Source organism: Opisthocomus hoazin, chromosome 32 (assembly GCF_030867145.1).
Source record: "Opisthocomus hoazin isolate bOpiHoa1 chromosome 32, bOpiHoa1.hap1, whole genome shotgun sequence".
In the NCBI taxonomy this organism is placed as follows: domain Eukaryota; kingdom Metazoa; phylum Chordata; class Aves; order Opisthocomiformes; family Opisthocomidae; genus Opisthocomus; species Opisthocomus hoazin.
Window position 1 is genome coordinate 4,510,595 of NC_134445.1, and position 127,825 is coordinate 4,638,419.

At 70.0% G+C, this 127,825-nt stretch overlaps 13 protein-coding genes and 1 pseudogene across 21 annotated transcripts in view; 8 read left to right on the forward strand and 6 right to left on the reverse strand.

Moving 5' to 3' along the window:
* Window positions 1–660: 660 nt before the first annotated feature.
* On the reverse strand, window positions 661–4,529 carry RDH5 (retinol dehydrogenase 5). Its single transcript, XM_075445686.1, has 5 exons — window positions 4,491–4,529; window positions 2,853–3,173; window positions 1,214–1,472; window positions 979–1,142; window positions 661–886 (listed from the first exon to the last, which is right to left on the reverse strand). Exons 2-5 carry the CDS (start codon window positions 3,163–3,165, stop codon window positions 663–665), a joined length of 960 nt encoding a protein of 319 aa, XP_075301801.1. The 5' UTR covers window positions 3,166–3,173; window positions 4,491–4,529; the 3' UTR covers window positions 661–662.
* Window positions 4,530–4,904: 375 nt separating this feature from the next.
* Window positions 4,905–7,127, reverse strand: BLOC1S1 (biogenesis of lysosomal organelles complex 1 subunit 1). Its single transcript, XM_075445695.1, has 4 exons — window positions 6,982–7,127; window positions 6,640–6,712; window positions 5,393–5,525; window positions 4,905–5,160 (listed from the first exon to the last, which is right to left on the reverse strand). The coding sequence occupies exons 1-4, from the start codon at window positions 7,040–7,042 to the stop codon at window positions 5,050–5,052; spliced, it is 378 nt and encodes a 125-aa protein (XP_075301810.1). The 5' UTR covers window positions 7,043–7,127; the 3' UTR covers window positions 4,905–5,049.
* Window positions 7,128–12,451: 5,324 nt separating this feature from the next.
* ITGA7 (integrin subunit alpha 7) lies at window positions 12,452–26,883 on the forward strand. 6 transcript variants are annotated; one of them, XM_075445598.1, is made up of 26 exons: window positions 12,452–12,657; window positions 14,207–14,334; window positions 14,421–14,500; window positions 14,593–14,848; window positions 16,050–16,181; window positions 16,345–16,464; window positions 18,207–18,414; window positions 18,548–18,741; window positions 18,903–18,991; window positions 19,082–19,209; window positions 19,616–19,711; window positions 19,810–19,871; window positions 19,969–20,138; window positions 20,824–20,994; window positions 21,111–21,223; window positions 21,310–21,508; window positions 22,006–22,089; window positions 22,182–22,261; window positions 22,374–22,451; window positions 22,525–22,627; window positions 22,786–22,962; window positions 23,749–23,841; window positions 23,922–24,035; window positions 24,872–24,970; window positions 25,040–25,165; window positions 26,612–26,883. In XM_075445598.1, the coding sequence occupies exons 1-26, from the start codon at window positions 12,488–12,490 to the stop codon at window positions 26,792–26,794; spliced, it is 3,453 nt and encodes a 1,150-aa protein (XP_075301713.1). In that variant the 5' UTR covers window positions 12,452–12,487; the 3' UTR covers window positions 26,795–26,883. The 6 variants fall into 6 exon arrangements, with proteins under 6 accessions (XP_075301713.1, XP_075301714.1, XP_075301715.1 ...); XM_075445599.1 differs by lacking the exon at window positions 26,612–26,883 and adding an exon at window positions 25,893–26,108; XM_075445600.1 differs by lacking the exon at window positions 16,345–16,464.
* Window positions 26,884–27,533: 650 nt separating this feature from the next.
* Window positions 27,534–31,097, forward strand: MCRS1 (microspherule protein 1). The gene is made up of 14 exons (XM_075445629.1): window positions 27,534–27,690; window positions 28,059–28,188; window positions 28,302–28,440; window positions 28,526–28,684; window positions 28,786–28,895; window positions 28,987–29,095; window positions 29,187–29,325; window positions 29,431–29,506; window positions 29,626–29,654; window positions 29,775–29,867; window positions 30,135–30,217; window positions 30,331–30,418; window positions 30,500–30,627; window positions 30,707–31,097. Exons 1-14 carry the CDS (start codon window positions 27,546–27,548, stop codon window positions 30,791–30,793), a joined length of 1,515 nt encoding a protein of 504 aa, XP_075301744.1. The 5' UTR covers window positions 27,534–27,545; the 3' UTR covers window positions 30,794–31,097.
* Window positions 31,098–31,690: 593 nt separating this feature from the next.
* On the reverse strand, window positions 31,691–60,949 carry SPATS2 (spermatogenesis associated serine rich 2). Of its 3 annotated transcripts, none has more exons than XM_075445628.1 (13): window positions 60,857–60,949; window positions 52,851–53,155; window positions 45,142–45,221; window positions 44,766–44,874; window positions 43,785–43,834; window positions 42,357–42,615; window positions 41,898–42,107; window positions 40,591–40,726; window positions 35,321–35,379; window positions 34,583–34,692; window positions 32,891–32,993; window positions 32,290–32,498; window positions 31,691–32,064 (listed from the first exon to the last, which is right to left on the reverse strand). In XM_075445628.1, the coding sequence occupies exons 2-13, from the start codon at window positions 52,873–52,875 to the stop codon at window positions 31,780–31,782; spliced, it is 1,635 nt and encodes a 544-aa protein (XP_075301743.1). In that variant the 5' UTR covers window positions 52,876–53,155; window positions 60,857–60,949; the 3' UTR covers window positions 31,691–31,779. The 3 variants fall into 3 exon arrangements, with proteins under 3 accessions (XP_075301743.1, XP_075301741.1, XP_075301742.1); XM_075445626.1 differs by having other exon boundaries at window positions 41,898–42,110; XM_075445627.1 differs by lacking the exon at window positions 60,857–60,949 and adding an exon at window positions 59,855–60,010 and having other exon boundaries at window positions 41,898–42,110.
* Window positions 60,950–61,658: 709 nt separating this feature from the next.
* On the reverse strand, window positions 61,659–63,574 carry DNAJC22 (DnaJ heat shock protein family (Hsp40) member C22). The gene is made up of 3 exons (XM_075445733.1): window positions 63,499–63,574; window positions 62,163–63,040; window positions 61,659–61,964 (listed from the first exon to the last, which is right to left on the reverse strand). The coding sequence occupies exons 2-3, from the start codon at window positions 62,949–62,951 to the stop codon at window positions 61,659–61,661; spliced, it is 1,095 nt and encodes a 364-aa protein (XP_075301848.1). The 5' UTR covers window positions 62,952–63,040; window positions 63,499–63,574.
* A 6,147-nt stretch (window positions 63,575–69,721) lies between these two features.
* Window positions 69,722–72,034, forward strand: C1QL4 (complement C1q like 4). Its single transcript, XM_075445780.1, has 2 exons — window positions 69,722–70,243; window positions 71,855–72,034. Exons 1-2 carry the CDS (start codon window positions 69,722–69,724, stop codon window positions 72,032–72,034), a joined length of 702 nt encoding a protein of 233 aa, XP_075301895.1.
* A 1,799-nt stretch (window positions 72,035–73,833) lies between these two features.
* Window positions 73,834–77,406, reverse strand: PRPH (peripherin). Its single transcript, XM_075445734.1, has 9 exons — window positions 77,090–77,406; window positions 76,169–76,229; window positions 75,808–75,903; window positions 75,569–75,730; window positions 75,377–75,502; window positions 74,613–74,833; window positions 74,247–74,296; window positions 74,039–74,103; window positions 73,834–73,945 (listed from the first exon to the last, which is right to left on the reverse strand). Exons 1-9 carry the CDS (start codon window positions 77,404–77,406, stop codon window positions 73,916–73,918), a joined length of 1,128 nt encoding a protein of 375 aa, XP_075301849.1. The 3' UTR covers window positions 73,834–73,915.
* Window positions 77,407–78,676: 1,270 nt separating this feature from the next.
* LOC142365122 (tubulin alpha-1A chain-like) lies at window positions 78,677–80,895 on the reverse strand (annotated as a pseudogene).
* Window positions 80,896–87,048: 6,153 nt separating this feature from the next.
* Window positions 87,049–91,071, forward strand: TUBA1A (tubulin alpha 1a). The gene is made up of 4 exons (XM_075445585.1): window positions 87,049–87,147; window positions 88,786–89,008; window positions 89,093–89,241; window positions 89,910–91,071. Exons 1-4 carry the CDS (start codon window positions 87,145–87,147, stop codon window positions 90,888–90,890), a joined length of 1,356 nt encoding a protein of 451 aa, XP_075301700.1. The 5' UTR covers window positions 87,049–87,144; the 3' UTR covers window positions 90,891–91,071.
* Window positions 91,072–93,163: 2,092 nt separating this feature from the next.
* On the forward strand, window positions 93,164–97,014 carry TUBA1B (tubulin alpha 1b). Its single transcript, XM_075445709.1, has 4 exons — window positions 93,164–93,272; window positions 94,501–94,723; window positions 94,808–94,956; window positions 95,847–97,014. Exons 1-4 carry the CDS (start codon window positions 93,270–93,272, stop codon window positions 96,825–96,827), a joined length of 1,356 nt encoding a protein of 451 aa, XP_075301824.1. The 5' UTR covers window positions 93,164–93,269; the 3' UTR covers window positions 96,828–97,014.
* Window positions 97,015–97,713: 699 nt separating this feature from the next.
* On the forward strand, window positions 97,714–103,365 carry LMBR1L (limb development membrane protein 1 like). Of its 2 annotated transcripts, none has more exons than XM_075445604.1 (17): window positions 97,714–97,785; window positions 99,474–99,558; window positions 99,865–99,901; window positions 100,068–100,207; window positions 100,301–100,404; window positions 100,480–100,606; window positions 100,723–100,791; window positions 100,946–101,010; window positions 101,125–101,200; window positions 101,313–101,396; window positions 101,617–101,693; window positions 101,775–101,852; window positions 101,951–102,024; window positions 102,107–102,197; window positions 102,456–102,522; window positions 102,608–102,769; window positions 102,876–103,365. In XM_075445604.1, exons 1-17 carry the CDS (start codon window positions 97,714–97,716, stop codon window positions 102,932–102,934), a joined length of 1,467 nt encoding a protein of 488 aa, XP_075301719.1. In that variant the 3' UTR covers window positions 102,935–103,365. The 2 variants fall into 2 exon arrangements, with proteins under 2 accessions (XP_075301719.1, XP_075301720.1); XM_075445605.1 differs by having other exon boundaries at window positions 101,319–101,396.
* A 2,113-nt stretch (window positions 103,366–105,478) lies between these two features.
* Window positions 105,479–109,978, forward strand: DHH (desert hedgehog signaling molecule). The gene is given in 6 exon segments (XM_075445607.1): window positions 105,479–105,809; window positions 105,811–105,942; window positions 107,653–107,914; window positions 108,578–108,906; window positions 108,908–108,980; window positions 108,983–109,978. Coding segments are annotated over 6 exon segments (1,239 nt in total). The 5' UTR covers window positions 105,479–105,629; the 3' UTR covers window positions 109,246–109,978.
* Window positions 109,979–111,513: 1,535 nt separating this feature from the next.
* KMT2D (lysine methyltransferase 2D) overlaps window positions 111,514–127,825 on the forward strand; it is a 30,160-nt gene continuing 13,848 nt past the window's right edge. The window contains 38 exon segments of the mRNA XM_075445775.1: window positions 111,514–111,522; window positions 111,637–111,809; window positions 111,899–111,983; window positions 112,076–112,161; window positions 114,998–115,080; window positions 115,162–115,288; window positions 115,380–115,479; window positions 115,481–115,610; window positions 115,709–115,815; window positions 115,898–116,060; window positions 116,164–116,267; window positions 116,269–116,330; window positions 116,426–116,540; window positions 116,634–116,800; window positions 116,937–117,835; window positions 118,116–118,250; window positions 118,333–119,183; window positions 119,433–119,546; window positions 119,950–120,060; window positions 120,158–120,262; window positions 120,465–120,646; window positions 120,740–120,904; window positions 120,989–121,098; window positions 121,193–121,240; window positions 121,790–122,005; window positions 122,086–122,229; window positions 122,318–122,434; window positions 122,603–122,727; window positions 122,805–122,994; window positions 123,348–123,422; window positions 123,837–123,941; window positions 124,094–124,276; window positions 124,597–124,681; window positions 124,801–125,045; window positions 125,346–125,419; window positions 125,499–125,549; window positions 125,699–127,408; window positions 127,689–127,825. The exon segment at window positions 127,689–127,825 is cut by the window's right edge and continues 37 nt beyond it. Of these exon segments, the coding sequence (XP_075301890.1) occupies window positions 111,763–111,809; window positions 111,899–111,983; window positions 112,076–112,161; window positions 114,998–115,080; window positions 115,162–115,288; window positions 115,380–115,479; window positions 115,481–115,610; window positions 115,709–115,815; window positions 115,898–116,060; window positions 116,164–116,267; window positions 116,269–116,330; window positions 116,426–116,540; window positions 116,634–116,800; window positions 116,937–117,835; window positions 118,116–118,250; window positions 118,333–119,183; window positions 119,433–119,546; window positions 119,950–120,060; window positions 120,158–120,262; window positions 120,465–120,646; window positions 120,740–120,904; window positions 120,989–121,098; window positions 121,193–121,240; window positions 121,790–122,005; window positions 122,086–122,229; window positions 122,318–122,434; window positions 122,603–122,727; window positions 122,805–122,994; window positions 123,348–123,422; window positions 123,837–123,941; window positions 124,094–124,276; window positions 124,597–124,681; window positions 124,801–125,045; window positions 125,346–125,419; window positions 125,499–125,549; window positions 125,699–127,408; window positions 127,689–127,825 (7,553 nt within the window). The 5' untranslated portion in view covers window positions 111,514–111,522; window positions 111,637–111,762.

The following is a 127,825-nucleotide window of genomic DNA, read 5'->3' on the forward strand; positions in this document are numbered from 1 at the left end:
TCTTCGCCTGCTGCCTGATGAAGGGCATCCGCAGCGGCTACGAGGTCATGTAGCCCCCCCTGGGCGCCGTGGCCCCCCCCGGAGCTCAGCGTGGCCCCCCCATCGCTCGGGTGGCTGCGGGGGCCAAGGGGGCTGCTCCCGCTCGCTCGCCCTCCGCGAGCTCCTCCGGGGCAGGGCCCCACGTGCCAACCCCCCCCCCCGGGGGTCGCTGCGCTCGGACCCCTCCCCGCGGGCTGCTGGGGGCTGGGGGGGCCCGGGGGGCGTCCCTGGGTTTGGAAATAAAAAGAGAAGCTTCCGTAGAGCTGCGTGTCCCCCTGCGCTGCCGGGCTGGGGGGGTCGGGGTCCCTTGTGGCTGTGGGGGGTCCCCCTGAGGGGGCTGGGGGGGCCCCCAGGTGCTGCCCTGCTCTGTGACTGAGACCTCCCCACCAGTGAGGGACTGGTCCCACTGGGAGCCATGGGAGCCACAGCATCCCCGTGGGTCCCCCCCGGGGGGCCGTGGCCCTGGAAGCCCCCCCCCCCCCCCCCAGCTGCATTGGGCTGGGGTCTCCATGGGCCGTCCCCCCGCCGCAGGGGACGAGCAGCGCGGGCGGCACCGGGACCGAGTGGTTTATTCGCAGCGCTGGGGGGGGGGTCCGGCAGCCCGGGGGGGCCGCGGCGGGGGGCTAGCGGGCGCGGTGGGCCGGCTTGGGCAGGATGGCGGCCAGCGCCATGTCCACCAGGCAGGCGGGCAGGTAGGAGGCCGGCAGCCAGAGCAGCTTGGCGTCCCAGCCGGCGCTGTAGCGGGTGCGCGGGTGCCGGGCGCGCAGCGCGTGCTCCATGCAGCGCGTCACCTTGCTGAGGTCCGCGTCGCAGATGACGCCCATGATGAGCCGCTGCACCTTGAGGTCTGCGGGGTGGCGGTGGGGGGGAGGGGGTCAGCCCGCCCGCAGCAGGGGGGACGCCGAAGCGGCAGGCACCCCCCCCAAAAGCCCCACTCACACTGGTGGAAGAACTCCTCGCCGTAGCTGCGGCGCGTCTCGGGCGGCAGCCGCTCCCAGAGCCGGCGCAGCGACGCCTCGATGCTCGCCAGGTCGGTCACCGCCGTCTTGAAGAAGCCGGGCTCCACGATGCTGACCTTCACCCCGAAGTGGTACATGTCGCGCCTGCGGGACGCGGCGGGGGTCAGGGCGTGGGGTGGGGGGGTCAGCGGGGCGGGCGGGGGGCCGGCACCCACCGCAGGCTGTCGGAGAAGGCCTCGACGCAGTACTTGGAGACGCAGTAGCCGCCGCCGTTGGCGGAGAGGCGGCCGAGGACGCTGGAGGTGTTGACCACGCGGCCGCGCGCCCGCTTCAGCAGCGGCAGGAGCTGCAGCGTCACCTCGATGGCGCCGAAGGCGTTGACGGCCATCACGCGGCGGTAGTCGTCCGTCGCCATCCACTCCGTGGGGCCGATGGGGTCGGCCACCCCCGCGTTGTTCACCAGCCCAAAGAGACCTTGGGGGGGGGGGGGGGGGGGGGGGGGGGGGGGCCGCCGTCCCCTCCTCTGTGTCTCTGCCCCACGGCACCTCCCCGGGACCCCAGTCCTGCCCCGGTGGGACCCTCCCCTCCATCCCGCCCCACAGCCCCTCGCAGGGACCCCCCGCCCGACAGCCCCCCTCCAGGGCTCCCCACAGGACCCCCCGGGCAGGACACACCTTGCCCCACCACCCCACTCCAGACCCCCCCCTCGTCCTTCGCCTGGGGTTGCCCCCCAGGACCCCCCCGTTCTGCCCTGCACCCCCTCTCTGGCGCTCCCCATCTTGCCCTACAGCACCCCTGGCTGGGTCCCATCCTCTTGTCCTACAGCGTCTCTCCAGAGACACCCCCCCCCCTGCTCCTCACCAGGCCCTGGGACACCCCGTCCCAGTCCCCAGCACCCCCTGGGAGCCCATCCCACCTCCCAGCACCTCCCTGAGACCCCATCCCAGCCCCCAGCACCTCTCCTGGGACCCCATCCCACCTCCCAGCACCTCCTGGATCCCATCCCAGCCCCCAGCACCTCTCCTGGGACCCCATCCCACCTCCCAGCCCCTCCCTGAGACCCCATCCCAGCCCCCAGCACCTCTCCTGGGACCCCATCCCACCTCCCAGACCTCGCTGAGACCCCATCCCAGTCCCCAGCACCTCTCCGGATCCTGTCCCATTCCCCAACACCTCTCCTGGGACCCCATCCCACCTCCCAGCACCTCCCTGCTCCCAGATCCCACAGCCCAGCACCTCCCCAGGTCCCATTCCACCCCCCCAGCGCTTCCCGCATCCCAGCCCCCAGCACCTCCTGGATCCCATGCTACCCCCCAGCACCCCCCAGATCCCATCCCAGTCCCCAGCACCACCTGGATCTCATCCCACCTCCCAGCACCTCCTGGATCCAATCCTACCCCCCAACACCTCCCAGTTCCCATTCCAGCACTCAGCACCTTCCCAATCCCAGTCCCCAGCACCCCCCAAATCCCATTCCAGTCCCCAGCACCTCTGGGATCTCATCCCACCTCCCAGCACCTCTCCTGGGATCCCATCCTACCCCCCAACACATCCCAGTTCCCATTCCAGCCAGCAGCACCTTCCCGATCCCAGCCCCCAGCACCCTAGAGACCCCATCCCAGCTCCCAGCACCTCCCTGGGGAGCCCATCCCAGTCCCCAGCACCCCCCAGATCCCATCCCCCTCCCCAGCACCCCCTAGATCCCATCCCCCTCCCCAGCACCTCCCTGGGGAGCCCATCCCACTCCCCAGCACCTCCTGGATCCCATCCCAGTCCCCAGCACCCCCCAGATCCCATCCTGCACCCCCCCAACCTCACGCATCCCACCCCCCCGGGTCCCATCCTGCCCCTCACCTTCCTCGCCCACCTCGGCCCTCACCCACTCGGCGGCGCGGCGGACGCTCTCGGGGCGGGTGACGTCGAGCAGGATGGTGCGGAGGTGCCCGACGCAGCCCCGGCGCAGGCCCTCGGCCCCGCTGGGGGTCAGGCAGGCGGCCAGCACCCGGTAGCCGCGCTGGGCCAGCCGCCGGGCCAGCAGGTTGCCGAAGCCGCTGTCGCAGCCGGTGATGAAGACGTGCTTGTCCTTCACCGAGGGCAGCGTCCGGCGGTCCCGCACCAGCCAGCCCAGCGCCCAGGCCAGCGCCGCCAGCAAGACGTACAGCAACATGGCGGGGCCTGCGGCGGGGGGCACAGGGGGCGAGGGGCAGCCACGCACCCCTCCCCACGCAGGGCGACCTCCGGATCCCCTACGTCATGGGGGTCAGAGCCCCCCGGGGCAGGGTGAGCAATGAGGGTTGAGCCCGGCTTGGGGCAGGACCCCACAGACCCCCCCCAAGTGGAGGGTGGGTAAAGGGGGGGCTGAGGGTTGAGCCCGGCTTGGGGCAGGACCCCACAGACCCCCCCCAAGTGGAGGGTGGGCAGTGGGGGGGCTGAGGGTTGAGCCTGGCTTGGGGCAGGACCCCACAGACCCCCCCCAAGAGGAGGGTGGGCAATGGGGGGGCTGAGGGTTGAACCTGACTTGGGGCAGGACCCCAAAGACCCCTCCCCAGGGGAGGGTGGGCAGTGGGGGGGGCTGAGGGTTGAGCCTGGCTTGGGGCAGGACCCCACAGACCCCCCCCAAGTGGAGGGTGGGCAGTGAGGGGGCTGAGGGATGAGCCTGGCTTGGGGCAGGACCCCACAGACCCCCCCCCAAGTGGAGGGTGGGCAATGGGGGGGCTGAGGGTTGAGCCTGGCTTGGGGCAGGACCTCATAGACCCCCCCCAAGTGGAGGGTGGGTAAAGGGTGGGCTGAGGGATGAGCCTGGCTGGGGCACATGAGCCTCAGGCCGTCCCCAGGCGCCATGGGGCACCCGGGCAGTGGTCGCTGCCCCCCGGGGTGGGGGTGAGCCCCCCCAATGCCCCCCCCCCCGCCGGATGAGGCTCCCAGCTCCCTCCCACTGAGCAGGGCTGGGGTCAATGCCCAAGGTGGGTGGGGGGTTTGGGGGGCATCCCAGCTGACCCCCCCCGGCTTCACCCTGGCCCCCCTGCCCCGTGCGGGGAGGGGGTCATCACTGCTGTTTCAGGGACCCCCCCACCCCGCCTGCCCCCCCCTCCGGTAAGGAAGCCCTGGGGGGGCTGTGTCCCCCTCCCGCAGCCCCCTTTGGGGCCTCTTCGGGGGCATCAGGACTCCCCCATCGCTCCCAGCGGTGGGTGCTGGGACAGGGGGGTACAGGCTGACCCCAGAGGGGTGGCAGCCCCCCCCGCCCCGTCCCTGCCCCCGGGGGCTGGGGGGGGGACCCCTGGCTTCTGCCCTGGGTCCCAGGAGACGCGTAGCAGCCCCCTGCCCAGGAGCCCCCCACCCAGCTCAGATGGCGAGGACCCAGGGGGTACCCAAGACCCCCCCCCATCGCACCCTGCAGCCATGGGGCAGCCCCACGGTGGGGGTTGCTATATCCCCAGCCCCCCCCCCACCAGCCGGCTCGGGGTGTGGGGGAGCCCCCCCCAGCCCCCCTACCTTCGGTGGGGCAGAGGGTCTGGGCGCTGCTGCGGCGACGGCGGCCGAGTCGGTCTGAGCCGGGGGGGGGGGCCGCGGCCGCTCCTCCCCCCGGTCACCGGGCCCACGCAGCCCGGGGTCATGGGCGGCCAAGTCCCCTCGGGTGGGGGCAGCTCGGGGGGGGGGGGGGGGGCCCGGCACGTCGGGGTGTGGGGACCCCCCTCGCTGCCTTGGGGGACCCTCGCCGCGGAGGAGCCCCTGGCCTGAGCCAGGAGGGAGGGAGACCCCCCCCAACCTGCTCCCCCCCCCCCCCCCCCGGTGCAGACCCCCCCGGGGAGGGGGCATTGCCCGGAGCGGGGGGCCGCGCCCCCCCCCGGGGATTAGAGCCCAGAAGGGCCCCTTTGTCCCGGAGAAGAAGGGGCCTCAGAGCCGGGGTTAAGCGGATGAGGGGGCTTAGGAGGGGGCAGCAGGCGGCCGTGCCACCCCCCCCGCACCGCCACGCTTTATTCTGCCCCGGGCCGGGGGTCTCCGCGCTGGCTGCGCAGCCCCCCCGGCGGGGGTGGGGGCCGGGGGTCCCGGCTCAGGGGCCGGGGGGCTGCAGCTGCCCCTTGTAGACGTACTCGAGGGCGGTGGCGATGGTCCGCATGTCCAGCTCGATGCTGCGCGCCCAGTTCTCCACGTCGCCGATCTCCTGCCGGGACGGGGGGTGGGTCGGGGGGGGGGGGGTCTGGGTGGTGGGGACCCCGCGGGGGTGGGGACGCAGCCCTCCCACCCCCCCCACAGAACCCCATCCCTTGGCCAGCACCAGTGACACCGGCGGGTTCCCACGGGACCACCGCCCCGAGGCGGTCCGGGAGGGGAGTCCAGGGGTGGGGGTGACCCCCCTCCCCTGCCCGGGGTGGGGGGGGGGCCGGGACCCCCACCTTGAGGGCCTGGTTGAAGTTCTCCACCATGGTGATCCACTGCCCGGTCTGCTTGGCGAACTGGGCCGCCTGCGCCTGCAGCGTCTTCACCTCGTGGTCCAGCTTCCGCTGGTTGACGTAGGCCTGGGCCACGCTGCGGGGGGGGACGCGGGGGGACACAGGGGGACATGGGGGGGACGCAGGGCATGGGGGGACGCGGGGGACACAGGGGGCGTGAGGGGACATGGGGGGACACAGGGGGACACGGGGGGATGCGGGGCGTGGGGGGATGCACAGGGACGCGGGGGGACACAGGGGGTGTGGGGGGACATGGGGGGACACAGGGGGACATGGGGGGATGCAGGGCGTGGGGGGATGCACAGGGACGAGGGGGACACAGGGTGTGGGGGGACATGGGGGGACACAGGGGGACATGGGGGGATGCGGGGCGTGGGGGGACGCACAGGGACGCGGGGGGACACGGGGGGTGTGGGGGGACATGGGGGGACACGGTGGGACACAGGGCATGGGGGGATGCAGCGGGACATGTGACATGGGGGGACACGGGGGGACACGTGGGGACTTGGTGGGACATGGGGGGACACACAGGGATGCAGGGGGACAGAGGGGGTGTGGGGTGACACGTGGGGGGACACGGGACAAGAGGGGACACAGGGGGACATGGGGGGACAGGGGGCACGGGGGCCCACCCCAACAGCCCCGCGGTGGGGGGGGACCCGGGGAGGGGGGAGCAGCCAAAGCACGGGGGCTGTGGGGGGGCTGGGGGTCCCCGGGGGGAGAAGGGGCCAGGGAGCTGAGAGGGGGTCCCTGGGCGGGGGGTTTGCGGGGGAGGAGACCCTGATCAGGGTTTGGGGGGGGTCCCTGGCTGGGGGTGTGCAGGGGACGGGGCTTGGGGGGGTGCCCAGCCAAGGGGGTGGGGGTGCGGGGGTCCCAGGAAGGGTTTGGGGGGGGGGGGTTTGTGGATGGGGATTTGGGGGGGCAGGGGGCACTGGGCTTGGGGGGGGTCCCTGGCTGGGGGTCTGAGGAAGGGTTTGGGGGTCCCCAGCCGGGGGTGGGGGTGCAGGGGTCCCCCGGCAGGGTTTGGGGGGGGGTCCCTGGATGGGGATTTGGGAGGGCAGAGGGCACTGGGGTTGGGGTGGGCCCTGGCCGGGGCTTCCAGCGGCTGGGGGGGGGGGGGGGGGGGTCCCGGCAGGGTCTGGGGGTCCTGGGCCGGGGGTCCGGTGGGCGGGGGGGGGCCCCGGCCTCACCCCACGTTGAGGTGATCGACCAGGGCCTCGGTCAGGCGCGTGGCCGCCGCGATGGCCTCCCTGCGCCGCCGCTCTGCGTGACGTCACCAGGGAGCCGCGTGACGTCAGCGTGCGGGGCGCTGACGTCACGCGCTACCCTGCCAGTCACCCCCCACCCCACCCCCGCCCCTCACCGCCACGGCACGCCCCACCCCGTCTTGACGGGCAGCCCCGCCGGCCAATGAGGTGCGCGGCCCACCCCCCCCCCTCCCCCGCTGTGAGCGGCAGCTCCCGCCGCCAATCGCACCGCCGCTCCGGGGCGCGGGGCGGGGCCGGCCGCCATTGGGCCGGGGCCGGGCTCACCCTGCAGCTCCCGCCGCTCGCTCTGCCGCGCCTGGTGCTCCTTCAGCAGCCGGGACAGCATGGCGGCCCCGGTACCCCAGTACCCCCCGGTACCCCGGCACCGCCCGGAGCCGCACCCGCCCCGGCCCCGGCCCGGCCCGGCCCGCCCCGCGTCACCTGACCGCCACGTGACCACCGCCCCGCCTCCTGGGGCCTGTAGGGGCCTATAGAGACCGTAGGGGCCGGGCTGGCGGTCTGGGGGGGCTGCAGGGGCTCGTTGGGGCCTACAGAGGCTGTAGGAGCCGGGCTGGTGGTCTCGGGGGGCTGCATGGGCCCGTTGGGGCCTGTAGAGACCATAGGGGCCGGGCTGGCGGTGCTGAGGGAGTGTAGGGACCCATTCGGGGCTATAGAGGCTGGGCTGGCGGTCCGGGGGGGCTGCAGGGACCCACTGGGGGCTATAGGAGCCATAGGAGCCGAGCTGGCGGTCCCGGGGGGCTGCAGGGACCCACTGGGGGCTATAGGAGCCGGGCTGGCGGTTCGGGGGGGCTGCAGGGGCCTATAGGGGCCGGGCTGGTGGTCCGGGGGGCTGCAGGGGCCCGTTGGGGCCTATAGAGGCCTATAGGGGCCGGGCTGGCAGCTCCGGGGGGCTGTAGGATCCCACTAGGGCCTATAGGAGCCGGGCTGGTGGTCCTGGGGGGCTGCAGGGACCCACTGGGGGCTATAGGGGCTATAGGAGCGGGGCTGGCGGTCCCGGGGGCCTGCAGGGGCCCGGGTCTTGGCCTGGACGGGGCACACCCGTAGATGAGGGGTCTATAGGAGCCAGGGTGAGGGCTATGGGAGCCCAGCCGGCAGCCTAAGGGGGCCACAGTGGCCTGTGGGGGGGCTGTAGGTGCCTGAGGGGGCTGTGGGGGTCCGCAGGGGCTATGGGGGTCTGGGTGGTGGCTTGTGAGGGTGGCAGGGGGCTGTCAGGGCTATAGGGAGCTGTTTGGGGGAGTGGGGAGCTGAGGGGGGTACAGGGGCCTGGTTGGGGGTCTGTGGGTGCCGTAGGAGCGTGGCTGGGGGTCCTTGGGTGCCGTAGGAGCATGTCTGGGGGTCCGGGGGTGCCGTAGGAGCATGTCTGGGGGTCCTTGGGTGCCGTAGGAGCCTTGCTGGGGGTCCATAGGTGCCATAGGAGCATGTCCGGGGGTCCTTGGGTGCCATAGGAGCGTGTCTGGGCACCTGTGGGTGCTCTAGGTCCCATCTGGGAGTGCCGTAGGGGTTTGTGCTGGGGGAGGTGTGGGTGCCGTAGGGTCCAGGTGCGGCGGCTCCGTGCGTGACGGCTCCGTGCCAGGTTCCCCGTCGCTCCGCTTCTTCCAGCTGTGCTGGCTGCTGGTCCCAGTACCAGCATGTGGCTCGGCTGCGGGGTGCTGGGGTCCCCCCACTCACAGTCTGGGGGTGCTGGAGGCAGGGGAGCCATCTCGCCTCCTCCCGGTGGCCTGTGATGAGCAGGGCAGTGCTCTGCTCCCGGGCAGGGGGGAAGGAGCTGAGCACGGCGCTGGTGACCCCCGTCTGCCACCCACCCTGCGCTGCCTGGGCATTCCTGGCTCGCCCGATTCCTCGGGCCAGCCCGGATCGGGTCGTCCTCGCCGGCGCGGGCCGGTGTCGGTGCAGCCGCTTAGGCCGTGGCGTGCCAGGACGCGGCTGGCGGGGGCGGGGGGAAGCACCGGCTGCACGCCTGAGGTGCGGCTGCTGCCGGCAAAGCAAAGCGCCGTGGAAATTAAATTGGGCTGCAGAGTGCCGGAAGGGTGAGCTGGCAGCGCGCCGCGATGCGGCTGAGCTCACCGGGCTTCGTCAGCCCCAGGCCCGGCTGAGGCCGGCCGGGAGGAGGAGGAGGGGAGGAAGATCTCGTCACCCCCTCGGGTTGGGTGGGGAAGGGAGTATGAGGAAGGCGAAGAGGAAGGCCGGGGCTGGGGTGGTGGCGAGGGGTGCGCAGGGCTCGGGGTGCCGGTGGCACGGAGTCGTGCCGCGTGTCGGCCGCTGCTTCTCGAGCCGCCTTTGGGGCGGGGGTTGCCCGCTCCCGGCCCCTCCGGGAATGGGAACCGGGCTGGGCTCTGCCCGGGGGCTCCGCTCCGCGGTCCGTCGCCGTCCCCTTGCCTCCGCGCCCCGCGCCGCTGACCCGGGGGAGCTGCCACGGCTGCAGGAACCCGGCCGTAAAATGGGGCTGAGATAACGCAGCGAGGGGGTCAAAATAACCCCGCGCGCTGCCCGCGCGCCCGGCCGGCGCTGGCCCGCTCCGGTCGCGTTCTCGCCCGCAGGAGCCCCTGTGGCCTTGGGGAGGGCGGAGGAATGAATTTCGCTGCGTTCATCGTTAGCTGACGAGCGCGCCGGGCCAACGGGTCCGCTGTGGGGCAGAGCTGGGCCCTGCACCGGGCTTGGCGTGCGGCGGGGCCGGCTGCTCGCCGCCGAGGGTTTTGGGGGTGTCGGGGGGCTGGGGTCTGCGGGGGGAACTGCCGGCAGCTCTGCCGCCCACCGCGGACGAGGCGCCGCTCCCAGAACCGCGCCGGCCCGGTTCCTGCCCTTCCTTCCGCAGGAATGGGGATTGCCGCCCGCGTGGGACCGGTCCCGGCTCCAGCGCTCGCACCTCTCCGCGGCGCGGGGGCTGCTGGGGTGAGGCTGCGGCGAGCGGGGCTCGGAGCGACGCGAAGCCTCCAGCCGCCAAACCCCTGGTGCTCCGCGCCCGTGCCGCCGGGATCGGCGTGCCGCCGTGAGCCGGGCCGCGGGAACGCTCCCCGCAAACCCGGCCGGCGCTGGAAGCCGGCGCTCGCACCGGGGATGGAATTCTCCGGAGATGGCGCAGAGGGGGGTGACGGGGTGCCGCTCGCGCTGCCCGCTCCTCCGGCTCGTGGCGTGCGGCAAAGCCGGCCCCGCCGACACCGACCACCGGTGGCTGGTGCCAGGGTGGGACGAGGCCGGGACCCCGAGGTGGGAAGTGTCCCACTGTCCCTTCCCCAGCCGCTTTGGGGGCTGGAAGTCCCCGTCCCGGGGAGCTGCCGGTGCTGAGCCGGAGCAGCTGGCCTCTCCGGCGCGTTGCCGGGCCCGGCGCGGGGAGCCGTGGCAGCCCCGGGGTCCGTGCCGGCCATGCTCGGGGCGCAGGGTGGGCTCCCCCGCGCCCAGGGCACCCCCGCGCCCAGGGCACCTCCCTTGGGCTGCTGCTCGGGTTCGGGGCTGTTTGGGGGAGATGAGGGGGGCTTGGAGGCTTGGGGGAGGCTGGGGTCGGAGGCTGGAGGAGAGCAGAGCCATCCCGCTGGGATCCCGTCTCCTCTCGCCCTGCTCCTGGGCACCCGGAAGCCTTGATCCCATTTTTTGGGGGTCCCCTCTGTGCAGAGGGGTGGCCCCGCGAGCCCGAGCCGTGTTTTTGCCGGGGTTGGCGGCTGGTCTGGCTGCCCAGCCGGGGCCACCTTCCTCCCGTCTGCCCCCTTCCCCCGGGCAGCGGCGCTGGGTGGGGGGCGGCCGAGGCTGCGCAGCCCCCCGGGACTGAGCAGCCCCCCGGGACGGGGCTGTTCCCGTCCCCCACTCCCGGCGGGGGTCGGTGCTTTCCCACGGCCGGAGCTCGACGGAGGCATTGGGGCTGCGAAAGAGGGGAGACGGCGTGAGCGTGGGGAGGGCTGGGGGGCACGGACCCTCCTGGCCCTGCTCTCGGCCCCCCCAAACGCGCGGGGCGGCCGGCAGCGAGGAGGAGGAGGAGGAGGTCGGGGTGAAGGGCTGTTCCCGCGTCCGGCGTGGGGCCGGAGCCCGTTCACACGCCCGCCGCGGCCCTGCCAGCTCCCAAATATCCTCACAGGCCCTCGGAGAGCGGGAGCGGTTAAAAATAGCCGGTGTGCTGGAAAATATGACAGCCCCCCCGTTCCCCGCCCCCCCAAGCTGCCGTGTGGGGCGCGGGGCCGTGCTCAGGCCACCGCCGCTCCCGTGGGACCCAGCCCCGCTGCTTGGGGGGTCCTGATGTCCCGGCACCGGCCCTGGCATGGAGGGTGGGGGTCCCGCTCCGGCCGGGAGCCGGGTGCTCCTCGCCTTTTGGGGTGCAGGGGGGTGGCTCCTGTCCCAGGCCAGGTTTGGGGGTGGGTGGGGGGCCTGGCGGGAGGCTGGGGGCTGGACTCGGCTGTCCTGCGCCCCTTCCCACCGTCGCGTCCCCGTGAGCGGGGCTGGGGGGCTGCGGGGGTGGCAGATTGCCCCCGCGGGGCGGCCGTGCCGGGGGGGGTCGCTGCGGGTGCCGGGGTGCTGCCGATGCCCGACGCCCTCCGCGCGCCCTCCTCCGCTCCATCCCAGCTCGCGGGGGGCTGCAGGTGGGCGATTGCCCCCCGGCTGCGGACCCCCACTGCCCAGCCCGGGGCTGTGCCCGGTGCCGCGACCCCGTTTCGCCAGTGCTGGAGGGGGGTGGGCAGCGGTTTGGGGCCGGGGAACCCCGGGGGGGGTGACCCGTGCCCCCCAGGGGTGGGGGAGACCCCCCAGCAGCGGGGCTGGGGCTGGGCTGGGGGCTGCGGCGTCGGCATCTGCGTGCGGGTGGGGCTGGGCTGGGCTATGCGGCGTGGGGTGCTGGGGGCCGTGGGGTGCTGGGGGCCGCGATGTGGGGTGCTGGGGGCCGTGGGGTGCTGGGGGCTACCATGTGGGGTGCTGTGGACCGCAATGTGGGGTGCTGGGGGCCACAATGTGGGGTGCTGCGGGCCGTGGGGTGCTGGGGGCTGCCATGTGGGGTGCTGGGGGCTGCGATGTGGGGTGCTGGGGGCCATGATGTGGGGTGCTGCGAGCCGTGGGGTGCTGTGGACTGCCCTGCGGGGTGCTGTGGGGTGCTGTGGGCCATGATGTGGGGTGCTGGGGGCCACAATGTGGGGTGCTGCGGGCCATGGGGTGCTGTGGGCTGCCATGTAGGGTGCTGGGGGCTGCGATGTGGGGTGCTGTGGGCCGTGGGGTGCTGTGGACTGCCCTGTGGGGTGCTGTGGGCCATGATGTGGGGTGCTGTGGACCGCGATGTGGGGTGCTGGGGGCCATGATGTGGGGTGCTGGGGGCCACAATGTGGGGTGCTGCGGGCTGTGGGGTGCTGTGGACCGTGATGTGGGGTGCTGTGGGCTGCGATGTGGGGTGCTGTGGGCTGCGATGTGGGGTGCTGTGAGCCGTGATGTGGGGTGTGCGGTGCCCTGCGATGTGGGGTGCGACGCCCCGTGCCATGGGGTGCGGTACCCAGCGCTCTCGGATGTGATGCCCAGCGCCGTGGGGTGCGGTACCCAAGCACCGTGGGGTGTCATGCCCCGTTCCGTGGGGTGCGGTAGCCAAACACCGTGGGGTGCGGTGCCCCGTGCCGTGGGGTGTCATACCCCGTGCCGTGGGCGCGGTGCCCCGCTGCGGTGCGCTGCCCGCTGCCCCCCCCCCCCCGTGTGCGCCAGCCCTCGGCGGGCGGGGCGGGGGGGGGGGGCGGCCGAGCTTGCCGGGTCCCCGCGCTGCTGCTCGGCGGCCGCAGCCGGGAGCGGGGAGCGGCGGGGGGCGGCGGGGGGCGGCATGGGGGGGCGCGGGGGGCTGTGGCTGCCCTGGCTCGCCCTGCGGTTCCTGGCCGCCGCGGCCTTCAACCTGGACGGCAGCAGCTCGCTGCTGAAGGACGGCGGCAGGGGCAGCCTCTTCGGCGCGGCCGTGGCTCTGCACCGGCAGCTCAGCCCCGAGCCGGCCGGCTGGTGAGTGGGGGGGCGCGGGGGGGCGGCCCGGGGACCCCCGCGGGAGAGCCGGGCTCTGCCCGCTCCCCGAGTCCTCCTCGGGTCTGCGTGTCCCGTCCCCCGTCCCCCCCCCCCCAAGCTGGGCTGGGGAGCGGCAGCCCGGTGTGACACCCCCCTCACCCCCTCCCCGCCCCCCGGGGTGCTGGGGGGGGCCCGATCCTGCGGCTCACGCCGTGGGGGTGCGGGGGCTCCGGCCGGGCTGCGGACCCGAGGGGATGGGGATGGGCGCGGGACCCCCCCACCCTGCGCTGCCCTGCTGCCGCCACGCCTGGGTCACTCAGCGGGAGCCGGGGTGGGGGTTCGGGGGGCGATCGGTGCCCCGAGCGCAGCCGTGGGGTGCTCGGGTGGGTGGACCCCCCCGTGCTGGGCCCCCCGTGCCAGTCCCGCTGCCTCCCCCGTGCCCGCTGAGCTGGCAAACGCCCACCCAGCGCATGCCAGGGCAGCCACTGGCTGCGGCCGCGTCCCCCATGTCCCCCGCGTCCCCTGTGTCACCCATGTCCCCCGCGTCACCCATGTCCCCTGCTTCACCCATGTCCCCCGCAGACCCCAGCCCCTGTGGCCCCGGGGGGCTCGGGCTGCTGGCGGGGGGTCTCCACGGCGGGGAGCTCCCAAGGGACGCTGTCGTCTGCGCCTCCCCACCCGCTCGCCAGGCCCCAGCCGCCGTCCCCGCCGTCCCCGCTCGCTGCCGCCGCCTGTCCCCGTGCCCTCGCCGGGCCGGTGGCACCGGCCGAAGCCCCCCGGCCGCGGCAGCCGCCCTCTCCGTGTCCCCAGCACCGGGGGGGACGGTGCCGCTCCCCGTTTCCCAGCTTTTTGCCGTGCTCCCGGGTGTCGGCGGGGCCGTGGCACCGCGCTGGGCTCTGCCCCGCACCGGGGACCCCCGACCCGTCCCCTCCTCGGCGTCGCCCGGCCCTGGCACCCCAGCAGTGCCCGCTGCCCTGGCGCGGGGTGCGCTCCTCTGCCTCCGCCGGGCTCCCTCCTTTTTTGGGCATGCTGCCGCGGGGTTATTTTGAGTGAATTCCAGTTTATTTTTACCGGCTCTGCCTCCCCGCCGCCCCCCGGGGCTCCCTGGCGTCCTGGGGCCACCGTCCCCCCACGGAGGGGACTGGGGGTGCCGGCGGGGACCCCGCGGCCGCCGAGGAGCCACTGGTGGGCTCGGCACTCATCGGGCGCAGCAGCGAGCCCCGTCCCCTCGGCGAGCCCAGGGTGGGGGGTCTGCTGGGGGTCAGGGTGCCCCCAACCCTCCTGCGCCAGGGGAACTGGGCAGGGGGTGGGCGGGGGGGTGCGGGGGTGCGTCCCCTGCCCACACGTGCACCGAGCTGCGGCTGAGGCCTGGCGACGGCGGCAGCTGCTCGCCCGGGCTGGCCCTGCGCCGGACACGCACCGCGCCGGCACGCGTGACATCGGTGCGGGGGCGCGGGGACAGCTGGGCGGACCCCGCTCGGGCACAGCCGGGGCTGGCGGGGGGGGGGGGCAGCCCCCCACCCTGACGGGGGGCTCCCCGCCGTGCCAGGCTGCTGGTGGGGGCCCCCCAGGCGCCGGCGCTGCCCAGCCAAGGTGCCAACCGGACCGGGGGGCTCTTCGCCTGCCCGCTGACCCCCGAGGTCTCCGACTGCTGGCGGGTGCCCATCGACGAGGGAGGTGAGGCGGGGGTCCGGGGGGGGGCTGGCGCTGTGGGGGCTCCCCACGGGGGTCCCGGTGGGGCTGACGCTGCCCGTCCCCACCAGTGGACCCGCAGCGGGAGAGCAAGGAGGACCAGTGGCTGGGGGTGAGCGTGAAGAGCCAGGGTGCCGGCGGCAAGGTCGTGGTGAGCGCCGGGGCGGGGGGACGGCGGCGACGGCTGCGGGGTGGGGGTGGGGGGTGTCTCCCAGCAGTGTGTGACCCCCTCCCCGCACGCAGACCTGCGCCCACCGGTACGAGGCGCGGCACCGGGTGCGGCAGCCGCTGGAGACGCGGGACGTGATCGGGCGCTGCTTCGTGCTGAGCCAGGACCTGCGGGTGCGCGACGAGCTGGACGGCGGCGAGTGGAAGTTCTGCCAGGGCCGGCCGCAGGGCCACGACCGCTTCGGCGCCTGCCAGCAGGGCCTGGCCGCGGCCTTCAGCCCCGACCACCGCTACATCCTCCTCGGGGCCCCCGGCACCTACAACTGGAAGGGTGAGCGTGGCGAGGGGGGGTGCGGAGGCGGGCGCGGTGGGTGTGCGTGCTGGGGGGGAGGGGGCTGTGGGTGAGCGCACGAGGGTGAACGTGCTGTGGGTGTGAGCACATGGGTGTGAGCGTGCTGTGGGTGTGAGCACAGGAGTGTGAGCGTGCTGTGGGTGAGCACATGAGGGTGAACGTGCTGTGGGTGTGAGCACGTGAGTGTGAGCACGCGGGTGTGACCGTGCTGTGAGTGTGAGCACACAGGTGTGAGTGTGAGCACAGGAGTGTGAGCGCATGGGTGTGAGCGTGCTGTGTGTGTGAGCACACAGGTGTGAACGTGCTGCGAGTGTGAGCACACAGGTGTGAGTGTGAGCACAGGAGTGTGAGTGCATGGGTGTGAGCGTGCTGTGGGTGAGCACATGGGTGTGAGCGTGCTGTGAGTGTGAGCACACGAGTGTGAGCGTGCTGTGGGTGAGCACATGGGTGTGAACGTGCTGGGGGTGTGAGCATGAGTGTGGGTGTGCTGTGAGTGTGAGCACAGGAGTGTGAGCATGCTGTGGGTGTGAGCCCATGGGTGTGAGCGTGCTATGGGTGTGAGCATGTGAGTGTGAGCGTGCTGTGGATGTGAGGACACGGGTGTGAGCGTGCTGTGGGTGAGCACAGGGGTGTGAGCGTGCTGGGGGCGTGAGCACACTGTGGATGTGAGCACACGTGTGTGTGTGTGCTGTGCGGGTGAGCACACGGGTGTGTGTGTGCTGTGGGTGAGCACACGGGTGTGTGTGAGCTGTGGGTGTGAGCACACGGGTGTGTGTGTGCTGTGGGTGTAGAGCACACGGGTGTGTGCTGTGGGTGAGCACACGGGTGTGTGTGTGCTGTGGGGGTGAGCACATGGATGTGTGTGCTGTGGGTGTGAGCACACGGGTGTGTGTGTGCTGTGGGTGAGCACACAGGTGTGAGGACGCTGTGGGGGTGAACACGCGTGTGCGTGGTGCAGGAGTGTGCCTGTGTGGGTGCGTCGTCTGCGTGCCCACAGGCGTGCGCACGTGTGCGCACACGGGGCTGCGTGCTCGGTGCCGCGTACATGCGTGTGCCGGGCTGTGTGCCCACACACGCGTGTGCCGTGGCGCGTGTCCACACGTGTCAGGCTGCCGGCACCGCGCCGTGGGGCAGCGCGGGGGTCCCCAGCGCGGCCCCCTCAGCCCGCTCGCCCCGGCAGGGACCCTGCGCGTGGAGCTGCTCAGCCCCGGCTCCCTGGACCCGCTGCGCTACGACGACGGGCCCTACGAGGCGGGGGGCGAGAAGGACCAGGACCCCTCGCTCATCCCCGTCCCCGCCAACAGCTACTTCGGTACGGGGGCGGCGGAGCCCGGGCACGGCGGGGCACGGCACAGGGGACCCCCGCCCCGCTCTGGGGTCCCCCCCCGGCCCCGCCGCCCGGCTCCAGCCCACCCCCGGCCGCGGAGACCCCCTGACGCCCCTCTCTCTTTCTCTCCCGCCCGGGCGCGGCGCAGGGCTGCTCTTTGTGACAAACGTTGATAGCTCAGACCCCGACCAGGTGGTCTACAAAAGCCCCCAGCCCGGCGAGAAGGTGCCCGGCGCGGTGGGCGACGTGGCCCCCAATAGCTACTTGGGTTCGTACGCGCCGGTGCCGGCGGCGTCCCCGTGTGCCACCCTCCCCGGAGCGTGTCCCGTGGCGTGTCCCCCGTGTCTGTGGCGGGGAGAGGCAAGGAGCGCGCCCGCAGCCCCGTGAGCACGCGTGTGACACGCGTGTCCCCGTGTAGGCACGCACGCACCCAGCACGGCTCCGTCTGCACCCCCTGCGCACGCGGCGTCACCCCCTCCTCGTGCTCGCACGCACCCCTCTCTGTACCCCCACCCCGTGCCCACCCAGCCACGCACGCCGGCGGCTGCAATCCCCCCCCAGGGTGGGGGTCCCAATGCCCCCACCCAAGGCTCCCAGCGGGCAGCGCTGCCTTGTCCTCGGCCCTGTCCTCGTGTCCCCGTCTGTGTCCCCGTGTCCCCATCGCTGTGTCCCCATCACTGTCCCAGTGTCCCTGTGTCCTGCTGTGGCGGGGGCCCCGCCAGGCCAGGGGGGGGGACCAGAGCCCGCGGGCGGGGGGCACAGAGCCTGGCGTGGCCCCCAGCACCCCGCTGTCCGCGTGCTCTTCCCTCCGGAGATGTTTCTGCATGGGGGGGTGCACGGTTCTGGGGGGGGTTCGGGGGGCTGCGTGGCTGGGGGGGGGGGGCAGGCACTGCAACCGCTGCATGTGGGGAAGGGGCTCCCAGCCCCTGCCGTGGAGGGGGCTCTGCCGCTCTCTGCAGCTGGGGGGAGGGGGGATCCGGCCCCAGTCCGACTCTGCTCCAGGTCTTGCTGCTCTGGCCCCAAAATCTTCCCTTCTCTCCCCAAAATCTTCCCTTCTCTCCCCAAATCTTCCCTTCTCTCCCCAAAATCTTCCCTTCTCTCCCCAAAATCTTCCCTTCTCTCCTCAAATCTTCCCTTCTCTCCTCAAATATTCCCTTCTCTCCCCAAATCTTCCCTTCTCTCCTCAAATCTTCCCTTTTCTCCCAAAATCTTCCCTTCTGTCCCCAAATCTTCCCTTCTCTCCCCAAAATCTTCCCTTCTCTCCTCAAATTTTCCCTTCTCTCCCCAAAATCTTCCCTTCTCTCCCCAAAATCTTCCCTTCTCTCCTCAAATCTTCCCTTCTGTCCCCAAATCTTCCCTTCTCTCCCCAAAATCTTCCCTTCTCTCCCCAAATCTTCCCTTCTCTCCCTAAGTCTTCCCTTTTCTCCCAAAATCTTCCCTTCTCTCCCCAAATCTTCCCTTCTCTCCTCAAATCTTCCCTTCTCTCCCCAAAATCTTCCCTTCTCTCCTCAAATCTTCCCTTCTCTCCCCAAAATCTTCCCTTCTCTCCCCAAATCTTCCCTTCTCTCCCTAAGTCTTCCCTTTTCTCCCAGAATCTTCCCTTCTCTCCCCAAATCTTCCCTTCTCTCCCCAAAATCTTCCCTTCTCTCCCCCAATCTTCCCTTTTGGCTGTGCAGGGGGGGCTGATCCCTGCTCACTGCAGCAGCCTCTGCTCCCTCTTTGGCTCTCACTGCCTCAGCGCTGGGGAGGGGACCCCTGATTCCTGCCCACCCCCCCCAGCCGCAGCCACTGTGCCCCAGCGAGCACAGAGCAGGGAAACTGAGGCACGAACCGAGCAGAGCCCCCCCCCCAGTCCCCACGCCAAACGAGGGTCCCTGCGACCCGGCAGCGCAGAGGCCGAGCAGAGAGAGAGAGACGGACGGATGGACGGACGGACGGCGGGTGGAGGGGGGCCGGGGGGGGCTGGGGGCCAGGCAGACACCGACCCCTGCCCCCCCCGCCCCCCTGCAGGGTTCTCGGTGGACTCGGGCGCGGGGCTGACGCGGCGGCGGGAGCTGAGCTTCGTCACCGGAGCCCCCCGCGCCAACCACACCGGGGCCGTCGTCATCCTGCGCCGCGACAGTGCCAACCGCCTGGTGCCCGAGGCCGTGCTGCCCGGCCAGCAGCTCACCTCCGCCTTCGGCTACGCCGTCGCCGTCCTCGACCTCAACAGCGACGGGTGAGTTTGGGGGGACCCCCCGGCCGCGGCGGCTCGGCCCCCCCCAACGCTGGCTGTCAGGGCGTCCCCCCGGCTGGGTGCCCCGGGAGGGCTTGCCCGCGGCCGGGGGGTGATGGAGCCGCCCTCCCCGCAGCTGGATGGACCTGGTGGTGGGGGCCCCCCACTTTTTCGAGCGCAAGGAGGAGATCGGGGGGGCCGCCTACGTCTACATCAACCCAGCGGGGCGCTGGGACTCGGCCACCCCCCTCCGCCTCAACGGCACCCGCAGGTCGATGTTCGGCATCGCCCTCAGCACCGCCGGGGACCTCAACCGGGACGGCTTCGAGGGTGAGGGGCTCGGGGGGGGCTCAGGGGTCCCCATGGGCTGGGACACAGCCTGTATCCCGCTGGGGGGGGGGGGAGGTGATGGCACCGGGGGCTGCGTCCCGTAGAGGGTGCTGGGAGGGGGGTCTGGGGCCCCCCCACTACCTCCGCTTGCCGCCCCCCAGACCTGGCTGTGGGAGCCCCCTTCGATGGCGCCGGCAAAGTCTACATCTACCACGGCAGCAAGCTGGGCATCGTGGCAAAGCCGGCGCAGGTGAGGGGCTGCGGGCGGGGGGTGTCTTGCCCATCACCCCAGCCCCCCCACCCCCTGCCGCTCCCAGTCTCACGGGCGCCGTGTCCCCAGGTCCTGGACGGGGAGGGCGTGGGGGTGACGGCCTTTGGGTACTCCCTCTCGGGGGGGTTGGACGTGGATGGCAACCTCTACCCCGACCTCCTCGTCGGGTCCCTCTCCGACACCGTTGTGCTGTACCGGTGAGTGCCCGCTACGGGCAGCCACCCCCTCCCCGGGCATCCCCCCCACCCTGAGCGCCCCCAACCCCAGGCATCCCCCCGGGCATCCCCCCCACCCTGAGCATCCCCAGCCCCAGGCATCCCCCCGGGCATCCCCCCCACCCTGAGCGCCCCCAGCCCCAGGCATCCCCCCGGGCATCCCCCCCACCCTGAGCGTCCCCAGCCCCAGGCATCCCCCCGGGGCACCCCCAGCCCTGAGCATCCCATCCTGGTGCATCCCCCGTTCCCAAGCTCCCCATCCCAAGCATCCCCTGACGCGGGGGGTCCCCAGTCCCTGGGCATGGCAGGGGGTCCCATGCGGGGGGCACAAGGCTCAGGGTGCCCTCGGGGGGGCCAAGCCTGACACCCCCTCTTTCTCCCCCGGCAGGGCCCGGCCAGTGGTCCACGTCTCCAGGAACGTCTCTCTGCAGCCCCCCAACATCGACCTGGAGCAGAGCAACTGCCAGCACCAGGAGGGGGTCTGGTGGGTGCCCCCCGCTTCCCCCGCTCCCCCTGCCCGCCTCCCCTCCCTGGGCACACAGGCTGGGGGGGTGCTGCCCGTCTCACCCCGTGCCCCCGCAGCGTGGATGTCGGAGCCTGCTTCAGCTACACGGCCAGTCCGGCCAGCTACAGCCCTCGCCTCGGTGAGCTGGGGGGGGACCGGTGGCAGGGCGGGGGGACGGGAGCCCCCCGGGTGGGCGCAGGGGACCCCCGGCATCGCGCCAGTCCCTCTCTCCCCAGTGCTGGAGTACGTGTTCGACGCCGACACGGATCGCCGGCGGCGGGGCCAGGCCGCCCGCGTCTCCTTCCTTGGCCGCCGGCCCGCAGACCCCGAGCACCAGTTCTCCGGCACCGTGGAGCTGCCCCGGCAGCACGCCCGCGCCTGCGCCAAGGCCACCTTCCAGCTCCAGGTGGGTCCCCAGCCTCAGCCACGTCCCTGTCCCCATCCCCCTTTGCTCCCCATCCCATCCCCATCCCTGTCATCATCCTCATCCCCGTCCTTTTCCCATCCCTATTCCTGTTCCCATCCCCATTTTCTCTCCATCCCATCCCATCCCACCCTATCCCTATCCCTGTCCCCATCCCTATCCCTGTCCTCGTCCTTATCCCTGTCCCCGTCCCCATCCTGTGCCTGTCTCCATCCCCATTTGCTCCCCATCCCATTCCCATCCCTGTCATCATCCTCATCCCCGTCCCTATCCCTGTCCCCATCCTGTCCCTGTGCCCATCCCCATCCCCATTTTCTCCCCATCCCATCCCACCCTGTTGCCATCCCTGTCCCCATCCTGTCCTTGTGCCCGTCCCCATCCCCATCCCATCCCCATTTTCTCCCCATCCCATTCCACCCTATCCCCATCCCTGTCCCCATCCTGTCCCTGTGCCCGTCGCCATGCCCATTTTCTCCCCATTCCATCCCCATCCCTGTCCTCATCCTCATCCCTGTCCCCATCCCCATCCCTATCCTTGTCCTCATCCCAATCCCCATTTTCTTCCCATCCCATCCCATCCCATCCCATCCCATCCCATCCCATCCCATTCCATCCCATCCCATCCCTGTCCCCCCCTCGCCCTCACCCTCGCCCGCCCTGCCCGCAGGACAACATCCGTGACAAGCTGCGCCCCATCGCCGTCACCCTCGCCTACGGCATCCCGGGAGCGGGGGCGGTTCGGCGGAGCCGGGGGGCTGCGCGGCGGAGCCGGGGGGCCACCCTGCCGCCCCTGTCGCCCGTGCTCAGCCCCCAGCAGCCCAGCAGCCACCGCACCGAGGTGGGGACCCGGCCGCGCTCCCCGTCCCCGGGCTGCGGGGTGCAGCATCCCGCGCGAGGCTGCCTGGAGTGTCCCCACCCCACCGTGTCCCCCCCGTGCCCCCCGTGTCCCCCCAGGTCCATTTCCTGAAGCAGGGCTGCGGGGACGACAAGATCTGCCAGAGCAACCTCCAGCTCCGCTTTCAGTTCTGCGCTCGCCTGGGCGATGCCGATTTCCTCCCCCTGCCCAGGTGAGGGGGGCCCGGGGCTGGGACCCCCCGCTGTGGGGTGCTGGGGACGCCCCGGGGCGGGGGGCTCACGGCGGCTCTGCCCCCAGGGGCGCGGATGGCATCGCCGTCTTCGCCAGGAGCGACCAGAAGGACGTGGCCCTGGAGATCCAGGTGACCAACGCGCCCTCGGATCCGGCGCAGCCGCAGCGCGACGGGGACGATGCCCACGAGGCCCTGCTCACCGCCACCTTCCCCCCCGAGCTGCCCTACTCCGCCCTGCGCCCCGTCGACGGCCGGGCCCCCTCGGTGCGGGGGGCAAGGGGGGTGCCGAGGGTGCTGGGACAGGGGGATGGGGTGGTGCTGGGGGACGGGAATGGTCCGGGGGCTGCTGGTGGTGGAGGGATGGGGACGGTCCTTGGGATGCAGAGGGAGAGGGTGGTCCTGGGGACACGGGGGGGTCAGGGCTGGTCCTGGGGGTGCAGGATGGAGTCACACCTGGGGTGCTGAGGGGTGGGGATGGTCCTCGGGATGCAGAGGGATGGGGTGGTCCTGGGGATACGGGGGGGACAGGGCTGGTCCTGGGGGTGCAGGATGGAGTCACACCTGGGGTGCTGAGGGGTGGGGATGGTCCGGGGGCTGCTGGTGGCAGAGGGTCGGGGCTGGTGCTCGGGGCGCAGAGGGATGGGGATGGCCCTGGGGGTGCTGGGGGGTGCTGGCAGGGGTCGGCCCCGGGTGCAGCGGGCTTAGGGGACCCCCGGCTTGGGGGACCCCCGGCAGTGGGGGCTCAGCTCTCTGCCCCCCAGGACAAGCCGGTGGTGTGCCTCGCCAACCAGAACGGCTCGCAGGTGCAGTGCGAGCTGGGGAACCCCCTGAAACGCGGAGCCCAGGTGGGTGCAGCCCCCCGCCCCCCGCTGTCCCCAGCCCCCTGGCCCTCCCCCTGCTGCCCCCGGCCCCCCACCCTTCACCCCTCTGCCCCCAGGTGCGGTTCTTCCTCATCCTCAGCACCCTGGGCATCACCATCCACACCACGGACCTGGCGGTGGAGCTGGCCCTGTCCACGTGAGCCGGGGGGGTCGGGGGCTTCGCGGCGGAGCCCCGTGCTCGCTCCGTACGTGTTGGCGAGGGGGGGCGTCGGGGTGATGCCCCCCCTGATCCCCCCGCCTCCCCCCAGGATCAGTGAGCAGCTGGGGCTGGAGCCGGTGGTGGCTCGCGCCCGCGTGGTCATCGAGCTGCCGCTCTCCGTGACGGGGTGAGCGAGGGCGGGGAGGGGGGCGCGGGACCCCCCCCCTTGGGGCTGCCCTGACCCCCGGCTGTCCCGGCAGCGTGGCCGTGCCCCCCCGGCTCTTCTTCGGCGGGGCGGTGCGGGGGGAGAGCGCCGTGCGGCGGGAGAGCCAGGTGGGCAGCGCCGTGCGCTTCGAGGTCACGGTGAGTCGGCCACGGCGCGGGGACGTGGGGGGCATGGCGTGCTGGGGGGCTCGGCCCCACGGCTCCCCGCCCCACGCTCCGCCATGGGGGGGTGGCAGCAGGGTGGGGGTCCGTCTGCCTCGCTCACGCCGCCGTGCCCCCCCCCCCCCCCCCGGCAGGTCTCCCACCGGGGCCCGGCGCTGAAGACGCTGGGCTCGGCCTTCCTCACGCTGCTCTGGCCCCACGAGGTCCCCAGCGGGAAGTGGCTGCTCTACCCCCTGCACCTGGAGCTGGCGGCGGCCCCGGGGCGGGGGGCGGCCTGCAGCCCCCCCGCCAACCCCCTGCACCTCGCCCTGGTACGGCGGGACGGGGGGCTGCCCCCCCCCATGCCCATCCTTCTCCCCCCTCCATGCCCGTCCTGACCCCCCATGCCCGTCTTGCCCCCCTGTCTTGTCCTGACCCCCCCATGCCTGTCCATCTCCCCCCCCCATGCCCATCCTGCACCCCCGTGCCCCTTCTGACCCCCTCCATGCCCATCCTTCTCCCCCCTCCATGCCTGTCCTGCGCCCCCCCTGCCCATCTTGCCCCCCCATTCTTGTCCTGACCCCCCCCATGCCCGTCCTGCCCCCCCATGTCTGTCCATCTCCCCCCCATGTCTGTCCATCTCCCCCCCATGTCCGTCCATCTCCCCCCCATGCCCGTCCTGCCCCCCCATGCCCATCCTGCCCCCCATGCCCGTCCATCTCCCCCCCTCTGTGCCCGTCCTGCCCCCCCCGTGCCCCTCCTGACCCCTCCCATGCCCCTCCTGGCCCCCCCCATGGCCATCCTGCCCCCCATGCCCATCCTTTCCCCCCTCCGTGCCTGTCCTGCCCCCCCCATGCCTGTCCTGCCCCCCCATGCCCATCCATCTCCCCCCCCATGCCCGTCCTGCCCCCCATGCCCGTCCATCTCCCCCCCATGCCCATCCTGCCCCCCATGCCCATCCATCTCCCCCCTCCGTGCCCGTCGTGCCCCCCCCGTGCCCCTCCTGACCCCTCCCATGCCCCTCCTGGCCCCCCCCATGCCCATCCTGCCCCCCATGCCCATCCTTTTCCCCTCCCCATGCCTGTCCTGCCCCCCCATGCCTGTCCTGCCCCCCCCAGGAGCCGCCGGGGGAGGCCGACCCAGCCGAGGCGCCCGCTCCAGGGTCCTGGTGGGTGCCAGCACCCGCAGAGAAGAGGAGGAACGTCACGCTGGTGAGCTCCTGGGGTGCCCCCGCTCCTGGGGGGCCCGCGGCCGTGGGGTGCATGGTCCAGCTGACCCCCCCGTCCCGCAGGACTGCGCCCAGGGCACCGCGCGCTGCCTGGCCTTCCGCTGCCCGCTGCCCAGCTTCGAGCGCGCCGCCGTGCTGACGGCCCGCGGGCGCCTCTGGAACAGCACCTTTCTGGAGGTACTGGGATGGGGTGGGATGGGGTGGGGTGGGATGGGGATGGGGGGGGGAGGGGGATGGGATGGGGAGGGGATGGGGATGGGGTGGGATGGGATGGGATGGGATGGGATGGGATGGGATGGGATGGGATGAGTTGGGATGGGGATGGGACAGGATGGGGATGAGGACGGGAGGGGATGGGGACAGGATGGGACAGGATGGGATGGGGATGAGATGGGGACGGGATGGGATGGGGATGGGACTGGGATGGGGATGAGATGAGATAGATGGGATGGGAGTGGGACGGGATGGGACAGGGATGGGACTGGCATGGGGATGGGATGGGGATGGGATGGGATAGGACTGGGATGAGGATGGGACTGGGATGAGGATGGGATGGGGATGGGATGGGGATGGGATGGGCAGGATAGGACGGGATGGGGATGGGGATGGAGATGTGATGGGATGAGGATGGGACTGGGATGGGATTGGGATTGGGATGGGATGGGGATGGAGATGTGACGGGATGAGGATGGGACTGGGATGGGATTGGGCTTGGGATTGGGATGGGATGGGGATGGAGATGTGATGGGATGAGGATGGGACTGGGATGGGATTGGGTTTGGGATTGGGATGGGATGGGGATGGAGATGGGATGGGATGAGGACGGGATGGGATGGGGACTGGAATGGGGATGGTGATGAGGCCAGGATGGGGATGGGGATGGGATGAGCATGAGGATGGGGCCAGGCTGGGGATGAGGAGGGGGACAGGGCCGGGATGGGGATGGGACGGGGAAGGGGACAGGGCCAGGATGGGGCCGGGGCGGGGCTCAGCCGTCCCCTGCCCCCGCGCAGGAGTACCTGGCTGTCACCTCGGTGGAGCTGATCGTCCGCGCCAGCGTCTCGGTCACCTCCTCCATCAAGAACCTGGTGCTGAGGGACGCCTCCACGCAGGTCGGCCCCCCGCAGCCCCCCAGCCCCCCCAGCCCCCCACCCCGGCCCTGAGCGCCCTCCCCTCCCCAGATCCCCGTCTCCATCTACCTGGACCCCGGCGCGGCGGTGGCGGGCGGCGTGCCGTGGTGGGTCATCCTGCTGGCCGTGCTGGCCGGCGTCCTCGTCCTGGCCCTGCTCGTCTTCGGCCTCTGGAAGGTGAGGGACGGGCGCCCCGCGGCCCAGCGCGTCCCCCTCCCCGCCGCACCGCGGCTCCTGGACGTGCCGTGCTGTGCCACGCTGCACCGTGCCACGCCGTGCCACCCCAGCCATGCCATGGCGTGCCAAACCGTGCCGTGCTGTGCCATGCCACGCCATGCCGTGCCATGCCACGCCACGCCGTGCCATGCCACCCCAGCCATGCCATGCCATGCTGCACCGTGCCATGCCGTGCCACCCCAGCCATGCCATGGTGTGCCAAACCGTGCCATGCTGTGCCATGCTGTGCCATGCTCTGCCATGCCACGCTGTGCCACGCTGCATCATGCCATGCTGTGCCATGCCATGCCGTGCCATGCTGTGTCACCCCAGCTGTGCCATGCCATGCCGTGCCACCCCAGCCAAGCCATGGCGTGCCAAACCGTGCCATGCTGTGCCATGTTGTGCCACCCCAGCTGTGCCGTGCCATGCCATGCCATGCCATGCCATGCCGTGCCATGCAACCCCAGCCCTGCTGTGTCACCCCAGCTATGCCACGCCACGCCATGCTGTGTCACCCCAGCCATGTCGTGCCACACCACACCACGCTGTGCCATGCCACGTTGTTCTACCCCAGCTATGCCGTGCCGTGCCGTGCCATGCAGCCCCAGCCGTGCCGTGCCACCCCAGCCGTGCCGTGCCACCCAGCCTGGCCTTGCCTGGCCTCACCCTCTCGCTTCCTCCCCAGTGCGGCTTCTTCAAGCGGAGCAGCCGAAAGTCCCGCTACGCCGCAAACTATTACCGGGCCCGCCTGGGCCTGCAGCCCTCCGCGGCGGAGCAGCAGGCGCCGGCGGGCGAGCGGTAACGCGGGGCTCTGCCGCCCTGGCGCCGGCGGGCAGCGAGCACGGGAGTGCAGGGGTGTGCGAGGGCCGGCAGTGTGGGCACGCGTGGCTTCACGGCGCTGGCGCAACTGCGCAGCGCTTTGCCGTGCCCGAACCGGGACGTGCGAGGGTTTGCCGTGCTGGTGTGCGGTTGTGCAAGGGTTTGCCGTGCTGGTGCCCAGCTGTGCCAGCGTTTGCTGTGCTGGTGTGCGGTTGTGCAAAGGTTTGCCGTGCTGGTGCCCAGTTGTACAAAAGTTTGCCGTGCTGGTGCCCAGCTGTGCCAGGGTTTGCCGTGCTGGTGTGCGGTTGTGCAAGGGTTTGCCGTGCTGGTGCCCAGTTGTGCCAGCGTTTGCTGTGCTGGTGCCCAGTTGTGCAAGGGTTTGCCATGCTGGTGTGTGGTTGTGCCAGGGTTTGCAGCGCTGGTGCCCAGCTGTGCCAGGGTTTGCAGCGCTGGTGCCCAGCTGTGCCAGTGTTCACCGCGCTGGCCCAAGCGCCTGCCCCCGCGGCGCCTCTCGGTGCCATGCCTGGCGCAGCCGTTCCGAAGCCGCGTCGTGGCGGCGGGGCCCTGACCGCCCGGTCCCCGCAGCTGGGCTTCTTCCGCCGCGTGCGCTACGCGCCGCCGGCCGTGCCGCAGTACCACGCCGTGAAGATCCCGCGGGAGGAGCGGCAGCAGTTCCGCGAGGAGAAGACGGGCACCATCCAGCGGAAGGGCTGGGCGGCCGGCGTGCGGGACGCCGGCGACGGCCACCTCACCCCCAGCTCGGCGTAGCCCTGGGGACGCCGGACCCCCCCTCCCCGGCCCTGGGGAAGGACCACATGGCGGGAGGCACACGCGTGGCAGGAGGCACACACGTGTGCGGGAGCACGCCCGCATTCGCCGGGCACACACGGGGCTGCTCGCAGCGCGACGGGGCCCGCGGCGAGGGCTGGGCCCCACGGGAAAGGCTGGGCCCCGTGGCGGGGCCTCGGCCCCACGGCGATGCTCGGCCCAATAAAAGGAGCAGCCTCACCACAGAGACCCCGGCCCTCTGTCTCTGGCAGCCTGGGGATGTCGGCCATGATGGGTGTGGCGGGGGGGGGGAGGGGGGGGGGGGGGAAATGCTGGGGAGCCGCCATGATGGGTGTGGCCGGGGAGGATGGTGGGGAGCCGCCATGATGGGTGTGGCCGGGGAGGATGGTGGGGAGCCGCCATGATGGGTGTGGCCGGGGAAATGCTGGGCAGCCGCCATGATGGGTGTGGCCGGGGAGGATGGTGGGGAGCCGCCATGATGGGTGTGGCGAGGGCGCCGCCATGATGGGTGCGGCCGGGTGGGCGGGCGCCTGCGCTGCCGGGGCCGGGCCGAGCCCGCGCTGCCGGATAACGCGGCTCGTCCCCGTCGCTGCCCGGGTGGGGCCCAGCCGCCCCCCGGCCCCCCGGTACCGGCGGCGCAGAACGGAGCGGGCGAGGCCCTGCACTTAGCCAAGATGGCGGCGCCCTGAGCTAAGATGGCGCGGGGCCGCTGAAGCCGGGCGGAGCCTGGATGATGGCGGCGCCCTCCGCGGCTTCGGCGCGCCGGATGATGACGTCAACAGAGCTTCCGGTGGACACCCGGAAGCGGCGCCGTCCATGGAGGAGCCCGGGCGGACGCCGTGGCGGAGCGGCTGCAGCCTCCGCTCCCGGGGATGGTGAGGCCGCGGCGGCGGCACCGGCAGCACGGGGGGGGCGGCGGGGGGCGGAGCCGGGTCCTCCCCGGGCCGGGGGGGTTGGGCCGGGGGGCCCCGGTAGGGCCTGCGGCCTCCCCAGGCCCCCATCCCCTCCCCGGACCCCTCACCTAACCCCGGTGCCCCGAGGTCCCCCCCCCGCGCCCTCCCATCCCCACGCCGCCTTCCTCTCCCCCGTGTCCCTTTTGTCCCTGCCCGTGTCCCCGCGTTCCCGGTGCCCCCTTCCCCCGAGCCCCCTGGGCCCGGCTGCAGCGGGGGGCCCGGAGGCCGCGGGTGAGCTTCGGGGGGGAGGGGACGACACAGCCGGGGACCCCCATCTCCTCCGCCCGCAGACGTGCTGCTCTCCGGACTGATGGCGTCGGGCGCGACGAGCCGCTCCGAGGACGAGGAGTCGCTGGCGGGGCAGAAGCGGGGCTCGGCCCAGGCCTCAGGCGCCGTCCCCAAGCGCCGCAGCTCCTCTCGGTACGGTGGGGCGGGGGGCTGAGGCTGCCCGGGGGGGCTGGCGGGGGGCTGAGGCTGCCCGGGGGGGCTGGCAGGGGGCTCACCGCCACTCGGAGCCGCCTCGCTGCCTCCAGGTTCATCAAGCGGAAGAAGTTCGACGATGAGCTGGTAGAGAGCAGCCTCGCCAAGTCCTCCAGCCGCGCCAAGGGCGCCGGCGGGGTCGAGCCCGGGCGCTGCTCTGGCAGCGAGCCTTCCTCCAGCGAGAAGAAGAAGGTGAGGAGTTGGGGGCGGGGGCGCTGCCCAGCCGGGGGTCCGGAGGGCTCGGAGCGACCCCGAGCGCCCATCCCTGCCCACCCAGGTCTCCAAGGCCGTGTCCGCGCCCGTCGCGCCCAGCCCGGTGCCGACCCCCGGCCTGGCCAAGCGGATGAAGAAGAGCAAACAGCCGCTGCAGGTGACGAAGGACCTGGGCCGCTGGAAACCCGCCGACGACCTCCTGCTCATCAACGCCGTGCTGCAGGTCCGGGGCTGCAGGGGGCTGCCGGGGGTGGGGGGTGCAGCGCTGTGCTCTGGGGCAGCCCCCCTGGCACTGTCCCCTCACCCGGGGGGGGGCTTTTCCAGACCAACGACCTGACCTCGGTGCACTTGGGCGTGAAGTTCAGCTGCCGCTTCAACCTGCGGGAGATCCAGGAGCGGTGGTACGCGCTGCTCTACGACCCCATCATCTCCAAGTGAGCGCGGGGCGGGGCCAGGGGGGCCGAGCCGGGCCGGGGAGGGGGCTGGGGGGGCTCTCACAGAGCGTGTCCCCCCCCCACCCCGCAGGCTGGCCTGCCAGGCCATGCGGCAGCTGCACCCCGAGGCCATCGCCGCCATCCAGAGCAAAGTGCTCTTCAGCAAAGCCGAGGAGCAGCTGCTGACCAGGGTGGGATCGGTAAGCGCTGGGAGCGGGCGGGGGGCCGCGGGCGGGGGGCCGCGGGCTCTCAGGGGAGTCCCCGGTGCCACGTGTCCCCTCTTCCCCCCAGAGCAGCCAGCCCACGCTCGACACCTTCCAGGAGCTGCTCCACAAGCACCCCGACGTCTTCTACCCCTCTCGCAGCGCCAAGGCCCTGCAGCTGCACTGGCAGCTGATGAAGCAGTACTACCTGCTGGACGACCAGACCGGTGAGGCCGGGGGGGCCCCTGCCACCCCCTGGCCCCCCCCCAGCGCCCCCTGTCTGCCCCCGACCCCCCCCAGCCCCTCACGCCCTCTCCTCTTGCTCCTTCCAGTGCAGCCGCTGCCCAAGGGGGACCAAGTGCTGAACTTCTCGGACGCCGAGGAGATGCTTGACGACAGCAAGCTGAAGTGAGGCGCTGGGGGGGCGCGGGGGGCTGGGGGGGGCGCGGGGGGGCGTGCAGGGGGGCACAGGGGCCTGAGGGGGTGCGTGGGGGAGCTCCGTCTCACCCTGCCTCTTCTCTCCGCAGGGACGTGCGGGATGAGGTGCTGGAGCACGGTGAGTCCAGCGCGCTCTCCTCCGGGCAGCCCGAATGGGGGGGGGGGGCCCAGGACCCCCCCGGAACCCCCCCAGGGTGGGGGATGGGCCCCTCCCCAGCGCCCCCCTCCCCCTCTCCAGAGCTGACCGTGGCCGACCGGCGCCAGAAGCGGGAGATCCGGCAGCTGGAGCAGGAGCTGCACAAGTGGCAGGTGCTGGTGGACAGCATCACCGGTGAGCGCTGGGAGCCGGGGGCCGTCTGTCTGTCCCCCCCAGGCATCTGTCCATCCTTCCAGCCCTCTGCCCACGCCCCCCAGCCGTCTGTCCATCCCTCCTGGCCCTCTGGCCGTGCCCCCTGGCCATCTGTCCATCCCCCTCCGGCCCTCTGTCTATGCCCCCCGGCCCTCTGTCTGGCCCTCTGGCCATGCCCCCCGGCCCTCTGTCCGTCCCCCCCCAGCCGTCTGTCCGTCCCCCCCACCCCACGCCCCCTCCTCCCCGCAGGCATGAGCTCCCCGGACTTCGACAGCCAGACGCTGGCCGTGCTGCGGGGCCGCATGGTGCGGTACTTGATGCGCTCGCGCGAGGTGAGTGCAGGGCGTGTGCCCCCCTCCCCCCTCCCCCGGGGAGACCCCCACTCCCCGGGGCCCCCCCCCCCGGCCTCCCCACAGCCCCCCAATGCTTCCCCCCCCCTGCCCAGATCACGCTGGGCAGAGCCACGAAAGACAACCAGATCGACGTGGACCTGGCGCTGGAGGGACCGGCTTGGAAGATCTCCCGCAAGCAGGGTAGGGGTGGGGGGCGGGGGGGGGCTCTGGACCTGGGGGGGCCGCGCCCCTCCCCCCCCTCACCCCATGTCCCCCTGCCAGGCGTCATCAAGCTGAAGAACAACGGGGATTTCTTCATCGCTAACGAGGGCCGGCGCCCCATCTACATTGACGGGCGCCCCGTGCTCGGCGGCAACAAATGGAAGCTGAACAACAACTCAGTGGTGGAGGTGAGCCCGGCCGCGGGGGGGGGGGGGGCCGGGGGGGTCCTGGGGGTCCCACCCTGCTCACCCTCTGCCCCCCCTGCAGATCGCCAGCCTCCGCTTCGTCTTCCTCATCAACCAGGACCTGATCGCCCTCATCAAGGCGGAGGCGGCCAAGCTGGCGCAGCAGTGACGAGGGCGGGGGCTGCTCAGGCGCGTGCCCCCCCCCCACCCCCACCCCCCCCGGTTTGGCTCTGGGGCCCCCATGGCCCCCTCCACCCCCTCCCCAGGGCCCTGGGCTTCTCCTGCCCCGGGGGACACCCGAGCACGGCACCCGGCCCCCCAGCCCCATCCCGCAGCTGGGGCCAGCGGGGGGGGGGGGGGGGGGGGGGGGGGGGCAGGAGGGGGCCCCCCCCCCCGGGAGCCGGGGGGGTGGGGGGGGCAGCACTGGGGCGCTGAATCCCTTTGGCAGCGAACAGCGGCGTTTGGAAAAGGCAGAGCTGCGTTTCCTTTATTCCGTTCGTTGAACCGACGCGGGCAAAGTTTAAAGAGAGGGAAAGAGAAATCCCCGGCCGAGGGGGGGTGCGGGGAGGTGGGGGGGGGGGCAGCGAAGCCGGGGACCCCCCCCGGGCGAGCGCCGGAGTTGCTGGTGGCAGCAAGGCACAAAAAGCGATCCCACCCCTGCCCCCCGCCCCGCCGGCGGCCCCGCGGCTGCGCTGCGCTCGCTGCTATTGCTGTGAGTTTAATTTAGGGGGGCAGGGGGGGCTGGAGCCGTGGGGGGGGGGGGGGGGGGGGCAAGAAGGGGCCGTGAATCAAAGAAAGCAATGCCCCCGCTAGAGCCCAGTGCGGGGGGGTGAGGGGTGCAGGGCCCCAGCCCCGCGGGGAGCAGACAGACCCCTGCCAGCCCCCCGCAGCCCCCCTGGCCCCCCACTCCTCAGCCTCGCTGCCCGCAGGAGGGCTGGGTCAGGGGGGCCGGGGGTGCAGAGCGAAGGGGGCTGCGGCACGGAGCAGGGCGAGGGGCTGCGGGACGGGGAGGCCCGAGCCCCCGCCGAGGGCACAGCGCGGGCGGGGGGAGATGGGGCAGGGGGGGAGGCAGCGAAGAGAGAAAGAAAGAAAAGAATGGCACGAAAACCGCGGCGTGTAAACGTTCCTCGCTGGGCTCCGGGCGGAACCGCGGCCTCAGGTGCTCGCGCCCTCCTGGCGCCCGGCCCTGGGCCGCCGCTGCGGCAGCCCCTTCCCCTGGGCGCTGCGGGGCGGGGGTCCCGGCCGGCCAGGCTGTGCCGGGGCTCCGGGCCCGCTGGGGCTGGTGGCCGGAGTCGGGTCGGGGCTGCCCGCGGCTGCTGTCACCACTGAGCTCGGCCCTGGCCCGGTGCTGCGGCGGCTGCGGGGGGCACGGCGCCCGGGGGCCGGGGGGCCGGTGTGCCGCTGGCCCTGGGGTGCCGCTCGCCTGGGTCCCTGCGGAGGCTGAAAGAGAGGAGGGGGCAAGTGAGCATGGGGGCGGGAGAGGCAGCTCCGCCGCCGCAGCCCCCCGCGCCCCGTCCCGGGGGTAACGGGACACCCAAGACCACCGCGGCAAGGCCGTGCTCTGCCGCCTTCGGGTGCCCCGGACCCCGCTGCCGCCCAGCAGGGAGGGACATGGCCCCCCGCTCCCCACAGCGCCGTGCCGGTGCCGCGCCGTGGTGCGGTTACCTCTCGCGCTGGCTGCGGAGCGTGGCCGCCGGCGCTGCCCACGGCCGCGTCCACCGAGGCCGAAGGCTTCTTGCTGGCCGCCGTAAGGCTCGCGGCGGAGGCCGAGGCACAGGCAGGGCTGGAGGTCGCGGAGGTCGCGCTGGCACCGCTCAGGGACGCGGCCGCGCCGCACCGCGATCGCAAGGAGTAGCTGTTCTTTGGGTGGGAAACTGGAAGAGAAACAGCCCAAGGTGGGGGTTCTGCGGGCGGGGGCCCCCCATGCGCCCGCCGGCCCCTGTGGGTGGAGGCGGCTCGCGGCCGCAGCCCCGGGCGCGTGGGGACGAAGCGGCTGCTCCTGGTCCCGTGAACAGCCCAGGGCTCAGCGAACCGGGACCAGCGCTCGGCAGCGACGGGACCAGGCAGAGCCCCCCGCCGAGGGAGGGGTGGGCGCAGCAGCACGGGGGGGGCTGGCTCCGCTCGCCCCTGCCCAGAGGCAGCAGAACGCCCACCACAGCGCGCTCCCCGCGCCGCCGCTACCGCGCTCTGGGGCCCACGTGAAGGGTTCTGGTGACGGCAGGGACGACCGACGCCGCGGCTCCTGCCCGGCTGCCGGCCGGCTCACCTTGGCCGAAGGCGGCGATGCTCTTCTTCAGCGTGTCGAGGTCGCACGTGAACCGCGCCACCCGGCCCAGGTCCTCGTCGTACTTCCGTTCGCTCACGAAGTGCTGCACGGCAAAGGCAAAACAACGCGCAGGTTAATTCAGTCCGAGCACAGGCCCAGAAACGGAGGCGAACGCCTCCCCTTTCGGCCCAGGAATCACAGAATCCCAGCATGGTCGGGGTCGGAAGGGACCCCTGGGGATCCCCCCACCCAACCCCCTGCCCAAGCAGGGTCACCCAGAGCAGGGGGCACAGCACCGCGGCCAGGCGGGGCTGGAATATCTCCAGAGAAGGAGACTCCACAGCCTCCCTGGGCAGCCTGGGCCAGGGCTCCGTCACCCTCAGAGGGAAGAAGTTCTTCCTCGGGTTCAGCTGGAGCTTCCTCTGCTCCAGTTTGTGCCCGTTGCCCCTTGTCCTGTCGCTGGGCACCACTGGAAAGAGTCTGGCCCCGTCCTCCTGACCCCCACCCTGCAGATAGCTGTAAGCATATATTAGGTCCCCTATATATTCCCCTAGGAACCGCGATCCGAGCTGGGTGCTGCTGGAAGGGGATCCTGGCGAGAGGGCGGACGGCTACGACGACTGACGGGAACAGAAAACCCGGCTTTTCCGCCCATTCCCAGCCGTCCCCAGGCTCCGGCAGCCGCGCCGTACGGTAACAGCCCACCAGCGGCTCCACTCTGCCCAGCACAGCCCAGCTCCCCGGCCGCTCGCAGGGCTGCTCAGCCGCACTCATCCTGCCGCGGGGCTGAGCAGCTTGACTTTTCCGACTGGGATTTAATTGCTGCAGCTTCGCGCTGAGCCCCCGCGGCAGGAGCCGGCGCGCCGGAGCGCAGACGCGTTTCACGCAATATGGAAGGCAGCGGCGCGCAGGGGGCCGGCGCTGCCGCTCTAGGGGGGGAGGCGGGGGGCAGCCCACCGCCGCGGGAGGTTTTCACGACTGCTCCGAGCACAAAACCGCGGCCTCGCCGCGTCCCCCGCTCTCTGCCGGTGCACAACGGCTGGGCCGCGCGTGCCGGGGCTCCCGTCTGGACCAGCAGCTGCCAGAAGTCAGCGCGGTACAAACCGAGTGTTGTAAATCCCGGTGTCCCGTGTCCCGCTGCGGGCACCGGCGGCGAATTCGAGCGCTACCGACGCCGGGGAAGACCTGGAGACAACGCCGAATTGCGTGCGGCAGCGTGGGAAACCCAGGTGGCTGCAACACAGCGAACCACCGCCGAGAATGGCGGGGACTGATCGCCTCACCCAGCGCGGGAAGCTGCAGCAGCCGAAGCCGTCCCAGCGCAAGCTTTCTGCTAGAGCTAACGCCGCCAACACAAACCGCGCCGAGGCCGGCAGACGGGAGTGGGACGAAGAGGGGACGGACCAGGGAATCAATCGCAAGAGGACGGCGTGGCGTCAGCAGGCGGCCAGCCCAGCGCTCCAGAAAACCAGTAAAAATCACGAGACAAACGAGCAGAACGAAGGGCTTGGGCCTGGGGAGTTAGTGGGGGGTGCAAGCCCCAGCTGCTCTGCACGCCAGAGAAATCAACCCCGTGGCCGCTGCGCGGGCCGGCGACTCGTCTCCTTCGAGCAGCCGCCCCGGGCTGCACCACCGCGCGCGGGCGAGCTCGGGAGCGGGCTGGGTTAGCCGGGAGCGGAGGGAAAAGCTCACCTTGATGTCGGCTCGGAGCTCGACCAGCTGCTCCTCCGACATGCGCACGGCCACGTCCGTCAGCTTCTTCAGCGCCTCCGCCTTCTTCTGCCGGCCGACCAGGATCTCCACTGCCAAACAGAGCACGGCTCAGGCAGCCGCAACGCCGAAGCAGCACACCCCCTGTCAGACCACCCCCGCCGCGGCGCACAGCACCTCGCTGCTAAGCAGCAGGCACCCCGAGCCCCCCGAGAGCTCCGTGCCGCTCCCCACCTCCGGATGCGGAGGCTGAACCGGAGCTGGAAGCCGGCTCGGCGCGGGGCACGGCCCGCAGCCGGCTCTGCCGCTCTCCCCAGGCTGCCTGCCTCAACCGCGGGGCTCGGCGTGGCCGGTGTCCCTGCGGATCGCTCCCCCCACACCAGGCGAGCTGGGAAAGCCCTTTCCAGCTCCCCGGGAACGCTGAGACGGTCGGGAACGGCCTCCCGTGGATGAGGGGGGTTCACGTCCCAGCCTCTAACGCGAGGGCAGAGCAGCGGCCTCGAAGAGGATGGCTGCTGTCGGCCGTGCCTGCAGCACGCATCACCGCGTCGCTACACGCGTGTCAGCGTGAGCTACGGGGCGCGTTTCGTTTGGGTACAGAGGCGCGTGTTTAGGAAACGGGAGGTAAAACCGCAGAAATCTGCTGGGGGCGGGGGGGGGGTATCTCTTCCGAGACGGCTCCTCGGGTGGGCACGGGCTGGCAGGGAGACGGAGCCTTACTTGCTTCTGCTTTCACTTTGTCCATCTCGGCCAGCAACGCCACCTCGCGATCCATGAGGCTGGAAGGGGGGGGGGGGAATAAAAATACAAAAAAAGGGAAGAGGTTTAGCGCTGAGCAAAGAGGAGGAGGACGAAATCCCGGCGAAGAGCGGCGGCGGGAGGCCCCGGGGCAGGGACCGGCAGAGGGCGGCAGGAGGCCGGTGGCCAGCCCGGCTTTTGTTCTGGAAGCCGAGGAGACGCGTCCAGGCTTCGCCTCCACGCTTCGCCGGCCCTGAACTTGCTCAGGGCTCGGGTCAGCGCGGAGCGCAGCGATCCCGACAACCCGCCGGGTGCGTGGTCACCTCACTCCGACAGAGCCGGAGCCACCGTGGCAAGGGAGCGGCTGCTGGGGGAAGCTGCGCTCCGCTGGACTTTATCACCAACGAAAACCGGGCCGCAATGTTTTAACGAGTCGCTCACGACACAAACCTAACGAGCAGCGGGGCGAGACGAGGAGCCACGACAGCAGGACTGCGGGCGTTCGGGCACCCGTCCCCTCCCAGCCAGCCGCTGGGGTGCCGCGGTGCGAAGGCAGCCCACCGCGCGGCTCCGCTCGCGCCCTCGGCCGCTGGTTTGAGCCAACCGGACCAGCACACTGAACCAGAACCCGAATGCTGGTGGTCTGCGGCGCTTCTCGGGAGCCACGGACCCCCACGAGAGCGCGCGCACCCTCCCCGCGGCGCAGCAGGCGCGAGGACACGTCCTCCCGCCCAGCGCCGGAGCCACAGCCTGGCAGTCTCCGACGCTCCGAGGGGGTTTGGCCACGGAGGCAGCACCCGAGTGGGTCACAGCGGAGCGTGGGCTCAAGCGTGCCTGTTGCCATGAGACCGCAGAGCCCCCGGGCACCACGGTGGCAGAGCCTTTACGCAAGCAGAGCCGCCCAGCTCCCGGCCGGCCAAATTTTAGCAAATCGAGGCTACCGAGCACCCCCCGGGCAGGCAGAGCCACCCGGGAGCTCCCGCGGCCGCTGCTCGCAGGCTGCGCAGACGGAGCTCTTGCCCCCGGAGCTGTGCACATTGAATAACTCTGCCTACAGAGGGAACACCAGTCCTCCCAGTCCGGACAGGGGCAGGTACTGGTCGCAGCTCTGCTCTTTGCCATGAGGAATCCACACCCTTGCAGACGCCCTCCCTGCAGTCGCTGCTTTTGTGCTTCCCTCCAAGCTACGCCTGCGAGGTCCGCAGCCCCGCGGCCCGAGCGCGCTCCGTGCCTATTAATAGGGCTCGTTTCAGTTTCTAAATATAAAAGCGGAGTCTTCCTCCGGCGCGGCGGCTGCAGGATGCTTGCAGCGCAGCCACGAAGTGGTACTCAGAGAGGGATCGGCAGCGCGCAGGGTCAGCCCTTCCACACCACCCGCACGCTTTCTCCGCCAGAAAGGTCTGCTTGAAAACGGGAAGAATATTTATTTTAGCGACCATGGGAAAGGGAAACCACAGAGCATCTGAAATGCAAACTCAAACCGCCGCTCCCGCTCCTCTGCGTGTCAGAGAGGGCTGAGGCAAGATCAATTTAAACAATTCCCTCTGAACAGCAGCTTTGACATTTGGCTTCTTCTGTTGATTTATCGCCCTGTCCATCTGCCTTTCCAGGGCAGGAATTGTTTCTGCTCGCAGCACAGCGGGGGCCTGATCCGGGTCACGCACCCCCAGCCCAACCGCGCAAACACAGCGGCGCGTGTCAGCAGCTACGCTAATCAGACTTCACCTTCGTTCCAGCCGCCCCCGGCGCGGCTCAACCCGGCTCGGCAGCACCGACAGGCAGGGCGGAGGGAGAGCCCCCCGCTGCCTTCTGCCCAGAGCCACGGCGGCGGCCGGACCCCCCCGGAGCTCGGGGCGACGCGGGTCTGACTGCGGCCGTCTCAATTCATCCCAGCGCAGGAACAGCCTTGCGGCTCCCGTGCCGCGGAGCTGGGCTGCGCCTCGGCCCAACGCCTCCTCCCTCCGCACACCGGCGCACGCCCGGCTCCCGCAGAGCCAGCACCCGCTCTATACTGGGCCATTTTGGGGGCTTTTTCCGGGCACACACGCACGCACCTTGGCACAGATCATAGCTTGCGTCTCGCTGTAATTTAATTTACTCAGCAGAGCTCAGCTGGAGTCCTTTACCCAATTTTACAGCTGGGCTGGCTGAGAAACGGAGGTCAAGTGGCTTTGCCTGAGGTTCGTGCGATGAGCGACCCGGCCGAGACCCCACCGCTCCGCCGTCCTGCACGGCGGCTCCCCAGACGAACCGGCTTCCTTCTGCCGGATGCCTTCAGCAACACGCCGGCCTCCCTCGGCGGCTCCGTGCCGGGGGGAGACGCCGCGCAGCCCCTGCCAGCAGGGCTGGGCTTGACGCAGGGACGTCTGAGCGCGCAAGGGAAAAAGGGGGAAGCGGGCAAACCGGTGGCTGCTGAAGATGAAACAGAATTGAACACGCGGCTGCGACCCAACCGTCGGCAGAGATGCTCTCGGCCGCGCGGGGCCTGCAAGACGCTGACTGTTCGGAAAAGACAGCAGCTGTTTGCACCAGCACGCTGGGGGCTTCGGGGTCGGTTCTCCTCGGGGCTGAAGCACAGCGACCTCCATCAGTCAATCGAGCTCAACCGCGGGCGGCTGGAAGCGCGCCTGGCAGCTCTGCCACGAGGAAGTGAGGGCCGTCGGCAGCGCGGGGCACGCAGCGGCGATCTCGGCAGCGGGAAGCCGCAAACCCCGCTCCGCATCCACCTCGGCACGCGGCGCTGGAACCGAACTCGCCCGCGCCGCTCACGGAGGCTCGGGGTTCATTTTGCTGATGCGGTGCTTTCCCCGTCAGCAGACAGCAAAGCGTTCAGGACGTTAAGGACCGCCAGGATTCCCCAGTTGGGGTTACGCGATCATCTCCAGCCCAGAGGAGCAAATCCTCTCAAAACAGGAAGGGAAAGCAGCTACGTCTGCCGCTCAGCCAGGATGGATGTCAGAGACCGAGATACGCCAGGCACGAGCCCAGCACGAGTCCCCTTCTTCACCCTCACCCACCTACAGAGCACAGGCCTAACAGCAGCACGTCGTCTGCGAGACAAGATGAAGGTTAAGAACTCTAGGAAGCCGCACTGGTTAAAAGGACATCCGCCGGGCAGCCCCGCCGGGCAGAAGTTCAACCATTCCAAGCTCTGCTACTTAAATATCCTGTTTCAGCTGAACAAACTTGCTCTTAAACCAGGCTTTCCTTTGGTAGGAAGCCAGCTGGAGAGGCAATTCAGCAGGAGGATTTAACTATCGGATCCTGCCCTGTGCCGTAGGATTTAACAATACCCTAATTATTCTCTGAGTCACGAAGGGACTTGGGGAAAAACAAACGAGAAAAAAGCCAACAAAAAAGCGAAGGTAGAATTGGTGTCTCGGCTGACTGGCACCCGCATCACGTTCGGGAAAAGGAAAGCGAATCTCGTTCCGCAGAGTCACCGCTCGCCAGCCGCAGGGCCCCGGCGTCCTGCTGGGCTGGGCAGCTCCGCGCGGCGTTTGCCGAAGGAGGCTCCCGCTGGCCCCGCTCCAGGCAGCCTCTGGCCTCCCCGCTCACGGAACCGCGCGTCCGGCTTCGCCCGCTGCCGGCTCGGCTTATCGGGGCGACGCCGCCGGGCTGGACTCGGGTCTTTCACCTTTCCCAACATGACGCAAGTGTTTTATAGGTGATAACGTACGTCAGGGGGCGAGGATTACTCCGACGGAAGCAGGCACGTTAGCCAAAAGCATGACATTTTCCATGCCAGGGAGAGGTTTTTACAGATGTGGTAACTGTGGAGAGAGGCAGGCAAAAACCAGCAAACCCCCACTGCACACAGTGAGAATATTGACCAGTACCAGTACTGACTCAGTAGGCAAAGCCACTAACACAGTAAGAAATAATATTCATAAAACCAAACTTGGGGTCGGCCTACAAATCCCTCCGCTGCTGGCAGGGTAAGTTCCCGTCCGCTGCAGCTTCTCCAAAAGCCGGGAGGTGCTGGAGGCTCCGCGCCCGGCTTCAGCTCGGAGGCCACAACGGAGGCAGGTCAGGGCCTGCGGACACCTTTCACCCTACCCCTCCGGCTCGGTCTGGTCTCCCCAGGTGAGTCCAAACGTCAGCTATAAACATTCTTGTCAGTATTTTTAGCACACGCCGAATCTCAGCACAGGGCAGCATTCCACTGACTTCAGAAGAGCACTTCCTGGTAGCAAAGTTCAACGTGAGCACGAGAAAAAGCCCCGACCGAACCCGCAAACCCGCCGGAAGGCTTCAGAGCGCAGCTCGCCGCGTCGCGACCACTACAGACTCTGGTCCCTGAGGGCACATCCAGCGTCCAGACGCGGACGGCTTCTGACACCGACCGGCACGGCGGCCAAATACCCCCTTTCCTCCCTCAATGCGACGGCAGCATCTGAGTTACTCGTCAGACGTAACTTACTCCAGGCGAGGAGAACTCTGTGCAGCTCCTTGTGAACATTTCTGTCCCAAAAGCAATCACATTTGTATAACCAAGAAGAACAATTTCTCAGTAACAGGTTCAATCAGCCAGGACAGCAAGCATCCCTGATGTTGGGCCTTTCGGAGCATCGTAAAGCACTTACCCAAACCAATAAAGGTGTTCATTAAAAAAAGACCCGATTACACTCGTAGGGAACATCAGGCACAGCTTGGCTTACAACGGGGGCAGCAGTGCTGCACAGGATGATCTTTGATGTGTACTTTTACCTTCAGAAGGATCCCTCTCTTCCATGTTCTACTCAACCCTAATTTGAAGATTTCAAATATGAATGTTTGTTTCTAAAAGACACCTCCTGCGGCACCCTGAGCTGCCCACAGCCCTCCTTCCAGCACAGCTAATGCTGGCACCCAACTGCCAGCACCTCATCTGCGGGTTCCTCACGTTGTCAGCACCCGAAACGGCCCTGTGATGGCCAGGACGACGGTGTTGAGCAGACAGGGAGCCACCGTTCGTCACAGACCCCACGGACACCCCAAAGCCTGAACAGCCTATGAACACCCCCCGCGCGCGGGGGTGACAGCTCCAACGCAGGCCTTGCAAAGCGGCTTCTAAAAGCTGCCGAGGACGGGACCTCAGGCCGCAGCGCGGCCCTTCCGAGACGCCGCCGTCCCAGACGCTGACGCACGGCGCGCGGGCGGCAGGACAGGCGCAAGCCAGTCACCAGCCTGCCGGGAGGGCCGCGGCCTGATTCCAGATGTGCTGGGTTGTGAAGCCTTCACCCCCGGGTCTGCCCCTCCCTTTGACTTACCTACTCTGCAGCTCAGCAAAGACCTGCTTCATCTTCTTAATGGAAGCATCCATTTCCTCCTTCACCACCACCCGGTACCGCGCCAGCGAAACGGTGCAGCGCTGGAGATCCTTCACGGATTTTTCAATATTAGAACCTACCAAGAGACAGAGCGAACTCAAACAGCCATGTCAATCACACCGCTAAATCCTCCCAGCAGGGACAAAGCTGAAGACGGCTTGCCCTCTTCGTTTAAAACTATACTCGGCTCGGGTTTAAATTGTCTTTTCCCTTCCCCATTACAAAGGCACTCGGTTCAGCAGGGACACTCTGAGCGATTTTCTTACGGGGGGAAGTTTTCCCAAGGCTTGTAGAATTTCTGTCTGCGGGCAGGGATGTCCTTCCACATTTTCAATTACGTGAGAGGAATCAAATGCACCTCTGAGCTGCTTTTGTGCCAGGGACTGGAGAGAAGCGAAACGCGCTCTACTCCAAAGGCCAGCGCACCGTATCACTGAACGACACAAAATGACCGTTTGCCTGGGGAAGGGAACGATCTCGGAAACGAAAATTAAGGCTATTTCCTCAAATCAGGAGCTGAAAGGATTGGTTATCGCTGCCAGGGTTAGTCCCCGCGTCTCAGCTTGCCAGCAGGGCACATCCCCTCGCCCACGCTCTCCGGAGCTCGCCAGAGCGCAGTTGCCTCCTGCCAAGCTCCATTACCAACCACTCATCACAGCTTTGCCACGCAGCGAGGAGGTGAACCACCACCACCTCACCTCCCTAAGCTAAGCACGAGAACTGCCACCACAGCCGGTGGCCCCCAGGTCCCTCCTGTCCCCACTTGTCATCGTAAGGACTCAGCTGTGGAGAAAGAACACCAAAGAGAAGGACAAAAAACCCCAGCCCCGTAGACGGAGGCTGTCACTTCTTGTAACAGGGCTGGGCCGAGCTTCTGGCCTTTCGACAAATTCTCACAAAAGATGAGAAACAGCCCCCAGGCTCCGTGACGGAGCACGCCGAAGAACGGGCTAAACGGATGCAGCGAGCCCGGCTGCTTCCTCCCTCGCTGCTCTCGCACACATGGGTTCGCTGCTCCAGGCACCGCATCTAAACGGCGGTCAGGACGGCTGCCGCGCGCGGGCGAGGGGAGGAGCAGAGCGCAAGTCGCTGGCCGGGTAACAAGCAGCACGTTAGCTCGCATTAAAATCAAAGTCCAGGGTGCCTCACACTGTGTCTGCCAGCGCCGCCGCCGAAGAGGCAGCGAGAGCTGGGCCAGCAGCAGCCTGCTCTGACACCGGAGAGTGCGCAGACCCTCAGGGCCTTACCCAGCTTCTTGCTCGCAGGTGAAACCGGGAGATCTTCCAGCCGCGCTACAGGCAGGGACGCGGGAGTTGAGTTGCTCGCTGCTGATCTGGACAGAGACCTGCTAGCGCTCCTCGGCTCAGGCCGCTGTCTGAGAGACGGAGGGCTCTGGGAAGGATGCATGGTGAGCGATTTTGTGTCAAAGTCTGCTATTCCATTCTCTAGTTCAGGCACTGCTGTAGAAAAGCACACTCGTTTAAAGGGGAACGCGAAGAGGACAGCAGAACACTGACCGCCTCTTCACCACCACAAGCAAAAAAATCAGAAAATCAAGGTGAGCTGCTCTTTCCTGCAGAGCCATCCAAACAAACCAGGCTTACAGCCGACCCACAACACAGGCGGAACACAACAGAGCACGAGGCCGCTCCTCTGCCTTTTAAACCCTGGGTGCCCGTCTCCTGGGCTGCTTCGTGGAGACTAACCTGTTCTGTCAGGCATGTCTGGCGCAGCAGACTCGCAATCCTCCAGCTCCCTGGCATCAATTGAAAGTGCATCCAAACCTTCGCTGAGTGAGTCCACAGACTCGGTGTCGTGGGCACAGCCGTTGACATGGAAACCGTTAATTCCACCCTTCTCCGAGTTTGCCGACTGCTCCTCTTCAGTGGACACCAATTTACCGGGGTCTGGGAGGCCAGGGCTCGATTCAGCTTGCGGTTTCGGTTTGGTTTTCTTCTTCTTGTTCTGAGGATTAGGTATCCACACCACAAAGGGGGGAAGAAGAAAAAATGTGAAGCTTAATTCCTGAAGGGAAAATTAAGCTTAGGTTTACTGGCTGAAAGTAGCCGAATTAAACGCTTTTTCAGCCCACCCGGTTGTTGATCCTATTAACAGTAGGAGGGATTTATTCAACAATGAGCACAGATATAGTGGCATTAATGAGGCATGAATGCATTATCCTCCCCGACGACGTGCCAACAAGAGCAACGGTCATCAGCTGCATAACTGATGGGAAACAGCGGCGAGGTTTGTGGCCGTGACCCGCAGCACCCGGCGGGCCGCTCCCGGGGCTGCTCACCGGCACGGCGCGGCTGCCAGCGTGCTCTGCCGCAGCCGAGCGCTCTGCTGGACCTCGCGCTGATGAAACTTCCCCCACCTCCCAGCACAGGGCTATTCTTCGGTGACATTTCCTCCTCTCTGTTTCACGCTGGTGCTAGTCACATATTCAAAGGAGTCCTTTTGAATAATTATCATTTTATTCTTCTCCTGGTGGATTTAGCTATTATAATATCAAGTACTGAAACTTTGCAAACCTTTATTTAACCCTTTCACAGAGGTCTGAGCGAAGAACCAGGCAAAACACTCGAGAAAGCTTACGCGACGAAGAAATATATTTCTACAGAGCTCAGCATTAAACGCAACTGTTCAGCTCCAAAGGTTACCGATGAAAAATGGAACAGCATGACTATCTGAACAGTGAATTACAGAGCCCCGCTGAAATAAATGGACCTGATGAAGATTTACTTCAGTGTGGGGCTGCGTGTGTGGATCAGGGGTCCCACAGAGGGTCAGAAGAATAAAAGTGACTGCGGGGACAGAAAGCCTAGAGGCATTTTTTCAGCTGCTACATGGGGCACAATGTGTCTGACAACTAAATCGAATGCAAATGTGGCAAGGAGGCGATGTTTACAACTTGCACCGACGTTACCGTGTAAATCATTGCCCTGAACCGCGAGGCACCTGATCACCTAGCGATTATCTGCGACCATCAGCTCAGCTCACAGCAATACACACGTGTGCTCTTTGCCTTCTTTTCCCATCTCAGTCACAAGGAATGCCCACTGCTCTCTGCAGTCTAAATTCTCAAAATAAAAAGATAAATGCCTCAGTGAAGTATATTTGAAAAGCGTTACCTTTTTTTTGCCTGTTACAGTCCATTCTTTCAGCACTTCACTGGCATTGCCTGAAACGAAATGCAGCGATCAGCAGCGGACGAGGCATCCCCTCCGGTCCTTTCCCGGTCACGTGAAGTGCCTCCACACCTGAGCCAGCCGTAACACCTCCTGCAGCTAACTTTCAGCTCTCTTAGTTGACAACAGAAAAGGATGGGTTTCATTTTTGCTTTGGAAACACTCTGCTGAACAGGACTATTGCCTTAACACACAGTGCCAGCTCTTTCCAGTGAAAAAAAGGGGTGTGGGGGGGGTGGAAATCTTCTCCCTGGCTCTGTCATACTCAAGGTTCAGGTACTTGGGGCCCTGCTGGAGCATGTTCTGAACTCAAAGGTTGCGCTCAGGTCAGATATCTGCTGGCCTTCCCTCCCCAGGGACGCTGGCCGTGTCAGGACGCCCGCAGTCTGAGGAGTAGCTGTCACACCTTCCGCGGGCCGGAGGCAACGCGCGGCTGTCAGCGGCGGCCAGCACGGAAATGAGAGCCGCGAAGCGACAGGCGCTGTCACCAGCAACAGCCTGTTTCTCCAAGGTCAGAAAATCCATCTCGTGCAGCGTGCCAGCCAGACCCCAGAGAAGATTTGTGAGCCGGGTTTCAGTAGCTGCTGTTTGTACTCTGAAGCCGCAGACATTCCCATTTTGTACACGTGAACACGAGCCGCTGCAGCTGAGCATCATACCTCCTTTATCTAACGAGCTACCAAACGATTATCTCTGCCTCGACCCCGAGCCGCACAAACACCAGCTAAAACTGGGGGAGAGAACCACCCGTCGGTTATCTGTGTGGACAGAGCCTGTGCTGGGATGTGCTGAGAAGCGACCTGAGCTTCTGCTGCCTGCAGCACTCACCGCACGCCGCCCTGCCTGCACACCGGCTTCTGCAGCAGGCCCGTAAATGCGTACGTACGAGTTACGGAGCCAGAAACCCCGCCCGGACGCAGTTACCTTCCATGAAAGCCTGCACTGTTCTGTCCACGCAGTTGTCGAAGTGCTGCAGCACGAGGACAATCTCGTTGTTGCTCCGGTTGGGGACGATCGCCCGCACCGCGCTGATCTAGAGGGAAGAAGCAGGGTAACATGTAAATCACCACGGAGCCTACAGCAACCCTTCTGCAGGCAGTCTGAAACCCGTAACCGATGACTTCCTTATAAAACTTTAATGTGCCAGGACGATTTAGCCAGAATAAAATTTTGCTTTTGACAGAGCTGCAGTTAGCTCCCGGACAGAAACATATTTCATCTCAGAGAGGAGATGAAGATAGAGCGTTCGCGAGCTCTTTCACGGCACGTGGTGAGTTAAAGTCTCAGAAGACACATTTACCTTCTCCTTCATGTTTTCAAAGGTTCCTCCTTGGGCCATCACAGTATTGGACTGCACATCAAAAATAAACCCAGACGGATCTGTGAAGAGAAAGGAGAGGGAAGCTCTCTTCTGAGCCACGGGCACCAAGAGACAGCTGGCAAGCGAGGAAGCAAGAGGTCAGCTCCGAGCTGCTGCTTTGCCAAGGAGAAAATTGAAATCCTACAAACGTACAGTGTTCGCTGGCTAATTCTGTCGTCCAGTTCACTGAGGATTATCAGCTGCTGGGAGTGGAATGGATGATGTCCCGGCCTGGTCTAAGGACCAGGCTCGGTTTAGCCAGGTAACCCCAGCTGAGCCTGGTTTGCCAGTGCCCCCCACTGAACTCCAGCAGCCGACTCGCTCCTCAGCTCCGGGTCAGTTTAAACGAACCAAGCACGTGTCAAAACCGCGAGCCAAAAAACACAAGCCCCAGTAGGACCGGTGCGAAACCGAGCACCGCTGAAGCAGGGCAGCACTGCTCCCCCGTTTCCATATTAATCTTTTACTGAGCCCAGCAACCAAGAGTTAACAAAAGCCTTGGCGCAGTGTGGTTAACAATCTCCTCCACCTGCAGATACAAATGGCAAGCAGACTGATAAATGGGTTTGAAGATCCAGCAGCTTCTGTTCCCTGCCAGCTACAATCTCCACGGTAATGCTTCTATGTTCCTAAAGAGACCCATAATTGAGACAGCCATCACCAACAGGTTTGCTCCCTGCCAGCGAGCAAAGGTCACATAAATCTGCAGGCCCCACCGTTTCACCGAGAGATCCTGACGAGCGCCTGGTATCACAAATTCACGCTCGATTTTCCTGCCAAAGGTCTGAGCAGGCTAAGTTTCAGGTCTGCTGAAGGCAAGGGATACAGCCGCTCACGGACGTGTTTCACCACGACAGAACATACTTCACACGCGTATTTTAGTCACGTTCGGCGTCGGGAGGAACGCGTGTCCCTGGGCAGGGGCTGACCGCAGGACCCCGCGGGTTTTAAGCGCGTCCTGTTCCGCATCGCCAAGCCCCTGCCGGGGAGCTGGCGCGAAGCCCCGGGCAGCTTTCCCAGGAGGGCATTCGCTGGCGGGTGCTTCGACGCCTCGAGCCCCAGACGAAGCCAGGGAAGCACGAGACCACTGGTCCTTCCACAAGGCTGCTCCAGTGGGTTCCTACAGCCACGGCTGCCCGGTGGCCTTGGGGACACTGCCAGCAGGCCAGGCTGCTCCGCGGGGACGCTCGCTCAGCCGCTGCCCTTTCTGCTTTAGCTCAGCTGATATTCCGAGCTGCTGATTCATGTTCTTCCCCTCACCTCCTCTAAATAACTCGTACGCGGTTTTGAGACACACCATTGACTTCCGCGGCGCCCAGACATTGATGTAGCATTTAAACCGAGATGCCTCCAAATACAGTGACAGAACTGTGAGCATGATGGAAAGGTCAGCCTCCTATTAAGGCTACAGATGAACGGTTAAACTCTTCCTAGCGCCATCCTTACCCATTTCAGCCCCATGAGCAAGATTTTCTCAAGTTTCCCAAGCCCACCGAAGTTCGAGTTACCAACTTTCTAGTCCTTAATCTTGTAAATGGCTTCCAGGCTCCCATCACCAAGTGAGAATTAGCGATCTTTTTTCAAAGTCTTCATTGCGGAGCAGCCACCGAGGACCCAGGTGCCAGGGAAGATGAAGTTCAGCTCCCCCCTGCAGCACATTTTCAGCTGCTCAATCCCGTCCCTTTCCCACATCTCCATTTGCACTTGGGCTTACAGGAGCTCATGGGCACCTTGCTCCGAGTCGGTTCTCCAGCTTCCAGTCACTTCGCGACGGCCCAAGTCCTCCTGGCGTTAAAATGTTTATCATGCACAAATTATGCAATGGAGACTACACCGTACACATTTGATATTGCCCTTGAGCACTCCCAAGCATCATTAAAAGGGCTGCTGGCGCTCAGGTCTCTTGCGACGGTGGGAATTTGCAAGAAGGGACAGAATTTAAAATGCTCCCGCCCGCTGGAACGGAGGTCTGGCGGCCACCGGTGACTTCAGGGTGTTTGAATTAACAGCCCTGCGCGAAAGGAAAGCTCCTTCCAGAGCCAGGGCTCAGCCGATGCATGTCATGTCTGGCACGACGGGCCCATCAGACACTCCGACTGATCCCCGCCGCATTAAAACACGCGCCATGCCGCGCTGCCCTGTGCTCTGGTGCAACAGACCCCAGAGACGACCCCAACGGCCCTAATCGCTTCTCTGCTCATAACCATCCTCCAGGAAAAGGAGGTGGTAAGAAACCATTCATCCCCAGCCATTTACTTTTGTTTCAGCGCTATTTATTGGACTAATAACACAGGAGCTCTTAAATCGAAGCACTGATGATGCCAGGAAGAATCCACCCTACCCAGGATCAGTCTGCTCCTCCTGTAACTCCCCTCTTTAGCCTTCTCCGTACAAACCCCGTGCAAGAATTCAAACCACAGGCCCAGCAAACACCTGCTCTGCTTCCTGGGACGCACGAAAGAAGGAAGCGGCACACCCAGCGCCTTGAGGGAGCTGAACAGGGACCACTGTTTCCCCCTCCAGCGCGGAGCCAAGCCGAGTCCTGGCTCACCTTTGAGCCACGGCAGGTGAGCGTTTCATAAGGAGACACAGAAGCAAAAGCCCCAGCCTGACAGCTACACAGACTCCATCCCAGCAGCGTCACACAGGACACTGTGCTGTGTGACAGCACAGAGTGAACTATACAGCTCCTCCGAGCCCCCACACCCCCAGCCCAGGTCACGGGAAGTTTGCACAGTAAAATACCGTACAGAACTAAAAAAAAAAACCCCGCTCCGAACGCTGGGTTCAGGCCCCAGCCGGGCAGCGCAGAGACTTGAAGTGCTACGCAACCAAGATTCAGTTAAACCATGGAACATTTGTAGACCGTGTGGCTTTTCAGGCCAGCGGCGCCGGCTCTGCCAGGGAGAGCGCGGGAGACCTCGGCGAACACAAAATAAAAGGGTCTTAAAGAAATGGCACCTCGCTGCTCGCTCGGAGCGTCTCCCGTTTGCTCTAATTACAGCATCTTCAGCGGTCCCCAAGCTGGGAGAACTGGGCGGTGTCTGTGCCCGGGACTGCAGAGGTGACTGGGCAGGAATTAATGCGTCTTCCTGGGACAGAGCAAAGAAGCCAGAACATCGTTATTCTGTCAGTCTGTGCTCGCAGTTGCACCAAAGCACCCACAAATACAGGGAAAAAAAAAAAATAAAAAAAAATCCAGATTTCCCAAACAGTGCTGCAGCAGAGAAGACATCTGTGGGAGCGCTCCGTGGCCGCGGGGCTCCCAGCGCGTCGGGCGCTGCAAACCGACCACCGCCGGCGGCATCTCCCACCCCTCGCGCGTCCGGCTCTTCCCTACAAATCACGTCAACACACTCTGCGATTTGTTCCTCCTAAGAACCGTGCTGGCTAACAGGCAACAGAGGTGCCAATTCTAAGCTCTCTCCTCATGAATTTGAGAGAAGGACGGACTAAACCGGGGGTAGGATCAATATTCCTGGGTTTGCTGCTGCTGAGGCAACAATTCATCGAGATCAGAGAAAAGCCACATAGAAACGCTGATTTTCTCCGTGATCCAAGGGGAGGAACATCACTGCCAGACAGCACCCAGAGCCCTCCCTTCCCCGGAACACACCAAGGTGCCTGGGTGGGTCTGCTGGGTTACCAAGCTGTCCTCGCCCAGCTTCCGTCCCGCTCAGAGCCGGGGCTCGGTTCCTTCATCAGCTGTTGTGGAAACTATTTTAACGCCCCGTGACACCCCTGCAGCGCCCAGCCAGCCCACGGCGGCAGCAGCTGCGCTGCAGAGCTTTGTCTCGACAAGAAATGCCACTTTCTTGCTTATTTTCTCAGATTCCAAGGGGCCAAGCATGCAACAGGGCCTTCTTGGTCCAAACTCGATACAGGAAAGTCACCGGCTCACCAGGGTGCACGTACGAGCAAGCTTGCTGTGTTTCAGACGGGCGAAGGCTGGGCAGGCAGGAGATGGACTCACAGCTCGAGGCACCATCCCGAGGTGGGCGAATTAAAGCCCCCAAGCACCCGATCTCCAGCAGCAGCCGGACGGCAGGGCAGGGTTAGCCCGCGCGTTAAGGCAGGCTGCCTTCCCGACGTCAGGCCGTGTTCATTTCGGGGCTTGGAAGAGTGGGGGAAAAAAAACAGAAATTAAATATGGAATAAAAATTAGCTTCTTGCAAATCAACTAAAATACACCCAACGTTACGCTGCTAAAACGGGGTGTTTCTGCCTGATGGAAAGCAGGTATTCCTGGCACAAAGGCAGGGACTCAGACGCAGCTCCCTGAAGCGCCCGGGGCGGGGAAGCAGTCGCCGAGTGGGTTAACTGCCCCCGCGGCGTCACCGCCCCGGCCTCACCGGCACGCGGCCGTTTCCCAGCCACAGCCGCAGTTTTAACCTGCGCTCCGCTGTCTGCTCCGCCGCCTGCTTCGGACATGCAAGCAGCGAAGCAAAGCAACCGGCTTTCGGCGGAGCCGAGGCAGCGAAGCCAAACAGAGAGCCATTAAGGTAATCCAAACGGCAGGACCTCCCCCTCCCAGCTAATTTCCATCTACAGATAAAAAATGAAAAATTAAATTAGACCAGAGCATCACACTCAGCAGAGCGATGCAGCTGAAGTTCTCACGAATCCCCGACGTCCCCTGCACCCTCGTACTGCACCCGAGCTCGCCCACGAGCCGGGATCAGATTTATCAGCTTACAGGACACAGGTTCGATATTCGCCTTTGTGCGTTTTCACCATCGCTCACAGCAAGCGCTGCCTTGCCGAGTGACTCCGCAGTCTCCCGGGCTGCTGATGCCACCAGAAGTTACCCGGACACAGACCGAGCCCACCGCTTGCCACCACCCAGCCAGCAGCGCCTGCTCTCCGCAGAGCGCCGTCTTCTGCTTGATTGATGTGTCGCTAAACAACGTACGAGCTGAAAATGAAATTTCTCTCACATGTGGGGTTTTTGCAAAGGCTCTGGCGTGCCGACTCCTGGCTGCTTAACGCCGCTCGAGCTGAAACCCTCCCTTCCCCGCGACTGACACCAAAGACCTTTCGCCTCTGCCACGTTCGCGTCGGGCCGTTTTCCATCAGCTGAAACGGCTCCTCGATGTAACCAGATGAGCAGGAGCCCGGGTGCTGCTTTATTCAGGAACCTGGCATGCCTAAAACTGATGTCCGATGGAAACAAGATTTATGTGATTGCTTTGTATCCCGGGGTCACCAGCCGTCCCCGCGCCTGGTGGCTGCTTTCACTCCAATCAATTAATCGGGTCAGAAGGGGGGATGCGAGGGAGCGCACATGCTTCGTGCTGGGGGGAAAACAGAAGCACCAAGCATCCAAGATCGCTTCAGACAGCAGCAAACCAACAGCCCCGCTGGACTCTGGGGAAGTATTTGTTTAGAGGTCTGGCACCGCTGACACTACCTTTCCTTCGCACGTCTAAATTATCCCTTACAGAACCACTAATACTGGATGGCTCATTTCAGCTTAACCCAGACACGGACCCGCACGCGGATACGCGCCTTCGCATTTTTAAATAGGAATGATTACACGACTGGGTCAGCGACTGCGCCGTTTTCTCCTCAGCACAGACCCTTTGAGTAAAGAGTTCCTTACCACCAGTAATACCCAGGAGTAGAATGCGATTCTGCACCCAAACTTTGCATACGCATTTTCACAAGACTTAGAAATACCCTTCGGAATAGCTCAGATGTTCACTCTGTTCTGTGGCGCTTTTAAGAAGAAGAAACAGCTGGGCTTCGGGTTCGGTTTCAGAACTGCTGCATTATTAAAAACGGGTCTGTCTCCTTCCCGCCTCTCCGCAGCCCTTTGTTACGCTGCAGAGGGGGTTTGCTCTGCTTTTCAGATCGAAGGAGAAACCGAACAGGCATTCCTTACCTGGCCAAGGTACACCCCTTTACAGGGGACTGGAAAATATCTGCCGACTACATTGACATTCTACAGCTGCAGAAAAGGAGTAATTGAAAATTCAATCACAGCCCAAACAGGACAGGGCACCGCCAGAAGAGTCTGCAGCTTTAACTCTCACCTCCCCTCCCGTCCACGCTGCCGCCGCTCCGCGGGCTGGAGACGAGCCTGCTTAACAAAGCAGGGCGGATTTCACGTCCCCGGCGGCGCGGCGAACTAAAGCCTACTCTGCATTGCTGCCCGGTGTCAAATATTTATGCCCAAGATCCCTTTACTTTTCTTTCGGAACCCAACACACGCCAGCGCTTCCCAGCGGGTTCTCTCCGTGCCTCGCTCTGCCGAACGCCGCCGAGAGCAGCGGTTGTGCCGGCTGCCTGGCTCGGCCGGGGACCTGCCAAACCCCCGAGCTCCCCCAGAGCAGCAGCTCCCACGGTTCTCCCCAGCTGCCTCCCCCAGGTTTCTCTTGCTGCTCCCCCCCCAGACCTGTTCATTCTCTTCTGCTGTTTCAAGGTGTGTTTTCCTCTCCACCCGCACTCAGCACCAACGACTGCCGGGCTCCGTTTCCAGCGTCAGAGAGGAGTCCATTTCTTAACGACTTGTACTGCGGCTTCCAAGAGCACAGGCACAAACACAGCGTTTTAAAAATCACTCAAAAATTGCCCTACACAATAATTTCCACAACTGTTACTAATTGCTTTGCATCATGTATGGATCTAGCTGTCAAAGGATGGCTGGGCTCCTCAGGCAGACACTGTTTCTACACCAAAGCTGCTCGGGGGGAGGAAAAAAAAAATTCTACAGAGAACAAAAGCTCTTCTCTTGAGGTAGAGGACATGAATTGTCAAACCCATTCGCCTTAAATTATTAATTAGTAGTCAGTTCAAATAAAAAGAGAACCGTAACCCTCAACCCCCCTTCTCCCTCCACGCACACACACTTTGGAATTAGCGTTTCACACGCGACAAATAAGATCCCTCGGTGAAATGAGCTGCTCGACGCAGGAACAGCTCTGCCATTTCGCACGCCACGGCAGGAGAAGGAAAACCAGCCTGTGCCTTCGCAGACCCAGCAAGGGAAAAGGCTTCTCGCAAACTTGCTGGCTGCCCTTCTGCACCCATCTCCGAGGAAAAACGTTTCAGCAGGACCAGTCTGAATCACATCCCCACGAGGCGGGGGCCCGAGCGGAGCTACCCCAGCCCCACTCCACGGCTCTTTTCTGAACCGGATTCCCAGCGAGCGGTCGCCACAGACAGGACCAGCAAGCCCACGGCAGAAGCCTGCCCCGGCACGCCGAGAGGCTGGGCACGGGCTGCCGGGGAACAAGGCCAAGCTCTGGCAGAGTGAGTCCGTGAGGGGCCCAGACCCCACTCACACTCAGCCTGGCCACAGCCAGCGTGGGCAGTCGGGCACCAACTGGGGACCCTCCGCAAAACAGCCGCTCCGCAGCGTGTTTGTCTCCTCTTGTCTGAGCGTGGAAGCGACGCAACGTTCAGCTCACGCGGGAGCTCGTGAAATCAGAGCTGTCCGGCTGGACAACTGAAACGCTGCTAAAAATGTCACAGCACCCAACAGGTTACAGGATGTCACGAAGACAGTGACAACAAGCTGTCAGGTGACATCAGCAGCCTTGAAAGGAGCATAGCAAGAGCAATTAACCCCTCTCCTAATTGATAACTTTGGAATCAATAGTGCTGTATATTGGCATTTGATTCTATCACACCCACACGCATCTTACCTTTTGTGTTTTGCTTTTTAGACATCTCAGCGTGTTTGCTCTAACGTCCCGCTATACAGCGAGGGGGAAAAATCGAGTCCTCGCCCTTCAGCAACGCAGCTGGCAGTCGCAGTTCGCCCTGTACCAGCGCGGGAAGCGGCAGATATCTGGTTTGGGGTGGCAAAATCCCAGCTGCGAGGGCAGACGGGGTCTGAAGTTGTCAGCAATCTGCTGACAGGCCAGCGGAGCACTACAGCTCCTTCCTCGAACAGCAACTTCTCGTCACGAAGCCTGACTGCAGCCGTTGGTCTCGGTCTTTTCAGGTTCTGAAAAAGAAAGAAGAAAAAAAAAAAAGAAGAAAGGAAGTAAGAAAATTGCTACTGCACCAGCCAAGGCACACCCTGAGCCTCCCAGCTTGTCAGAGCCCTCTTGCTCACACCTTTTAAGAGTAAAATTTGTGTTTTGCTCAAAGGCGTGGGGAAACAACTAGCCAGGAAAAAAGCAACATTAAGAATCAAGCGACGAGCTCCCTACAGACACAGCACAGCTTCAACAGGCTCAGTCCAAAGCTCCTGTAAGACACTGCCACTTTGGCACGCAAGCCGTAGAACCAGGGGGTTTAGAACCCACCGTAAGAAAACCGTTTACACAAACGCCAGCATTTATGGGCGTAAGAGCCACCGGGCAAAGCGGACCGGGAGCGCGGCTCCTGCGCTCGGTGACAACACTCCCGACAGCGCGAACTCCGAGATCTCTCGTGTCTTAACGCGGCCAGGAAGGCAAAACCCACTCTGCTGCCAGCACCCAGAAGCGCAGATAAATTTTAAACGCTTGCTCTGTTTATTTCAGCAGAGCCCGAACCACCAACCTCCCCCAGCGAGGCGGCGCAGGGGCAGCTCCGCGCAGCATCACATACGTGTCTTTTCCCTGCGCTCCCGCTTTCGGGAGCCGGCGACGGCAGCGGCGGCAGGCGCCGCATCGAGTGCGATGACAGGTTAAACAAAGAACGACAGGGTACGCAAGGTGAGGAGACAATGGAGACCTCTGTGCCACGGCAAAGCCGCCGAACCCCAACGCAGCGTCCGGCCGCCGTGGCAAAACCTCGCGGCCGTGTTCACAATGGAGCGGGAAAAGCCACAGAAACTGCCATTTCAATATGTAAAATCTATCAGTAAATCTATCAGTAAATCTATCAGTAAATCTATCAGTAAATCTATCAGTAAATCTATCAGTAAACATCAGGAGACCTTGTACACTTTAGCAAAGCCCCCACGCTCCTGGAAATGAGATGACAGCGCTGCGAAGCACGCATCTGATCTGCCCCAGAAATAATTACAAGTTCAGCCCCAGAAATAATTACAAGTTCAGCTCCCGTCCACCCCGCTCAGGATTATTTCCAGGGATCTGGTTTACAAGCCTGAGGAGCACAGCAACGCTCCCGAAACACAAGAACCGGCGACACCACCCCAGGGCTCATCACCAGGGTCCTAAGGAGCCTGTTTTGATTTAAAAATAGACATTTCCTATCATAAGAATTTTCCTTTATTCGCTACACAGCGGTTCCAAACTCCTTTCTAACCAGCGACCCCAGCAATCAAAACCTGAGACGGGGTCAGCGCTCGCTGCCCGCGCAGAACGGACGGGGAAGCAGAATGTTTTACCTGCAAAGCGCGTCCCGAAACGAGCGCTGGTTACCAACGCCTGCCCCCCGCCTTCGGCTCCCCGAGTTCAACGCCTTCGCCCCTTCTGACGCCTCGAGGCACCGACCACCACCGCATCGAAACGGCGGCGTTCGAAACTCTGCTCCAAAACGCAGAAGCCGGAGGATTTAGCGAAGGATTACGCCGCCGTACGGAGACGGGAGCGGCCCCGAGCTCGGCGCTGGGAGATCGCCGGCAGGTCGAGCTCTGCCAGCGTGGCGATGGGCTTCGGTTCGCACGGTGACACCCGAGTTTCGCTTCCCCACCCGCCTGCTTGGTGTCCGGAGCAGGAAGCGCTCGGGCGGCCGCGCAGCCGTCCGGCCGCCGGGAACCGCCGGCACCTCCCGCGATCCGCAGCGAGCGCGCGGCTGCGGGGAAGGCAGGCGCTCACGCACTGACCTATGATACCAGAGCCAAATGCCCGCGGTCTGTTTGCTCAGGGTTCAAAAAAACAAACAAACCAAAATATAAACCCCACGGAACTGTACTTTGGAGCTGTCTTTACAATTTAATTGTTTAAATAAAGATGAGCACGCTTTAATCCGAGGGAGGGTGGGAAGACGCAGGTACTGCCAGACGCCCGCAACGTCGCGCTGGGGAGTGCTTTACGTGAACTCCCTCACGCTGTCTCGAACTGAATTCACCAAACAAAGGAACACTTGAAAACTGCCTGGCGTGTGCGTCCCCGCAGAGCAAACACCGGCGAGAACGCTCCATCCAGAGCAAGCAGAGAAACGAGCTGTACAAAACAGAAGTTGCCGCTAAAGAAGTTGCCAGGAAATCTCGAAAAGCCTGGAAGACTCTACAGCTTATCACCCACCAAACACAGCCTTACCCACTTCAAAGGAGGAAAATAAACAGTAATTAAGTCTTGAGGGGAAAACAAACACCATGCAACAGGCTCTGGGTTACTCTTTGGCGAGCTAAAGCCCAAGCACAGCGGTAATAAAATAATGGACTGGCAACAAAACCCCACGGATGGATCTGACGGGTATAAAGCGGCAAATCTTTACTCCTTGATGATGCAATTAATATTTCACCCGATACAGCAGAGTCTAGAGCCGGGCAAGCGGCTCGGGCTGCTCGGCGTCTCGCACGGCGCGGCCGCCGGGAATCCTAACGGGGCTGCAGGCTGGGAACCTCACACGGACCGGCGCGAGGGGGCTGGAAAACACACAGGTGCTTGGAAAGCTCAGGCGGCAATTTCAAGGCTGGTAAAACAGCAGAGGTTAACGCAGGCTGAAATAAACTCTTCACAGGCAGCGAGCTCCTCCAGAGAAGGGCAGTACGAGGCTTCTACAGCGCAGCGCCCGCGCCAACAGCAGCACTAAAGCATCAGCACAAAAACGTCAAGAAATCTACCTGCGGGATTACGATAAAATATCGTCGCTGTAACGGAACGGCCGGGGAGCGACAGAACCCGCAGAAACCCAACTCCCTCCCGCGAGGGACAGAGCAACCAAACCGCTCCCAGAGCCGCCAGCGCTCAGCTCCCGACATCAAGCTTTTCCAGCTCACACTGGAAATGCACATAATTGGTAAATGCACAAATCTCTGCATATTCCACCTCGTTTAGAAAGAAGGGAAACATCTGAAATTTTACAGACAGCGAACCCAAAAAGAAACGGCTTCCAAATCCCGCACCCGCGGCGGGAGCTCGCCGCGCTACTCCTGCTCCGTCTGGACGGGTGATTTCAGCAAACTTCCGGAACTCGATCGCTCCCTGTTTGCAGGCAAAGGAGATAAACAGCGAGAAATGTGTCTGGAGTTTTTTATTAGTCTGTGGAAGATGCTTTTGCGGAGGAATCCGGAGTTCCGAGGAACGAATCAATCTGCTGCTTGGGAGGGTTTTCACCACGGCTGTTGTGGCACGGCGGGCTGTCCCCCGCCTCGCGCCGGCCGGCGCGTAACTCCCGCTGCACAGCAGCGTCTGGCTAATTGGCTTCTGCGTTCAGCAGTCCCTTCCCAAGCTATTTTAATCTTGTTGATCGAGCACGTCAGAGTGGTCGCTGCGAGTACACACCGCAGCATTTCAGGAGAATAAACGGTCCTGTTTGTAATTTATAATCATTCTCAAATAAAAACCCATTTCCCAAGACTCCGGCACCTCGGCGGACCCGGGTGTTTACCCACAGCGCTGGGCCCCTCCTCTGCAACGCGCTCACGCGAGCAGGGAATTAACTCTGGTTTATAGCACAGCCTGAAAAAACCAACTTACAGTTCCACTAGGAATTCAGGAACTTCTCCTGCCTGCCACGGCACACAGCTCGCAGGGCGGGCAGGCACCACGCGCCCACTGCGCACCGAACTCCCCGACGTCCCCACGGCCTCCGCCAGCCCCAGCGCACGGCACAAGCGCGGCCGGGCTTCTCCCAGCCCTCCACGGACTCCCCGAGAGTCCGCGCCGCGCCGAGACCCTGGGACTCGGGAGCTTTTCTGCAAATACCTGTTCGGTTCCAGCAGCCCGAAACAAGCCTGTCCACATCTGGCGCTCAGCGGGCGCCTCGCGCGCTTCTCTGCGGAGAGAGAACTCTCGCCCTGGAACAGACGGCGAAACGCTCTGCGCCAACACCCCCACCAGCGCCAGGCAGCTGGACTGCCCGGCACCGGCAAGGAGGGAAGCGCTCCGCTCAGCAGCAAGCGCGGCACAAGCCCGGCTGCAACTCGGCTTTTTTCTTTTTCTTTTTCTTTTTCCCCCCTTTAGACAGAGACGCTCGGGTTTCTGAAGCCCCTTCCACCAGACAAGGGCTTGGCCAGGGACGGCGGGGACGGCGGACTGCGGCCTCCCGGCCTCTCCCAGCACAGGTCCGGGAAGCTCCGACGCCGGCGGCCAGTCCCTGCCTGCACCGAGCGGCTGCGTCGCCCACCCTGGACAAGACCTGTCGCGGGACTGGACAAAGGGTCGTAAAATCGGACAACACAAAGAACCAGTCTAGGATTTAAAAAAAAAAAATACTTTCTTAATATCACTCTTGGGGGTTGGGTTGGGGTTTTTTTCAGTATTTCCTCAGGAATGAGCCGAACATTTAACCTCCGAGATAATTAGCTGTCTATATTCTGCTTAAATCCACACATTTATTATTCTTTCACCAAGCGCATTATGCAGAGCACGACTTGGCATTAGCTATTCTCAAACATCTACCTCTTACAAGCTAATTGTGTACGATTTTGCAGCACAAAGAAGTAAAACTAAGTCTTTCAGCTGACAAAACATTGCTGTATCTGTTCCAGCCATGCTACGAAAGCCCACCCGGAGTGCTTACAACTACTTTAATAGAGGAAAAGCAGACCACCGGGCTCTGCGCTCTGCGGGACGGGCTGCGGCGCAGGGTGCCTGGTCGGTCACCGCTTTCCACACTCGCTTTCCAGCTAAACGGGTGCTGGAACCGCTGGTGGGGCTTCTGACGCTTCGCGCTGCGATGCGAGCGGGGCGAGGCGGCAGAACTGCAAGGCTCTTGAGCTGGACACCAAGTTTCGCTTTCCTGAGGCAAAGAGCTCTTTGCACTTTGCCTTCCGGCCTTCCCTCCAGCCACCCAACGCCCTCTGCTCCGCTCCCTGACCAGCTGCCGTCGGGACCTCGCACACACGTTGCTCCTCTCTAATTCCGCGTGCGTCGCTACTGTTTTTAGACTGCATTTGCCAGCGTTGTGAGCTGGAAGAGTCTCAGCGACTTGCCAAGAATTATCTCACATTTAAGAGGATGAGCACGTGTCTTCTAGATTAAACTTTACTTTTTATCAAACTACCTGAAAACCAGCAGCTTTCGAAAAGAAGGAAGGAAAAAACAACCGCAAACACAGCAGAAGATGCCACCTTTCACCGCCCCACTGTAAGCGGTGAAAACATCCCTGAGCTCCCCCAGCTGCAATGGGGAGAATGGGATTGCCGTAGTCCCGCCAGACGCCTTCCCCTCTCCCTCAGCTTCTTCCTTGACTATAGCTGGTCTCCGGGTCAGGTATGCCCAGACAGAGCTTGAAAACATCATTAAAAACAAGCCGTATATTTTAATTGCCTGATCTATTATTTTTTAAAAACCCAGTACCTATATTTCCTCTCCAGACTGCAAGTCACCTTTAGAGCTCTCTTGTCCTGAATCCAACAGGAATCTTCTACTTAGGGGCTGCATGGCTCAGAAAAATCATAAAATATTTAAACACCCCTTGAAGAGCAAGCTGCAATTAAAAGAAGCCCTTCTGCATCAGGCAGTTCAGGCCGGCAAAGCTGACGCGATGGCAACCTCAGCAGCCACCGCTACGGCCACGCAGACGTGACGCGCAGCAGAGCAGCCGCCGGGGCCACGCACGACTTCCACGCAGATCGTGCCAGAGTTAGGACGGGCGGCACGCGCGTTGCTGGCCTGGCGCACACAAACTGCGTTATTAACGGAGTACGGCAATAAAGGAAACGAGCTCCGGGCGCACAGAGCAACGCCGTGCGACGGCGGGAGCACGAGACAGACCCAAGCGAGGCGTCAGCGGGGACGGCCCGCGCTCCCCGACCGGCTGGCGAGGAAGAGGAGAAGCTGCAGCGCTGTCGACCCTCGCTTCCTCCCCTCCACCTTTCAGCGGGCAGCATCAATCCCGACCGCGGGCGCTGCTGGGGAGGTTCTGCCCTTACCCCTCACCCCGAGCACAGACGCGGCCGCGCTGCCGCACTCCGTCTGCCCAGGGCAGGGTGGGAGGGAAGGCAGCAGCTTGGTGCCAGCCGGAGTCCAGGAGCTCTCACGCCAGACGCCCGCTGCCCTTTCTACCCTACCAGCCCTCCTCCAGGTCCCCAGACCTCCTGGTTTCACAGAATCACAGAACCCCAGCATGGTCGGGGTTGGAAGCGCCCTCTGTGGGTCACCCAGCCCAACCCCCTGCCCAAGCAGGGTCACCCAGAGCAGGGGGCACAGCACCGCGGCCAGGCGGGGCTGGAATATCTCCAGAGAAGGAGACTCCCCAGCCCCTCTGGGCAGCCTGGGCCAGGGCTCCGTCACCCTCAGAGGGAAGAACTTCCAGCCAGACTGCGTAACGGGGCAGCCCCAGCTCGTGTGAGCAAGTCCTGCCCAGGAAGCACTGAGCCCCAGAGCCAAACGGTGCGGCAGGACCTCCACACCCGTAACTTTCGAGGCAGAAGGCCTCTGGATCTGCGCCTCCAAAGCAAGACGCGGCAGCCAGAGCTTCCAACAGAAGCACCTGGTGGGAAGCGTGTTGCAGAGTTAGGGTGGAGGAGTCACTATAAAAGCTCAAAATCATGAAAAGAGCTCCCAGGCTCCGGCGGGACGCGGAAGCAGCCCCCACGGGTAGTCAGCGGGGAATTTGCTGTCGATTGCTCCCAGCTCACCTCCACCAACCAACAGAGGCTCTGCCTGGGCATCTCCAGCTCCTCTGCAGGCCCGACGGCAGCAAGCTGCTCTGCGAGGGCACGGACGGGACCACCAGCCCTCCGCAGCGGGTCGCTGCGCCCAGGGAGGACGGGGACACCGGGGCAACCACGCAGGCACCCTCGGGAAGCAACCCCGCACCCCTCCCCGGACCCTCGCCCCTCTCCAAACCGAGCAAAACCCCGCTCTTCGCCTTCCTTCGCGGGGAGCCGCGGCGCGGGGCCGGTCTCTGCGGGGAAGGCGGCTCCACAACTCCTCTGCAACAGCTCCCTCTGCGGATACCGAGCCGAGCGCCGAGCACGGACCCAGCCAAGCCCCCACGGGGGAGCAGAGCGGGCACCGGGCACCGGGAGCCACCTCCTGCCTCACCGCTGCCTCGCTCCCAAGAGCCCACAGCGGCTGGGGGGGAGAGCCGAGCTCCGGGGGGGCTGAAGGCCGACGGGGGGGGGGGGTGTCACATCGCCCTCTCCGCCCCCCAGCCCGCTCTCACCGCCCCCGCGTCGGGGGGCCACGCAAGGCCGCAGCGCGGGGTCGCCGAGGGCGGGTTCCTGGCCCGGGCCCTGCAGGCGGAGAGGCCGGGGGGGGGAGGGGGGGGCCGGGCTGCGGACGTGTCCCGGCTGCGGCAGAAATCACGCGTTAACGGCCCGGCCCCCGCCGCCCGGCCCCCCCCCGCCGCCTGCCCACCGCCCCGCGGGCCGCTCCCGCTTCCCCGCGCTGGGGGGGGCCGGAGGGGGGGCTCCCCCCCACTCCGCAGCGGCCCAGGCTCTCCGCAGCCCCTCCCCCCGCCGCTGCCAGCCCAGCCCCCCCCCCCCGAGAACCCACCGCCCCCCCCCACCAGGCCGCCCCCTTCCCCACACCAGGCCCCGCCGCCCCCCGGCCAGGACCCCGCCTGCGCCCGCCCCTGCAGCCCCCTCCCCCGGCCGCCCCGGCCGGGCCCGGCCCCGCGGCCGCCCCGCACTCACCGGCCGCGGCGGGGGCCCGCCCGCTCGCCCCCCCCCCTCGCCTCAGCCCGCCGCGATGCGCCGGGGAGGGGGGCAGGGGGGCCGCGGCCCGGCAGGAGCCCTCAGGCTGCGCCAGCCAATCGGGACGCGGCCAAGCGCTCGGCAGCCAATGGCGGCGAGAGGCCGCCGCACCGCGCCCGCCCTCCTAGAGGACTTCGCCAATGAGAGGGCGTGGAAGGCCGGGTCGGCCCCCCGCCTCCTTCGCCTTCAACCAGTCAGAAAAGAAGCGGGGGCAGGGCCGATAGCTCCTGGCCAATGAGAGGGCAGAGCGGTGTCCCCGGGCGCGCTGAGACGCGGCTCGGCGCGAGGAGGGAGGCATCCCGCCAGCCAATGACGAAGCGGTGCAGCCGACGCGACTGAGAAGGCCCCGCCCCCTCCCGCCTCCGGGGCGCGCGGGAGGCGTGACCAATCTCCGCCGAGAGCCAATCGGATACAGCAAAACCGAAGCCCCCTCCTCCCCGCCCCCACGATGGGCGGGGAGAGGCGGGGCGAAGGGCGCCGAACGTGGACGGAAACTGCCGAGAGCCACCGCCCCGCAACGGAAACACCCGAGTGCGCGCCGGGAACGGCCGAAGATGGGGGGCACCAGGGGCTGAGCTCTGGAGCCGCGTGTTCGAGGCCCCGCTCCGCCCTCACCGACCCCCGCCCGCTTCTGCCCCGGGGGGCACCGGGGCTGGCGGCCGTGCGAGGGCTGGCGGGGCCGTCGTGTGATGGCCGGCACGGATCGGCGTGCAGCAGCTCGCACAAGCCCCCGTGCCATGGTTCACGGAAGCCCCCATGCGCCCCGGTGCAAGGGGTTCTCGGCGGCCCCGGGCCCCCGCTCGACGCGAGTGAAGGAGCCGAGCGGCAGCGAGAGGGAAACCTCGTGTTTGCGACCCCCCCCCCCGGTCACCCCGCGGCCGCCCTCCTGGCCCCCCCCCAGCTCCTCGTAGGCCTCCTGCAGCTGGATGAAGCGTTGCTCGGCCTCCTCCGCCCGCTGCCGGTGGTGGTCCGGGTGCCAAAGCTTCACCAGCTCCCGGTAGCTCCGGTGCACGTCCTCGGCGGAGGAGCCAGCCGGGAGGCCCAGGACCTGGGGATGGGAGGGACGCGCTGGGGTGGGCTGTGGGGACCCTGCCAGTCCCCCCCCCCAGGGCTGCAGGTGGCCTCAGCAGCTGGAGGGGACCCCAAAAAGGGTGTTTGGTCCCCCCCAAGGCCATGGGAGCAGCCAAACCCCACGGATCCCCCCACCACAGCATCCGCCCCGGGCACCCGGCGCCGCGTCCCGCACCTTGTACGCCCGCCGCTGCCGCTCGCTCCAGCTGTTGGGTTTGAAGCCGGTGCCGTGGTCCCGCGCCGGAGAGCCGCCGGCGAAGCCCAGGACCTCCACCAGGAGCCGGCCGGCGCGGAGGGGCAGGAGCAGGAGCTCGGTGGCGGCACGGGCCAGGGCCAGGAGGGTCCCCAGCACCCCGGCAGCGCCGCAGAGCCCGCGGCCGGCGAGCGGGGCGGCGAAGGCCAGGCACGCCAGCCCGAGGTGGTAGAGCCGGGCGGCCAGCCGGGGCCGCGGCACCCCCCGGGGCTTGTAACGCCGGTGCTGCTGGGCGGTGATGCTAGCGGCCAGGCTGGCGGGCAGCACCGCCAGCACCCGGCCCTGGAAGAGGAGGGAGGCGAGGAAGGCTGCGGCCAGGGTGCTGGGTGCCTCCGCCGTCTGGTCCCCCACCGAGGAGACCAGCTGCACCCCCAGCCCCACGGCCAGGGGCTGCGCCAGCAGCGCCGGCACCCAGGGCAGCCCCAGCGCCGCCGCCAGCCCGAAATACATCCCCACCGTCACCTGCCCCGCCAGGCGCAGGGGGCTGAGGGCTGGCACGGTCCCGCCGCGGTCCCTGGGTGCCCCGGCCCCGTTGGCGGCTGCCACCCAGCTGGGGAGGTGCCAGAAGTCCCAGAGCCAGCCGCCGCCGAAGCCGCCCAGCGTCAGCATCCAGAGCAGCGCGTGGCTGTCCCGGCCCAGGTAGATGTGGTGCAGGCCCAGCGGCCCCCCCAGCGCCCACAGCCCGTAGGCCACCAGCAGCCGCTTGGCCATCGTCCCCCCGGCTCCAGGCACCGGCTCGGTGGGGCTGCCCAGGGGGTCACCGCCCTGGCGGGCACTGGCACGGCCCTGGCATCTAGCACCTTGCGGGATGGACGGTGCAGTCAGGGACCCCAGGTCACGCTGTGCCCCCTCCACCAGACCCCTCCAGTGACCTGCGTGCCCACCCAGGGCCCTGCATGCCCACTCAGGACCAGTGCGTGCCCACCCAGGGCCCTGCATGCCCACCCAGGGCTGGTGAGTGCCCACCCAGGGCCCTGCATGCCCACCCAGGGCTGGTGCACTCCAACACAGCTCCCATGTGCCCACCCAGGGCTGGTGCCTGCCCACCCAGCACCCCGTGTCCCCACCCAGGACCCACTGTGCCCACCCAGGGTCCTGCATGCCCACTCAGACCCCCCCTGTGCCCACCCAGGGTCCCCTGAGTCCACCCAGCACCCTGTGAGCCCACTCACAGTCCCAGGAGCCCACCCCGGGGTGGCTGCACCCCCGCAGCCCCCCGCACCCCGCGCTGGGGGGGTCCAGGCCCCCCTAGACCCACCTCTCCCCACGGAGCTTCCGGCAGCACCGCTCCCCCCGACAGACTTTGCCCAGGCACGACACCGGGCAAAGGCCACGGCACCGGCACTGCCACAGCTGTGTGGGGACCTGGGGGGGGGGACACCGTGTGCCCCACACCGGGACCCCCAGCCCCGTGCCCCCTCCCACGGCGCAGCCGGCCCCGGCACACCACGGTGCTGGTATCGGGGGTACCGGCTGCACGGCAGGTGTGAACCCCCCCGGTGCAGCGGCCCATCGGGACTCGGGGGACCCCCCGGGACTCGCAGCCCCCCCCGGGGGTCTCGGCAGCCCCCCCCGGGGGGTCTCGGCAGCCCCTGTTTGCTCAGCCCTCGCCGCCGCCGCCGCCTTTGCGGGGATTAACGCTGCCAATTTGGCCTCATCCATTATTAACGGCCCCGCAGCCGCCCTGCGCGGGGGGGTCAGCTCCCGTGAGGGGGCCCGGGGGGCTGCGAACCCCCCCCTCCCCGCTCAGCCCTACCCCCCTCCAGGCGGGGCGGCCTTGCGGGCTTTGGGGGGGCATCACCCCCGCTCGCTGCTGCCCTGGGGCTGGATGTGCCCCCCCCCGCACCCCCCGTGGGTTTGGGGGTGCAAAGGGGCAAAGCGCGGGGTTTGGGGGGGGGCGGGAGGCCGGCGCGGGGCGGGGGATGCTGGCGGCCCCCCCGGCTCGGCTGCCCGTCAGGGCGGGCTGACAGCGGCCCCCCCGGCCCCCCCCCCGCGCTGCCCGCCTGGCTGCCTCCCTGACAGCGGGTCCCGGAGGACCCCGGCCCACGCTCCGCTGCCCCCGAGCCCCGCGCCGGGGGAGGGGGGGACCCAGCCCCGCCGGCCTCAGCGAGGGCGGGGGGACCCCGCAGCGGGTGGGCGCCGGCCCGCTCACCGCAGCCCCCAGGACCCCCGGGCTGGCGGGGGCTGCGGGGCTGTGCCCCCCCCCCCCCCCGGCTTCGGCGCAGGGTCGATGCGGGGAAGGGGGGGGGGAGGGCGGGGGTCTCGCGGCCCGATCGATCCCTGCCAGCGGCTGGATTTAAAAATGTCAAATTTGCTTTCGGCGAGCGGGGCCGGCGGTCGATGGGGCGGGGGGGGGGGGGGGGGGGGGGGGGGAGGCTGGACCCCACCCCGACCTGCCCCGAGCCCCCCCCCCCCGCCGAGGAGTGGCCGGCTCCATAGGAGCCCTTGGGGGGGGGTCTCGGCTTGCCCCAGCCCGGGGCACGAAGCACACCCCCCCCCCTTGGGACATGGACCCCCCCCCCCCGCCCACGCGGGGCCGGCTGGAGGCTGCGGGCGCGTCCCCGCGTGTCACTCCGCCGGTAATTAATGGGCCGGGGTCCCCGCGGGCTCGTCCATCACTGCCAGCAGCCGGCCCCGCTCCCCCCGCAGCCCCCCCCCGGGGCGGCGGGGGGGGGGGGCTCGCTCCGCGTTAGGGGCTGACGCGCATTAATACATTAAAAATGTCAGCGGAGGAGGCCGGCTAATTGTCTGATTTAAATGTCTATTTGTCAGCGCCCGGCTCAGGTGGGCATGAGGCGAATCTGCAATGAGCCCCCGGCCCCCCCCCGACCCCCCCCCACGGCGCGGCGAGGCGAGGGGGGGGAGCCCCGGTCCCCCGCGGTGGGGTTTTGGGGGGCCCGCTCGCCTCCCACCCCCCCCTCATCGGCTCCCTCCGCCCCGCAGGAGCCGATGGGGGGGGGTGGGAGGCGAGCGGGCCCCCCCGTGCCCCGGCCGCCCACTTAATTGCCCCCCCGGGGGGGGGGTGGATTTCTCCACCCGACGTCCTCCGCATCCCTGATAAACGCCGCTTGTCCAGAGAATTAATCCGGGCCGGGCCGCAGCCATCCATCTCTGCTGGGCGCGACGGCCAGCGCGGGGGGGGGGGGGGACACACGCAAATCCCCCCCCCACGGGATCCCCCGGCCAGCCCTGCTCGGGAGATGCCCCCTCCCCCCGTCCCCCGGCTGAGACCCCGCAGCTCATCACAGCAGTGGCTCAGGGGGGTGGGCTCAGCCCCGGTGCGGCGTCTGGTCCCTGGGGGGGGGGGGGGGGGGCACACGGTACCCCCCCCCCAGCACCGCTCGGCCCCGGGACACCCCACCCCGACCTGCCCCGAGCCCCCCCCCCTCCGCCGAGGGGCGGCCGGCTTCAGAGCCGCGACCCCCCCGGCCCTACCAGCAACCTCCCAGCTGCCCCCTCACCAATTAGCAGCAGACGTTAATGAGCCGGGGGGCGGGGGTTGCCCAGGAAGTGCCGGGGCAGAAGGGGTGTGCGGGGTGAGGGCTGGGGGCACCTCGGGGATCGGGTGCGGGGCCGGGGGGGGACACCCGGCCAGGACTGGACCCACTGGGGGGGCGAGGACGTGGCCCCACCCCCCCCCCCGGTGCAGACGATCCTCCGTCCGCTCCTGCCCCCCCACCCCAAGCTGTCAAGGAGCACCCGGAGCCCCCAGCCCCCGCGCTGCGGGCACACCCCGCAACGGCCCCGCACCGGGGTCCCGACCGGCGCCTCACCGCAGCAGCACCAGGACGACCCCGGGAGCGTCCCCCCCTCAGCCCGGCCCCGCGGCCCCCCCAGCCCCCCCCCCTCCCGCTGCTGGCTTGTTGTCGCCGTTCAAGGACAATTTTCATCCCGTTTCGGCCAGCCCGGCTTCATCGCGAACGCCCCGGGGGGGCCGCGCAGCCCCGGGCCCCCCCCCCCGGCCATCGATCTTCATCCGCCCAAGGCCCACGGGGGGGCTGCCCGCCGTGGGGGGCGGGCAGGGGGCGTCCCCCGGGGACCCCGCACCGGGTGGTGGGGACGTGCCTGGGCTGGATGCGGGGCTGCCCGCGCCGGAGAGTCCTCGGGGGGCGCGGGGGGAGGTGGTGAAGGGTCGGCAGCACGGGACACCCACCCCCCCATCCCCGGGCCGGGGGGGGGCCGGGGGGCGGCGACGTTATGCGTTTATTCCTGCCCTGAGCCCCGCACCGCGGCCCCGTCAGCACCCGCCGCTCCCCCCGGGCTCCGCTCCGGCTCTGCCCCCGGTGCCGCCGGCTCTACGGGGTGGGGGGGCGGAAGGGGGGGGGGGGTCCAGCCCCCCCGAGGTGACCCGCAGCATCGCCCCGGGTCCTCCCGGGCTGGGGAAACCGAGGCACGGCCCCGCACCGGGACCCACGCGGGACCGGGGACGTCCCCGCCACCGGCGCGGTGCGGGGGGGGGTCAGCCCCGGCGCTGGGTTCGCAGCCCCCACCGTGGGGGTCGAGCCCCCCCCCCCCCGAGCCCAGCTGAGCGCCGGAGCCAGGCCCAGGGCGGGATGCGGGATGCGGGGATCCGGGATCCGGCCCCGACCCCCCCGTCCCCCCCCCCCGGCGCTGACCTTTCTGCCACCGCTGTCCTCCCCCCCCCGCCCCGCTCCGGACCCCCGGCGTCCCCTCGGTCCCCTCCCGGGCAGCCGCTCCCCGCCAGCCCGCGGCCGCCTGCTAATTAGCACTCGGGCTTCCCCTCGCAGCCCGGCTAATTAATTCGCTGTTGCTGCTCATTAAGATCAGCAGGCGGAGCGGGGGGGACGCAGCGGGGGACCCCGGCGTCCCCGTCCCCGGGGAGCAGCTCGGGCGGCCTCGGTGGCACCGGGAACCCGGCCCCGGAGGGGGGCGGGGGGGGGCTGCAGCCGTGGTTCCCCGCACGGACCCGGGCCGGTCGGGCTCGCACCGCTCCCCCCGCACAACGCGCCCGCAAATCCCGCCCGGCCCCGCCGATGGATCACCGGCCGTGAGGGGGGGTCACGAGGGGGGGGGGCGCGTCCCCCCCGCCCGGGCCCCCCCCGCGCCCTGGCATGCGGATGCACACGCACACGCGGGCACAAAGCACACACACGCACACTCACGCACCCTCCCCACAACTTCCCCCCCCCCGGTGGGCCTTCCCCCACCCCGGCGGCCCTGTGCGGGGGGTCCCCCGCGCCCCCCGGGGCCCCCCCCGCCGTGTCCCCCGCCGCAGCCGGCGGCTCCGGCCCGGTGTCTCCTCTTTCCCCGGTATTTTTCCAGCCGCCGGGAAGCGGCGGGCGAGGGCCCGGGGGGGGCCCCGGGGGGGCCTGAGGGGGCCAAGCCCTCATTCTGCGGGGGGGGCGACTCCCGGCCGGACTGGGGAGAGCAGCCGCAACTCCCCGACCCCGGCCCTGCGGGCACCGCGACGGCAGCGGGGGGGCGGGAGCCCTCCGGGATGGGGGTCTGTCCCCAGGCCGGGGCTGGGAGGGGACCCCGCGCCCCAGCAGACCCCCCCACCCCCGGCCCGGGGGTCCCTGCGCATTCGGGGTGGGCCCTGCAGAGGGGTCTCCCCAAAACGGGCCCACGGCCGCCAGCCCCCCCGGCCCCACGAGGCCGCATCAGCGGGGGGGGTCCGATGTACACCCCCCCCCCCGCGCCCCCTGCACACGCAGCCCCTGTGCCACACACGGCCCCGCACCGAAACCCCCCTGCTCACACCCCCGTACCCGCCCTGCGCCCCCCCACGCACCCCCCCGTGCAAGGCAGCACCCCCGTACCCTCCCACCCTTCTCTTGCACCCGCAGAGCCCTGCGCACACACCCCGAGCCCCGCACGCGCACCCCCCGTGCACATGCACGTCCACCCCTGCGCCCACCCCCCCGCACCCTCCGCACCCCCGCACCCCCCCTCTTGCACCCACAGAGCCCTGTGCCCCCCCCGCACGCTCTCACACCTCACGCACGGAGCTGTGCACACGCACCCCCCCCCTTGCACACTCGCATCCCCCCCGTGGACCCCCCCCCGGGCGCCCCCCGCGCTCCCGTCCCTCCTCCCCGGCCCCCCCCCCCCCCGCCGTGCCCGGTGCCGTCGGACGGGGCGGGCGGAGCGGGGCTGCGGGCGCGGCGCGGTGCGGGCGGCGGCCCCGGCACGTGGCTCCCGGCGCCGCGGGTGCAGGTACCGGCGGGGGGGGGCGGGGGGGGGGGCACCGGGGGGGCTGGCGCGTCCCCGGAGACCCCGAGCGGGGCGCGAGGGGAGGCTCCGGGAGACCCCCCGACCCCCGGGCGGAGCTGCCCGGCCCCGGCCCCGCCGGAGCGCACCGGGGAGAGCGCGGCGGGGCCGGCGGCGGGGCCGCTCCCGGGGGAGGGGGTCCCGCTCCAGGGGTGCCGCTCCCGGGGGTGCCGCTCCCGGGCAACTTGGCGAGAAGTTCCCGGCGCGTCGCGGCGGCTCCAACCCGGCTCGGTCCTGGCTCCATCCCGGCTGCATCCCCGCTCCATCCCGGCTCCTTCCCGGCTTCTTCCCAGCTCCTTCCCGGCTCGGTCCCGGCTCGGGTCCCGGCTCCTTCCGGCTCCTTCCCGTCCCCATCCCGTCCCATCCCGGCTCCTTCCCGGCTCCTTCCCGGCTCCATCCCGGCTCCATCCCGCTCCATCCCAGTTCGGTCCCCGCTCCAATCCGGGCGGCTCCACCGCGGCCCCATCCCGGCTCCGGTCCCGGCTCCATCCCGGCTCCGGTTACATCACCAGCTCCAGCACCGGCTCCGATCCTGGTTGCAGCACCGGCTCCGGTCCCGGCTGCTGCGGGAGCTCCGGTCTTCGCTCCATCCGCGGCTCCGCTCCTGGCTCCGCCGCCGTCTCGGGTCCCGGCTCCGCTGGCGGCTCCGCTCCCGGTTCCACCGTCAGCTCCGGTCTCGTCCCCTCCACCAGCGCAAGAACCGGCTCCACCCGCAGCTCCGCTCCCGGCTCCGGCTCCGGCTCCGGCCCCGCTCCCAGTCCCGTCCTCGGCCCCAGCCCCGCTGCTGTGACCGGCTGCGTCCCTGCCCCAGCCCCGTCCCTGCCCCAGCCCCACCGCTGTCCCCGTCCCTGCCCCAGCCCCGTCCCTGCCCCAGCCCCACCGCTGTCCCCGTCCCTGCCCCAGCCCCGTCCCTGTGCCAGCCCCATCCCTGCCCCAGCCCCATCCCCGTCCCCATCCCTGCCCCAGCCCCACTGCTGTCCCCATCCCCGCTGCTCCCCCCAGCCCCGTCCCCACCGCTGTCCCCATCCCCGTCCCCATCCTCATCCCCGTCCCCACCTCCCCCCCCATCCCACCCCATCCCTGCTCCCAGCCCGGTCCCCGCCGGGGTCCAAGGCTCGGTGGGTGGCCAGGTGCCTCCCGCCCCCCCCGGTGCCACCATCGCGGCCAAGGGCGACGAGGACCTGCTGGCGCTGGCCGCCGCGCGGCTGAGCCGCGGGAAGCGGGTGGCCGGCGCGGCGGTCGGCGTGGCCATGGTGCTGGTGCTGCTGGTGGCCATCCCGCTGCTGGTCCACAGCTCCAAGGCGGCCGCGCACTACGAGATGCTGGGCAGCTGCCGCATGGTCTGCGACCCCTACCCCGGCCCCGAGCCGCCCGCCGCCTCCCCGCCGCCCTTCCCCACCGCCGCCAAGGGCGAACCAGGCCGCAAAGGCCGTGCCGGCGTGCGGGGCCCCCCCGGACCCCCAGGGCCGAGGGGGCCGCCGGGCGAACCGGGCCGACCGGGACCACCGGGGCCACCGGGGCCGGGGCCTGGGGGGTACATCCCCTCCTTCTACAGCCCCAAGATCGCCTTCTACGCGGGGCTGCGGAAGCCCCACGAGGGCTACGAGGTGCTGCGCTTCGACGACGTGGTCACCAACGTCGGCAACTACTACGAGCCCTCCAGCGGGAAGTTCACCTGCCCCCTGCCCGGCATCTACTTCTTCACCTACCACGTCCTCATGCGCGGCGGCGACGGCACCAGCATGTGGGCCGACCTCATGAAGAACGGGCAGGTACGGGCCGGGACCCCCCGCCACGGCTCCCCCAGTGCCCCTGGCACCCCCCCTGCGGCCCCCCCCCAGCCGGTCCCTCGCCCGGTTCCAACCCTGCTCCTCCGGCCCCGATTCTCACCTGGCTCCCCCATCCCAGCTCCCCCCATCCCAGTTTCCCCTTCCTGCTTCCCCTCTCTTGGCTTTCCCATCTTGTTTCCTCCCATCCCAGTTTCCCCATCCCGCTTCCCCTGTCTTGGATCTCCTGTCTTGTTTCCTCCCATCCCAGCTTTCCCATCCCGGTTTCCCTTAATCCCAGTTTCCCCATCCCGCTTCCCCTCTCTTGGCTTTCCCGTCTTGTTTCCTCCATCCTGGCTTTCCCATTCTGGTTTCCCTTGATCCCAGTTCCCCCAATTCCTGATCTCCCATCCCAGCTCCACCCATCCTCATCCCGACTCCTCTCACCCCAATCCCCACATTCATTTTTCCCCATCCCTCTTCTTCCATCCCGTGTCCCCCCATCCCACTTTCCCCATCCCACTTCTCCTGTCTTGGTTTTCCCAGATTGTTTCCTCCTGTCCCAGCTTTCCCGTTCTCGTTTCCCTTCATCCCAGTTCCCCCATTCTGGTCCCCCCCATTCCTGATCTCCCATTCCGGTTCCACCCATCCTCATCCTCATCTCCCCCCACCCCACTCCCCACATTCCTTTTCCCCCATCCCTCTTCCTCCATCCCATTTCCCCCCATCCCTGATTCCCCATCCCGGCTCCCCCCGCCCCAGGACCCACATCCCCAGCTCCCCCCATCCCGGCTCCCCCCATCCCGGCTCCCCCCACCCCAGGACCCACATCCCCTGCTCCCCCCATCCCATTCCCCCTCCGGGACCCACCGCCCCGCTCCCATCCCCGCCAACCGCTGTCACCTCAGCCTTGGGGACACGACCCCCCCATCACCAGGGCTGCTGCCGCGGGGACGGGGGGCACAAGCTCCTGGGGAGCGTGAGGCCCAGAGCCCGCGGGGGGGGGACACGGGCTGTGACCCCGGCCGGTCCCTTTGTTCGCGCAGCCGGCGGCTCCCGCACCGCCTCGCCCCGGACGCTTCCCATTTATTATGGGAGAAGCGAGGATGGACCCAGTGCGGCCGATGCCACCCTGCCGCCCCCCGGGGGCTCCCCCCACCCCCGGGGCGTCCCCGGTCCCCGGGGGCAGCACAGGAGGGTGGGGCAGGGGAAGGCCGCAGGTTCCCGCGGGGTCCCGGGCGTTGGGGGTCTGCAGACCTGGTCACCAGTGGGTCCGCGGGGCCGAGCACCCACAGTGAGACCCAGCTCCGACCGCCCACCGTGGGTGCGGGGGGGGGTGGCCCTGTCCTGGGGGACCCTGGGGTGCGGGGGAGGTCTGTCCCTGTCCCCTGCTGTCACCGCAGCCACCGGCACCGGCTTGGGAGCGGGGGGACCCCAGGCCCCTGCCCCGTTCTGCCGCAGACGGATGCCGTGACCTTGAGCAGCGCCGGCCGGAGGAGCTGGGTGGGCCCAGAGCCCCTCAGCCCCCCACCCCATTCCCAGCCCCGCAGCCCCCAGGCCTTCCCCATGGAACCGGGCTGGGGGGGGGGTGTCCCTGACGACCCCCGTGCCCCCCAGGTGCGGGCCAGCGCCATCGCGCAGGACGCGGACCAGAACTACGACTACGCCAGCAACAGCGTCATCCTGCACCTGGACGTGGGCGACGAGGTCTGCGTGCGGCTGGACGGCGGGAAGGTGCACGGCGGCAACACCAACAAGTACAGCACCTTCTCCGGCTTCATCATCTACCCCGACTGAGCCCCCCCGGCGCGGGGAGGGGGCTGCGGGGGGGGCCCAGCTCCCACCGCCGAGCCCCGGCCCCGCCATCGCGCTGGGGGTGACCAGGCACCCACCCAACCGCCCCCCCAACGCTTTCCCGCACCCCCCACCCACAAAAACACCGCCCCCCGCGTCAGTGCCCCCCGCCCTCGCATGCCAGCCCCCCCCCCAAGGGGTGTCGGGGTGTCCCAGGGGTGTGCCCCGCCCCTGGGCCCCTCCCCCCAATAAAACACTCCGGGTTCGGATGTGCAGCTGCTGCCTTCGCCTCCCCGGGGGGGGTGGGGGGGGTTTGAGGGGCACCCATGGGGACGGGGACCCCAGGGAGGGGGCTGGGCCTCCTTGGTGGCCCCCTCTGTCCCCCCCAGCTCCGGGTCCCCGGCGGAGACCCCCACTATCACGGGGGACAGGGACGGCGAAGGCCCCCCGCCCCGGTCCCCCCCGTCCCGCGTGGGCCGGTGCTGCCACCGCGTGGCCATCGCGGGGAGGACGCGGGTCCTCCCGGCTGGAGGGGGGCCCGGCGGCCTGGGGACCCCCGGGAAGCGCTGGCGGGGGTGGGGTCCCTGCCCCCCAGCCCCACGGCACCCCGGAGACCCCGCAACAGGGTGCAGCGCTCGTGGGCGCATCCCCGTCCAGCCGGGGGGGTTCCCTGCTCCCGTCAGTGCCCCCCCACCTCCCCAGGGTCACCCCCCCCACTCTCATCCCCCTACCTCCCGAGAAACACCCCTGTCCCCAAACGCCCCCCCCCCCCGGGTCCCTCCCTGACCCCAGGATCCTCCCCCCCATCCTAACCCCCCCCCCCCCAGCCCCAGAATCACCCCAAGACACCCCCCCCCCCCCGAGTCTTACCCCCTGCTCTCCTCCTGGGGGGGCTCCCCACAGCCAGGCGGGGCCCCCCCACTCCCCTGAGCCCTTGGCCCCCCCAGAAGGGCTCTGCGTCCCCGGGCACCCACCCAGGGCACGGCTGAGCCTAGACCCCCCCCCCCGGACCCCCGAGGTATCACCCACCTCCCGGGCAGCCCCCCCCCCGCTGCAGGGGACAGGCATGTGGGAGAATTGGGGGGGCAAAAACTGCAGCCGTCCGGGTGCCCCCCCCCCGCCAACCTGCCTTTGGGGGTGCCGGGGGCTCCAGAGGTCTTGATGCTTGGGGGGGGGGGGGCCACGTCTGTCCCACAGCAGGCAGGGAGAACATGGGGGGGGGGCTTTGACATCACTTGAGCCCCTCACCTGTAGGCCACATCCCAGCCATCTCCCACGTCCTCTGACCCCCACCCCCAGCACTGACCCCCCCTGCAGCCCCTCGCCCCCCAGCTGGCTCCGTGCACCCCCCAGCCCCCCCCCCGCCCATGGCCCATGCGGGTGACTCGGCCCCGTCCTCACCACAGCCTTTATTTGCCGCTCAAGCGGGGTGGGGAAATTGGGGGGGCACCCCCCGAGCCCCCCAGCCGGGCCCTGCACCCCTTCCCGCCCCCCCACCCACCCTGAGGGCCCAGGGCCGGGGGGAGCCGGGGCCGAGGCGGGGGGGGGTCAGCAGGCAGAGGCAGCGGGAGGGGGGCCGGGACCCCCCCGGCCCCGGGCAGCGCGGGACGCGCTCGACAGACGTGAAACAGAGCTGGGGGGCCGGGAGGGAGGAAAATAAATGGGTGAAAAACAGCGATAATTGGGGGGGGGGGGCAAGGCACTGGGGTGCACCGCAGCATCACGCTGCGGGATGGGGATGGGGCAGGGGGCAGCCGGCCCCACGCTCTGCCCCCCAGCCCCCCCGCGTGCAGCAGGGTCCGGCGAGGCCCCCCCATGCCGGGTCAGGTGGTGCAGGGCGGGGGCCAGCGCTGCGGGACCCCCCCGTCACTTTCCGGGCTCCGCTCACTCCCTGTGCGACTCCGTCACCACCTGCTGCGGGGGGGGGAGAGGAGGTGGGGGTCAGTCCCATGGCGGGGCCGCCCCCCTCCCTGCAGGACCCCCCACTCCGCAGCCCCCCACCCTCACCTGCCCGTCCCACGTCTCCATGGTTCTGGTCAGCGCCGGGCTCTCCCCCGCCGGCGGCTCTGGCCCTGGGGCACAGCGAGGCCGTCAGCCCCCCCCCCGGGGTGCAAGCCCACCCCAGGCAGGGGCACAGGCACCGCCCCCCTCCCCCGTGGGGTCTCTGCCCCAAGAGATGGAGGAAAGCCCCCCGGACACAGCCCCCCCCCCTCACCTGAGCTTCCCACGCTGAAGGAGGTGATGGGGTACAGGGGGACGGTGACCCTGGGGGGGGCGACAGGGGGGTGAGGGGGGGTCTGGGGCATGGCTGGTGCCCCTGACCCCTCCACAGTCAGCGACCCCCATCCCGGGTGACCTGTGCGGGTGGGCAAGGAGCGGGGGGCAGCTCCCCCCCCCGCCATGCCCCCCCCGGCCTCGCCTTTATCTCCGCAGTGAGACCCCCCCCCGCGGGAACCCACCCTTTGCCTGCGGAGCCGTCTCCTCGCGCCACAACCCCGCAACAACCGGGGCGCCCCGAGGCGGGGGGACCCCCGCGCCCCGCCACTGCGGGGGGGGGGGACGTTGGGCAGAGCGGCCTCACCGGCTCCCCTCGCCCCCCAGCAGCCTCCGGCACGCGGCGATCTCGATGTCCAGGGCCACCTTGGCGCTGAGCAGGTCCTGGTACCGGCGCTGGTGCCGCTCCATCTCCTCCTCCGTCCGCCCGACCGCCCGCTCCAGCCGCCCCACCGCCGCCTGCGCCCTCGCCGCCTCCTCCCCGAACGCGGCCTCCATCTCCCGCATCCGCCGCCGCAGCGCCGCGTTCTGCGGGGCGAGGGGCCGCGGTGGGGGCCTGGGGTCTGCGACACCCACCCCGGACCCCTCCCCGGCTCTCACCCCCACCCTGGACCCCTCACAGACTCCCAGCATGGTCGGGGTTGGCAGGGACCCCAAGCAGGGTCACCCAGAGCAGGGGGCACAGCACCGCGGCCAGGCGGGGCTGGAATATCTCCAGAGAAGGAGACTCCACAGCCTCCCTGGGCAGCCTGGGCCAGGGCTCCGTCACCCTCAGAGGGAAGAAGTTCTTCCTCGGGTTCAGCTGGAGCTTCCTCTGCTCCAGTTTGTGCCCGTTGCCCCTTGTCCTGTCGCTGGGCACCACTGAAAAGAGTCTGGCCCCGTCCTCCTGACCCCCACCCTGCAGATATTTAGAGGCATTTCTGAGGTCCCCTCTCAGCCTTCTCTTCTCCAGGCTGAACAAGCCCAGCTCCCTCAGCCTCTCCTCGTAGCAGAGATGCTCCCGTCCCCTCCTCATCCTCGCAGCCCTGCGCTGGGCTCTCCCCAGCAGCCCCTCGTCTCCCCAGCTCTCACCGTGCCCTTCAGCCCCTCCACCTCGCAGCTCAGGCTCTGGATCTGCCGCCGCGCCTCGCGCATCTCCCGCTTGGCCAGCCGCAGCGCCTCGTGGTTGCGGTCGGCTGCGTCCGAGAGGTCGGCGAACTGCGGGGGTCGGGGCAGTCAGGGCTGCCGTGACCCCCCCTCCATGGCCCCCCCAGCCCCGGGTACCTTCGCCTTGTACCAGCCCTCGGCTTCCTGCAGGTTCTCGACGGCGACGCTCTCGTACTGGGCGCGGATCTCCCGCAGCGCGGCCGTCAGCTCCGGCTTGCGGACCCCCGCTTCCACCGGCGCCGCCGGGCTCGGGGCGCTCACCTCCAGGTCCCGCAGCTCCTGCGCGGGCACGCGGGCCGTCACGCCGCGGCACGCTGCCCCGACCCGCTCCCCGGCCCCCCACCCCGGCCCCCCACCTCCTCGTGGAGCTTCTTGAGGAAGCCGAGCTCGTCCAGCAGCAGCTCGACCTTGCGCTCCAGCTCCAGGCGGGACAGCGCGGCATCGTCCACGTCCTGCGGGAGAGGCCGGGCTGAGCGGCGTGGAGGGGATGGGGGCCCCCCCCCGGACACCCCCCTCCCCCCGGACACCCCCCCCCAGAGCCCCCCACCCGGGGTGGGGCAGGACGGGGAGCACGGCGCATCGCTGGGGCCCTCGCACGGTGGGCAGCCGGGGCAGGGGCTGTGCGTGGGGTGCGGGCATCAGCGGTGGGCACCGCATGGGGGGGGGGGAATGGGTCGTTCACGGGGGGGACGGGACAGGCCCCCCCAGGTCCCTCACCTTGCGGAACAGCACCAGGTTCTTCTCTGTGTCCTCACGTTTCTGTGTCTCGTCCTCCAGCCTGGGGACAGCAGGAGTGAGGAGATGGGGGACGGGGTGCAGACCCCCTCCTTGTGCCTCCTGACCTGCCACAGCCCCCCCCCCCCTTGCAGGCACACAGGGATGGAGGAGGAGGAAGAGGAGCCCCCCCTCAGCCCCCGAGGGCCAGGGAAGGGGCAGCCGTGGGGCGTCCCTGTCCCTCCACAGCCAGGACAGGACCAGCCCCCCCTGCAAGACCCCCAGATCCCGGGGGACCCCACCTGGGCCCTGTCACCCAGCCCCGGGGGAGCGCCGTGACCCCACTGCAGCCCCCCCAGAGCCCCCTCACTGGGACACGCTCCTCCCCAGGGGGTCCAGCCCTGCCCCGGCCCCATCTTCCCTCCCCCAGTTCTGGTCCCAGTCCGCTCCCAGTGCCCCACCCCGCCAGGCCCCTCCCAGTGCCCCGCCCTTCCGCAGAGCCCGGCTTTCCCAGTCCCCGCGTCCCCAGCCCACCCCTGTGTGTGCCGTGCCCCCCTCCCACCGCGCCCGGGGCATCCCCCATCCCAGGGCATCCCTGGTCCCCTTCCCGGCCCATCCCTCATCCCAGAGCATCCCCCACTCCAGAGCATCCCGTATCCAGGAGCATTCCCGGTCCGCGCCCGGGAGCACCCCTCATCCCGGAGCATCCCTCACCCCAGCCCATCCCTCATCCCGGAGCATCCCCCGCCCCGGAACATCCCTCACCCCCGCGCACCCCCGTTCCCCTTCCCGGCCCACCCCTCATCCCGGAGCATCCCCCACCCCGGTCCATCCCCCGGTCCCCACCCCGGCGCACCCCCTCACCCCGGCGCATCCCGCCCGGCCGCCTCCCCCGGCCCCCCCCCGGCCCCCCCGCCCACCCACCGCCGCCGCAGGCCCCGCAGCTCGGCGGCCAGCCCGTCCCGCTCGGCCTGGAGCCGGTCCCGGTCGCGGCCGAGGCTCTGCAGCCGCTCCCGCAGCCCCCGCAGCTCGGCCCGCACCAGCCCGGCGGTGCGGGGGGCGGCGCGGCCCAGGGCGCTCCGCAGGGTCCCGTTCTGCCGCTCCAGCTCCCGCACCCGTTCCAGGAAAGCGGCGAAACGATCGTTCAGAGCCGCCGGCTCCTCCCGCTCCGGCAGCCCCGGGGCCGCGGGGAGGGGCGGCGGAGCCCCGGGGGGGGGGCGCGGGCGCCCGCCGCCGCTCATGGCAGCACTGGGAGGGCAGCGGCCGCCGGTACCGGCTGCTTATAGTGGGCGGCAGCTCCGCCCCGGTGGGGGGACCCGGGGGTGCGGGAGTGAGGGGAGGGGTCTCCCTGCCCGGGGGGGGGGGGGTGGAAACAGGGGCTGCGGGTGTCCCTGCGGGGGGGGCGGGGAGAGGGGCCGGGGACCCCCCTGGGGATGCGGGGCGGGGGCTGGACCGCAGGACCCCCCTCGGGGGTGCAGGCAGAGGAGCCCGGTGGCACCGGGGGGGTGGGGAGAGGGGCCAGGGGTGCCCGGGGGACGCAGACCCCCGCCCAGGCAGAGAGATAGGCTGGGAGACCTCATGGGGCCCCCCCAAGTAGCAGGGGTGCAGGAGAGGGGGTGCAGGCCCCACGCTGGGCTGCAGAGAGCAGCTGGGGGACTCCGGGGGGTGCAGGGCAGTACTGGGGGGGTCCCCCCAAAGAGCAGACAGGGGCTGGGGACTGCAGGGTGAGCCCCACCCTCAGCCCCCATCGGGGTCCCATCCTGCCCAGGATGCTCAGCCCCACAGAGCCGGCAATGCAGGCCCTGTCCCCCCAGCACCCAAGGAGGGGGGCCCTGTGTCCCCCCCATGTTGTAGGGGCAGCTGGGACTCGGCTCTGCCATGCGTGGGGGCAGCTCTGGATAAAGGGCTCTGCCCCCCCCAGCCCCCCTTCCCAGACGGCGCTTACGGGAAGGGGTCAGTGCCCTGCCTGGGGGCTTGGGGGGTCCCTCCCACCCAGGGGGTCCCTCCCACCCAGCCCCCCCCCAGCTCTGCAGAGCACGGCACAGAGACCAGGCCCACACCATGCACAGCCGCTCTGCGGCAGCCGTGCCCAGATCCTGCCCACCCACCCGGGGCTGGGGCAGGCGAGGACAGGGACACGGCCCTGGGGGCTCCCAGCCTCCCTCGGGGCTGTTCCCTGGGGTCCTCACCCCTCCCGGGTCCCCCCGGGGACAATGAAGGAGTAAAGACCCCCCCCCCGGGCATGCAGCCCAGCGGGGCAGCGCCAGCTCACAGCGCAGGACTCAGCCAAGGGACCCCAGTGCCCCACAGCCCCCAGTCCCCCCAGCACAACCCCTGTGCCAGCTGGCAGGAGGGCCGGGCAGCCAGCCCAGGCCAGCCAGGACCCCCCCCTCCCCTCGAGATGTCCCCCCAGGTCACCGCGGGGCAGATTGTCCCAGAACAAACGAGGCAGAACTGGAAAAAGCCATTTTAATGAGCAGCACCAGCGTCACAGACAGCCGAGCCAAGGCACTAGTATTCCTCCCCCTCCTCCTCGCCCTCCACGCTGTCGGCCCCCACCTCCTCGTAATCCTTCTCCAGGGCGGCCATGTCCTCCCGCGCCTCCGAGAACTCCCCCTCCTCCATGCCCTCCCCCACGTACCAGTGCACGAACGCCCGCTTGGCGTACATCAGGTCGAACTTGTGGTCCAGGCGCGCCCAGGCCTCGGCGATGGCCGTCGTGTTGCTCAGCATGCACACGGCGCGCTGCACCTTGGCCAGGTCCCCCCCGGGCACCACCGTGGGCGGCTGGTAGTTGATGCCCACCTTGAACCCGGTCGGGCACCAGTCCACGAACTGGATGCTGCGCTTGGTCTTGATGGTGGCGATGGCGGCGTTGACGTCCTTGGGCACCACGTCCCCGCGGTACAGCAGGCAGCACGCCATGTACTTGCCGTGCCGCGGGTCGCACTTCACCATCTGGTTGGCCGGCTCGAAGCAGGCGTTGGTGATCTCTGCCACCGACAGCTGCTCGTGGTAAGCCTTCTCGGCCGAGATGACCGGCGCGTAGGTGGCCAGCGGGAAGTGGATGCGCGGGTACGGCACCAGGTTGGTCTGGAACTCCGTCAGGTCGACGTTCAGGGCCCCGTCGAAGCGCAGCGAGGCCGTGATGGAGGACACGATCTGGCCTATCAGCCTGTTGAGGTTGGTGTAGGTGGGCCTCTCGATGTCCAGGTTGCGGCGGCAGATGTCGTAGATGGCCTCGTTGTCCACCATGAAGGCGCAGTCGGAGTGCTCCAGGGTGGTGTGGGTGGTGAGGATGGAGTTGTAGGGCTCCACCACGGCCGTTGACACCTGCGGGGCCGGGTAGATGGAGAACTCCAGCTTGGACTTCTTGCCGTAGTCGACGGACAGGCGCTCCATCAGCAGGGAGGTGAAGCCGGAGCCGGTGCCGCCGCCGAAGCTGTGGAAGACCAGGAAGCCCTGCAGCCCCGTGCACTGGTCAGCCTGTGGGGAGGAGAGCCAAGGGGGGCCACGGTTAGTCCCCCCGCAGCAGAAGTTGCTCCTTCCTCTCTATGGCCTCACGGAGACCTTTGGGGGACTTCCAGCAGCAGAGCGGGGCTGGGTGACAGGGTGGCCCTCACCCATCTGCTGGGCACTGACTCATGGGAGAGGTGAAGCCCCCAGGGAAGCCCCTTGGAAGCCCTGCAGCCCCGTGCGCTGGTCGGCCTGTCGGGAGGAGAGCCAAGGGGGGTCCGGAGCAGGTCGGCCATGGCTGCGCAGCCCCCTCCTCCCCAGCACGGGCGCAGCCGCCGCCACCCGGCCCACGCCACCCGTGGGCAGCCAGCTCGGCCTTTGATGTGCCGGAGCTCCCCGAGCAGAGCCGGCGGCACAGCAGGTCCGGCCAGCCCCGGCGCCAGCCTCGGCGTGGGAACCAGAGGTTCAAAGAGCTTGGGCAGCCGCACCAGTCAAACCAGTGCCGCACCAGTACCCAAATGAGGGCTCTGTGGCCCCCCCGTGCCCTAGCCATGGGGCTTCCCATCCCCCTCCCCACAGCTGGGCTTGGCACTGGGCTGGGACGGGGCTGTCCCTGTGACCAGTGGGGACAGCCCAGACCCATCACCCACGCCGTGGGGCAGCAGGGCCCTCCCGGGGCCACCCCACCTTCTGCCCTTGAGCTGCTGCAGTCCAAAGCGGTGCTGGGGTGAGAAGGGGCTGATCACCTCCCCAGGGCCCCCACCTAGGGACAGACCCCCCGCGCTGGGCACTCACCAGCTTGCGGATGCGGTCGAGGACCAGGTCGATGATCTCCTTGCCGATGGTGTAGTGCCCGCGGGCGTAGTTGTTGGCCGCATCCTCCTTGCCCGTGATCAGCTGCTCGGGGTGGAAGAGCTGCCGGTACGTCCCCGTGCGCACCTCGTCTGCGGGGACAGCCCCACCGCCCCGTCAGCGCCCGCCGGCTCCGCCGCCCCGCAGCCCCCCGCAGCCCCCCGCCCCGCGCTCACCGATCACCGTCGGCTCCAGGTCCACGAAGACGGCCCGCGGCACGTGCTTGCCGGCCCCCGTCTCGCTGAAGAAGGTGTTGAAGGAGTCGTCCCCCCCCGCCGATGGTCTTGTCGCTGGGCATCTGCCCGTCGGGCTGGATGCCGTGCTCCAGGCAGTACAGCTCCCAGCAGGCGTTGCCGATCTGCACGCCCGCTTGGCCCACGTGGATGGAGATGCACTCGCGCTGCGGGGACGGGACGGGGCGCCGGGTCACCCCCGCGCTCCCCCGCTGCGGCCCCTGGGGTCCCCCCCCAGGACCACCGGGACGGGCTGGCAGCGAGCTGGGAAGGGCCCGTCCCCAGGGGCTGGATGGGGCCAGCTCGTCCCCGGGCCCGATCCTGCCCAGACACACCCTGTTGTTCTGGGTCCCGGCGGGCAGCGAGTGCTGGGGGGGGGCCGCACCCGGTACAGGGGGGTGCTCAGCTCCGGGGGTCTCATCCTGCCCCCGCCAAGGGAGCTGGGACCCTGCCCATGGTGGGATGGGGAGCTCAGCGCCGGCTTGTCCTCCCCCAGGGGACCAGGACCACACACAGGGCCAGACGGGAAGCCCCGGGGGTCCCATCCTGCCCCACCTGCCCTGCTGAGACCCCCCCAGGGGATGTCACACTCAGCTGGGGGACCCCCACCCTATCATGGGTTGGAGCCGCACCACCCCACAGCTGGGAGTTGGGGTCCCCGGGGTCGCTCCCAGGCCCCACCATCGGATGCTCACAGGGGGACAGGGACAACCCCAGCCCCCCCCCGCAGGGCTGCCCATCACCCCTCTCTTCTCCCCCAGGCTTGAGTGCACCCCCAGCTCCCAAGGACAGGGACCCCCCAACCCCCCCTTCCCCCACCAGCACCGAGGGTCTCCCAGCCCCACAGCCAGCCCTGACCGGTGGGGAGGGGAACACAGAGTGCAGAACCCCCCCGGCGGGTAGACACACACCCCCCCTCCTCGGCCAGGGGACCCCCCCCCGAGTGGGGACTGCCCCCACCACCGTGACTCCCTCCCATGCTTGGCGCTCTCCGGCCCAGGGAGCAGGCAGCAGTCCGGGCCCCCCCGGACTCCCAGACACCCCTCCCGGCTGGGGGAGCCCCGGGGGAGAGACATGTACAGGACCTGCATGGGAGCCCAGGCCCACGCAGTGCACCCCAGCGTGTCCCCACGTGGGGAGAGGGTGCAGGGAGCACGGGGGTGGGAGCACCCAGGGCAGCGAGATCCAACCCCGGGGGCCACGGCTGCGGCCCCCCCACCCCGCACCGGGGGGCACACAGGACCTGCCCGGGGGGAAGCACTGCGCAGCCCCACGGACTGTCCCGGACACGCGAGGAACCTTCACCCCCCCCGACCGCAGCCCCACGCGGTGCCCTGGGCACAGGGGGACCAGGCAGCCCCCCCACCCCCCGCCTCAGCCCCAGGGGGGGGGTCCCACACCCCCCAGCTGTCCCCGCCCCCCACCCTACCATGGCCGCTCACTGCCCGAACCGTTACGGAGCCGCCGAGGAGGGAGGCGGGGGGCGCCCGGTTGGGCCCCCCCGTGATATAACCCGGGGGCGGGGCCTCCTACGGCGGGGCGGGGCCCGATGGGCGGGGCATCTCCTTTCCCCACCCCTCCGGGAACCACCCTGCCCCGCCAGCCACGCCCCCCCGCCGAGGGACACGCCCTCTCCGCCCCGCCTCGATTCCGATTGGCCGGTTCGAAAAGTCGGCGGGGTTTGCGTGGGCGGTGACGTCGGCGGAGCGGAATGTGGCGGGCGGGGGGCGGGGCGAGGGGCGGGGCTCGGGAGCGGGAGGCGACGGGGGGGGCAGAAGGGTTTGGGGGGCTTTAAGGGGGCTTTAGGGGCGTGGGGGCTTTAGGGGGCCTTTGGAGGGTCTTTAGTGGGGGCTTTCTGGGGTCTTTAGGGGGAGCTTTTGGGGGTCTTTAGGGGCAGGGGGGCTGTAGAGGGCTTTAAGGGGTCTTTGGGGGGGGCTTTAGGGACGGGGGGGCTTTAGGGGGGGCTTTTGGGGGTCTTTAGGGGCGGGGGGGCTTTAGGGATGGGGACCTGTGGGGGGATTCGGGCCAAGGGGCTCATCGGGGGCAGGAGGGGTCCCTGCCCCTCCCCGGCCGCAGCCCCAGGCCCAGGCTCCTGCGCCCGCCTGTGTTCCCCCGCCAGCCCCGGGCCGCTCCGGCGGGGAACCCAGGCGGGGGCAGTTCCCGTCGGGAGGGGGGGTCACCCCACGCTCACCCCCCGGGAGCAGCACCTTGTCCCACCCTACCCCCCCCGCCTTGCCCTGGGCTGAGCGGGGCTCGGGGTCGCGTTCCCAGCGGACACGGGCAGCCCCGGAGACCCCCACGCTGGGCTTCGCCCCCCACCCCTGCAGTGCGGTCACTCCCTTGGTGTGTGTCCCCCCCCGGCGAAGGGACCCTGTGCCCACGCGGGGGTGGGCTGCGGAGAGCTGAGGGGGGGAGACCCGGACGCCCGCGAGGGACCAGCCACAGCGATGCCCCCGTGTCCCCCCCCCCTTCCCAAGGCTGCACCCGGACCCCCACCGCACAACGGCTGAGCCGGGACCCCTGGGCCCCCCTCGCCCCCCCGGTGTCCCCCCACAACTCGGGGCTGGGGGGGGGGACGGACAGTGTCCCCACGACACCCGCTCCTAGAGCCACCGATGCCACCGGAGCCCCCCGAACCAACACCCCCCCCCTTCGGATCCGGGGCCCTGCTGGGGGTCGGGGGGTGGCCTGGGGGGGGCCGGGCGGAGCGGGGGGGTCCCCCGGCAGCGGGGTCTCTCCCGCCCCGCTCCTCTCTGGCAGCCTTTGCCGCAATGCGGAGCGGCCCCGCCAGCGCCCATAGACGCTGCAGCCCCCTCCCCACCGCCAGCACGGCCGCAGCCCCCCCGCCCCGGCCTCCCCTGCGCCCCCTCCTCCTTCCCGTGCTCCCCCCGTGCCCCCCCCCCCGGCCTGAGCTTCCCTTTTGTTGTGGCTCCCGCAGTGCCGGGAGGGAGCGTGGACTGCGGGGGGGGGGGGGGGGGCACGGGGCACCCAGGCGGCAGGGACACGCCGTGACCCCCCCCCCCCCCGGCTCTCCGTCCCGTTGAACCCGTCACATCGGGGGGGGGCAGGGGGGCGGGGGGGGGGGGCAGACCGGCTCCGCTCGCCGCGTTCTGCGGGAAAACAGGCTAAAAATAGCAGCAGCGGGTGCCCGGGCCGGTGCCCCCCCCGCGGCAGCCCCGGGGGGGTCGGGACCCCCGGATCCCCGGGGACGAATCCGTCCCGGCCGCGGGGTGCGAGGTCCCCGGTGAGACACCCCCAGGAAAGACCCAAACTGGGGGGGGGGGGGTGGCACTGGAAACCCTGGCACCGGGGGCCGGGAAATCAGCCCAGGCCGGGGGGGAGCGGAGCTGCCGGCTCCCAGACCCCCCCCCCGCCCCGAGACACCCATCCCCGGGGGGGTCAGGGGGTAGGGCTGGGGGCTCCGCGGGGCCGGGGGGGGGGGGGTCCCGGCGGGGCCGAGGGGCCTGATCCGCTCGGTGCTGCCCGGGCAGCGGGCATGGCGGCGGGGGGGGTGCGGGGGGGGCAGCAACCGTCACCAGGAGCCGCCGCGTTGCTACCAACAGTCAACAGAGCACAGGCGGCCGGGAATACCGGGGGGGGGCGGCCGGGAGCCGGGGGAGGGGGGGCTGGGAGCTGGGGGGGGCGGCTGGGAGCTGGGCCAGGGCCCCCCGCGTTGGGGCGGGACATCGAGGGGGGGCCCGGGGCTGATGACCCCCATGGCAGGGTGCAGGGGGGCTGGGCCTGTGTGCCCCCCCCCCCGGCACAGCCCAGCAGGGTCAGGAACTGGGGGGGCCCCGCGGATGCTGCTTCCCCCCCACCCCCCCAAGCACAGCAGGGCCGGGCAGCGGGGGGACCCCAGCCCCATTTCCCCGCACCACCCCCCCCAACCCCCCCCCGCCGGCAAGGCCCCGGGATGGATGGTGGGAAGGGGAATGCGGGGGGGGGGGGGTCCCCAGGCCGTCTCCTAGCAACCGGTCTCCTAGCAACCCCGCACCACGGCCCGTTGCCTGGCAGCGGCTGGCGCGGAGCCGAGCGGCCCCCCCGTAGCTAACGCGATGGGAAGGGGCTGGGGGGGGGACACCCCCCAACCCAGGGCCCCCGCCCTACACCCCGCATTCCCCCCCCTGGGGGGGGCTGAGCCACCCGCTGCCTCTTGGGCCACCCCCCTGCCCACGGCTGGGAGGACGGAATGGGCAGTGACCCCCCCCCCCAGCCTGGAGAGGGGTCCCCGAGGCGGGGGCTGCTGTGACCCCCCCGTCCCCCCAGGCCCTGGGGATGCTCGGCCGGGCCCCACATCCGCACTGGGGGCCGTGGGGAGACAAAGGCTGGAGGCGTTTCCCACACAGGGACGGGACCCATCGTGGGGTCAGGGCTGGGGGCTGAGCTGCTTTGGGGTCGGGGTCCCCCTAAACACCCGTCTGCAAGTGGGGGGGCGGCCCGGCGAGAGCCGAACCCCCCCTCCCCGTTCTCCTCTGCCTGGCGCAGCCATGGCCGCTCGCTCCTTTGTTCTGGTGGGCGATGCCCGAACCCCGGCCCCTCTTTGTCTGCAGCCCCGGGGGGAGCCAAGCCGGCCCCCTCCCCGCTGCCACCCCTCTTCAGCAGCACCCCGAAAGCAGCGGGCTGGCAGAGCGTGGGGCTGGCAGGGGGGATGTGGGGCTGGCAGCGGGGACAGGGGGCTGGCAGGGGGGATGGGGGGCTGGCAGGGGGGATGTGGGGCTGGCAGCAGGGACAGGGGGCTGGCAGGGGGGATGTGGGGCTGGCAGCGGGGACAGGGGGCTGGTGGCAGGGACAGGGGGCTGGCAGGGGGGACATGGGGCTGGCAGCAGGGACAGGGGGCTGGCAGGGGGGATGTGGGGCTGGCAGGGGGGATGTGGGGCTGGTGGCCGGGACAGGGGGCTGGCGGTGGGGATGTGGGGCTGGCAGGGGGGATGGGGGGCTGGTGGCGGGGACGGGGGGCTGGCAGGGGGGACGTGGGAACGCAGAGCTGCTCAGAAATCTGCATAACGTGGGAAATGCAGAGAAAAATGGGATCTCTCAGCAGGGGGGGGGCATCCTGGCAGCTCCCCCTGCGGCAGCTGGTACGGTGTGGGGTCACCCCTCTGCAGGGACTGAGCCCCCCCGGAGCCCCCCGCTTTGGGGGGATGACCCCCAGGCCTCCCCCCAGCCACTGTGGGACAAACGGGAGGGGCAACGTTCCCCGAGGAGGGGGAGCCCCCCAAGGCTGCAGGGCCGGTGGCTGGGGGGGGCCATGCAGGGTCTGCGGCAGATGGAGGGGTGGCCGGGGGGGGGGCGAGCCCCCATGTCCCAGCTGTGTCCCAGTCACCAGCTGCTGCAGACCAGCTGCCGCTGTCTGTGCCCCCCAAAACCGTGCTGGGAGCCACCTCAGGGCTTTGTCCCCTGTGTCCCCTGCCGTCCCCAGCCCCCTGGCCCTGCTCGTCCCCAGCTGCCCTGGGGGAGCCACTCGCCCCCCCGGGCTGGTTCCTGCTGCCCAGGGAGACAAAGAGGCACTGGAAGGGCCGGGGCATGGCCGGGAAAGGGCCAGGCTGCAGCCAGGACAGGCACCGGGCCACCGTGGGGACAGCGGCCAGGACGTGGCTGGGAACCAGGGCACTGGGGCAGGGCCAGGCACGGGGACAGCGTCCCCAGGGATGGGGACAGGGCATGGCTGGGGACCAGAGTGTGACCAGGGGACACCAGCATGGCTGGTGACAGGGACCAGGGTGTGGCCGAGGATGGGGACAGGGGCACAACTCGGAGCCAGGGTGGTGGACAGACACGGGGACAGTGGCACGGCTGGGGATGGGGACAGGGACGTGGCTGGGGATGGGGACGGGGATGTGGCTGGGAACTGGAGCAGTGGCACAAGGGCAGACTGGGGACGGTGGCACAGCTGGGGATAGGGACCAGGGTGTGGCTGGGGCTGGGGACGGGGACGTGGCTGGGAACCGGGGCAGTGGCACACGAGCAGATCGATGGCACAACCGGCGATGGGGACCAGGGCGTGGCCGGGCCTGGTGGACCGGCCGGGAACGGGGACCCGGGCACGGCGGGGCCCTGGCTGGGGACAAGGACACGGCCGGGGAAGGGACCCGGGCACCACGGGGCCGGGGACAAGGACACGGCCCAGACGGCGGCGGGCAGGACCGGGCGGCGGGGCCGATCCGTGGCCGCCGCAGCCCCCGGGACCCCCCCGCGCCGCCCGGCCTTTGTCTGCGGCCCCGGGGGGGGGGAAAGGGAGGGGAGGGGAGGGGGGGGGGGGGCATTACCTCATCCGCGCCCCGCGCCAATGGCCGCCGCCGCCGCCCCCCCCCGGCCCCGCCGCCCGCCCCGCCCCGCCGGCCCTATAAAGCCCCGCGCCGAGCCCCGCGCTCCACCGCGCCTCTTACATCGACCGCCTCAGCGTCGGGCTGTGAGACCGCCCCGGAGCCGACCGCCGCCATGGTGAGGGGGGGCGCGGGGGGGCCGGGCCCGCCCTTGTCCCCGGTCCCCATCCCCCCGCGCCCGCCGATGTCCCTTGTCCCCGGTCCCCATCTGCCCCGGCCCCGCCGATGTCCCCGGTCCCCATCTACCCCGGCCCCGCCCTTGTCCCCGGTCCACATCTCCCCCCGGGCCCCATCCCCCCCAGACCCACCGTTGTCCCTTGTCCCCGGTCCCCATCCCCCCGGCCCCGCCCTTGTCCCCGGTCCACATCTCCCCCCCCCCGGCCCCGCCCTTGTCCCCGGTCCCCATCCCCCCCCGGGCCCCATCCCCCCCAGACCCACCGTTGTCCCTTGTCCCCGGTCCCCATCCCCCCGGCCCCGCCCTTGTCCCCGCTCTCGTCCCCCCCACCCGGTGCGGGATGAGCCCCGGGGCTGAGCCCGCACCGGGAGTGGCTCCCGTTACACCGAGCGGGGGGGGTCGCCCGGGATCCAGCCCTGAGCGTGGCTCTCGTTAAATGGGGCTGGATGGGTCTCCCTGGTTTCCCCCGGGGCTCAGCACCGGGCCCCCCCAGGGCGTGGCTCCCGTTAAACCGGGCAGGATGAGTCCCTGGGGCCGATCCCCAAGCCCGCAATGGGTATGGCTCCGGTTAAACCGGGCAGGATGAGTCCCCGGGGCCGAGCCCCGAGCCCGCACCGGGCGTGATGCCCAGTAAACTGGGTGCGATGTGTCCCCGGGGCCGATCCCTGAGCCCGCAATGGGTGCAGCTCCCGTTAAACCGGGCAGGATGAGTCCCCGGGGCCAAGCCCCGAGCCCGGCCCGGGCGTGGCTCCGGTTAAACCGGTCAGGATGGGACCCGGTGCTGAGCCCTGAGCACGTACTGGGCGTGGCCCCGGTTCGACGAGGCAGGATCGGGCCCTCCCCGGTACCGAGCTGCTGTCCTGCACTGGATGTGGCTCCCGTTAAACCGGGCAGGACAGACCTCCCCCCCCCCCCCCCCAGTACTGAGCCCCCAGCCTGCAGTGGGCGTGGCCCCAGTTTAATGGGGCAGGATGGGTCCCCCATTGTGGGGTGTGCCCAGGGCAGGATGGGGTCCCCCCGGTGCTGAGCCCCCTGCCCTTCACTGGGGGACAAAGCAGGGCTGGATGGGGCCTCCCTGACCTGCACTGAGTGTGGCCCTGGTCAGGGGGGATGGGATGGGACATGAGTGGGCAGGATGAGACCCTGGTGCTGAATCCCCCTCGGTGTTTCTGGGTCTCAGCAGGGCGGGTGGGGCAGGATGGGACCCCCGGGGCTCCCCATCTCGTCTTGGGTGTGGCCCTGGTCCCCTGGGGGAGGACAAGCTCTGGTGCTGAGCTCCCCATCCCACAGTGGGCAGGGTCCCAGCTCCCTCGGTGGGGGCAGGATGAGACCCCCGGAGCTGAGCACCCCCCTGTACCGGGTGCGGCCCCCCCCCCCCCAGCACTCGCTGCCCGCCGGGACCCAGAACAACAGGGTGTGTCTGGGCAGGATCGGGCCCGGGGACGAGCTGGCCCCATCCAGCCCCTGGGGACGGGCCCTTCCCAGCTCGCTGCCAGCCCGTCCCGGTGGTCCTGGGGGGGGACCCCAGGGGCCGCAGCAGGGAGCGTGGGGGTGACCCGGCGCCCCGTCCCGTCCCCGCAGCGCGAGTGCATCTCCATCCACGTGGGCCAAGCGGGCGTGCAGATCGGCAACGCCTGCTGGGAGCTGTACTGCCTGGAGCACGGCATCCAGCCCGACGGGCAGATGCCCAGCGACAAGACCATCGGCGGGGGGGACGACTCCTTCAACACCTTCTTCAGCGAGACGGGGGCCGGCAAGCACGTGCCGCGGGCCGTCTTCGTGGACCTGGAGCCGACGGTGATCGGTGAGCGCGGGGCGGGGGGCTGCGGGGGGCTGCGGGGCGGCGGAGCCGGCGGGCGCTGACGGGGCGGTGGGGCTGTCCCCGCAGACGAGGTGCGCACGGGGACGTACCGGCAGCTCTTCCACCCCGAGCAGCTGATCACGGGCAAGGAGGATGCGGCCAACAACTACGCCCGCGGGCACTACACCATCGGCAAGGAGATCATCGACCTGGTCCTCGACCGCATCCGCAAGCTGGTGAGCGCCCGGCGTGGGGCGGGGGAATGGCGAGCTGAGGACAAAGACGCGTTCTCAGTCTCGCCTTCCCCCCCCCCGGACTAGCTGGGCTGGGTTTAGATTTAATGTATTAATTAATGTTAATCCTGTTCTGCAGCGGCTGCCATTGGCCGGCAGCGGGACGCGGCGCAGCTGGGGGTGCTGGAGCCGCTCCGCAGCGCCGCGGCCCCCGGGCGCCGGCGGTGCTGAGCTGTGCAGTTCCCTCTTTGTTCCTTCTTGGCTCTCCCCCCTGGCCCGGAGCAGCTGCGTGCGGCTGGGGACGGGCGTCGCGGTGACGCTGCAGGCGCTGGCAGCCCTGCCCGGCCCCTCCCGGGGCTGTGCCATGCTCCCCGATGTCCAAACCCTGTCCCCAAAGCTGTCCCCATTCTGCTGCTGAGGTGGTGGCACCCACGCCCCCCACCCTACCCCTGAGGTGCTTTGGGCCACTGCAGGGCTTCCAAGGGGCTTCCCTGGGGGCTTCACCTCTCCCATGAGTCAGTGCCCAGCAGATGGGTGAGGGCCACCCTGTCACCCAGCCCCGCTCTGCTGCTGGAAGTCCCCCAAAGGTCTCCGTGAGGCCATAGAGAGGAAGGAGCAACTTCTGCTGCGGGGGGACTAACCATGGCCCCCCTTGGCTCTCCTCCCCACAGGCTGACCAGTGCACGGGGCTGCAGGGCTTCCTGGTCTTCCACAGCTTCGGCGGCGGCACCGGCTCCGGCTTCACCTCCCTGCTGATGGAGCGCCTGTCCGTCGACTACGGCAAGAAGTCCAAGCTGGAGTTCTCCATCTACCCGGCCCCGCAGGTGTCGACGGCCGTGGTGGAGCCCTACAACTCCATCCTCACCACCCACACCACCCTGGAGCACTCCGACTGTGCCTTCATGGTGGACAACGAGGCCATCTACGACATCTGCCGCCGCAACCTGGACATCGAGAGGCCCACCTACACCAACCTCAACAGGCTGATAGGCCAGATCGTGTCCTCCATCACAGCCTCGCTGCGCTTCGATGGGGCCCTGAACGTCGACCTGACGGAGTTCCAGACCAACCTGGTGCCGTACCCGCGCATCCACTTCCCGCTGGCCACCTACGCGCCGGTCATCTCGGCCGAGAAGGCTTACCACGAGCAGCTGTCGGTGGCGGAGATCACCAACGCCTGCTTCGAGCCGGCCAACCAGATGGTGAAGTGCGACCCGCGGCACGGCAAGTACATGGCGTGCTGCCTGCTGTACCGCGGGGACGTGGTGCCCAAGGACGTCAACGCCGCCATCGCCACCATCAAGACCAAGCGCACCATCCAGTTCGTGGACTGGTGCCCGACCGGGTTCAAGGTGGGCATCAACTACCAGCCGCCCACGGTGGTGCCCGGGGGGGACCTGGCCAAGGTGCAGCGCGCCGTGTGCATGCTGAGCAACACGACGGCCATCGCCGAGGCCTGGGCGCGCCTGGACCACAAGTTCGACCTGATGTACGCCAAGCGGGCGTTCGTGCACTGGTACGTGGGGGAGGGCATGGAGGAGGGGGAGTTCTCGGAGGCGCGGGAGGACATGGCCGCCCTGGAGAAGGATTACGAGGAGGTGGGGGTGGATTCTGTGGAAGGGGAAGGGGAGGAGGAAGGGGAGGAGTACTAAACTCTCCCAAGGGTGCTGCTCTTAGAGGGAACATAACCTAGTTGAAGACCCCCCCGGGGGTCCGTAGCAGTGTGTGCGCCGCGCTCTGTCCTGTCCAATGGTCTGTGCTTCCGTGGAAAAGTCTGGTACGGACCCACCCGTCCTCTCCTGTGGGTCCCAATAAAAAGCATTCCCTGTCTCACCGCCTGGCTCTGGTGTCTTCACTCCGCGATGTCCCTCCCTGGGTCCCAACGCCGTCCCCGACAGCCCCGGCGTGGCCCTGGGGTCCTGCCTGCACCTGGGGTCTCCACGCTGGGTCCTGAGGGTCAACCTGAGCCCCACCACCCTGCAGCCCCCGCAGCCCTGTGCTCCCCGAACGTCTTCTCCCTCCCTATCCTGCTGTTGAGCAGTGTGGACCCCCCCTCTGTGTCCCCACCCCTGCACTGTGCACTGGCTCTGTACTGGGGGGGGTTGCTGGGTCTCCTCCAGGGAGGTGAGGGACCCCCCAGTGAGCACAGGGGGGTGGTTTAACTCCCCTGGGGGGTCTGGGGATCTCTTAAACCCCCCCTCAGATTTGCATGAAGCTGAGGTGGGGTCTCTGCTGCCTGCTCTGCCTGAACAAGGGAGGGGCTGCATTGTCCCGGGGGGGGGGGGGGGGGTGTGCGGTGTCCTGCTGCCCCCCACGGGTGGGAGCACTGGGGCTGTGTTGCCCCTTCAATCTGCTGGGTGCCCCCCTTCCCCCCCCCCCCCCCCCCCCGCTGTGTCCTGGAGTCCCTCTGCTCCCTCCTGCAGGGAGGAGGAGCGGTCCTGGCACCCCCGGGAAGGGGAAATGGGGCGACAGCCCCCCCCCCCCGCTCTGCCTGGGCACGGGGAGGCCCCCCACCCCCGGCTGCTGCCTGATGGCCGCAGGCAGGGGCGAACCATGAAGGGGAAGCCGAACGCGGCGTGAAACGCGAGGGGGGGGTGGTGCTGCGGGGGTGGGCACCGCCCCGGGACCCCCCCCCCCGCGGCCCACTGGGACCCTCCCCGCCCCCCCCCGGGGCCACCGCGCCAGAGCCGCCCGCCCGGGGCCGGGAGCGGGGCCGGGACCGCCCCCCCCGCCCTGGGAACACGGAGGGGGGGGCCGCAGGGGGGGGCCCGGCCCGTTCCCGGCGGGTGCGGCGGTGCCGGGGCGGCCATGAGCCGTCCGGGCGAGGGAAATGGCGGGGAGCCACGTCAGCGGCTGCACTGCGGCTGCTCGGGGGCGGGGGGGGGGCCCGGCGGGGCGGGGGGGCTCGGCGGCGGCTGCTGCCCCCGGGTCGGGCCGCAAAGCTCCCGGGAAGGCGGATTAGGGGGAGTGAATGGCTCCGGGGATTAAGAGGGGGTGGGGGCTGGGGCCGGCCCCCCCCCCCCCCCCCCCCCCCGGGCAGGCAGCTGCACCCAGCACAGGCACCCGGGGGGGGCACGGCGGGACCCCCAGCACGTCCCCGATGTGCGGGCATCGCGGCCGGGCGAGGGGGAGCGGGAGGGGCCCGCCGGGGGGGGGGGTTGGGCGGTGCTGCGGGCACGGCTCAGACAAAGCCCACTGCAGTGAGCGGGGTGTGCCCCCCCCACCCCTCCAGCCCCCCGGTGCGGATGCGGGGGGGTCCCGGGGCACGGTGCCCCCCCGCCGCGGCAGGATTCAGGGCGGCGGAGGCCACTTGGGCTGGGGGGGGGGCTCCCCAGGCTGCAGATAAGCCGGGGGTGCTGGGGGGGGCTCCCCAGGGTGCAGATGGGCCGGGGGCTGCTGGGGGGGGGGGGGGCTCCGCAGGCTGCAGATGGGGTGGGAGGGGTCCCTGGGTGCAGATGGGCCGGGGGGGAGGGGCGGCCGGAGAAGCCGATTAAGGGCCTCGGGAGGCGGGGAGGGGGGAGCCGGGTGCGGCAGCACGTGCTGTCCTCCCCCCCGCCCCCCCCCCCCATGTCGCAGTTTTCCTCTGCAGCGGAACCGCACCGGGCGGGGGGGGGAGGCGGGGGGACGGGAGCGGCCGTGCCCCCCCCCTCCGCGGCAAACGCCCTTCGGGGGGGCTGAGATCCGCGGAGGGGGGTCAGGCCTCCCGGTAGCCCCCCCCCCCATGCGGGGGGACCCTTCTCAAGCCCCATCCGGGCGCCGCATCCCGCAAGGGAGGGGGATGGGGGCCCCCTCCAAAGCCCCGCAGCGCCCGCCCGGCAACGGGAGGGGGAAGGAGGCGGGTCGCGCCACGCGTCGCAGCCAATCCGCGGTGGCGAACGCACGGATGGGCGGGCGCGGCGGCCAATGGGGGCGCGTGGCGGGGGCGGAGACCCGCCCCCCGGGCCGATATATAGCGGGGTGCCCGGGGGCGGCGGCAGCCTGGTACTTGCGTCGATTCCTTGCTTGTCGGGACGAGTAACCGCGCCGCAGCCATGGTGAGGGGGGGGGGTGGCGAAATGGGGGGGGGGGGGGGAGGATTGCGGAATGGGGGGGGCGCGGGGACATGGGAGGGCGCGGGGAAACGGGGGACGGGAAGGCTGGAGCCGGGGGGACGTGCGGGAGAGGGGGGGAACGAGAAGGGGGGGGCAGAAGGCAAGGGAGGGGGGCAAAAAACAACGGGGGGGGGCAGAGACTTGGGGGAGCAACAGGGATTGGAGGGGGCTTACGGCAGCGTGGGGCCAGATGGGGGGGTAGGAGGGAGCAGAGGGGGGGCTGGGGGGGCTCTGTAGGGTGGGGGGTGCCGCCCTTGCCGGGGTGAGCACCCCTGGAGGGGGGTATAGCACCCCGAGGTGTTGGGGGGGGGCAGCACGTGGTGCCGGGTAGCCCCTCCGGTGGGGGCGGGGCTCTGCCCCGCTTTTGGCGCCCAGCCCCGACCGTTACTGTTCCCGCGCGCGGGAAGGCGGGGGGCGGGGACACGGCCCCGCCCCCCCCTCCGCGTCACTACCCCCCCCCTAAATTCGGCACCGGACCCCCAACCTATGTAATCCGCGTGTCAGAGGGTCCCTGCTGTGCCCCCCCCGCCAGCTCCACTGCGCTGCTGGCACCCCCCGAGTCCGACCCCACGGGGCTGACCCTGCTCCCTGGCTCCTGGGGGGCCCACGCATCCCCCCCCCCCCCGCACCCCCCCCCCCGCCGTCCGGGGGGGTAGGAATGCGTGGGAGCAGGTGCTGCGGTGCAGGGTGCGGCTGGGAATCTGCTGGACCCCCCGGGGGGGTGGCAGAGGGACAGCCCCCGGGGGGGGGGAGGCCATCGGCCATCCTAGGTGGTTCTGGGTCGGATGCCGCAGTCCCGTCCCCGCTGCTGCGCTGTGTGCTTCCTCCTCCTCCTCCTCCTCCTCCTCCTGCGGCGCAGCCTCGCCCCGCCCGGGCTGTAAGATGTCCTCCCCGTGCGCCATTTGGAAGCAGACGGAGGGCTGAGGCGGGGTGACGTTACCCCCAGGGCTGCGCCAAATGGTGGCTCCGCTCTGTCCCCAAGCGTGTGCGTGTGTCCCCCGCCATGTCCCTCCTGGGGGGAGCTCGGCTCCGGGGCAGCCCCTGCGCAGCTCAGCCCCGGGGCTGGGGGGAAGCCGGGGTGGCTCTGGCCGGCGGAGCTGGGGCTTGGACAATGCTAGGGTGGGGGTCCCTCAGCTGAGCCGGAACCCGACCTCCCCCCGTGTCCCCGCAGCGCGAGTGCATCTCCATCCACGTGGGCCAAGCGGGCGTGCAGATCGGCAACGCCTGCTGGGAGCTGTACTGCCTGGAGCACGGCATCCAGCCCGACGGGCAGATGCCCAGCGACAAGACCATCGGCGGCGGGGACGACTCCTTCAACACCTTCTTCAGCGAGACGGGGGCCGGCAAGCACGTGCCGCGGGCCGTCTTCGTGGACCTGGAGCCGACGGTGATCGGTGAGCGCGGGGCGGGGGGCTGCGGGGGGCTGCGGGGCGGCGGAGCCGGCGGGCGCTGACGGGGCGGTGGGGCTGTCCCCGCAGACGAGGTGCGCACGGGGACGTACCGGCAGCTCTTCCACCCCGAGCAGCTGATCACGGGCAAGGAGGATGCGGCCAACAACTACGCCCGCGGGCACTACACCATCGGCAAGGAGATCATCGACCTGGTCCTCGACCGCATCCGCAAGCTGGTGGGTACAAACCCAGGTGGGGCTGGCACCCCAGTGGGGAGAGGGGAACGCTCTGGTGAGACCTGGGCCACAGCGAGGAGCTGGGCTGTGCCCCCTGGGGTCTGGGTGCATTTTATGGTTCTTAGCACCCTGCACCAAGTCGGGGCTCCCTGTGGGGTCTGCATCCTGTGAGTGGAGATCAGGATCAGCCCCTTCCCCTCTCTGTGGGCTGAATCCTCTGCCTCGGGGACCCTGGAAACCCACCTCAGCTGCAAGCCCGAGACATGCACCCCAAGGCTGGCGTGGGTTCGGGGGGGAGGCTGGCTCACTTCTGCCCTTGGGAAAGCCTTATTTAATCCCTTTTTTTAGCGTCATGTGAGGTTTCTCCATGATCTGGACTCTGATCCTTCCTGATCAACTGCTTATGAGCGGCTGTGCCGAGTGTTTAACTCGTGCTGGGGCAGCTCATGCCCTGGGAGGGCAGTGCGGGTGCCCGGCAGACCTCGATGGCTGCCAGCCTCCTGCGCAGGCCGAGCCCCAGGCCGGCAGCTCTGGATGTCCGGACGCGCTCCCGTGACGCACCGTGGGTTTCCTCTTTCCCAAGCAGACCGTGTGGGCCGGGCGCAGGCGCTGCGAGGGCCGGCTCCTGTAGCAGGAAGGAGCCGAGCGTTCCCCAGTGCCTGGGGGAAGGGACCCCTTTCCTGAGGGCCGGTGGTGCCGGTGCGCAGGGTGCTGTGGCTGGAAGCGGAGCTGGGGCACTCGGGCAGGTCCCTGTCCCTGCCTGCGTCCCTGAGACGCAGTCCCCGAAGGCCTAAGATCCTGGGGAGTGTTGGCCTTGCTGGGCAACTCTGTAAGAGCTCAAATTCAGAATGGCTGACCACTTGGTCTCGTTTCCTCTTCATTTCTTCCAGGCTGACCAGTGCACGGGGCTGCAGGGCTTCCTGGTCTTCCACAGCTTCGGCGGCGGCACCGGCTCCGGCTTCACCTCCCTGCTGATGGAGCGCCTGTCCGTCGACTACGGCAAGAAGTCCAAGCTGGAGTTCTCCATCTACCCGGCCCCGCAGGTGTCAACGGCCGTGGTGGAGCCCTACAACTCCATCCTCACCACCCACACCACCCTGGAGCACTCCGACTGCGCCTTCATGGTGGACAACGAGGCCATCTACGACATCTGCCGCCGCAACCTGGACATCGAGAGGCCCACCTACACCAACCTCAACCGCCTCATCAGCCAGATCGTGTCCTCCATCACGGCCTCGCTGCGCTTCGACGGGGCCCTGAACGTCGACCTGACGGAGTTCCAGACCAACCTGGTGCCGTACCCGCGCATCCACTTCCCGCTGGCCACCTACGCGCCGGTCATCTCGGCCGAGAAGGCTTACCACGAGCAGCTGTCGGTGGCGGAGATCACCAACGCCTGCTTCGAGCCGGCCAACCAGATGGTGAAGTGCGACCCGCGGCACGGCAAGTACATGGCGTGCTGCCTGCTGTACCGCGGGGACGTGGTGCCCAAGGACGTCAACGCCGCCATCGCCACCATCAAGACCAAGCGCAGCATCCAGTTCGTGGACTGGTGCCCGACCGGGTTCAAGGTGGGCATCAACTACCAGCCGCCCACGGTGGTGCCCGGGGGGGACCTGGCCAAGGTGCAGCGCGCCGTGTGCATGCTGAGCAACACGACGGCCATCGCCGAGGCCTGGGCACGCCTGGACCACAAGTTCGACCTGATGTACGCCAAGCGGGCGTTCGTGCACTGGTACGTGGGGGAGGGCATGGAGGAGGGGGAGTTCTCGGAGGCGCGGGAGGACATGGCCGCCCTGGAGAAGGATTACGAGGAGGTGGGGGTGGATTCTGTGGAAGGAGAGGGTGAGGAGGAAGGGGAGGAGTACTGAATGCTGGGTTTCTGTTGCTGTAGCATGTCCCCAAAATGTCTGCTTCAAACACTTCAGCTCTCTGTGCACTGGGTGGGGGTCAGCCCTGCGGGCCCGGCTGGAGGGACGTGCGCCCTCCCGTGCCGCCATCTCGGTTTTTCCGTGTGTCTGTCTGTATCCTGTCTGTGAATAAAAGGCTTTAAGAGAAGCTGCTGCTGTGTCGGGTACGAGCTGTGTGGCAGCGCCGGAGCCGCTGGCTGCGTCCCATGGGAACAGACAGGCCCTGTTGTCTGTGCCCAGTGAGGCGGCCGCGCTGCTCCCGGGAGCTGGCTCTGGCCACCCTTTGCCCTCTCTCTTCCCTGGGGGGGGGTGTCAAGCCCCGTGCCCCTGGGTGCTGCGGGCTCGGGGCTCTGCCAGGGCACCCTGGGTGAGGCTGGGTCCCTCCAGCAGCTGCCTTTGGTGTGCTGCAGCCCCCGGGGGGTCCCTGCCCCGCTCCGTGCCCCGACGCGGGGGCGTGCTGTCCCTGCCCCGCCGGGGATTAGCCCCGGCCCCGGGATTAGCCCCGGCCCCGCTCCTAATCCCGGCCCCCGCCCTCCCGCGGGGCCGCTGCCGCCGGGGGAGCCGCGGGCGGGAACGCGGCGGCGCCCTCAGCCTATCAGCGCGCCCCGCGCCGCTCTCGGCCAATGAGCGGCGCCTCATTCATCGCGCGGGGCCAACGGGCGGGAGGAGGCGGGGCCATTTCGGGCCGCGGCGGCGCGGAACCGGCAGGTCCGGTAGCGAGTACCGGACGCGGGGGGCGGGGCCTGGCGGGGAGGGGCGGGGCCGCCGGGCTGGGCTCGGCGCTGCTCCCCCGGTACCGGCCCGCCGCTCGGTACCAGCGACCCGGCCCGGCCATGCTGGCCGCAGCATGGCCCCCGCCGAGCAGGACGCGCTGGCCGTGCGGGAGCGGCTCTTCCACGAGAGCGTCCGCGAATGCATCGTGAGTGCGGGGCGGGGGGGGGGGGGGGCCGCGACCGCGGTGAGGGGCCTCGGGCAGGGGAAGGGTCCCGGGGTGGTCGGCGCGGGAGCCGCGGGTCCGGGCTGGGAGCCCGCAGCCCGCCGGGAGCCCGGTTCGCCGGCGGCAGCTGAGGGGGGGGCCCGGCCGCCGTGCCCCACGCCCGTTCCTTCTCGGTGCGAGGGGGGGGGCTGCTCCCGGGGTCCCGGGGCTGAGCCCGGGCTGCGACCCCTCTGCGAGACCCGGCCCCGACCCCCCCGCTGCGTGTCCGAGCCCCGGGGCCGGCCCCTGCCTGCCTCGACGGGGAGCCCCTGGGCGAGCGAGGGGGCCGGGGGGGGGCTGGGTGCTGGGGGGCGGCGCTGTCGGAGCCAGCCCAGACCCGGGCCGGGCTCCTGGCTCCATCCCTGCCCCCCAGGCCAGCAGCTCTCCCCAGGGCGCCCGGTGTCGGGGGGAAGGGGCCCAGCAGAGACCCCCCCGAACCGTGGGTACGGCAGAGGGAGGCACCTGGGTCTGCCCCTCTGGTCCCGCGGTGCCGGCCAGGGCATGCGCTGCCACGGGCCCAGGGACGGGGACGACCGCGGTGTCCTGGTGTCTCCCAGGGACCCTTCAGGGTGCTGCCTGCAGGGTGGCCGAGCGGGCTGTGGCCACCAGCCCCAGGGCCACCTTGACCACAGCCGAATTCGGTGCCCGCAGCGGGGAGCTGGCGGCCGGAGCCCGGCATCTCTGCCCTGGAGGTCCCCAGACCTCCGTCCCGAGGCGTCCCGGGGAGCTGCGTCTCACCCGGGAGCTCCTGGCTCAGCACGACCAACGTGGAGCTCGCTCGGCCTGGCGGGAGGTGTTGGGGGGCCCCCAGGCAGGCAGAGCTTTGGGCTGCGGGGTACAGCCTGCAGCAGGAGGGGACCTGCAGCCCGAGACCCTTCCCTGGGTGGAAGCAGGAACGGGGGGACCTGCTGGGCGCTGCGCTCAGGGGGTCCAGAGCTGGGCTGGCTCCCGGGGCTCCCTACCACCCCACCCGGCAGATCCCAGGGACCCCCCGGCAGCCGGAACCCCCGAGCCGGGCAGGAGGGAGGTGCCATGGCTGCTCCGCTCCGCCCGTGCCAAGGTGGCTGGTTCGGGCGACCTTTCCCCACCCTGCTGCGTACCCAGTGGGATGAAAGGTCGCCGTGTTCCTCGAGCGTCGCCTGCTCCGGCCGGACCTCGGCATGCCGGCGGGGGCGGGAGGGATGCCGCAGCCGGCCTTGGCGCCTGGCTCAAGGCTGTTCCCGCGGCTCTGCCGGGTGCTGGTGCCAGCAGGGTGAGGGCTGCGGCGTCAGGCAGTGCTTGGGCGCGACGGGTGTCCCACGGGGTCCGGGCCACACCGACCCCTGCAGACCCCTCAGCTCTACCACCGCAGGCCGACCCAGAGCTGCTGGGTGGGCTCTCCCTGTGGTCTCGGCCCCTCTGGGCCCTCCTGCCCCCCCGGGTGCTGCGGCAGCTTGTGAGCACCCGTGGGTGAGCCCTGGGTGCAGCCCCCGAGGACGGGCAGGTCTGAGCACACGTGTGTGGTGTCACCAGGGCCAGGAGCGGAAAAACAAACGGGGGGAAGCTGGCGGGCCCCAGGGCCGGTGGCATCGCCGGGGTGGGAGCGCTGCCCTCGGGCCTTGCCTGCGCTGCCCGCGCCCCTCTGCCCGCAGATCTGCGCCCTGCTCTTCGCCAGCCTCTACGTCCTCTGCCACTTCGTCATCACCCGCTTCAAGAAGCACACGGACTTTGCGGCAGGTAGGAGGGAGGGAGCTGCCCGAGCCGGGCGGCCGGCGGCAGCCGCGTTCGGCCTCCCCGGGGCTCGTTCCTCCGTCGCTTTCGGCCTCCCCTGGGAGCCCCGGTCCCACCACGGCCGGGGTTGCTGTGGCATCGGTCGCTGCGGGTCCCGTCCCCGGCTGCCACGGGAGCGGAGCAGAGCCCAGACCCCCTGGGATTGCTTGGGCAGCCCCCGGAGAGGGGGGAGGTTGGGGAGCAGGCAGGGAGCGATGCTCCGGGCAGCCCTGCCGCCCCCAGCCCCCCTGATTTGGGTTTTTCCCCCTGCAGTTCACGACGACGAGGATGCTGCCGTCAACAGGATCGCGTAGGTTCCTGCCCGGCCCGCTCCCCGGCTGCGGGATGCTCGGCCGCTTCCTCCCCCCTGCCCGGCCGTGACACCGCATCCCCCCATCCCGCGCGGGCCGGTGACCCTGGGGGCCGTGGCTGGGCTGTGACACCCGCGGGGACCCTGCGGCTCGTCCTTCCTGCAGGCTGGGGCTCTGCACCTTCACCCTGGCCGTGGCGCTGGGCGCCGTCCTCCTGCTGCCCTTCTCCATCATCAGCAACGAGGTGCTGCTCTCCTTCCCCCACAACTACTACATCCAGTGGCTGAACGGCTCCCTCGTCCACGGTGGGTGCCTGGGATGGCTCCGGGCCGCCCTGAGGGCTGTGGGTCAGGGTATCCCCCCCCGGGAACTCACCCCACACCATCACCTCCCTGCAGGCCTCTGGAACTTGATCTTCCTCTTCTCCAATCTGTCCCTCATCTTCCTCATGCCCTTTGCCTACTTCTTTACGGAGTCGGAGGGCTTTGCGGGATCCAGGAAGGTGGGTGGCCCTGCGGATGTGTGTGTCCCCCGTCCTCCCCCCGTCCCCTGCTCCCTGCTAACGCCGCTCCCACAGGGCATCATGGCCAGGGTGTACGAGACATCGGTGGTGCTGCTGCTGCTGACGCTGCTGCTGCTGGGCATGGTCTGGGTGGCCTCCGCCATCGTCGGCAACGACGCGGCCAGCCGCCAGTCACTCTACGGTGGGTGCTGCCAGGGTGCGCTGCGGCCGTCCCGGCTCCAGCGGGGCAGGATCAGGCCCTGGTGCTGAAGGGAAGGGGTGCTGGGTGCCACCGGCCTGACCCTGCCGCCTCCGCAGACCTCTGGGAGTTCTACCTGCCCTACCTCTACTCCTGCATCTCGCTCTTCGGCGTGCTGCTGCTGCTGCGTGAGTCGTGGGACGTTCCCCGAGGTGCCCCAGCCCCGTGGCCCGGCCTGTGCTATGGGGCTGAGCCCCCAGTCCCTCCCCAGGACCCTTCTGGGGGCGCAGGGAGGGGTAGGGTGCTGGGGTACCCCCTGCTCAGCCTCTCCTCCCGCCGCAGTCTGCACCCCCTTCGGCCTCTCCACCATGTTCACCGTCACGGGGAAGCTGCTGGTGAAACCCCGGGTAAGGGGTCTGCCCCGGTCCCACTGCCCCAGCCTGGGGTCTCCCATCCCGGGCGAGGGGTGCCATTCCCATCCCCCCCCGCCGGCTGCTCACGGGCTCCTCGCCCGTTCCCAGCTCCTGGAAGACCTGGACGAGCAGCTGAGCTGCACGAGGCTCGAGGAAGCTGCCGTGTCCCGCCGGATCTCCTCTGGTGGGTGCCTGGCACGGCCGCTGGCTGGGACTGGGGGTCTCGGGGCAGACTGGGGGCCCCTCTGCCCCACCACGCAGCCCCTGCGAGCCCCTCGGTGTCTCCTCCCTGGCAGGCAAAGCTTCCTGCTGGCTGAACTTGAACGTGGAGCTGCTGCGGGAGGAGTTCGTCGCCCTCCGGAACAAGAGGTGGAAGCTGGGTGAGGACCCCGGGGGGGCCAGCAAGCCCAGGATCCCCGAGTCCTCTCCAGCTCGGCCCTGGGAGCACTGGTTCCCTGTGCCCCATGGAGGGAGGGTGGGTGTGAGAAGGGGTGCGGGCTGTAATCCCCCATCCCAGCACCTCAGGGCCCCCCTCAATCTCCTGCCCTGGGGTGGGGGCTCGTGCTCCCCTCTCACCCGGCATGTCCCCCCCCCCCGCAGAGCTGCGGCACCGAGCGTCGCCCTGGCAGAGGAACCTGGGCTACCCCCTGGCCATGCTGGGGCTGCTGGCGCTGACGGTGAGGGTGGTGGGCTCCCGGGGAGCTGGGGCTCGGCCCCGGCCCCCCCAGCCACCCTCACTCCCTCCCCGCTCCTCCCAGGGCATCTCCGTCCTCATCGTCTGCGTCCACGTCCTGGAGCTGCTGCTGGATGACGCCGCGATGCCACGGGGCATCCAGGTGCGCGGGCGGGGGGCCGGGGGCCAGCGAGGAGCCGTGTCCCGCGCCCGCCCGGGGACCCCTGCCCCTCACCGAGCCTCCTCCTCCTCTCCCGGCAGGACGCGTCCCTGGGCCAGGTCTCCTTCTCCATCTTCGGCTCCTTCGGAGCTGCCCTGCAGGTCGTCCTCATCTTGTATCCTTCGGGCGGGCGCTCGCGTCCCCAGCGCGGGCCCCGGGGCCCCCCCACCCCGTCTCCTCCTTAACGCCCCTCGCAGCTACCTCATGGTCTCCTCCGTCGTGGGCTTCTACAGCTCCCCGCTCTTCACCCGGCTGCTCCCCGAGCGGCAGGACACCCCCCTCACCAAGGTGGGAGCGCCAGGCTGGGGCTGGGGGGTCCCGGACCCCCCTCGGGGTGCAGGACCCCTGGTCCCCGCAGTGTCCCTCCGCTCTCTGTGGTGTCCCCATGCGAGGGCACCCCGTCTCCCGCTGTCTCCGGTGCAGCCCCAAGGAGGGTCCCGGTGGGTCCCCGGCACTGGGGAGCCCCTTCCCCAGCCCGGGGGACGGGGGGCAAGCCCTGTGGCAGCACTGTCCCACCCCCCAAACGCTCGTTGCCCCCCCCCCCAGATCATCGGGAACTGCGTCTCCTTGCTGGTGCTCAGCTCAGCCCTGCCCGTCTTCTCCAGGACGCTGGGTGAGCCCGCGGGGGGGCCGGGGTGACCCCGCGACCGGGGTGTCCCCAGGCCTGGGGTGCCCTGACCGCCCCCCCCCCTGCGCAGGGATCACCCGCTTCGACCTCCTGGGGGACTTTGGCCGCTTCGACTGGCTGGGGAACTTCTACCTCGTCCTCCTCTACAACCTGGCCTTCGCGGGGCTGGCCACGCTCTGCCTGGTGACGAGGGTCTCCTGGGCTGCCCAGGCCGAGCTGCTCCGCGCCTGCGGTGAGGAGGGGGCTGCGGGGACATGGGGACGGGCGCTGGGGGGGCCACATCCCCCCCCTGGGGCCACATCCCCCCCCCTTGGCTCTCACACTCTTCCTCTGCCCAGGTCTGCACAAGCTGCCGCTGCCCGTGGCGCGCTCCCGGCCCCCCGGCAAGCCCTGCTAGGGATGGGGGGGGTGGATGTGGCCCCCCCTCCCTGCGCCGTGGTGGTCCCCAGGACGGGGCTACCAGCCACAGAGCCAGCCCCAATGGCGCCTGCTGCTTCAGGGACGTCGGACCCCCCCCCCAGGGGAGAGCCGAGACCCCGTGGGGGGGCCTGGACCCCTCTCCCGGGTCTGTCTCAGCGAGCCGCACTACCAAGCCTTGACCTTGAGCCATGTCCCCATCGCAGCCCCCCCCGGCATGCGGGGTCCCCCGGGGGCTGCGCTGGCTGCAGCCCCCCCACCCTGTTTACATACCTCATGCAAGAGCAGCCGGGGCCCCCCCCGCGCCCCGGTGCTGCCCCGGCTGCTCCCCGGGGTGCAGATGGGTTTTAAACACCCCCCCCACCCCGGGGCCTGTCCTGACACTGCAGCGGGGGGCCCGAGCCCCCCACCCACAGGCACCCCACTCCCTGTCCCCGCATCACCCCCGGGCTGCCGGGGACACTGGTTGTGTCCCCCCCCTGAGGCCTTTGGGGACCCCAGGGGAGGAGCAGGGTTGGAGGGTCCTGGGGCGCTGGGGCTGAGCCCCCCCCTCGCCGGCGGCTCGGTGTGATGAGTCTGTGGGGTCTGTGTTACCGCGGAACTCGTTTGGCGCAATAAAGAAAGATTCTTTTTTTAATATAAAAATATCTGAGTCTGGGGGGGGGGTATTCTCTGAGCATGGGGGGGCAGGGGGGCTCCCTGCCCGTGGGGGTTTCATTCCTGCCCCCCACTCCTTCCCTTCTCCCTGGGGACCCTAATTAACCCTCTTCCTGGCTGGGGCTAACGAGCTTCTTCCACGAAGGGGGGGAAGGTGAGGGCGGCTGGTGGAGCCCGGGGGGTCGGGGGGCACCGGGCCGCTTCGGGGTGCGGGCGGGGGGCGTCGAGCTGCCCCCAGCGAGGGACACGGGGGGGGCTCCGGCCCCTGCGCTCCTGGGGAGGGGGGGGGGTCGTGCGGCCGGAGCGGAAACTGCCCCGGGAACCGGCCCCCCGCCCATCCTGCCCCGGCTGGGGCCGAGCCAGGCTGCCCCCCCCACGGCGGGGGTGGGGGGTCCGGGCCCCCCCTCGCCCCCCCCGCCCGGGGCCGAGCAGGAAGCGCAGGAAGCCTGGTTTATATTGCAGGAAATGAGGCCATCGGTGCCCGCGACTTCCCCGCGACCTGGTCCCCTCCCTGTCACCCCGGGCTGGCACCGGGGCTGCGGGGGGGGGCTGTGGGGGGGGCCGGACCCCCCCGATCCGCTCCCAACCCGCTGCCCCCCCGCTGCTGCCTGCTGCCCTCCCCCGGACCCTCTGCACCCTTGGGTGCTTCCCTTGGGGTGCTGGGGGGAGCACGGCCCCATCCCGGGGGGGGGGGAACCCGGTCCAGGGGTGCCCTGGGCCCGTGGACGCCCCTGTCCCCGGGGGAGCCCGGTCCCAGCCCCGGGGGTGTCCCAGTCCCTCGGGGGACCCCGGTCCCAGCCCCGGGGGTGTCCCGGTCCCCGGGGGAGCCCGGTCCGGGGGATGCCCCGGTGCCGGGGCGCGGAGGGGCCGTGCGGGGCAGGGCAGGGCAGCGCGGGGGGGCCCGGCGGGGGCGGCCCCGGGGGATGTGGCCGCCGCTGCCGCCGCTCCCGGAGGCCGGCTCCGAGGCGGGGCCCGGCGGGGCTGCCCGGGGCCGGAGCCGAGCGGCCTCAGGTGGGGAGAGCCCGGCCGGGGCGGCCGCGGGCAGCGCACGGTGCTGACCGGCACCCGGGGCGGCCGGTACCGGGGGCTGGGCCGGCAGCGGGTACCGGTACCGGGGCTCGGACCGAAGAGGGGGGACCGGGGTAGAGCCAGGGAGCGGGTCCCGGGAGCGGGGCTGTGCCAGGGGACGGAGCAGGTGCCGGTACCGGCGGAGCGGCGTTGGGATAACGGGTGTCCCCGGTGCCGGGGGCAGCGGTACGAGACCGGGGCCGGCGCCGGGAGAGGGGTTCCCCGGTCCCGAGAGGCGGTGACGGGAGAGGGGAGACGTCCCGGGACCAGAAGCCCTGCGTCAGGACCGGGATTAGGGGGGGTCCCGGTACCGGGAGCGGGTGAGAGAAGCCGGTACCGGAGCGTACGGTTCAGACGCGGGGGGGGCGAGGTCTGGAGCGGGGACAGGTCCCGGGGCCGGTCCCGGGGCAGCACCAGGAGCCGGGTCCCGGGTCCCGGTGCCAGGACAGTGCGCGGGTGGGGTGCCGCTTCCCGGTGCCCGCTGCCGGGACAGTGCGCGGGTGGGGTGCGGCTGCCCGGTGCCCGCTGCCCGGTGCCCGCTGCCCGGTGCCCGGTGCCGGGCCGCAGCGGCAGAAGGGCTTTCCCGGAGGCTCGGTCTGGGTCGGGGAGTCCCCGGGGCCGGGGTGCAGCTCCCGTGGGCGTGGAGCCGGCGGCGGGGGGGGGGACCGGACCGTCCCGGTGCCCGGGTGCCGCGCTCCGAGTGGGTGGCGGCACCGGCGGGGGGGTGGGGTGGGGGGGTGTGCGGGGGGTGTCCGTCCTCCCGGGCGGCCTCGGATCCCGCAGCGGCGACGGTCCCGTGGGTGTGAGAAGGAAACGGCGCCGACCCGCCCCTGGCACCGCGACCCTCTAAAAGCCCCGGGGCCGCCGCACCGGGACCATGCCCGCCCCGGCCTCCCGTGCCCCCGGCGACTGAGCGGGGCCGGCGGAGGCAGCGGGGCCCGGAGCCCGGGATGCCCCGGCGGAACCCGCTCGCCCTCGGGCTGCTCGGCCTGGCCGCCTGCCTGCTGGCCGCCCCGGCGCTGGGCTGCGGCCCGGGCCGGGGCCCGGTGGGGCGGCGGCGGCTGGGCCGGCGGCAGCTCTCGCCGCTGCTCTACAAGCAGTTCGTGCCCAACGTGCCCGAGCAGACGCTGGGGGGCGAGCGGGAAGGCGGAGGGCAAAGTGCTGCGGGGCTCGGAGCGCTTCAGGGACCTGGTGCCCAACTACAACCCCGACATCATCTTCAAGGACGAGGAGAACACGGGGGCGGACCGGCTGATGACCGAGGTGGGTGGGGGCTGCGCCCGGCCCGGCCCGGCCCCGCTCCCGGGGGCACGGGAGCGGCGGGGGGGGGGGAGAGAGAGAGCGCAGCGACCCTCCCCGGGCAGCACCCACCCTCCCCGGGGGGCACCGACCTTTCCCGGGGAGCACCGCCACTCCCTGGGGCAGCACCCACCCTCTCCGTGGCAGCACCCACCCTCCCAGAGGCGCACGGACCCTCCCCGGGGCGCACGGACCCTCCCCGGGGGGCACCGACCGTCCCCGGGGCTCAAGGATCCTTCTTGGGGGGAACCGCCCTCCCCGGGCAGCACCCACCCTCTCCGGGGCTCACGGACCTTAACCGGGGGGCACGGACCATCCCCGGGGCGCACGGATCTTTCCCCGGGGGCACCGATGCTCCCTCCCCGGGGCGCACGGAGCCTCCCGGGGCGCAGGGCCCCCCCCCTGGGGCCGCACGGTGCCTTGCCCCGGTCCCCGGTCCACGGCGGCGCGGTGGAGCCTTAAGGCCCCGCTGTCGGGGATCAACGGGACGGGGGCGGCTCGGGGTCCGGCCGCCGCACCGGGAGCACGGGGATGCGGCAGCTCCGCTCCCCCCGCGCCCCGGCACCGGGGTTTTGGGGGGGGGGGGATCTGGGCCGGCGGGAGCCCTGGACGCGCCGCACCCCGCCGGGATGCTGACGGTTGCCATGACGAGGGGCGGCTCCGCGGTCGCCATGGCGACGGGGGATGCTGCGAGTGGTCCAGGCGCCGGCGAGCCCGGCGGGGCCGGGGCGGTGGTGGGGGCCGGGGCGGCGGGGGGGGGCCCGCGGGCGCGGGGCCGGCCCGGGGTGCGGGCGGCTGAAAGGGCCCTTTGTGGTCGGGCCGGCATTCCCGGGGCCTGAGCTCAGCGCCGGGCTGGAAGGGGCCCATTGTGGCCGGGCCGGGCCGGGCCGGGCGCATTCCTGCCCCCCCGCCGCTGCCGCCCCCCCCCCCCCCCCGACCGGGCCGCCCCGGGCCCGCGCCCCGCACTCCCGCCCCCGCGGCCCGCGCTCCCGGGAGCGGCTTTGTTGCGCGGGGGAGCGGGGGGACACAGTGACCTCACCAGCTGCTGGGGGTGGGGGGGGGACACACCGGGGGGAGCTACGAGCCCTGCACCCCACGTCAGTGCTGCGGGCGCTGGCGGGCAAAGGGACCCCGGGGCCCCCCCGAGACCCCCCGCCACCGCCCTCGGCTCTGGGCACTGGAGCCCCGGACGCCCCCGGTTGCCCCCCAAGCCCTGCTCCCCACCCGGCCGGCGCTGAGCCCCCCCCCCGGTGCTGCTCCAGGACTCGGGTCTGGTTGGGGGTCTGCTGCGCCTTGGCTCTGCCCCCCCCCCGCCCCCCCACCGAGTTAATCAGTCACGGCTGTGGCCGTGGGGAAGGTGACACTGCCCCAGTCCCCGTCCCGGTCCCCTGCCCGTTCTGCCTGGCTGCCCGTGCCGGGGGGGCCTCCACCCCGGGCCCCCGGGGCATGTTAACGTTCAACCTGCACCCAGGCCGGAGGGGGGCTGCTCTGCCGTGCCCCTCGCTGCGCCCCGGGGGGGACACCCCATCTACCCCCCCCAGTAGCCCCTTTGGGCTCCCTCCAAGCCCCGTGCCCACGTCCATCCATCTGCGTGCAGACCCCCTTAGGGAGGGGACTGGGCGCTGCGGCGGGGCTGGGGGTGACCCCGATGCTGGTGTGTGTCCCCCCCCCCAGCGCTGCAAGGAGCGGGTGAACTCGCTGGCCATCGCGGTGATGAACATGTGGCCGGGGGTGAAGCTGCGGGTGACGGAGGGCTGGGACGAGGACGGGCACCACCTCCCCGACTCGCTGCACTACGAGGGCCGGGCGCTGGACATCACCACCTCCGACCGCGACCGCCACAAGTACGGCATGCTGGCGCGCCTGGCCGTCGAGGCCGGCTTCGACTGGGTCTACTACGAGTCCAAGGCGCACGTCCACGTCTCGGTCAAAGCAGGTATCGCGCGGGGCGGGGGGCTGCTGCTGGGGCGGGGGGCTGCTGGCACCGTAGGCACCCCAACCCACGGCCCCGCAGCCACCCCTGCTCCCCCTTGGCACCCTGGAGCCGTGCGGGATGTGGCCCTGCTCTGGCCCGTGTCCGGCCCCAGAGGGTCCAGCCCGTGCCTGGCCCCAGCCCAGCTCCCCCTGGCCTTTCCGGCCACCAGATTGGCAAAAACCACACTTCCTCCCCCAAACTTTGCCTGGCCGGAGCCACGCTGGCAGCGCAGCTCCCGGTGCGGGGCACGGCGGGGGTGGCTGAGCCGGTCTGGACGGTCACGGCCCAGCCCGCGGCCCCCAGCCCCACAGCCCCTCCGGCCGGCAGCGCCTGTCCGGCCCAGCGGTGACAATTGACAGAAAGTGAAAGTGGCCGTAAATGTCACCGTCCCCAGCCCGGAACAAAGGGCGTCAGTGCGGGAGGGACAAAGGGGCCCTGCAGCACCCGGCCTCCCGGGAGCCACGCACGGGAACCGGGGGGGCTTCGGAAAATGCCCGCTTTGTTCCGGTTTGGGGGACCAGGGGGGGGCGGATCCGCGCGGGGCCGTTTCCCCTCCGGAGCCGGTGGCCCGCGGAGGTGGCCAAGCGGGGACGGGAGACCCACGGGCTTTCTCCATCCGCCCAGACAACTCGCTGGCCATCCGCACCGGCGGCTGCTTCCCCGGCCACGCCACCGTGACGCTGCGGAGCGGCGAGCGCCGGGGCCTGGCCGACCTGCGCCGGGGCGACTGGGTGCTGGGTGCGGAGCCGGGTGGGCGCCTGGTGCCCACCGAGGTGCTGCTCTTCCTCGACCGTGACCTGGGCCAACGCGCCTCCTTCGTGGCCATCGAGACGGCCAGCCCGGCGCGCCGGCTACTCCTCACGCCATCCCACTTGGTCTTCGCGGCTCGCGGGGCCGCCAACGGCACGGCCGCCTTCCTGCCCGTCTTCGCCCGCCGTGTGCGACCGGGCGATCGCGGTGCTGGCCCACGGGGCCGGCGGGCAGGGGCTGCGCCCGGCAAGGGTGCTGCGGGTCTCGCGGGAGGACGGCGTGGGGTCTTCGCCCCCCTCACCTCCCACGGGACGCTGCTGGTCAACGGGGTGCTGGCATCCTGCTACGCCGTCCTGGAGAGTCACCGCTGGGCCCACCGCGCCTTCGCCCCCCTCCGCCTCTTCCACGGGCTCCTCTCGCTGCTGCCCGCCCGCGCCCAGGCGGGCAACGGGACGGTGCCGGAGGCGGGCATGCACTGGTACTCCCGCCTGCTCTACCGGCTGGCCGGGCGCGTGCTGGGCCACGAGGCCCTGCAGGCGTAGGGGTCCCCGGCCCCCCCAGTCGCCGCACTGCAGATCAAGCCGCACACTGGAAGTAGGGGGGGGTCCTGCCCTGCACCCCCCCCTTTGGACCCAGGGAGGAGGGGCGGAGGGACCCCCAACCCTGTGGGGAGGGGGTCCCTGGACGGGGTTCGTGGGGTGGCGCAAGGACCTGGGCTCAGCCCCCTCCCGTGTCCCGGAGCCCCCCTGCCGCACTGCGGGTGCCCAGCCGGGACCCCCACGTGCCCCCCCTGTATTTATTGCTTTATTAACCGCTGCGCTGGGGCCGGGGTTGCTGCCCGTCGAGCCAAGGCTGGGCACCACCGGATCCTGCGCCGGGGCCAAACCCAGCCCAGCGACGCCGAATCGGCCCAACCCCGAGCATCCGGCAGCAGCTCCCGACCGTCCCCCAGCTCCGGGTCGGTCCCCGCGCCGCCCGCGGTGCCGCTGCCCCGGTGCCCGTGCAGCTCAGTGCCACAGGGTGGCTGGGCAGGGGGTCGGCCACCGCACCCTGCGCCGGGCCCGGCTCTAACCATGCTAACCGCTAACCCACCCTGCTTGAGAGTTTTATTTTTCTATTTATAAATGGTAATATAAATGTCCCCCCCGCGCCCGCCCGCCCGGCAGTGGGGCCCGCCCCACGGGGCAGGGGGCCAGCCTGCTCTTAACCACTTCTGTTTTAAAAAAAAAGAAGAAATACTACTATTTAATTGTTTGGATAAATAAAGAGACTCTATGGCCCTGCTGGAGCCGTGGCTGGGAGTGGGGGCTGCGCAGGGCCGGGGTGAGGGCTGGGGCATCCCCAGGGGGCTGCAGGTCCCTGGGGCTGGGGTCGGGCACCTCGGGGGGCTGGGGGGTCCCTGAGGCTGGGGGTCCCTGGGAATGGGGCTGGGAATCCCAGGTGGGCTGGGGCATCCCCGGGGGGCTGCGGGTCCCTAGAGCTGGTGGTCGGGCACCCTGGAGGGCTGGGGGTCCCTGGGAATGGGTCGGGCACCCCGTGGAGTTGGGGACCCCTGGGGCTGGGCATCCTGGGGTCTGGGGGTCCCTGGAAACAGGGTAGGGCTCCCTGCGGGGCTGGGGTCCCTGAGGCTGGGGGTCCCTGGGGCTGGGGTTGGGCACCCTGGAAGAATGGGGGTCCCTGGGAATGTGGTCGGGCACCCTGGGGGGCTGGGGGTCCCTGGGGCTGGGGGTTCCCTGGGGCTGGGGTCAGGCACCCGGGGGTCTGGGGCATCCCCGGGGGGCTGCGGGTCCCTGGGAATAGGGCTGGGCATCCCGGGGGGGCCGGGGTGGGGATCTCGGGGGTGGAGCGAGTGTTCCTGGGGGGTCGCTGGGGGTCTCCAGGCCGGGGCGCGGCCACCACGTGGCCCCGACCGTTCCCTCCGTTTTCATGAATGGAGCCCGGCGGCCAGCGCGCCTGCGCCTCCGCCTCGCCCCGCCCCCGGCCGGCGCCGCGTGGCCAATGGGAGCGGCGGGCGGGGCGATGTTGTGGTCACGTGGGGCGGCCGGTTGTAGTGGCGGCGGCGTCGCCCCCTCCCCGCCGCGGCGGGGCGGTTTATAGCGCTGTGTGCCGCGCCCGCCCGCGCCGCCCGCCCGCCCCACCCGCGGCGTGGGCCATGCCGCTCCTGCGCCACCGCAAAGTGCTCATCTCGGGTACCGCGCCGTGGGTCAGTGCGGGGGGGTCCTCGTGGGGGGGCTGTGCCCTCTGCCCCATGCGGCTCGGGGCGGGGCCCGGCGCGGGGTGGTGCGTGGGAGCTGGGGGGGGGGGGGTGGGAGGGGGGGGGCTCAGCACGGCGGGTCCCTGCAGTAAGTTTGGGGGGGGGGCGCGTGGGGAGGCGGGGGCTGCCTGGGGTCCCCCTTCCCACTTCCTGCCAGGGCCGATGAGGACGGACACGTCCCCACTGCTGGCCTGTGCCCCAAAACCTTGTGTGTTGGGGGGCTGAAACCCCCCCCAGAGTGGGGGGGGGGGGAGGCGGCAGGTCTGGGGGGGGGGGTCGGGGGGCGCGGCCCCATTGACCCGGTGCCACCCCCGCAGCCTACAACAAGATGGTGGCGGTGGGCAAGGATGAGTTCCAGCTGCAGCTGGTGGACACGGCTGGGCAGGTAACGCTGGGGGGGGGGGTGGGGGGCCTGGAGGGGGGGGGCTGCTGGCCCCGGAGCTGCCCCCGGCACCGGCCCTGCCACCCCCCCACCCCCCCAGGACGAGTACACCATCCTGCCCCACTCCTTCGTCATCGGCATCCACGGCTACGTCCTGGTGTACTCGGTGACGTCCCTGCGGAGGTGAGGGACCCTGCCCGGCCGTCCCCCGGCGCTGGGGAGGGGGCCCCTCCCTGAGGGGGGACCCTAGGGTGGGGGGGGGGGGTGCAGCACCCGGAGCTCCCCTTCTCCCCCCAGCTTCCAGGTGGTGAAGACCCTTCGCAAGGAGCTGTACGAGAGCCGGGGGAGGACGCGGTAGGTGCTGTCCCTCCCGGGGAGGGGGTGCCCGGGGGGCCGGGCCCTCACCCTCCCCGTGCCCGCAGCATGCCCGTGGTGCTGGTGGGGAACAAGGCGGACCTGGCGCTGCAGAGGTAAGGGGGGGGGGGGGGTGTCTCTGGGGGTCCTGTCCCCTCCCGAGGAGCCGGCAGCCCACCCCGCCTGTCCTCTGCTGCGTCTCTAGCCGGGAGGTGAGGACGGATGAGGGGAAGAAGCTGGCGGAGTCGTGGGGAGCCATCTTCCTCGAGTCCTCGGCCAAGGAGAGCCAGGTCTGGGGCAGGGCGATGCACACCCCCCCCCCCCCCCCAGGGCTGGGAGTGGGGTCCTGGGGGTGCCGGGGCTGACGTACCCTTGTCCCCAGGTGACCCAGGGGATCTTCATGAAGATCATCCAGGAGATTGACCGCGTGGACAACTCCTACAGCAGATCAGCCGGCTGCCACCTGATGTGAGCCCGGGATGGGACAGACCCCCCCCGGACGGGACGGACCCCCGGGAAGGGACAGACCCCCCATGGGACCTTCCCCCGGGCCATGGCGGTGGCTTTGGGGGGCCCAGGGCCACGCGGTCCCGCCGTTGTACGGGACCCCCTTACTTTGCACAGGCTGTGGAGCTGGCGAGGGGCTGGGAGCGGGGCAGGGGTCCTATCCCAGCTGGGGAGCACCCCCTGCTCGTAGCCGCTGTCCCCCCCCCGCAGGAGACGCTGGGGCTGAATGCGGGTGCTGTTCGCGGCGCGGGGCCGCGGTCCGGCTGTGCCGCGCTGGCAGCCGCCGCTCGTGGGAGTCAGGGCCGCGGGGCTGGGACAATTAAACGCTGGTTTGTAATGAAGCCCCTCCGAGCCCGGGCTGGGGGGGGTCCTGCCCTGGGGCAGAGGGGGAAGGTGAGGCAGCATGGGGGGATCCCCCCAACCCCAAAACCACTATGGGGCAGAGCCCCCCCCCCTCCTCGCCATGGGGCTGAGCACCCTGGGGCCGTTGTTGGGACCGGGGCGGGGCTCTGGGGTCCCGGCTGGGTGAGGGGGGGGCTCTGTGCTGCTGGGGTGCCCCGGCCTGGCTGCGGTTCCCGGTGTGGCTTATCTCCACCCAGCCTGGCTAATTACTGCTAATTACCCAATTACGCTGGTAGAGAGGAGGAGGGAAGTGGGGTGTTGGGATGCGGGGGGTGCTGCTCTGGGCCCCCCATGGCCCGTGCTGGGCTGTTGCAGCCTGGGGGGCCAGCGGGGGTCTGCCCGTCCCCCCAGACCCCCCGCACTCTGGGTCTGGGGGCTCGGGGGGGGGGGTAGGGGGCTGCACCTGCCCTTGGTCTCCCCGGGGCTGCCCGGTCCCGGGTGGGGGTGAACAAGGGGAGACACCCCCCCCCCCCTCTCCGGGGAGCCCCCACTCCCCCCGGGGAGTTCCGTTCCCCCCCCCCCCCCCCCCCCCCCCGGGCTACGGTGCGGGGGCTTCGCTTGTGCGTGGCCGTGACTGCCCAGTACCGGGAGGGGCCGCGGGTGAGCAGCACCGGGGGGGGAGGGGGGGCGGCGGGACGGGAGCCTGTGTCGTGTGTGTCATCACCCCCCCGGCCACGCGCGTCCCCGCGCGGGCGGGGCCGGGGTGGGCGGAGCCTGCGGTGCCGCCCCGCCCTGCCCACGTGCGCTGCGCCCGCCCCGGCGCCGGCAGGGTTAAGCTCGGCGGAGGGATCCCTCCTCCCGGCAGCGTGCGCTGCGGCCCGCGCCGTCACACCTCCCCCCCCCCCCCCCCCCCAACAGCGCCACGGCCGCAGCGCCGCCGCCGCGCAGCGGTCTCCCTCCGCCCGAACCCCCGCCGCCAAGTAGTGCGGGCGCGGCGCCCCCCGCCCGCGGCCCCCAGGGCGCAGCGCGGCGGCCCCGGCGGGGCGGGGCGGGGGCGGGCGGCGGGACCTACTTTCCTCTGGAAATGGCCGCGCCGGGGAGCACCGTCCGCCCCGCGCCCCGAGGCCCGTCGGCGTAGGGCGGCCGCGGGGGTAAGAACCGGGGGGGGGGGGAAGGGGAGGCGGACCCACCGGGGCTCCCGCGCGTTCGACCCCGGCCCCCGCCGCCCCGGAAGGGAAAGGCCCCGCGGTCGGTCCCGGGCCGCGCCGCCTCCGCCGGGCCGCTCCTCCTCCTCCTCCTCCTCCCGGCCAGGCCTCCCCGGCGGCCGGGCCCGGAGCGCGGCCCGCCGCTCCCTTTGTGTCCGCTACCGGCACCGGTACCGGCCATGCCCGCCGCCGGGGCCCGGGCCGCCGCGCCGCCGCCTGAGCCGAGGTACGGCCGGGCCCGGCGCTCCGGTGCCGGGTAGGCCGCGGCGGGCCGGGGTACCGGGCCTGGCTGGCTCGGCACCCCTGGAGGGCCCGGTTGGACCGGGCAGGGGGGGCGGAGCGCGGCGCGGGGGCACCGGGGAAGGGAAGGGGGGGGGGGGGAGGTCCCCGCGCGGTGTTTCAGCCCCCCGGGGGGCGCGGGCAGGGCCGGCCGGGCCCCTCCGCCGATCCCCCCCCGTCCCCGGTGCGCGCCGGGGCCCTTCCGGGGAGCGCGCAGCCGCCCCGATCCCCCCGGAACCGGGGGGGGGGGGGTTGCCCCCCACCCCGGGCCGTGCATCGCCAGGGGCTCTCCCCCCCCCGCCTCGGTGGGCAGCCGGGGTTTCGGGGTGCCCGGGGCTGCTCCAGCGCAGCCCCCGTCCCCGCTGCCCCTGGGGGGGTGGTCGGTGCGTGGGGCTGGGGGTGTCCCCTCCCCCGCGGGTGGCTTGCGGTCGGGTTTGGGGTCTTCTTTGCTGTCCCCCCCCATCTGCTCCCCCTGGGTTTTGGGGGGACTGTGAAGAACAGGTGGGAGGGGGCATGGCCCCCCCAGCTTCCGTCGGGGTGTTTGGGGGTGAAGCCCCCCCCCCACACCGCGGGGGCTGGGCTGGGTCGGTGCTGGCGCGGGGGAAAACGGGGTGCAGGCAGCAGTGGGTGCTGAGGGGGGGGGGCCCCGTGCTGCACCCCAAAACCCACCTGGCTCCGTGGCGTGAGGCACCGGGGGGGGGGCCCAGCTTCGCTTCCCCCCACAGAGCCGGTGTTGCCGGGGGGCGTCCGGGTGGCTCCTGGGGGTCCTGGTGACCCCGGGGGGGAGTGGGGAGGAGCCGTCCCTGGCCCCCAGGGGATCACGGACCCCCCACCCGCTCCGGGGGGGCCATTCCGCCGGCCTGAGACCCCCCAAAGTCACCTCAGGGGGAGCGGCGGGAGGGGGCTTCCCTGTCCCCCGGGGTGGGGGGCGGTGCGGGGGGGCCTGTGCTGAGGGCTCTCCCCCCTGGCAGCCGCGGGCCTCCCCCGGGGGACGCCGGAGGCAGGATGGACGGACAGAAGCCGCCCAGCGAGGAGAAGGACGCGGACGCGCCCGGTGAGCGCAGGGCAGGGTGCTGGGGGGGCTGACGCTGTGTCCCCCCCCCCCCGGGGTGACCGGCGGCCGCTCTCCCGCCAGCCGATGGGGCCGTGGCCTCGGAGGAGATGGGCAGCGCGGAGGGGGACCCCCTGAAACCCCCCGAAGGAGCCTCCGCGGGGCCGGAGCCAGAGAGCACGGACACGAAGGGACCTCCCCAGGCCGGCAGGTGAGGACGGGGCGGGGGCTCAGGGGGTGGCGTGGAGCTGGGGAGGGGGGGGGTCCGCGGTATCCCTGACACCCCGTGTCCCCCCACCCAGCGCGCCGGCCCGCCGCTGCGCCCTCTGCAACTGTGGGGACTGGAGCCCGCACGGGCAGCGGGAGCTGCAGCGCTTCGAGCCGGCGCCCGACTGGGCTGAGCGCCTGGGGGGCCACGACCCCCCCCGAGGGGCCTGGCCAGCCCCCCCCGGAGCCGGAGCCGGCGGGCGACGACCCAGCGCAGATCGGCTTCTCCCAGCGGGTGACTCCGGCGCAGCTCTTCGAGCCGACGGGTGAGCGCTGTCGCGACCCCGGGGTCCCCGTCCCGTCCCCCTGTCCCCCCCCCCCCCAGCCCGGGGACCCCCCAATGGCTGACGCCCGCTCCCCGCAGGGCACTGCTGGGTGCACCGCTGGTGCGCAGCCTGGTCCGCCGGCGTGGGGCCCGGGCCCGCGGGGCTGGCCGGCGTGGACAGAGCTGTTTTCTCAGGGATCTCACAGGTGAGCGGGGCGGGGGGGGGCGGCGGGGGCTCGGCCCACCCCGGCCAGCGGCCCCCAGCCCACCGCGCCCCCCCGCTTGCAGAAATGTGACCACTGCCGGCGGCTGGGGGCCAGCATCCCGTGCCGGGCGAGCGGCTGCCCCCGCCTCTACCACTTCCCCTGCGCCGCGGCCGGCGGCTGCTTCCAGTCCGCGAAGACCCTGCGGCTCCTCTGCCCCAAGCACGCGGCCCAGGCCCTGCAGACGGGTGCGTGCGGGGTGGGCTGCGGGGTCCCCTCCCGCCCCGGGGGGTCCCAGGGGGTTACCTGGCGAGGGGGTGACGCTGACAGCCCTCTTGTCCCCCGGCGCAGAGGACGCGCGGTGCTCGGTGTGCGAGGGGCCGGGCGACCTGCGGGACCTGGTTTTGTGCACGGGCTGCGGGCAGCACTACCACGGGGCCTGCCTGGAGATCGCCCCTGACGCCCCGCAAGCGCTCGGGCTGGCAGTGCCCCGAGTGCAAGGTGTGCCAGACCTGCAGGTGAGCCCGCGGCGGGGCGGGGTGGGGGGGGGAAAGGGCGGCGAGGGGCGCGGGAGGGGGACGAGACCCTCACGCCCCCCCCTCGCGCCCCGCAGGCAGCCCGGGGAGGACTCCATGATGCTGGTCTGCGAGGCGTGCGACAAGGGCTACCACACCTTCTGCATGGAGCCGGCCCTCCAGGGCCTCCCCACCGACTCCTGGAAGTGCAAGGTGTGTCCCGCGCTCGCCGAGGGGGCACGGGGGACCCCCGATCCCCCCCCCCCCCCACCACCCCTCACGTGCCTCTGCTCCCCCCCCACCTAGAACTGCCGGGTCTGCTCGGACTGCGGCCGGCGGCCGGCAGCGCTCGACCCCAGCTGCCGGTGGTACCGGAGCTGCTCGGTGTGCGAGGGCTGCCAGCAGCGCCGCGCCGCGGAGGACGCCCGCGAGGCGCTGGCACACGCGCCGCGGCCGGACCCCCCTGCCCAGGCGTGAGTTGGGGTGGGGGGACCGGTTTGGGGGGTGGGGGGCTGGGTGCCCCTTTGCGGGTGGGAGGACGGGTCCCGTGGCCCCGAGGAGGAGGGGGTGGCCCGAGCCCCGCTCCCCTCACCCGGTCCCCCCATCCAGGTTGGCGTCCCCCGACCGCAGCGAGTCGACAGACGTGCCCGTCCCCCCGCCCGAGCCGGAGCCTGTGGGGTGCGGTGAGGAGACGCAGCCGAGGGGGGACCCCGAGGAGGCACCCCCGGGAGACGGCGGGTGTCCCCCGCCCAGCGAGCCAGCCCCTGTGGAGGTGCCCCCCAGCGAGGTGCCCCCCAATGAACTGCCCCTCGACAAGCCCCCTCCCGCTGAGCTGCCCCCTGACGTTCAGCCCCCCGAGGACCCCCCACCTCTCGTTCAGCTCCCCGAGGAGCCCCCACCTCTCGTTCAGCCCCCCGAAGAGCCCCCACCTCTCGTTCAGCCCCCCGAAGAGCCCCCACCTCTCATGCAGCCCCCTGAAGAGCCCCCTCCTCTCATGCAGCCCCCCGAGGAGCCCCCTCCTCTCGTGCTGCCCCTTGACGAGCCGCCCCCCGATGAGCTGCCCCTCGAGAGGCCGTCCCTGGATGAGCTGCCCGTTGATGTACCCCCCCTCGATGAGCTGCCCCCCAGCGAACTGCCCCTCGGCATGCCTCCCCTCGATGAGCTGCCCCCCACTAAACCACCACTCGAGGAGCTGCCCCCCGACGAGCTGCCCCCTGATGAACTGCCCCCTGACAAATCACCCCCCCATGAGCCACCCCCTGACAAATCACCCCCCGACGAGCCCCCCCTGGACAAATCAGCCCCTGACGAGCTGCCCCCTGACGAGCCACCCCTTGACAAGTCTCCCCCTGACGAGCTGGCCCCCCATGAGCCGCCCCTCGACGAGCCACCCCCTGATGAGCTGCCCCCCAACAAACCACCCCTCGACGAGCTGCCCCCTGAGGAGCCCCCCCCTGACGAGCTGCTCCCCGAAAAGCCGCTGCCAGAGGAGGACCCCAAGCCGCCAGGTAAATGGGGGATCTCCCTGTCTGTCCTTTTCCCCTCCCGCTGTCTCCCATGGGTGTTAGGGTCCCACACCTGGGTCCTCTCGGCACTGCTCTTGCGTGACCCTCAATCTGTTGACCCTGATTTTGTGCCTTGATGCCCCGTTTTGGGGGTACGTGGCGGGCTGGGGGGGGTCTCTGGGCCAGGCTGGGGCAATGCTTGGTGCCTCTCTGCCCCAGGCCGGGTGGCGCAGGGGGCGAGGGGACACCCATGGCCCCCCTCACCCGTGGCCCTGTCCCTCAGGTCTCGTCCCCGAGGTGGCTGTGGCAGAGGAAGCACCAGCCCTGGCCCCGGAGGTGCCCCCCGAAGAGGAGATGGAGCTGGAGCCGGAGCCCTTGTTGCCCCCCGAGACGGCACCCCCACTTCCGGCTCCCCCAGGTGGGTCTGGGGATGCTCCGGGCTTGGGTGGGGGTCTCTGTTTGGGCCAAGATGTCACCGTCCCCTCCTTGCCACCCCCCAGATCTCTGTGCTGTCTCGCCTGCCCACCCCCCAGATCCCTCGCCTGACGCCAAGCAGGACGAGGTGCCCGAGCCGCCCGCCCCAGCCCTGCCCGAGCCCCCCGGCAGCCCCGGCACTGCCATGGACACCGAGCCCCCGGGCTCGCCGCCGCCCGCCCTGGGCTCCCCTGCCTGCACCCCGGCCCCCGCCGAGCCCCCTGAGGAGGAGGAGATGGAGACGGCCGGTGGCGAGGGGGGTTCACCAGCCAGCCCCCCCGGAGATGGCCCCCATGCCAGCCCAGCCCCGGAGCTGGGGCCCTTCCCGGGCCTGCCTGAGGAGGAGGAAGAGGAGGAGGAAGAGGCGCCGAGGCTGGAGCGGGAGGGCACTGGCGGGAGCTCCCCACCCCTGAGCGAGGAGGATGCGCTGGAGGAAGGCCGGGCTGGGGGGGACCCCGAAGCCAAGGGGTCCCCCTTGCTCCTGGAGCCGGAGGAGCTGGGCCCCGAGACCCCCATGGAGGTGTGCGCCGCCGGGGAGAAGCTGCTGGGGCGTGGGGATGAGGGGGGCCCCGAGCCCCCTGCCCTGCGCCCCCGGCCCGACATCCTCAACGAGATCTCCAACCTGAGCCAGGGGGACACGAGCAGCAGCTTCCCGGGCTCGGAGCCGCTGCTGGGCTCCCCGGACCCCGAGGGCGGGGGCTCGCTGTCCCTCGAGCTGGGGCCACCCTCGGCCGACGCCAGCCTGCAGAAGGAGGACGCGGGGTCGCTGCCGCTGGGTGCCGAGACCGACGACTCGCTGCTCTTCGAGCCGGCCGCCAAGGGGGACGGGGACAAGAGCCGGCGACGCAGCTCTCCGGGGCGCTCCCGTGTCAAGCAGGTATTGGGGGGACCCCGCCAGCCCTGATCTTGGGGGTCAGGGGAGGGGAACCCACCACCTCACTGCGCTGCCGGGGCTGGGTCCCCCTCCCCGGGCTGCCCCTGTGGCGGGTAGGTGAGGGCCGAGCGAGCGAGGGGGGTGGGATGGGGGCTGTGCCCCTCCGCTGCCCCTGCCCCAGCTGGGACACGTGGCGGGGGTCCGGCTGGGCCCCCCCGGGTTGCTGTAACCGCCCTCTCCCCTTGGCCCTAGGGTCGCAGCAGCAGCTTCCCCGGGCGGAGGCGTCCCCGAGGTGGGTCCCACGGGAGCCGGGGCCGGGGCCGCGCGCGCCTGAAGTCGACCACCTCGTCCGTTGACACCCTAGCAGTAAGGCTGGGCTGGGGCAGAGGTTGGGGGGCTGGGGGGGTCCCCGAGTTGTTAGGAGACAGGGCTGAGAGCCGAGCATCCGCCTCCTCCATCCCCTTCCTCACTATCCTGGTCCCTGGGAAAAGCTCAGGAGCCCTCGGGGTCGTGTGGGCTGGGTGGGGGTCTCGGGGGGGGTGGAGGGGGGAGGTGACTGCCTGGGGCTGTGCTGTGGGTCTGGGGGTTTTGCCCCACAAGTATAGGGCTGGGGCGGAGCTGGTCCCCGGGGAGGGGCTGGCTTGCAGGGGATCTGCTGCCCCTGTGTGTTCCCGTGCCCCCCGGTTTGGCGCCAGGCTGTGGCTGGTGTCCCCCCAAACTGCACGGAGGGTGGGGGTCCTCGGCACTGAGCCCCCCGCTCTGTCCCCAGCTTGCCGACGTGGAGAGCTCGCCCAGCAAGGAGGAGGACGAGGACGACGATGACACGATGCAGAACACGGTCGTCCTCTTCTCCAACACCGACAAATTCGTGCTCATGCAGGTAACCGGGGCGCTGGGGGACGGACAGATGGACGGGACGGACTTCTGTCCCCCCCTGCCCCCTCCCCACGGCTCCTCTCACGGCCCCTCTCCCCCAGGACATGTGCGTGGTGTGCGGCAGCTTCGGGCGTGGGGCCGAGGGGCACCTCCTCGCCTGCTCCCAGTGCTCCCAGTGCTACCACCCCTACTGCGTCAACAGCAAGGTGAGGGGGACCGGGTCCCCTGTCCCTGCGCCGCGCGGGCAGGAGCGTGCTGTGCCCCTTGGGGACCCCGCGCGGCCGGGCCCTGTCCCCTGGGCGCACGCCCGTGGTCGTGTGCGTGCAGCTGTGGGGTGTCCCCCGTGGCCGTGCCGAGCCCGGGGACCCCCGTGGCCGGGGCTCACGCCGCCGCGCTGGCCGTCCCCAGATCACGAAGGTGATGCTGCTGAAGGGCTGGCGCTGCGTGGAGTGCATCGTCTGCGAGGTGTGCGGCAAGGCCTCCGACCCCTCCCGCCTCCTGCTCTGCGACGACTGCGACATCAGCTACCACACCTACTGCCTGGACCCCCCCCTGCAGACCGTCCCCAAGGGCGGCTGGAAGTGCAAATGGTGCGTGGGGGGGGGATGGACGCGAAGGGAGTGTGGGGGGGGGGTGCTTGGGGCTGGCGCTGACCCCCCCCCCCCCTTTTCCCCCCACGCAAGGTGCGTGTGCTGCGTGCAGTGCGGGGCGGCTTCCCCCGGCTTCCACTGCGAGTGGCAGAACAACTACACGCACTGCGCGCCCTGCGCCAGCCTGGTCGCCTGCCCCTTCTGCCGCGAGAAGTACGTGGAGGACGACCTGCTCATCCAGTGCCGGCACTGCGACCGGTGAGCGCCGCGGCCCCCGGGGGCTGGGGGGGGCTTCGGGTCGGGGGGGCCCCGGGGTGCGTGACGGGTCCCCGCTGCCCGCAGGTGGCTGCACGCGGCGTGCGACAGCCTCTTCACGGAGGAGGAGGTGGAGCAGGCTGCCGATGAAGGCTTCGACTGCAGCGCCTGCCAGCCCTACGTCGTCAAGCCGGCCGGTGAGCACCCGGAGTGGGGGGAGCCAGTGGGATCTGGGGGACGTTTGGGGGACGTGGGGGGTCACCTCCCCATCGTCCGCCTTTCCCTCTGCAGTGCCTGCGCCTCCCCCAGAGATCGCTTCGGTCAAGGCGAAGGAGCCAGGTGCGTGCGGTGCCGGGATCGGGGCCGTCCCCCCCCGATGCTGGGGGGTTTTGCCCCCCCCGACGCTGGGGTTTTTGCCCCCCCCGACGCTGGGGGGTTTTGCCCCCCTCGACGCTGGGGTTTTTGCCCCCCCCCCCCCGACGCTGGGGTTTTTGCCCCCCCCCCGACGCTGGGGTTTTTGCCCCCCCCGACGCTGGGGGGTTTTGCCCCCCTCAACGCTGGGGTTTTTGCCCCCACCCCCCCCCGACGCTGGGGGTTTTTGCCCCCCCCAACGACGCTGGGGGTTTTTGCCCCCCCCTCGACGCTGGGGTTTTTGCCCACCCCCCATACGCTGGGGGTTTTTGCCCCCCCATACGCTGGGGGTTTCCCCCCCCCCGACACTGGGGGTTTTGCCCCCCCCCCGACGCTGGGGTTTTTGCCCCCCCCCCGACGCTGGGGGTTTTTGCCCCCCCCAGACGCTGGGGTTTTTGCCCCCCCCCGACGCTGGGGGTTTTTGCCCCCCCGACGCTGGGGTTTTTGCCCCCCCGACGCTGGGATTTGCCCCCGCAGAGCCGCAGTATTTCCGCTTCGAGGGCGTGTGGCTGACGGAGGCGGGCATGGCGGTGCTGCGCAACCTCTCCCTCTCGCCCCTGCACAAGCGGCGGCAGCGCAAGGGCCGGCCGGGCGCCCTCAACGGGGACGGGGGGCTGGAGGGGGGCGACCCCCTGGGTCCCGACGACAAGAAGGACGGCGACCTGGATGCCGACGAGCTGCTCAAAGCTGAAGGTGCGTTTTCTGGGGGCGTGCGGGGTGTGGGGGTGCCAGGGGACCCCGGTGACGTGTGTGTGTCCCGCCCGCTCCGGCAGTGGGTGTCGAGCACATGGAGTGTGAGATCAAGCTGGAGGCTCCGGCCAGCCCCGACCGCGACATCGGTGCCGACGTGGACTCGGGGAAGGGGCTGGAGGACCCCGAGGAGTGCAAGAAGAGGAAGCGCAAGCCGTACCGGCCCGGTGAGTGCCGCTCAGGGCCACCCCCCAGGGCCAGACCCCCCCTCCAGCCCTGCTGTGACCCCCCACCTCCTCTTCCTCCCCCAACCAGGCATCGGCGGGTTCATGGTGCGGCAGCGCAAATCCCACACCCGCCTGAAGAAGGTCTCGGCGGTGCTGGCCGAGGTGGGGCGCGAGGGGCTGAGCGCCGAGGGGCACCCTGAGGACGGTACGGCCCGGTGGCATCCGTCCCCTTCCCTGTCCCCCTGCCTGCTTGTCCCCTGGGGATGGAGAGGGACCGTGGGCTGTGCCCCGCAGCGCTGCTGCGGTGCTCGACCCGCGCCCTTCCCGTGGGACGCTGCTGGGGGGGAAGGAGTCACCGGGGTGGCTGTTGCAGGGGCTCCGGGCGATCTCCCGGCCGAGGGTGGCCTGGATCTGGGCTCGGCGGAGGGGGACGAGAAGAAGAAACGTCGGGGAAGGAAGAAGAGCAAGTTGGAGGACATGTTCCCCCCCTACCTACAGGTGGGATGGAGGGGGGTGGCCCTGGGGTGGCTGTGGCGGGGACGGCGGTGGCCTGATGGCCGCTCTCCCTTTGGCAGGAGGCCTTTTTCGGGAAGGCGCTGATGGACCTGAGCCGGAAGGCGCTGCTGGCGGCGGGCGGCGTGGGGGACGGGGCCGCCCGCCCCTCCCTGGGCCAGGGCGCCCCGAGACCCAAGGGGGACCCCAGCCTGGCCGGGGCGCTGCAGGGTGGCCCCCCCGACAGGAGGGAGACCCCCACGCACCCCCGAGGTGAGCGTGGTCAGGAGCCCAGACCGAGAGGGGTCACGGGGGGGTTAGTGGGGGGGGGGATTGGGGGTTGCCGTGGACACCAGGGGTCTTTGGGGACCCCGGGGTCGTTGGGAGCTGCTCTGGGCGCTGGGGGCTGCTGGTGGATGACAGGGGCTGTCGGGGTTCCCATTGACACTGAGGGCGGTCGGGGGACCCCAGGGGCGGTTGGGGGGTCCCTGGGGCGGTTGGGGGTTGCCATGGACACCAGGGGCTGTTTGGGGTCCCTGGGGAGGTTGGGGTAGGGGGGTGTCCCACTCCCCTCCCCCCCCCCCCCCAACCCCCCCCCGGGTCCCGCTGAGGCTTGGTGCCCGCAGGGGACGACAGCACCGATGGCAGCGCCGCTGCTCCCGACGATGACGGCAAGGACGACGGGAAGGCCGAGGACCAGGGTGAGCCCCGAGGGACCCCCCCCGCGTCCCCCCGACCTCTCCCGGCCCCCCCCGGGCCCCCGCTGGGTTGTGCGGGACGGAGCGACAGCCCAGGCCTCCACGGGGCCTTCGAGAGGCGGCCTAGAGCGTCTGCGACCATAGAGACGGGAAGCGCTCGATGGTTGATGAGTACGCTCTAGGCGGGGCGGGGAACTCGATGGTTCCTCCGTGGGATTCCCATGCGCTGGTGACCATCGAGTGGCGCCTAGAGCGCCCTCGCGTGGTCCGGCGCTCCGCAGCGCCAAGGGGGACTGGGGGACTCCTGTAGGGGCTGGGGGTGGGGGGGGGCCCTATGTAGGCCCCGGGCTGGGGGTCCCGGGCCCTGAGCTGGGGGGTCCCACGGTGCTGAGGTCACCTCCCACTTCCTCCTCACAGGGGCCGATGAGCCGAAGGATTCCCCAGACCCGGGGGACGCCGAGAAACCAGCCACACCGGGCGAGGGCGCGCTGAGCTCCGACCTCGACAAGATCCCCACGGAAGGTGAGGCCCCCCCTGCACCCCCCCACACCCCGTGGGCTGCTGAAGCGAGGGAGGTCCCAGGGCTGCGACCCTCGGGTTTCTCCCGCCCCGCTGTCAGCGTGAGGTTTGTACCGTGCGTTTTCTCCGCCCCCCCCCCCCCCCCCCTCCTGCAGAGCTGCCCAAGATGGAGAGCAAAGACGTCCAGCAGCTCTTCAAGGACGTGCTGGGCTCGGCGGAGCGGGGGGAGCAGCCCCTGAACTGCGTGGCCGCAGGGATGGAGGCCGGTGGCGCAGGGCAGGACCCCAGCCGGGCACAGCGGCCGTTCCTGCAAGGAGATCTCCAGCTGCCAGGGCAGGGTGGGTGGAGGCGGCACGGTGGTCACGGTGATCGGGGAGGGGGGGGTCCTGGTGGGAGGGGGAGAAGGGCAGGACTCCACCGTCTGCCCTGGGGAAGGCGACGCGTTGGGGCTGAGCCGTTGGAAGAGCAGCGGTGCCTGCGGTACAGGAGAGCCCGGGCTCCTGGGTCTTCCCCGTTGCTCTGGGGAGGAACGTGGAAAGCGTTTTGGGGGCGTGCAGGGGGGCTCCTGCACTGTCTGAGGGCTGCTGGGGCCGCAGGGTGGGCGCAGGCTTGAGCCCCAGCTGTGCTCTGCCTGCAGCCCCTCTCCCTTCCCTCGCAGGGAGCGTTTCCCTGGGCTCGCTCTCGGGAGCCGTCTCCTTGGAGTCGTATTCGGGCGTCTGCCAGTCCCCGTTCCTCGACAACAGGTACGTGGGCGGCCGGGGGCGCTGGGCCTGGCCTCCCTGGCGGGACCCAGCCCCGGGGTCTTGCGGGACCCCTCTTTCCTCGCATGCTGCTGGTCCGTGACACCTTCTCCACCGCACAGGGAGCGGAGCGGCTTCTTCAGCCCGGACCACTGTGAGCCCGAGAGCCCGTGGGCCAGCAGCTCGGCCGCCACCACCCCCTCGACGCCCACGACGCCCACGACGGAGGGGGAGGGCGACGGGCTGTCCTACAACCAGCGCAGCCTGCAGCGCTGGGAGAAGGACGAGGAGCTGGGCGAGCTCTCCACCATCTCGCCCGTCCTCTACGCCAACATGAACTTCCCCAACCTCAAGCAGGATTATCCAGGTAGGGCTCTGGGGGGGCTGCGGCCGCCCCGTCCGGGGTGGGGGCGGGGGGGAGCTGGGTGCAGCGTAATGCCCCTGGTCCCGGTGCGGAGGGGAGATCCCGTCTGCTCCGGCACAGGGCTTGGCGGCGGGACTGGAGCGCTCCTTGCAGCAATGGTGGGGGTCTCGGTGCCAGCTCCGGGGCGGGGGGCTGTCCCTGCGCGTGATGGGGTTTGTTCGCCCACCGAGGGCCCGGCTGGGCTCGTCAGGCCCGGGCTAACGTCGCTTTTCTCCTCTGTGTCTGCTCCTACCGGACTCCCAGACTGGTCGAGCCGTTGCAAACAGATCATGAAGCTGTGGAGGAAGGTCCCCGCCACGGACAAAGCTCCCTATTTGGTGAGTGCTGGGGCGTCGCTGGGGCGGGGGGCCTGGGCGCCGGGGGGCTGCGAGTCAGCTGGCTTCGTGTTTTTGTTAGCAAAAGGCCAAAGATAACCGGGCGGCTCATCGCATCAACAAGGTGCAGAAGGTACGTGCTGGAGCGGGGAGGTGCCTGGCAGCCCTGGCCCAGCCCTGGGGAACGGGATGTGCCACCCCTGCCCCCTCGGCCCCTTCCCCGGCCCGCTGCGAGGGCGGGCGGGGGTCCCTGCGGCTCTGACGGCCCGGCTCTCTCTGCAGCAGGCCGAGAGCCAGATCAACAAGCAGACCAAAGGGGAGGGACTGCGCAAGCCAGAGAGGCCCTCGCTGCACCTGCGGATCCCGGTGCCGCCGGGGGCACAGCCTGTCTACATCAGCAGCCCCCCTGCTGCCGGCGAGGGTTTCCTGAAGCCCCCAGCGGGTGCCGGTGGGGGGCCAGAGTCCCCCAGCGAGCTCTTCCTCAAGCTCCCGCCCCAGTCCCCTGCCCAAGTGCCTTCGCACGATCCCTACGGCGCGGCTCCCGCCTACGCGCTGGAGCCCCGCTTCCCCTCGCCCCTCGGCCAGAGCCCCACGGCGGGTGCTGCCTTCCAGCCCTTCCCTGGCCAGCCCCAGCCCGTCGGCGGTCCCCGTGCCGTGCCCGGCTCCCAGCCCCCTGACTTCCACCCCACGCCGCCTGGCACCCCCCGGCACCAGCCCGGCACCCCTGACCCTTTCCTGAAGCCCCGGTGCCCCTCCTTGGACAACCTCTCGGTGCCGGGGAGCCCCGGGGCCCGGCCCCCCGAGGCCCTGCTCTCTCCCCTGCCTTTCGGGGAGCAAAAGAAGGGCCTGGAGGTGAAAAAGGAGGAAGGGGTGAGCCTGGGGGTCTGCTCGCCTGGCTACACCCCCACCATGGGCTACGGGGACTCCCCGGGTGGCCCCCACCTCTCCGCTGCGGAGCTGAAGGCGGCCGACGTCTTCAAAGCCCCCATGACCCCACGGGTCTCTCAGGTAGAGCCGCAGAGCCCGGGGCTGGGGCATCGGCCCCCCGACCCCCATCCCCTGGCCCCTTCGCCCCCTGGCCACCCCGATCTCTACCGGCAGTCGCCCTACCCGGACCCCTACTCGCAGCCCCCGCTGACGCCCCGGCCGCAGCCCCCCGAGGCCTGCTGCCCCCTCCCGCCCCGCTCTCTGCCCTCGGAGCCCTTCTCCCGCGTCCCCGCCAGCCCCCAGTCCCAGTCCAGCTCCCAGTCCCCCCTCACCCCCCGGCCGCTCTCCAACGAAGCCTTCTGCCAGTCCCCCGTCACCCCCCGCTTCCAGTCCCCAGACCCCTACTCCCAGCCACCGTCCCGGCCCCAGTCCCGGGACCCCTTCACCCCCCTGCACAAGCCCCCGCGGCCCCAGATGCTGGAGCCGGGGTTCAAGTCGGTGCCGCTCTCGCACAGCCCAGCAACCGGCGGGGGATTTGGGGGCACCCCGGCCGGCGAGCCCCACGCCAAGGCGCCGGGTGGGCAGCAGCCCCCCTTTGCCCGCTCTCCCGGCGCCAGCGTCTTCCCGGGCAGCCAGCCCCCCATGCGCTTCACCTTCCCCCCAGCCGTCTCGGAGCCACTCAAGGGCTCCCCGTCCCACCAGCCCCACGGGATCAACAGCCATTACGTCCCCGGCAAGCCCCAGAGCTCGGCCTACGCCTCGTCCCCTGGCTTCCACCAAGCCGGCAGCCCGCTGGGGCCGGGCGCCGTGGCTACCGAGACCTACAGCCTCTCGCCGCTCCGGGCGCCCTCGGTGCTGCCGCAGCAGCCCCCGGCCGCCCCGCAGCAGCCGGACGCCTCCGTCGCCTTCCTGCCCCGAGCCGCGCTGGGGCCGCCAGCCGAGAAGAGGGAGGAGGTGGCCACGGGGCTCTCGGCACCCCCGAACCGGGAGCTGGCGGAGCTGCCCGGCGGCCAGGACGGAGCCCTCGGCACCATGAGCCAGTCGGAGCTGGAGAAGCAGCGGCAGGTGAGAGCTCGCCGGCGGTTGGGCCGCGTCCGTCCGGGTTCGAGAGGGGATGCGAGGGAGAGGAACCGGGAGTTCTGCGGTCGGTGGTGGGGTTGAGGAGCCCGGCTCCGCTTGTGGCTCCTTCCCCAGAGCCACGGAGGGGGTGCAGGCAGCCAAGATGGGCGGTGGGAGATGGGCACAGCTAAAGAGGTCTCCGTGTGTGGTTTGTCCTCGGGTCCTGGGACGAGCCGGTCTCCTTCGCGTGGCTCTGCTTTCGGTCCTAACGCTCGGTTCCTCGCAGCGCCAGCGGCTCCGTGAGCTGCTCATCCGCCAGCAGATCCAACGCAACAGCCTGCGGCAGGAGAAGGAGAGCGCGGCGGCTGCTGCCACCTCCTCGCCGGCCGCCTGGGCCCCCGAGGCCGGCAGCCAGGGCTTCGA

What these genes read in the sequence shown, in the direction of transcription:
- RDH5 (XM_075445686.1), bottom strand. Translation starts at nt 3,165, where the DNA reads ATGTTGCTGTACGTCTTGCTGGCGGCGCTGGCCTGGGCGCTGGGCTGG. An exon ending in GGCCGAGGTGGGCGAGGAAG is followed by an intron (nt 1,473 to 2,852) that starts GTGAGGGGCAGG and finishes CCCCCCCCCAAG; the next exon opens with GTCTCTTTGGGCTGGTGAAC. An exon ending in GCCTTCTCCGACAGCCTGCG is followed by an intron (nt 1,143 to 1,213) that starts GTGGGTGCCGGC and finishes CGCGTCCCGCAG; the next exon opens with GCGCGACATGTACCACTTCG.
- BLOC1S1 (XM_075445695.1), bottom strand. Translation starts at nt 7,042, where the DNA reads ATGCTGTCCCGGCTGCTGAAGGAGCACCAGGCGCGGCAGAGCGAGCGG. An exon ending in GTCGATCACCTCAACGTGGG is followed by an intron (nt 5,526 to 6,639) that starts GTGAGGCCGGGG and finishes CCCCCCCCGCAG; the next exon opens with CGTGGCCCAGGCCTACGTCA. An exon ending in ACTTCAACCAGGCCCTCAAG is followed by an intron (nt 5,161 to 5,392) that starts GTGGGGGTCCCG and finishes CCGTCCCGGCAG; the next exon opens with GAGATCGGCGACGTGGAGAA.
- ITGA7 (XM_075445598.1), top strand. Translation starts at nt 12,488, where the DNA reads ATGGGGGGGCGCGGGGGGCTGTGGCTGCCCTGGCTCGCCCTGCGGTTC. An exon ending in CGGCACCTACAACTGGAAGG is followed by an intron (nt 14,849 to 16,049) that starts GTGAGCGTGGCG and finishes TCGCCCCGGCAG; the next exon opens with GGACCCTGCGCGTGGAGCTG. An exon ending in CCGTGCGCTTCGAGGTCACG is followed by an intron (nt 22,628 to 22,785) that starts GTGAGTCGGCCA and finishes CCCCCCCGGCAG; the next exon opens with GTCTCCCACCGGGGCCCGGC.
- MCRS1 (XM_075445629.1), top strand. Translation starts at nt 27,546, where the DNA reads ATGATGGCGGCGCCCTCCGCGGCTTCGGCGCGCCGGATGATGACGTCA. An exon ending in AAGCGCCGCAGCTCCTCTCG is followed by an intron (nt 28,189 to 28,301) that starts GTACGGTGGGGC and finishes CGCTGCCTCCAG; the next exon opens with GTTCATCAAGCGGAAGAAGT. An exon ending in TGCTGACCAGGGTGGGATCG is followed by an intron (nt 29,096 to 29,186) that starts GTAAGCGCTGGG and finishes TCTTCCCCCCAG; the next exon opens with AGCAGCCAGCCCACGCTCGA.
- SPATS2 (XM_075445626.1), bottom strand. Translation starts at nt 52,875, where the DNA reads ATGTCTAAAAAGCAAAACACAAAAG. An exon ending in TAAAAAGCAAAACACAAAAG is followed by an intron (nt 45,222 to 52,850) that starts GTAAGATGCGTG and finishes TTCTCTTCACAG; the next exon opens with ATCCGTCTGGGTTTATTTTT. An exon ending in TTTGCTGAGCTGCAGAGTAG is followed by an intron (nt 35,380 to 40,590) that starts GTAAGTCAAAGG and finishes CCCCCCTTCCAG; the next exon opens with CCTCATGGATCGCGAGGTGG.
- DNAJC22 (XM_075445733.1), bottom strand. Translation starts at nt 62,951, where the DNA reads ATGGCCAAGCGGCTGCTGGTGGCCTACGGGCTGTGGGCGCTGGGGGGG. An exon ending in GGCAGCGGCGGGCGTACAAG is followed by an intron (nt 61,965 to 62,162) that starts GTGCGGGACGCG and finishes TCCCATCCCCAG; the next exon opens with GTCCTGGGCCTCCCGGCTGG.
- C1QL4 (XM_075445780.1), top strand. Translation starts at nt 69,722, where the DNA reads ATGGTGCTGGTGCTGCTGGTGGCCATCCCGCTGCTGGTCCACAGCTCC. An exon ending in ACCTCATGAAGAACGGGCAG is followed by an intron (nt 70,244 to 71,854) that starts GTACGGGCCGGG and finishes CGTGCCCCCCAG; the next exon opens with GTGCGGGCCAGCGCCATCGC.
- PRPH (XM_075445734.1), bottom strand. Translation starts at nt 77,406, where the DNA reads ATGAGCGGCGGCGGGCGCCCGCGCCCCCCCCCCGGGGCTCCGCCGCCC. An exon ending in AGGGCTGGTACAAGGCGAAG is followed by an intron (nt 75,503 to 75,568) that starts GTACCCGGGGCT and finishes CGACCCCCGCAG; the next exon opens with TTCGCCGACCTCTCGGACGC. An exon ending in TGGAGGGGCTGAAGGGCACG is followed by an intron (nt 74,834 to 75,376) that starts GTGAGAGCTGGG and finishes CTCGCCCCGCAG; the next exon opens with AACGCGGCGCTGCGGCGGCG.
- TUBA1A (XM_075445585.1), top strand. An exon ending in CCTGGAGCCGACGGTGATCG is followed by an intron (nt 89,009 to 89,092) that starts GTGAGCGCGGGG and finishes CTGTCCCCGCAG; the next exon opens with ACGAGGTGCGCACGGGGACG. An exon ending in TCGACCGCATCCGCAAGCTG is followed by an intron (nt 89,242 to 89,909) that starts GTGAGCGCCCGG and finishes TCCTCCCCACAG; the next exon opens with GCTGACCAGTGCACGGGGCT.
- TUBA1B (XM_075445709.1), top strand. An exon ending in CCTGGAGCCGACGGTGATCG is followed by an intron (nt 94,724 to 94,807) that starts GTGAGCGCGGGG and finishes CTGTCCCCGCAG; the next exon opens with ACGAGGTGCGCACGGGGACG. An exon ending in TCGACCGCATCCGCAAGCTG is followed by an intron (nt 94,957 to 95,846) that starts GTGGGTACAAAC and finishes CATTTCTTCCAG; the next exon opens with GCTGACCAGTGCACGGGGCT.
- LMBR1L (XM_075445604.1), top strand. Translation starts at nt 97,714, where the DNA reads ATGGCCCCCGCCGAGCAGGACGCGCTGGCCGTGCGGGAGCGGCTCTTC. An exon ending in CGGCGTGCTGCTGCTGCTGC is followed by an intron (nt 100,792 to 100,945) that starts GTGAGTCGTGGG and finishes CTCCCGCCGCAG; the next exon opens with TCTGCACCCCCTTCGGCCTC. An exon ending in AGCTGCTGGTGAAACCCCGG is followed by an intron (nt 101,011 to 101,124) that starts GTAAGGGGTCTG and finishes GCCCGTTCCCAG; the next exon opens with CTCCTGGAAGACCTGGACGA.